Genomic DNA, 108577 nt, shown 5'->3' with positions numbered 1-108577 from the left:
GCTGGGAGGTGCAAGGGATTTGGAAAGCCCAAAAGTTCTGTCTTTATAAAGGGTTAGTCTCCCACAGGGAGCAAGGAGATACCCACAGCCCAGTGCTCCCCGGCCTCAGCAGCCTCGTGGTTTGTCCAACCCCCTTGCCAACTGAATCAAGGCCCCTAATTAGCTCTAACAAGAGGGATGTCTGTTCCTGAAAATGGCCCAGACCAATTTCTCCTAAATCCTCTTCCCTTGCATATCTATCAGGAGTAACACCCACTTATGGTGCTCCCTACCCCCAGGCTGAATTTGAACCACTGACCTCGAGGTGAAAGCACTGGAAAAGCTCCAGCCTCCTGCAGCCACAGCTCCTGGTGGATTTTGCAGCACTGATAGAGATGGTTTTAGGAACTGTCCATTGCAGCAGCCCCAGCCCAAGGCCTGAAGATGTGTTGGCCTTTCACATCAGAAACCTGCTTGCTCGGTGTCAGCAAGGCCCTCAGATCAGCTGCAGGACCACAGGGTCAGACCGTACTGACTGGCAGCATTCCAGCAGCTCCCAAGCAGGGCAGGTTGGAGTGATCTGCCTGGTGCTGCAGCCCCCCAAGTGCACTGGGGTCAGACCAGTGCCTGCCACGCAGCACCAGCTCTGTTATTCCCAGAGAGGGGATCTGAGCTCTGGATCTGCCCCAGGGCAGCACCAGGAACATTGAGTGCCCAGTCTGGCAGGGGACAGGGCTGAGACCCCCCCCTGCAAGAGCCTGAGCCAGCAGCTGGAGTTCAGTGACCACCTCCAGAGCTGTGCTCCTTCACAGACCCCTGTCCCTTGCAAGCCTGTGCTGGGCACCCTGCCTCAGCCATCCCTGGCTTGGATTAGGCTGATCAGGCATCACAGCCAGATAACAGCCACATTGTGAAGCCCTAGTGCTGCCCACAGGCTCTGTAACCCATCAGCCCCTCTATACCTCAGCCAGGTGCACAAAGACCCCACAGCTTCCTTCCCAAGAGAAGGAAATTTTCCCACTCCAGCTGGCCTGAGAGATACCAAGGGGAAGAGGTTATCAGGGTGGAACAGGCTCTGGAGCCAGAGGACAGCTCTAATTATCAAGAGCCAATTCCATGACAGCAATCTCAGCCCCAAGGCACTGCAGGGCAGATTTTCCAGAGGGGCCAAGTGCCACAGAAGCAGTTTATCCTCTGTGCCCACAGGAAAAATGAATTATGCACACACAGAGCAGAGTTGTGGCAGCCTACAGGGACCATCACATGTGTTACCAAACCATGCTGCTCCTGCTCCAAGTACAGAGCTGTTAGACTTTCAGGGAGTTTTGCCCTGGACTTCCCTGCTTTTCTTCCGGAGAGCCCCCAGTCCCTTTCACCAACCCCTGCTTTCACCCTGCACTCCAGTTTGTTCTGGCTTTCCCTGAGCATCCTCCTTGCCCTGGCTCCAGCAGACTCCAGCTATGGCACAACTCCACAGGGCGGGATGCAGGCTACAAAGACGGTCCCATTCCACCAGCCCCTTACAAGACAAGAGTGGGAAAGAAGCCAGAGCTAGGGGTTAACCCTGCTCCTCCTGGCTGACAGAGAAACCTCCAGAGATGGAGAGCAGTGCATCCAACAAGCAAGGCAGGGAATAGTCTGGGATATGCTACCATCTGGAGGGGGGGGGGCTGCTCCTCCCAGACACCTCCCACAACACACATGGAAACCAAAGCAGAGTCCAAGGTGAACCAGCAAAACTAACTGTTCTCCCCAACTGATTTCCCTATCTGGAGGAACAGGAGAAGGAAGGAAATAAAGTCCTACCAAAGGCAGCAAGAAAGTGGCAGCAAGTCACAGTTTTAACCAACCTTCTTATTTCTTTATTTGAAAGGCACAGCTTGTACGTCCTTGATACAGCATTTTCAGTTCCTCTTATTATAGGTCAAGTGATTAAACACAAAAAGCAAAACAAGATCTTTCTAAAGGACTATATACAAACACCAGATTATTTTTTTTCCATTTTTGTTTTTTAAGAAGACACGCTAGCGCACGGATAAGAACAGAGAAAGCTGCTGTATCCTCTACACAGGGCAGGGGCACAGGGAGGGGGAGGCCAGGGAAGGCTCTCGGTCTGCCTGCCCCTCTGCCCAGCTGCCTGGGCTCCAAAGCTGAGTGCTGTGCTGAGGGGGAGCAGGTGGCACAGGCTCCCCCTCCAGCCCAGGCCCAAACCCTGGCAGCCAGAGATGGTTAAGAACAGGTACATGCAGAACAGCAAGGCGCCAGCCTGGTATTAGTGCAGGAGGGGTGTGGGGGAGACAGGGCCAGGGCGATGCGACGAGACCAAGAGCGCCTGGGGAGGGAGGAGATTGTTCTGGGCCAGGGATCCCAGCAGGGAGTTGTGCAGAACTTTTAGGATCAAGGGGCAATCTTTAAATACCGAGGGGGGAGCAGCGGGCAGAGGGGAGCCACATGGCACCGAGGAGCTGGGACAGCCAGGGGGGCAAGTGGCGCCAGAGTAGCCCAAGCCAGGCTCTGGTTTGGCTCTATGACTGGGTGGGAGGAGGGACAGGGAAGCCAGGCTGGGCACAGGGAGAGCATGATCAGCCACATGGTTACTGCTATGGCGCTTGCATTGCTGTGCAGCAGCCTGCCCGTGGGGATGGCGGTGGAGGCATCACCCAGGCCCTGCTGCCCATGGGAACAGGCCTGGCAAGCTGCCACCAAACACAAGTCTCCGCAATTCTGCTGCACAGCAACTAGAGAGAGATACTGCATCTTGCATTAACCCACCCCCTCTCCCCAGACGGCCCCCTCCCCCCAGCCCCTCTAATCCGATTTCTCCCCATCGTCATCTTGGTGGGCATCCCCGTCATGGCCATTCTTGTCCTCCTTGGAGAGGTGAGCCTGAGAGCCCAGGGCCGAGAGTGAGAGGAGCCCAGTGCCGGCACTGACAGCAGGGAGGGATGGGGGCTGGAGGCCCACGGGGAGTGGAGTCAGAGGCAGAGCGAGGGCTTGGAGCTGCGACAGCTGGTGAGCTTGAAGCTGCTGCTGTAGAGAATGATGGACAGACAGAAAGACAGAACAGGGATATTGTCATTTTGAGTGCACTTGGACCCCAACCTAAGGTCCTGGAATGCCCAAACACACTGTGCCAGAAATCAAGCTTAAACCAGAGACCTCAGGGTCCTGGAGAGCATCGCAGCCTCAGGGTAGGTGGGAAAAGAGATTCTAGAGTCCTGGGGCTGTGACACCCTCAAGAGAAGACTCAACAGTGTGTCCCCAGCACAACACACAGCCCCTGCGCCACAGGACATCTGGCATCAGACTCTAGCTTGTTCCAAGGATGCGGTTAAAGCCCTCACAACCTTGACCAAGAGCAGATGGTGTTTTCATGCCAAGGAGCTGCTTCGGTTCCTGCTCAAAACCAAAGCTCCTCTCCTTGCACCCTGCTGAGACAGAGGAGGGATCCCTGCTCCCCTGCAAACCCATGGCCTCGGTCACAGCAAGCCTGGATGGAACCAGCCCTGTTCCAGCACAGCCAGCCCAGCACCTGCAGCCTTGTCCTGCTGCAGCTGCAGCACTGTGCACAGCACAGCCTGCTCCCAGTAGGCCAGATACATCCCCAGGTCACCACTCCATGGCCCAGCTCTGTCTCAAAGGTCAAAGATACCAACTCCCATCCCTCTGAACCCAAACTAAACATGCATCACGTACACGGATGATGGAGTTCAGTTCTGGTGCCGTAACCTGCTTAGCTCGTTCAATGGCTCCCAGGACTTGCTGCTGATGCTGGTGTGGAGAAAACAGAGGAATTCAGGGTCATTTCCAGTGCCACTGGAAAGCAGAACAGGGGTCTCACACACACGTACGTGCTGCTCTCACGGAGGTGTCACGTCAGAGACAGGCTGGTTACCCCCACAGCTGGAGACACCTGCACACACTTCACCCATAACAAGGGCCTCACACTGATGCCCATGGCAGCACAGAGCAGGGAAAGAAGCACATTTGTCTCATCCATTTCCTCACCACAGGGTTAAGCAGGTCCCCTTCTACTCCCACCCTCGTCCTGCTCTGCAGAGGCCCAGCAATCCTTGGCCAGAAGGGCTCCAAGGTGGGCAACATCTCTCATCCTGCCGCCCTTCACCTACGCAGACCCTCTAACAAACAAAACGAGTCATAAAAGCAGAAGTGCTTGGGAAGCTGCCTAGTCCTTGGGACACATCCCATATCCAAACTGCAGCAGCTGGGTGCTCCAAACACAGGCAGGAAAAATGGTTGTTTCATGTACTTAAAAAATATAAAGGACAACTGTACTTTCTCATTGGAGAGCACAAGGTCTCAGCATCAGGCCTGTCCACTGCACTCTAGCAAGGGGATTTTTCTTTCCATTTTGGCAGCAGGACAGGGTAGGGATTGCATTAAGATGCAAAAGGTTTAGTTGTGGCTTAGTTATTAGGCAGCTCTGATCTGATCAGCAAGCCACTTTGTCCTTCCCAAGAACAAGTGGGTGGGAAAAACAGAGCCTGTGCTCCAAGTCCATCACTGACCCCAAGCAAGAAGCCTCCATCCCCAACTAGTCCCGACCAAACTGCCAGGAGAACTGCCCAGAGCTCAGCCTCCATGGGGAGATGGAAAGATACAGCACTAGAGGTCTTTCATCTTCCCCTCGCCTCGGGCAACAACTCCCAACGTGCCCCTCCATTAATTTCTAAGGGGAGTGGGAGGAGCTCATCAGCAGCATTAATTAACGAGGCAGAGAAATCAGATCTCAAGGAGCCACATGGAGGTATTTTTTAAGTGTCGTACCCCAGTTAGCATCCAAAGCTCCCACTGCCCATGCAGAAGTGGCTGATGGCTCAGGAACCACAGGTAGGAGAGACCAGAGCCCATCTTTGTCCACAGCCACCACAAAAGGGACAGATAGGCACATTACCCACCACACAGTGCTCGAGGAGCCAAAACTGCCTTGAAGGGCTGGTCCCTGTGCAGGGACAGAGAGCAAGCAATGAGGTTTCCTAGACCAGGGGTGGGGAGCTGCCTGTGCCAGAGGGCTGTGACACCTCATTGGCTCAGCAGAACAGGGGCCTCTACTCCCCTCTGCCAACACACCTCCAAGCTGGGGAACTCACCTCTTGTGAAAGGTAGGGTAGAACCTGTGCACAAATCCCATTTAGCCTCTTGACGATTTCAGCCTAAAAGGTGGGAAGAACGGAGAGGAAAGGTCAGGCAGCTCGGGACTGAGCACCCACAGCACCAGCTGCCCCACCTTCCTCCTCCCCAGCCCAGCCTTGAGTCACCAAATGGCCCTAAGAAAACATCCTCTCCTCAGAAAGATGCTGGCAGCATTCTGGTGCCATGGGGGTCACCTCACCCCTGAGGCACCTCCCTGTACAGTTAAATGAATTGAAGTTGCTGTCTGCAAAGAGTAAATATTCAATATTCTCTTTCTTCTCCAGGTCTCTGACTTTCATTTAACATATTGGGGGCAACTAGATAGGAAACTTACTATAGACCCAGGTGGGGATGTGTTGAATTACATTTGCCATGTAGATACAGACAGACACATGTGCTGCCTCCATCAAAATCCCTCCTCAGACTCCCCCTCCCTGCAGCCGAGCTGCTGGACTGGGGCTACTCAGGGAGACCAGAGGGGCTGGGCAGCTTCCTCACTACCCTCACACAAGCAATGGCAAGTTCTGGGGTATTAAATGCTTTCCTCCTGGCAAATAGTGAAGCTACCAGTCCTTTGCAAATCACTTTCCAGTGGCATCAAAAGAAATACAGAGCCAAAGAGTTTAGGCATGTACCAAAAACAGCAGAGGGGACCCCACCAGCACCACAGGGAAGCAGACTAGGCTGGGAGACATTCACGGGACAGCAGTGAGGATTTGTGGCTCCGATTCTTCAACAAGATGCAGGTTTTCCCAGGAAAGCCAGTCTCCTGGGCTTAGCAACAAGGGCAATGAGATCAGAAGCACCAAGTGCCTTTGTGGGGAGCAGAACTGTGCTAAGAGGCTTATAACTGAGTCATGACAAGCAGCCAACTTTGTGACTGGAGCTGGAGCCAGAGAGAGACAGGCTCAGAGGAGGCTCATGTTGTTAATACCACAGGTAATTACTCACTGGGGGTAATTAACAACTTAACCATCGGTGAGGGTAATGAGCAAACTTATCCAAGCTGCCGCACAGTCTCCAAGCCACAGCTCCAGATCCTGCCTGCACTGCCCTGTCTGATGCTTAAATACCTGTTCAGGCCCTGAGCAGAACCACAGGGCGCCCAGAGCCCAGGGTGGGAGCTCTTAGTCCAGCACTGTGATCCTGAGAGGTGGGGGGGCCCTGCATTTCAAAGGCAGCTCTGACATTTTACAGGCTCATGGCATTTCTAGTTCCTGAAATACCACTGAAGTGACAGGGAGCAACACGCAGCAGACAACCACCTTCCCCAGGAATTAGAGCACTTGGAAATGCTTTTTGCCCTACCTGTTTGTGCATTTCAATATTCAGCCCATAGGACATCTCATAGTACTGTAGAACAGGAGAGAAGAGAACAAAACAAATTGTAAGTCAAGTCTCCACCAGGTAAAATGGCTCCATACAGCAGTGCTGGGAGCTACCACTGCATTTCTGGCAGGGTCTTCTACAAAAGCTGGGCATGGATGGAAGGAGAGCAGAGGCCAGCCCTGGGAAACAAAGACAGCAGGAGGCACGCATAGAGACCCCCTCCAGCTCTAAAGCAGAGCTCTGAGCCCAGGTGGTCCCTGCCCACCCTGCTCCAGCCTCATGCTGCTGTAGACAGAGACCTGGAGACTTGCCAGCTGGGCCCCTCACAGACAACTTCCCACAGTCTGCATCAAGGTGAGAGCGCGCAATGCTACATCAAATCCGGAAAAAGGCTTGTGGCTCCACAGACTTCTATATCCACAGCCAAAAGAGAGGGGGGCTGACTCTGCAAGCTTTGCCTGGCCAGTACCCTAAAGCCCGCATGGCTGCTTCAGCAGCAAACAGAAGAGATCACAACTGGACTTCATCTAGCAAGTAACACATCCAGCTACGCACAGCTTCAGCTGTTTGGGAAGAAGTTATGTGGAAACCTCCCCTCCATACAAAAACAATTCACCCAGAAAACCCCTGCATAGCAGCAACAGGCAGCTACAATCTGTTGGCAGGAGAAGCTAATTCCTGACCCCTGGAAGAAGTGGTTATAAGGCTGATGTTCGAGAGTTTAGAAACCTCCTCCTGCAGCTTGCAGACTGTAATCTTGACTTTTCCAAATGGGAAGAAAAATCCCCATCTGTGCTCATTTAATTCAAGGGGATCACTGGCATTCTGGTACCGACGCCACAAGTCTGAGAAGTGCCCAGCTTGGTATCGGCATGATCTCAGCCTGCTCTAATGCTGCTGTAGGCTCTCAAGGCTTCTTTGCATTCTGAAAACTAAGCAGGAAGGAGAAGCTCGACCCCCAAGCTGCCAATTGTGACTTATTCAAAAAATCAGAGCAGCTGTAGCAGCTTTGCACATTCACAGAAACCCTCCTCTTTGCTTCCTGTGACTTGCTGTGGTGGGGAGTGGCAGCAGCTCAGCCACGCAGATGAGGCAGGAGCTCCTGTGCCTGCAAAGCCTTGAGCACTGCACCATGAGTAACAGCCCTTCCCCTCTGCTGCTGACAGGAACCTGAATCAATTCTGGTGACTGTTAGTATTAAGGGGACAAAATATATCTCAGCCATATCTGGAGATGAGGGTCTCCATGCAGAGACTGCAAGGCCCCAGAAGCAATTGTTTATCTGTGAGAATGGGGCAGACTGTCCCATTTAATATGCAAGGAAAGCTGTGACCTCTTCTCCTTGTCCCCAGCCCCAAGCACACCTTGCTCCCCACAGCCTCAGAGTCTGGGCACACAGGCTGTACAGGAGGACAGAGGGGCCAGCTCCCTTATTTCTGGTTTTAAAGTCCTAACTCCACTCTGAGGAGCTGCTATATTAGTTTCTACATCTTATCTCTTCCTTCCAGGGCAGGTGCAGCAACTGGCAAGCAGGCACCAGTTCATCTTCATGGACAATATCACAGCCTCCTGCTAACTCTATGATAGGAAAGGAAGAGAGCACAGTCCTGCCTGGCATCCCTCCTTTCTGCTACAAGGGCCGTTCCAGAAGTATTACCTGGCAGGCAAACCATCACCCTGCCTACCAGAACACAGCTGTTTCCTAGCAGATTTCTCTTTGGAAAGCCACAGCTAAGCCTGCTGCCCGCACGTGGCACCATGTCTCGTGCCTTTACCAGGCACTGCCCCAGGATTTGCACATCCTGTGCTGGGACACGCGTGCTGGAGAGACACACCAGCACTCAGCACCATGGCTCTGCAAGGCTGTGGGGTCACCAGAAGGTGCACAGGGTTTCGCTCTTGCACAGAAGCTGGTTTCTGCTTCCAACATCTCACCAGGATTGTGGGGTTTCCCAGCTTTTTTGGAGCACTGCTTTGTCTCTCATTGGCTGTCACCCTCCCAGAGTACCCCGATGCCTGCACACCAGCACCTTGCAACCCATTCTCAGGTCTGTAAGAGCTGTCACTTCCCCTGGGCACAGGGAGCAAGGCCAAGGACCCATCAAGCAGTCAGCCACTGGGCTCAGTTTTCTACATCAAAATATTTTCTGCTACTTCCCCACATTTTGACAACCCACTGCATGCAGCCACCACAAAATAAAGAACAGCCCCATTTTCAGAAAAGCCAATGCCAGCCCTGCTGAGAGCCCCGGGACTCTGCGGGGCACAGGCTCCCTGCCAGGCAGAGCCCAGGCACTGGCACCTGCTCGCGCTGGAGTCGCCACCCACACGCTCTTGGCATCCAGGGCTGGTCCTTACCATGACGTAGTGACGCTGCATCTCCGATTTCTCACTGGCTAGTTTGTCACATTCCAACTTCAAGCTGAAAAGCCAGAACACAGTAAGAAAACCACAAACAGGAGGTGAGAGAGTTGATTGCTACAGAGCAGCTGCTTCCTGCACGGCCTCATCCTGGCCAGGCTGGCTCCTTGGACATCACTATCTGGACTTCAAACGGCGGCCAGAGCTGGGCCACGCTGTGCACAGCAGTGACTGCACAGAGCCTGCTCCCACCTTCCCAGCTGGAGTCCCACCAACACACACTCAGGAGAAGGACACGGGGCTATCCGCCAGCTGAACACTGACTGCCCTCAGGCAAATTTGTTCCACAGGAAGGAGAGTGCTGGGCAGAAGCAGAGCTGGCTGCCCAGGGAGGTATTTGCCATTCCTCAGGGGATCACTGGCAGGTGGGGATGGCTTCTGGCACAGGCCTGTCTGCAGCACTCAAGGGATGCTCCAATATAACATCAAAACCAAAGCCAGCCCCACTTCTGGATGGTGTGGGGGAGGCCGAAGTGCAGCACATCCCTCCAGAAGGAAGGATTTTTCCTCTTCCCCTAAATTCTTCAGAGAATGTGCCGCTGCTCCCAGTGTTTTATGAGATTCCAACTCACCCACAGAGCAACTGCAGCCGGCATGTGCTGTGGTTTTATGTTTCAAACAAGAAACAGCTTCACCTACACAAGACCTGCTCCTTCTCAAGCAGATTAAGTCCAAGGGGGAAGAGTGGGGTAAGGGGAAACCTTGTCTTTCAGCAGGCACGTTCCTTGGGCTGCCCTACTCCCTCGATGGCACTGCCAAGACACAGGGACACCAGGAAATGGCCACTTCCCAGCAGTTTTTCTGCCTGCTCCTGCCAGAATGACACCACCACAAACTTGTTAACTTGGCTGCAGGCAGAGCCTGGGCTGGAGGACATTGCAACCACATGGCAGCAACGCACACACGGGGCCGTGGCAGAGGGCATCACCCGGTCACTCTAACACAAGAGCATCACGTTTATTTCAGACACACACACGTAAAGTAACAGATCATTTCAAGCCCAGCTTTTGGGTCAGAAGAAATATTTACACACACACACACACACACACACACACACACACACACACAGAGAAAAGCATAAGCTTTTGGATTTAAGTGCAGCATTTGCAGTCCCAGAATGGCAGCCAGCAATAAGAACTGAGGAAAACTCCCAGCAAGAGGCGGGAGGCCTGGCAACCATCCCTGCAGTCCTGGCTGAGCAGCGCTCGGAGGAAAGACCTTGGCCGGAGAGGGGAATGTGCGTTCTCGTCGCTGGGCTCCCATGCGGACATGACTAACCCCCTGCCCGAGGTCCTCCTCCAGCCAAAGGTGTCCCAAGCTATGCGACCGGGTCCCCTCCCCCGTGTTCTCATTCGGTCCACGCAGTGAAGCAACGAGCAGAAGAATCGCAGCGATTCCTGCGCGTCGCCGGCCAGCCCAGCAGAGCTGCGGGACAGCCCCGGGCCCGCTGGGAGCACGTACCTGTGGTACTGGGCCTGCAGCAGCTGGAACTCGTCTTTGATGCGGTCACAGGAGTCGGAGGTCGTGAACTTCAGCTGCTGCGGCAGGTGAGAGGAGCCCTTGAACAACAGGAGACAGCGCTAGGGCTGGGGCCGGCGGCCGCCCGGCCCCCCCGCCCCGAGTCCGCCCCGCTCCCGCCGCCCCGGGGGCCGAGCCCCCGGCGGGGCCCAGCGCTCGGGCCGTGGACGCGCCCAAGGTCACCCGTGGGGCCCGCTCTCCGGGTGCTGCCTCCGGCTCCGCCGCCCCTCGGTACCGGCCCCGGCTGCCGGCGGCGGGAGGCGCTCGATCACCTCGACCCCGCCGGGGCCGCCAAGAGAGGCCGGGCGGCCCCCGCGCCGTCCCGCGGCCCCGCCGGTGCCCGGCCCCGCCCCGCGGCCGCTCCGGCCCCGGCCGTGTCGTACCGAGTGCCGGCTTTGTGGAAACATCATGTCAGGCTGCGGCTCGGTCCCCGCACGAAGCGGCCCGGTGATGGTGCCGCCGCCCGCTTCTGCTCCCGCCCCGGCTCCCCGCGCCGCCGCCTTTGTCCGCGCCGGGTCCGGCCACCCCGGCCCCGCGGCCGCCCCGCCCCGGCCGCGCCGCTCGCCCCGCGCCGCTCCCGCCGCCGGCGCCTATTGTCTAATGGCGGCTGCGGCTCCGGCTCCGTCCTGCGGCTGCTCAGCACCACCTGCCACCGCCGCCACCGCCTCCCCGGGCCGGGCGGGCCCACGGCCGCCTCCGCCCCCGCCGGTCCCCGCCCCCGCCGCGCGGCGTCGGCGGGCACCGGCCTGGGGCCGGTCCGTGCCCTGCCCGCTGCGGTCGGGACGGGCTTCTCCCTGCCGGCGTCTCCTCCCCGCGCCCCGGCCGGGACTGCCCAGCCCACCGCCCCCTCCCGGTGCCTCGGCCCGTTCCCCGGGCCGCTCCTCGCCGCCGCGGCCGAGGCAGGACCCGAGCCCAGCCCGGCGGAGGCCGCGGCGTTGGCCCGGGCCAGGTCGCGGAGCTCGCGGGGCAAGCCCGGGGCCCGGCAGCAGGTCGAGGACTCTAGACGGGCCCTTGCCGGGCAGTGAAGCTCCTCGCCCTTCGCAGCTCATTTGCTGTCCTTCCCCGAGCAGAACAGGCGGGGTATTTTTTACTCAGGGGTTCGTTTTGCTTTATTTTAGCGCGAAATGCCTTTGCTGAGCATGAAGGAAGGCAAAGGAAAGGTAATTCACCTGCAACGGAGTATTCTGCTCTGGAGGCAAAGTTTGGTCCTAAATCTGCTGCCTGAGGAGTGGACCCTGCAGTTTGTGTCCTGGGGGATCAACTGTCTCCCCACAGAGAGCAGTGAGGTGGGGAATTCAGCCACAACCTTTATTTCTGGAAGGACTTGGTTGCCATGGGGCCACTTGAAAAGCCACACACACAAATGTGCCTGTGCTGAGGCGGGATCAGGTCCTTGGAAACCATCCGGAGAATAACAGGCAGGAACACAGCTGGTGTGTGAGAGTGCACAGGGAACTTTCATCACTTTCAGATGCTGCTCTGTGTCTATCTTTAAAAATCAGTAAATTTTCTGATTAAAAATAAAACCCTACACGTCATGACTCCAGCAATGTGGGCTGGCCTGTTGTGGTATTTATTTTTAAAGAGAACAATATAGCAGCTGAGTTATTGTGACACCTCCTGCATGTTGTGCAGTAGCTTTTTCACTTCAGCATCTCCATATTAGTGGAAACTGTGACAGCTTCATGCCAAGGATTATTAATAGTGCAGGCAGGCTTTGTGTCCCGACAGAATAAAGGTTGGAAAACAGGGCAGACAGTCTTCCCCCAGCGGGCTGGCCTGCTGGTCCCCCATTTTGCATGTAGAGAAACTGAGCCACCCCAGCTCAGGCTCTGTTCAATGGCAGAGAGATGCAGTTTGTAGTCAGTGTGTGCAGGAGACCAGACCAGGTCATTGTTGTCCTCTTCCCCCATCCTGGAGCAGGCATGGGTGCCCTGCTCACACTGCCCTGCACTGCCATCCCTCCCCTTGCAGCAGCTTGCAGTTGCTCCATTCCAAGCGGGAAATGAAATGCTCCTTTATTGGCTTTTCTGTTGGCTACAAAATGTTCCATTTTATCTTTTTTTTTTTCCCCTCCTTACATTCTTCCAGGAAACACTCTGATTTATGGTATAATCTTGGCAAATCCCAATCCAGGGGAACACAAACTCGCTTGTGCCTGGTAAATGACTTTTTAATGGGCCTATTTCCAGCCAGGAATGCATCTGCATCTGAAGAAGGGGGAATTCTAGCCTTGCCCAGGCAGTAGCCTATGTGTGTCAGTGGGGGTCAATACAGTCTGGCTGGAAAGCTGGAGCAACTTCCTGCTTGGAGCTGGTGCAGGACCAGACCTCTCCTGTGCCTCCATACTGGTCTCCTGTCCACAGAGGGAAGATCTTGCCATTGCTCCCACTTCCTGTGAGATGGCAGGTTTAGGGACATCCTTACTCATCTGGCCACTGGACCGGAGCCTGGTTACCCAAGGGCCAGGAGTTTATATTTTGCATTGCTAATGGAGCAATAAGCTGTCCCAGCCCCTGGTCCCAGATGGAAGGATTTGTACAGGGATGTCCTAATGGAACCAGAGAAACTTCCTATTAGTTCCTAAAAGGAGCAGTCTAACAAAGCTGCCAAAAATAAATCTGTATAATGAAGAGCCTTTGTAAATTATTCAGATATTATATTCCACTCCAGATCTGATTCAAGGAGAGAGGTTGTACAGACATTTTCTTCTCCGAAGCTCTGGACACAAGGTGAAATCCATGCTGCCATTACAATGAAAATGTAGGCTCTGAGGTCCTGCTTTTTGCCTGAGAATACTGTCTCTTTTACCTGGAATTAAAGAGGAAGAAATTAAAACGTCATAGCAGCAATTCAGGCCCTGAGACAAGGAAGGTTTTTTCCTTTCTCCACAGCCTCAGGACCTTGCTTGAGTCCCATCACCTAAAGCTGACCACATACACAGGTGCTTTGCATGATCAAGTCTGAGGAGCTTAGGCTTTCTGAGGCACTGCATACCTCAGGGTGGCACAGACAGGACCCCACTGGAGGTGGGGTGGTTCCTCCTTTGCTTCTCAGTTGTGGTTTGAATGCTGTGGACTCTTTCCAGTAGAAACAGGGCTGAGACTCACCAAACTCATTATACTTCAGCTGCCATCAATACCACATTTGTTAGCCACCTGCTTACAAATCCCAGTCCCTCCCCAGGATGCAAAGCCTGGGTTTGCAGCTTGTCACCCCCCACTGCCACCCCATATTCAGACATCTGAGGTATTTTATAAGGCACAGTGGTTGGCAGCTTGTGGGCTATTAGCCACAGCTGGCCCCATGCCACGCTACTGGGGCTCACAGACTTCTCCCTTCCTCCCTCCCTGCTTCCCCAGCCCCTCTTTGCCAGCAGTGGGGCTGGCTTCTGCTTTGCCCAGCCCTGCAGTTTGGCTCTGGCCTGCAGTTCCTGCCCACCGGCAACCCTGCCAGGTCCATGCTGCCCAGCTGGGCTGGGGAGGCCAGGGCTGGTGGGGGTGGGGAGGAAGGCCCCCTACCACATCCAGGTCAGCGCTGGTGGGATCTGAGGCCACACTGTTCCTTATCACCCCTCTTATCATGGGGATTATTGGCTTTTTATATTAAACTTTCTCCAGAGAGCATAATACAATCAGCCAGACATGAGGCAAGGGCTGGGCAGGTCTGGGAGTGATTTACAAGCGATCTGCCTCTGCAGCATTTTTCACATAAGGGGCTGTTTCCTCCTCTCCCTCACCACCTCCCAACTCTCCTGCTGCCATTATGAGCCACATGGGTCTCCCCGCAGCAGCAAAGAGCTGCGATGAGCACTGGGGCTGCACGGGCACCACAGGCTCGCAGGGAGGTGGGGAGGACCTATGGCAGCCAGCACTGCCCCCCCCCCCCGAACGTGGCACTGGCAGTGCACAGATGCCATTCAACAGAGCTGCCCCTCGTCCCCCATCACTGCCCAGCACTGGCCCAAATTCCCCACCCACACCAAGAAGAAAAATGGGAAACGGCCCCTGGATGTGCACAGCCAGGAATCGCTCGTAGGCAGAAAGGGCCTTTCTCCAAGAAAAGCCTTGGTCTGGGCAGGCTTTTTACAGCTGGTAAAACGTTTCTACCTTTTGTGATCCCACTTTATCAGTGACTTGAAATAATTGGGTTCCATTTCTCATGGTGGCTGACCCCCACCCCTCCCTTCTGCTGTGGCCTATGTTTTTGCTGCAGACTGATTAGGGGTAATTATCCTTTTTACCAGCCAAAGTGCAAGGAACAGTTCACACTCCTTGCAGGAAGTAGAAAAGGGATTTTGCAGCTGAGCTGTGATTAGGAAGCACATAGCAAGGATGCCTGAATCTGCATGCTCCCTGGACAGGGCTGGGTCAGTATCAAGCTCCAGAGAAGGACTTAGCTCTGGGTGGTGTCCCTGAGGCATTTGGTGGGAGATAAGCAGGAAATTTGGAGCTATAACATGGTCGGGAGGTCCAGGAGAATCCACTGGCCCTTTGGCCGTGAGGAGGTTCCTTGGACAAGTATTTTCCAGAAGCACCATGTGAATCCCTCTGCATATGAGGTCCAGACTGAGTCTGATGGTGGGAGTGATCCACAGGGGCTGGAATGGGCAAAGGAGTGGCTTCTTGACCAGGTCCACTTGTGCTGTGGGCATGGCAAGGATTCTCACCTCTCTCATCTCGTTCCCTTGATGGACAAAGGGAGGAGATAGCAATTTTAAGGTCAAAGGGATCATCCAGGCTTTCCTCCTGCCTTGTGTGAGGCAGGTAATCTCTCCTGGCCACCCTGCACCACATTCCTCCTGCTCCTGTACAGGATCAGTGTCCATCTACTGCATGGGAGCTTCATCAAATGAATATTTGCAACAATTTCTGAGACTTGCACAGGGAAGACAGATTACTACACCCCTGAGAGTCTTTCTGTACTTGGCTAGTTCAGCAGCGCTCCTCCAGGTAGGGAGAACATTTCTTCCTGACCTCAATTTATGACAAACACTGAAGCATGAGGCTGGATTGATTGCAGAAGGAGATTGTGTCTTAGTAACTCATGTGAATGCTGCAGCAGCTATGCTAATTCATCATTTCTTTATTTATGAAATCTGTGTGCAGGTTGAGTGCAATTAAATGATGTGCTTTGGGATCCTAGGGGATGAAAGGATCATGGAAAATGTAGGTTTGTTTTCCTAGTTTACTGCACACTGAGCCCACCTACAACAGCATGACAAACCAGATGTGAAACACAAGGTTTAAAAAAACTAATCCAGCAATTGCTGTCACAGGCTGTATTTGTCAGCATGTTTGATCTCAGTGCCTTTCCCCTACTTCTCAGAGAACTCAGATCTTTTTGTGGCATCTTCCTGTGACAGACAATTGAAGAGCTTGTAAAACTTATTTTGGGGGAGGCTGAAACATTTGACACCTGCTCTGCAGCTCGGTCCCCGGTCCCCATCAGCAACCAGAGAGCAGTGGGTGATGCCTGACCCCGCGCGCAGAGGATCCAGCGCCCGCCCCTCTGCGCTGCCGCTGCTCTGCCGAGCGCGGCCCCGGGCCCGGCCGCGCCCCCGCCCCGCACCTCGGCTGGGAGCAGGAGCGGCCCCACGGGGCCCTAAGGGCTGTTCGGGGTGCCCGGGTTCGCCGCGGGTCTGACCCCACACGGTTCAGCCGCGAGGCTGGAATGTCCGCTGGGCAAAGGCTTGGTGGCAGCAGCACCCGCGCTGCCTGTGCTCTCTCGTTCTCATCGCTGGCAGAGCACTCCTCTGCTTCCTCCTCCTCCCCTCCGCTCCCTGGTGATGCTCCCCGCTTTGTTTTGACGTTGCTGTGTGATCTGAACCTCGGTCTTTCCTCCAGACTCCTGAGGGTGAGCTACCAGAGCCTGTGTGTGATCCCCCAACTCCCATCCCGCTCCTTGGGATGGGGCAGCTGCCACACCCTGCACACAGAATCACAGAACAGACCAGGTTGGAAGGGACTGGTGGAGCTCATCTGGTTCAACCTCCCTGCTCAGGCAGGGTGCCCTGAGCATGTTACTCAGGATTGTGTCCAGACACATTCCTCCTTTGAATATCTCCAGAGAAGGAGACTCTGTAACCCATTCCAGTGCTTGGTCACCCACACAGTAAAAAAGTTCTTCCTCGTGTTCAGGTGGAACTTCCTGTGCATCAGTTTCTGCCCATTGTCCTATTGCTCAGTACCACTGAGCAGAGCCTGGTCCACCCTCTTGACACTCTCCCTTCAGATACTTATGGACTTTGATATGATCCCCTCTTGGTGTTCTCCAGGCTGAACAGGCCCGGCTCCCTCAGCCTGTCCTTATAACAGAGATGCTCCACTCCCCTCACCATCTTTGTAGCTTCTGCTGGACCTACTCCAGGAGCTCTGTGTCTGTTTTGTCCTGAGGAGCCCAAAACTGGACCCAGCGCTGCAGGTGATGCCTCACCAAGGCTGAGGAGTGGAGCAGAATCACCTCCCTGACCTGCTGGCAATGCCTGCTCCCTTCTGCAACCAAAACAATAGCTTCTAGCATATAGCACCTTGTGGTTCAAAGCAGCCCAGCAATCCCAACTAGATAACTCTTCAGCACACCCCAGACACACTATGTTGTACTCACAGCCTGAGAACACGCAAAGAGGTCCAAGTGACTTGCCTGTCAGAGCAGTGTTGCAGGGGTTATAGAGATCAGTGATGAGAGAGTAACAGTCCTCTCGGCTGTGGGGCACCTGGAAGAGAAAGTAAGAGAACGTAAGAATAGGAGGTATTGATTCTGTGAAAGGCCAAACTATGGACAAACCACTTATAAAAAAAAGGTTAGAATCTCCTGTTAATTGAGGCAAAGAGCTCATGAGAATAGTATAGACATAAGACGAGCAGGTGGAATTTAAGTGGAAAACAGAACCTGTTGTTTGTGCATATCTCGTGTTTCTGTCTCACAAGGTAGGGACTGGCAAACCACAGAATAAGCCAGGCAGGTAACAATGAAGACGGGTACATAACAGCTCTATCATGCTCTTTTGGACCTTCAAAAAGACTGGTTAGATACAGACCCATAGGCAGAGTAGATGTGGGAAGGTGAGTGAGCCCAGCCCAGGAGGTGTGGGAACATGAATACAGACAGAATGAGTGGTGTTGGGTGTCTGTAAGAACTCCAAAATACCAGCAGAAGCACCTGCAAAGAGAAGACAAAGAGACTTGGAAAACTGAGTGGTTCAGTTAGTTTAAAGTCAGACAAAGAAACAACACCAGATGGAGTAAGAGAAAGCATGACAAGCAGGGGGAGAGAAAGGTGGGAAGAGACTTCTCCTTTGGAAAGTTAAGGGTGTATCTGTTTATCTTGCCGCATGGAATATGCAGAGGTCTTGCTTTGCCTACTCCCCTCCTTGTGGGAGGAAAGATGTGAAACAAAAGGCATGTACTACAGCACTTACAGATCCATTGGACTGGGATGGAGGAGACCCTGCTGCATCAGGGTATCCAGCCATCCCGGTACAGTTTGCAACAGCTGGAGCCCTGGCATCTGTCTGAAAGGAAGACGGGAGCTGCAGCATGTAGATTTTGGCAGCATCTGCTGCTGCATGATTTGGCCACGGTAAAAAGAATCTTCTGATTTTCAAGTGTTCTTTCTTTCTGTATGGAGGGTTATGTGGAGAGCACATGGCTGGCTGGGGCACACTGGCACCAGGTTTAAATGGAGCCAGGGGGACCTGGGCAGCCATGCAAGGAGGGCAATGGGTGTGCAGCCACAGGTGCTTGCAAGAGGGGTGTGTGTATGGGGAATCCAGATGGCAGGTATTCTGCTGGAGGCAGGTTCCCAGAGAGTTGCTCTGACAGATAAAGCTGCACTGGCAGCAGAAGGATGAACGTAAGGATGTGGCATGGAGGGGATGTATCAAGCTGCCAGCTGGAGCACCTGGTACAGGTCAACAGGGATCTACTGGGAAGTAATGAGGAAACCTGGGTTAAAGCCAGCACTGAGACCCCCTGTGTGGAGAGACACAGAGTGAGGAAGGCCTCTGAGGTGGCACCCACAGAGCTCACCCTGACAGGCTCTGTCCTCGTCAGGCTCTAGTGGTTCGTGGTCAGGGGACAGCAGCAGCCACAGCTTGGGAGCGCTGGGCTGGCACTGCAGGGCCTTGGCGTTCTCCTCCTTTGCACCGAGGGCTGCCGCAGCTGTAGGCGGCCAGGCTGGCCAGATCCGCGGGCCTATGGCTGAGACGGGTCCTTCCCACTCAGGGTCGGGCCTGCCTGGCCTCGGGCACCCACGGGTGCCCCGCGCGGTGCGGGAGAAGCCGCATCGTCCGGGGCCCGGGCCCGCCCTACGCCGTCGCATCACCGGCCGCCAAGGCCCTACAGGCCCAGTGGGGTCCGGCCATGGGCCTGTGGAGGGCGGGGGGGGTGGCAGCGGCTCTGCGGTCACGGAAGCTGCCCGGCCCTGCTCGCCCCACCATAAAGCCCCCGGTCCGCCACCTTCCCACAATGCCCAGCGGCCCCGCCCCGCTCTGGGAACTCTCGTCTAAGCGCCCTCCCCTCCCCGCGCTTGGCCAACCAAACCTGCGCTCCCATTGGCCGCGGCGCCACGTCCCGCTGGCCGGGGCCCGCCCCGCCGCGCGCCGCGCTCGCCCATTGGCGCCGACCGCTGTCAGTCAGCGCTTGTTTTCAGCGGCAGCGGGTTGGGTTGCGCCGGCTCGGCGGTGTCTCGGCGGGGCCGTGCGGAGGGAGCGGCGGCGCAGCCGGGCGGGAGCGGCGCGGGCGCGGGGGCGGCGGAGGTGCCGGCGGCGGCGGCAGCGGCGCTGGGCCCGGCCGCAGCACTCGGGGCCGGGACGAGCCCGGGCCGGGCCGGCGCCGCGCAGGGAGGGAGGGTGGGGAGGGAAGGGGGCGCGGGGCCGGGCCGGGCCGGGCCGGGCTCCCGGCCGTGCGGAGGACGGTGGTCGGTGCCGGGGGGGTGGGGGGTGGGCGGGGGCGTCCCGGCCGCGGCGCGACCATGACTCTGGAGTCCATGATGGCCTGTTGCCTGAGCGACGAGGTGAAGGAGTCGAAGCGCATCAACGCCGAGATCGAGAAGCAGCTGCGGAGGGACAAGCGCGACGCCCGCCGCGAGCTGAAGCTGCTGCTGCTGGGTGAGGAGCGCGGGGCCGCCTCAGGGCCCGGCCCGGGACTCGGCAGGTCCGGGTGGCCGGGCCAGGCGGGGAGCGGGTGTGGCGGGTAAGCGGCGGGAGCCATCACCGCCTCAGCCCGGCGCTCGGGGCCGCTCCCGAGCCGTGCGGGGCGGCCGCCTCATTGGCTGCCCTTTGTTTGATTTTGTGATGCGTTCGCTGTCAAAATGGATTTTGACATAAGCAGGAACTAAGTAGCTGAAATTCCTGGTTCCGAAGGCAGGCACGCACACACGCGCGTGAAATTTGTCTCGAGGAAACGGTTCTCGGGGCGTGCTGGCCTTCCTTAGCATGTGAAAATTTGCTGATGGAGTTGATGGTTTCCAGTATTGTCGGTGAACTCCTGGGCCTTGAGTGAAAAATTGGCCTCCGGCCCCTAAGCCACAGAGTTCCACTTGTACAGCCCTGGGAGAGCCGGCAGGGCTGGCAGCGTGGTGTAGTGGTTCTGAAGTGGAAGGAGACAGTAAGAATGCAGGAGTTGTGTATTCGATGAGGAAATGTCTGTAGCGTTTAGCATTGCCCTCAGAGGAGGAGATCAGCTGTGCAGCCATAAGAATCTAGGTCTTCATATGGAAACATAGTAGTGTTCTCTGTGCAGATGGAAAACTGCTGTGTTTAGGTGAGTGTATAGGGATGGGTAATCAGTTGCCAGAGCAGCCAGCGAAGATTGCAGGCATGTACATCTTCCTCAGCAGTGAGTTTGATGTTCATGTCTAGGTAGCCCCCAGATTTAAACTTAAGTTACACTTTTCATGGGTACTGTGACTTATCATTGCTTGTGTGTTAAATATATTCTGCTTTGTGGCTTAAATACTGTGTCATCTTAAGCTGAAATCTGAAGCAGATCTGATAGATTGAGTTTATTCACTTGGGGTCTGTTGACAAACCATTAAGGTACAAATGAAGCTGACCCTTGTGAAAACAAACGTAGCACTTTGCAGAAGTGGGGGGGGCTGTGTATGCCCAGCCCTTTGAAGGGCTCCAGTGGTGCCTGGTGATAACTGTTCAGTGAAGGCCACGGTTGTCCTTCTCACTGCAAATCTGTCATAATTGATGTGTTCCTGTTCTTCAGGTGAAAAGTAAAATCGAGGGCTTGACGTTTCTGCTCTTCAGAGATGCTGTGGCAGTTTCTGTAAGGCTTGTAGATGAGGGAGGGGGTGTCTCTCGTGCTTCCCTAAAACAGTTCCACAGAAGCAGCTGCTTCAAAATAGGCTGGCACTATAGAATAGATCTGGGTTAAGAAGATCCCACTGGATCTAAAGATTTCACTTTAGAAATAATTCAGATTGCTTGAGAATCCTTTCTGCTTTTCTAAAAGATACAGCTAAGTGAGATTCAGCATCAAATAAGAAAATAAATTACATGAGGTGGTTATTATTGGATAAGCAACATTCCAATGTTTACTGGATGCTTTTCACTGCATACAGCACATTGCCCACTTTCAGCTGAGGCAGGTAACGTGTTCTCTCTCCTTGGTATAACTGCTGTTATATTTCTGTGTTGCTCCTGTCATGTGGAGTTCTAAGATTCACAAGTATTAATGATTGAATTAGTAAGAGGGCTTTCCCAAATCTCCAAACTTTTGAGAGTATGGAAGGAGTATTCACCTTGTTGTAAGAAACCATGTTAAATTTTTCTTTTCACTTCATCTAATGATAGTTACTTTGCTAAAGCCTAAAACAGAAAATTGACGTGGATAACAGTGCTAACCAGTGATGAACCTGGTAATAAGAAATTCAAGGTGTTGGACATTGCCCTCTGGTATAAGGTAGTCATTTGTGATTTTACTGGGTGAGGAGAATATTTTGTACAAAAATTGCTTGTGATTAAACGTGGGATACTGTTGACTCAGTAATGTATTTACAAGTGCCTGTGAGGTACTTGGGGGTCATTAGTGAGTTATTGTAAACTCTGCTGCTTTCACGTGTTGATAGAAGAAACAGTGAATTCAGATTATCTCCTTTCCCAACATTGTCATATTAAAAGGGGGTTTGTGCCCTTACAGCTGTAGATCTTGCCCACTCGAGCTTGTAACCTGCTGGTGTAGTGCTGTGCTGCATTGTCAGTGGCCTTGGGGAAAGCAAGAGGCACCTTTTTAAAAAAATCAAAACAAACAATAACAACCAACCCGCCTCCCCCCCCAACAAAAACAACCCCCGAACCAAAAAAGGGAGGATGATGGAGTGACAGGAAGAATCTGTGTTTGAACTCTCTAAGTTCTGAAGCAAGCAAAGGTCTGGTGCTGAGGTTTCTCTTATGGTTTCATTGTTGAAATGCTTCGAAGCACCACCATTTTGTTTTGGTTTTTTTTTTTTCCCTTTCAGTTTTGGTCACTGTGGTAAAAGACAAGGAAGTATTTCTCACCACAGTGAGAGAAACCAGAAAAGATTTCAGTTTCCAAACTTTCCCCCACTTAGGGTATACCTTTCTGTTTGAGATGGAGATAGTTTGCTGCATATTAATAGTATTTCCAATGTTAATTTCTGGCTATGCTGGCATAATTTCTGACTATGCTGACATGATTTCTGTCAGTTCTTGCTGTTTATTTCAAACATTCTGCTTCTAGTTAGGTGCTTGCTGCTTTTATCTGAGCATATTTATTTGTTTGTTTGCCTTTTAGCCCACCAGGATAAACATGTAACTGAGAATCTACATGAGAGTAGTAGCTGTGTACAGGGATGAATGACATCCAGTCTGAATCCATCTCTCCCCTGGTGTGAGAAGTACCTGGTGGTGCCTGTGGTGAGAACCAGGGCTCTGCAAGCATCCTTGTTTTTAACTGCAGATCAAAAGGATTTGTCACTGATGGGATACAGTTGAGTTTTTGGTCTCAGTAGCCAAGTGAGCCGGGCTACTGTGTTAGAGCGCTGTTTTTTCTATGTATCCTGCATATCAATAGCAACTTTTAGAAGGCTGAACAAAAGCATTCAACAGAAATGTCAGTGGTATCCCCTTAGGCTGTTGCTCATGGGGTGAAGTGTGGAGGTAAGGGCGTCCTTGGCCCATGTGTCCCCTCCACAAAGGACTGTGTGTGCAAGGAGCGGATGTTGCAGGGAACTTCCCACAATACCAGTTGAATTGTGAATGTAACAGGGCTGTGTGACTGTGTGGGTACTGTCTGATGGTGTACTTACTGTGCTAGAAAAGTTCCCACTGTCCTTTTATATCACCTGTTGGACTTCACATGTTAAATGACACTTTTCCGGGGCCATAAATGTAGGAGTGGAAGGACCTGCCCAAGTGACAGTGCAGGAAGCCAGCATTGGAAGGGCTAGACTATGTAATGCACATGCTGTGTCCTGCCCTCCCATCTGCTCCGAGGCCCGACAGTGAGCCTGTGTCAGGAGGAAGCAGTGGCCTTGCCGAGCAGGCTGCAGCCGAGGGGATCCCTGGGGACCCCGGCACAGCACCGGCAGCTCTGAGCAGTGGCCTACTCTGCTCTCCTGTCAGCCACCATCTTTAACTCTCTCGTCCTCAAAGGCTGTGAGCTGGATCAGATGCATTGGGTCACAGTCGGGGTTGTTGTTTCTGTCCTTGAGAACAAACCCTACGTTTGCACAGTAGTTTGGGATACGAGGCAGACGCACTGATTAAGTTGTTTGTGTCAGATGGATAAGCAGGTAGTTTCTTGAGCTTCATTCTCCTTTAGAGTTGGGGTTTTTTCTGTTGTGTTCAATTCTTTCCTATGCAAAGACGTGTAGTCTATCAGGTAAAGAGCATTCTGTGCCAAGTTACAGCGAAAGGAAGTTCACTCTTTTGCTGTGCAAGTGGGCTTCCCTTGGCACTCACTGTCATCTCGGTCTGTAGTGCTTTAATAGCTGAAGAGCATGCCCAGGCTCTTCCTGCCTGGTGCCGTGGTTGTAGCATCTTGCTGGAGTATCTGGGAATAGGTCAGGTGTGACGGACAAGGGCCTCTTGACGCAGAACGTGTGGGAGTGGCTGTAACTTGAGATTTGGAATAAGTACCAGGGCTGCTTTTGAGGGCTTCTGTAAAGGACAAGCTTCCATGCTGTCAGGTTTGTAGTGGGGATGAGCAGGCCTACCCAGGCTGTCTTTTTACCGTTCTGGAAAGCAACTAAAAAAAGTGGCTGGGAGTAGTGTGTGCTTGGTTATAGTAATAGGAACTTTGGGATATGAAGTGCCTGCGTTATTCTGTTGGGATCCTTGCTTGTGATGGCTCCTAATGCACTCTCTTGCATTCTGCAGGCACTGGGGAGAGTGGGAAAAGCACATTCATTAAGCAAATGCGTATAATTCATGGCTCAGGCTACTCTGAAGAGGACAAAAAAGGCTTCACCAAGCTGGTGTACCAAAACATCTTCACTGCCATGCAGTCTATGATAAGAGCCATGGAAACCCTGAAGATTCTGTACAAATATGAACAGAACAAGGTAAGTGTCTCACAGTTTTTGCACGTCTTTAGGCAGTGAGGATTCTAGGGTTTGACTTTAAGTTCCTGTTTGTTTGTGTCCTTCTGCATTGCATCCTCAATCTCCCTGACCTCTTTTCCATAAACATTTTGTGACATTTTCTTGATACCTGACTCCATTTACTTGGTTGTGTTAAGGGATAGAGCAGCTTTGGGTGGTTGGTGCACTAGTCTGTGTAGTGAGTGGTGGGAGCAAAGGATTGGCATATGATGTAGGGTATAAGAGGGGTGGTATTTTTACTCATTTCCAGGATTCAGTGTTGTTAAACGTGTCTGGCATTTTCTTTGTGTGAGTTACTTTACTTACTGGAAATCGAAGCTGGCAAAATACGTGCTGGACCCAAAAGACACCTGTGCTGATAGTTATCCCTGTTCCTGCAATCCATCCTTTTTTCTGATAGCTGCTGACCAAGGGTACAAAACTTTCTTGAAGGATTTTGGTCTCAACCACAGAAACATTATCCAAGCTAAAGTCTGGCTTACTCATTTTGGGACCAGGAATTAATTTTTCAGCCAGATCTGGTCTAAATTATTTTAGCTTTTTGAGGGGGAGGACAATGAGAGTGAGGGTATGCCAGGAAAATAGGGGGGTTTTAGCATAGTTTGCTTCTTTTAATGCATAGTATCCTTAATATTTTGAAGTGAAATTGTATTTTATCTCTTCTATCACACAGTATCTTGGAGCTGATTTTGACTAACTGTTTAGAGGGACTGGATGGTGCACCTTTTATGTCTGTGATGAGAATGGGCAGGGTGTGAAGAAGCTTGCCTTGCCTGTGCTTTACGTGGGGCATGGTGGTGCCAGCTTTCACTTATGATAACTTGTGCAGTTACCATAAGATAAAGATAAAGCCAGATAACTTGGCTTTGGATTTTATTTTTCCTGGGGTTGGCGGTATTGGCAAAAGCCCCTTTCAGAAAGCAGCTGGATGTGGACAGTCACTCAAGGATGCCACAGGCTGTGGTAATGACTGTAGCCCTTCCTTTGTTTAGCAGTTGTAGGGTGGGAATTTTTGTTTCCTGCCGTGACCAGTGCCCCCTCCTTCTGACACAGATCCCACACCCCCCAGGTTCGTGGTGGTTTTTTAGTTGTTTTTTTTGTTTGTTTGTTTGCTTTGATGTTGTTGTTGGTTTTTTTGATTTTTTTTTTTTTTTTTTACTTTTGGTTTTTTTACTTTTTCTTTTTTTTCTTTCTTTTTTCAATCTCCAGGCCAATGCAGTGCTGATCCGAGAAGTGGATGTAGAAAAGGTCATGACATTTGAGCAGCCATATGTAAGTGCAATTAAAACATTGTGGAATGACCCTGGAATACAAGAGTGTTATGACAGGAGAAGAGAATATCAGCTTTCTGACTCAGCTAAATAGTAAGTATATAATCATGAGCATGCACTGGTAGGTGGGAGTGATGGTCTAACAAATTATACCTGTCCAATTTTTTTTATTGAAGCCTAGAGTTTGTTTCCTTACCATTTGCTGCTTTTCATGAGGCTGTGAGGTGTTCTGATGGGTGTTAAAGGCAGTTGTTCACACATCTGCTTCTGGATATACCTGAGGCCAGAATCTCTACCTTCTGCCATCTATGTTGGTCCTGGCTCTTAGGCAGCAGGAGTGTTGCTCTTTCTCCTCAGGTTTGTCCTTTGGCCTACAGGTGTACGTGGATGTGTAACTTAGACTTTATTAATAAAAAATCCATTAAGTTTGGCAACATAGAGAAGATGTTTTATAAGTAAATAAGTATATGTTTCTACGCTACAGATGAGACTTGATTCTGAAATATGAAGCATCCACTGTACTTAAACGTTCTCTGTGTAAAGATTGTCTTCCACACTGCTATACAGAGTTGATAAAGTTGTCCTTAGTATATCTGTTTATCCTCCAAGGGGGCTGGCTGGTGAATTACTGTTCCCCAAAGATGTATTCTGTTACTTTTCCACATCATATTTTAAATGATTCAGGTGACTTCTAACTTTCTTGTTACACTAGGGAATGACTAAATGCAGCAGTTTTTACATCTGTATGTTTATGTGCTGCAACCTAAGGTATTTTTTTTTTCCACTGTCCTCCTTGTAGCTATCTCAGTGACGTGGATCGTATTGCTACCCCAGGATATCTACCAACTCAGCAAGATGTGCTACGGGTTAGAGTTCCTACAACTGGTATCATAGAGTACCCCTTTGACCTAGAGAATATTATCTTCAGGTACTGAAGGTGTATTCATGTTACAGCTGAACTGAGAGAGCGGTGATATGGTTTCAGAAGGGATAAGTTATGGATTGCTTTAGAGTGTCCAGGTGCTTGATTGAGAGGCTCTGAGTGGATGTGTGTGTTGTGGAATTATCTGCTGATAGGTATTCTTCTAATGGAGATAGTCCAACGTTTTGATTGCCAGAAAACAGAACCTGCTTTTGAATCGGTGGCGCTTAAAACCCAGTGAACCATCTTGCAGGAATTGGTGCCTTCCCTGGGAAGGACTGCATTGCTGGCATCTGAGGCTGAAGTTGTGGCTTGTGAGGGAGTTGAGTGAAGTGTTGGTAGCTGAAGCCACCCACCAGTATTTCTTCCACTAGGAAGAAATACTCTCTTGTATGTCACACCTAGCATCTGCCTTGGGAGATGGTTTTCTGTGCCTACCTTGTGCTCTCAGGATGACACCAAAACTTGCTGTCTCTGCTGGTGCAGCAACAGATGGCCTTGAGAGGCTTAAGCCAGCAATCAAGCCTGGTGTGAAGAGCACAACACTGAGAAGCTTTGAGGCAAGGAGGTTTTTTAGTAAAAAATAAAAGTAGTTTGCTCATTTGACAGAGGACAGTTTTGAAGGACTCATCTTTTTCAGACTCAGGACTGATGGTTAGCAAACCAGAGCAGAATGCAACAAAAATGGTAATGCTGGTATCAGGAGGTTGAATTTGGTATCACTCGCCATTCTTTCAGTTTGATGTATTTCTGGAACAGGATATTTTGTAAACTTGCCGGTTTTGTTAGCAGGCAGATACTGTCGCATCCCTGTGACATGTTAACAGTGGTAAAGAACTGCATTCGTTCTCATCATTTGCTGGTCCTTTGCATTCAGACAGAGAACTGCAGTACCTCTGTGATACTGTATGTACTTCTCTTCCTTAGAATGGTGGATGTTGGAGGTCAAAGATCAGAACGAAGGAAGTGGATCCATTGCTTTGAAAATGTGACTTCCATCATGTTTTTAGTAGCACTTAGTGAATATGACCAAGTTCTGGTGGAATCGGATAACGAGGTAAGTCAAAGAATGGGGACTCTGCAGGAGGGTAGAAGGAAAGCCGGAATGTCTTCCTAGCTCCTTGGAGCTTGGTACCCAAGTGCTTGGTGCCAAGTTGGATTAGCAAGTATTGTTGGTTTTGGCCTTCAGTTCTTCTTGTTGCAAAGGGAACATTAGCCTCAACGGGACATGATGTCCCTGAGAATGGAAAATGCAGAGGGCACTCGCATCATCTCCACTTCCCCAGTAAAACCAAAATACTCTGAAGTGACGGAGCCCTGTGTGCTGTGGAAGGCACTGTGGGGGGAGGCATGTTCTCAGATCATGTCCCTCTTACCACACTGGGGTACTTTGGGTTGTGACTGCTGTCTTGTTAGGTAGCAACTGGGCTCTTTGAAGGTGCAAATCTGAATTTTGGCACTTGCTAATAAATAAAAAAAATGCTACTAGATAACAGCAATTACCCCTTTTCTACTAAACAAACCATGTTCTAAAAGTATCGTTGGCCAGTCCTCACATATGACTGTCAAAGCATGAAATGGCTTTTAAGTGTTGTGATATGAATGGCTTGGCAATTAAACGAAGCTGGAGTCCCTCAGATTTTGCATTTCCTTTCCATTTATTGATGCAGTTTGAGCCAGAACCTACCTAGGGCCAAAGTATTCTGTATATAGTGTTTGAAATACTGAATCACTATGGATCTGAGTACGTGTGCAGGCAGCAGAAAGGCATCTTAGTGCTCATTTGTGAAAATAAGGCTTTCTTTTTCTTATTTCAGAACCGAATGGAAGAGAGTAAAGCTCTCTTTCGAACCATTATAACTTATCCATGGTTCCAAAACTCTTCTGTTATCCTCTTTCTCAACAAGAAAGATTTGTTGGAAGACAAGATCCTGTATTCCCACCTCGTTGACTATTTCCCGGAGTTTGATGGTGAGTGATTTTTAAGGAGGTACATTATATATATCTAGAATAAGATGTGGAGGTGGTTTGGTTAGAACTTTCTTGTTTTCCAAAGAAAATTAGGATCTAGAAACGGAAAAAACATCTTAATTTGAGGAAGAATGCCTACAGCAATAAAAAAATCATAAAAATATCTTAATCGTATGTAGACAACTGGAATCTGATTGAATGATCAAATAATGAACCTCTCCTAGATGAAGAATTACCCCCTCCAGTATGCACTGCAGAGTACCATAGTATTATATAAAGCAACTTTCTCCCCTGTGTGCTTGTGCATATAACTAGTTTCATAAACATGGCAATTTACTGGTATTCTGAACCTTCTAACCTCTAGTCAAGAGATGACTTGAGTCTTTGTTCTGAGAAACTGACTGATCAAATACCCAAGTTGTTCAAATGATGGTGCTGAAAAATCTCAGGCAGCGTGAAATTCTTATTAACATGCCGTCTGCTGTTGTGGGAAAGTAAGATTATGTGAAACAGAGAAATTCCCATCTGAAACAATGTTCTGTAGCCAAAATAGTATCTCAGGCTTTTCACTTGAGTGCATTTAAAGCTGGCTGGTAACATCTGTACAGGGCTGAAAATAAAGGTAGTGGAGAAGGAGATCAAGCAACACACTTCTTGCCACGCTCTCATGTATTAATTCTGTCATTATATGCTTTAAAAGTATGAGGTAAAGGAAGAATTGCCATTTTACTAACAGCTTTCATCCTTTAAAAGACTAATGGAATTGCTCCTTGTTAGTTGTCTTCCTACATCTGGAGTTCTGTGCCCCCAGCATGGGCACTGGTGGGAACACCGTGTTTTTACAGCAGGCTGGGAATGGCTGAAGAGCTGCCACCCAGACAGTGCCTACTTCTAATGGAGCTTAACAACTGGAGACAGATCTCAACGTCAGGGAGTGTCGTGTACTTTTGTTTTTTCCTGTAAGTGTTCACTGTAGTTCCTTCAGGGGTGCTGCATGGCCTGTGAGTTGGAGGTTGCCCATCAGACATCCCCTCAAGAGGTGATATTTGCCATGCAGAATGTGACAACAGCAGTTCTGTGAAAGAAATAGCAGTAGGTGACTATTTTCTTGGGAGTTGTCAGCAATATGAATTAAAAGCTGGCAAAAATTCCAGTTTTTAGCTTCTGTGAGTTGACCAACCAGTTAGGACAGGCTGCACTTTTGGCTGAGGATAACCCTTGTTTCCAAAACATACGCTTGTGTCCTTCAGCCTATAAGATCCACCTGTATATTAGGAAGAAGTATTCATTCCATCTCCAGGAGAGAGCATTGTCCCTCCCACCCAGGGTTTTACCAAGGTCTGGATTCCAAAGCACACCCCTTGGTGTCTGCAAAGCGCCCAGCTTTGGGTTTTGGTTAGATAACTGAAAAGCCTGAGACACTCCAGCTCCTCAGACCTTTATATCATAAATGATCTTAATTTCTTCTTTATAGCTCTGTAACCCATAAGAAAAAGCAGGCTGGCAGTTATTCTGATGGATCAGCCTGGGGAATGCACTGGAATGAATCCATTGACTGGTGTCTCTGTTTGCTGCAGGCCCACAGAGGGATGCACAGGCAGCCCGCGAGTTCATCCTCAAGATGTTTGTGGATTTAAATCCTGACAGTGATAAAATCATCTATTCCCATTTCACATGTGCTACAGACACAGAAAACATCCGTTTCGTCTTTGCAGCTGTCAAGGACACCATCCTACAGCTCAACCTGAAGGAGTACAACCTGGTTTGACCTGCTCTGCTCTTGCCCCTTGAGAGGCTTCTTTGTGAAGAAAGACAAAAAAAGAAATTTTAAATATGACAGGAAAAAAAGTTTTAATTTTTGATGATGTAATGAGTGCAAATTGTCTGATCTGTGGAGTGGCAAGTGCTCAGTGTTATCCTGGAGTCTCATGTCTCTGTCCACAGAGTAGTTGATTTCATATTTTTAACAAATTGCTTTTATTTCACAGTTAACGGGGATATGCCTCATTTCTTCAGCACCTTGCTTACGTCTTAATTTTTGCCAAGCAGCTAAGGCAGTCTCATCTTGGTCTTTCCTTTGTTGCTTAGCCACCGGGTTTTTTTCCCCCCTTTCATTTCCATGGTATATATAGAAAAAACACTTTCCAGCTGAGATTATGAATTCACTGGACAGTGGGAGTGCAGAATGCTACTGGTCCCTTTGCCTTGTGCTATAGGGTGCCTCTGGTGTAATTTGCTAAATCTGCTTGCTTCCCCCCTCCTTTCCCTTCCCTTCCCCAGGACACTCTCCATGGTTCACTGTGATGAAATGTTGGGGAGGAGCAATTGCTCTCCAACTGTTGTGCAAAAAAAATGGCAAAACAAAAAAAAAAAAGCCATCACTTTTCCATTCTTTATATGTTCTGAGTTATTTTTTTCTTATCAATTATAAAAGATATGGAGACTGTGATTTTTTTTTTTTTTTAAATTATTGATGTTCTATACATAGTTTGCTACATGTTGCTGTATTTTGTTCATGGACTACAAATGATGGAAGCTCTTGGAGCAATAGCTGCTGAGCCTGGGGAAGTGCCTGACTGTAATTGTTCTGTTGTTTTATTTTATTTAGTTCTTGTTTCTTTTTCACACACATCCCCCTCCACACCACAAATGTGTGGCTGTGTGCTCACAAGGCTCAGTTTGCTGAGAGAAAATAGGTTTTGTTGAGTAGAGTATATGACATCAATGAACAACTTCTCTATGCAGCAGTTTCCGAAAGCACACTGAGTAATTGTGGCATTTGAACATCAGACTTTGGCTGGATTGAAAATCTTAGTCCTGTGCCATCCTCTAGGTCTTTTCTTGCTGCCAGTAGCAAACAGGCCTTGTTTATTGTATTTTGTGCCAATGTGTGAATGACTTAGTAAGAATTCCTCACTCCTGTCCAGCTTGCAGAGTTTTAGAAAGGACCAGAGTTGGTGGGTGACAGACTTCGGGACACTGGTAGGATTCTTACTTGAGAAGAGTGAGAGTAGCTCTTGGAGGGAGCGGCAGTTCTCTCTCCCCTCTTTATGCATTCCCCTGTGGCACATGCTGCTGTGTTCCTCTTTGGAAGACTTGCACACACACTTGCTCCTGGGTGGGTGTGATAACCGAGTTACAGTGGTCGTGGCTGGAGCACAGCTGCTGTGGAACCCGGAGAGCACTGCTGTGGGTGCACTTGGCTCAGCAGGAGAGGAGGGGAGAGGCAGCAGCACTTGCTGGTGCAGGTGGAAGGCAGAGTGGAAATAGTTCTGAATTCTAGATGCCACCTGAATCTCCACTAAGTGGAAAGATGTGAAGCCTTTGCACATTAGAAAGCTTTTTCAAGGAGCTGAGGCAAGTCAACAGATGTGCTGAGGAGCTGTTGCTGGCCGAGAAGTGCAGTGGCAAGACAAGAAGTGAGTGTGAAGCAGGGAGATCTGACCCGCATCTGGACATGTGTCATTTGGCCATCGCTAATGCTTCTGTTTCAATTCCAACAAATAGCACTGGGTCCAAAATCTCTGGATCAGCCAGACTGCCCCATTGAAGGCTAGCAGGCTGCCAGCAGAAAAAGACTAAATGAGCTGCACTGTTGAAAGGGGCTGTTGATATTTTGTCTGTTTTGTAGACAGTGCACTACATCGGTGTTTTGCACAACATGTAAATCTAACTGTCTGAGATGCTTAAGATGCTTTGATTTAGAACACTAAAATATGGAGGGACATAACTTTGAATAATTTTATTTATAGATCCCTCTGGATTTCCAGAATAGCCAAGTGAAGCCTCTGTGTTCCTCAGGGCACTACAGAAGATGGCAAGCACTGCTACAAGTGATTAGAGAGCTTAAGTTGGAACAGTAGCCATGGGACAAACAGTTAAAAAGCCAGTCTAGCCAAGTGGTGATGCTGAGGAAAACATAGCATCTCATAGCCATGCTCTGGACTGCATTTAACCCTTGGGAGGAATGAGAGGGATTCCCATGTGTCAGACAGCTTTGCATCAGTTTTACTGCTTTTTTTTTTCATCTTTATGTCAAAATGATCCATTTTGTAGAAACTGTCCTATAAGGAGGAATTTATAATCATCTTCATGTATTCTAAGTGCTGTCCCTCTGAAGCAGACGGCAGCACCAGCCTCTTAACGCTTCTGTGATCCTTTTGTAAATGGTTCACACTACAGCTGTTGCCAGCAATGAACCTGGCACTGAGATACACAGGTTCTTGGAAATAACTTCCCAGAAGTTTTTTTTTTTTCCGAGGTGAATGATGGTGGTACTTCCACTTGAATCAGAAACTTTTTGTCTTTGTTTCCTACCTTCCCCTTCTTTAAGAGCTGCTGCCCTGGCACTGGAGGAGGGATCTTGGCATCTGTCTCTTGCAGAGTGACTCTGCATCATCATGGGCAACTGTGGGAGACTATGGGCACAAAGATTTAGGGATGTGCTGTACCTTATGGAGCACCTGCTTGGTGTAGCTGTTGGCCTGATCACTGGCTCGATGTGCTGAGCATTGTGGAGGGGAGGGCAGAGCGTTGCACAGTGACTCTCCCAAGTTCCTGAAACCTCATTCTGAATTGGGGTAGGAATGGGTCAGACTTGTGCACATCATCTGGAGTTGTCTATGACTGTATCATATGTGAGAAGATACCAGTGTTAGCACATGCTTTTCTTAGTAAATAGTAGCTTGTGTGCCTCCAGCTTGGCCAGCAAAGCATTCCTGCAGAACTGGCTCCAGTCTCTGTTGGCTGGCAAATGCTTGCCCTAGCAAAAGTGCCAAACCTTAGACCAAATTTGCCTATATCATCTTTTCTGGAAGTGAGGCCTGTCGGAATTTTCTGCAGGTTGAGACAACAGATTGACTTTCAGAAAAGAGGTAAAACTGCGTTCTTGTAGGGAACCTAGAGTCTGAGGAAGTGGTCTCCTGGCTAACTTCTGCTCCTTGTGCACTTTTAATCTTTGTTCTGCTGAAGAAACCAACATACTTTGAACGAGTTTGAAACTTGAAGTCAGTGAGCAGAGGACCATCCCGTTTCCTTGCACCATTCCATGTGGATTGGCTATCTGGTGAGCAAAAGCCCCTTCCTGCTGCGTGTCAGATAGCTCCTTCCCTTCCTGCCTTTCCCTTTCTCCTCAAGTTGGATTCTTTGGTCTCTTGTTGTTGCTTCCTAGCAATGTTGGCCTTGTGTTCAACTATGGTTTTTCTTCATGTGTTTTATTGGTTAAAAAAAAAAAAAAACCCACAAAAAAACCAAAAAACCACCAAAAAACAACAAAAACCACAACAACAAAAAAAAACACAAAACAAAAAAAAACAAAAACAAACAAACAAAAAAACCCAAAACAAAACAAAAAAAAAACCTTCCAGAGTGTGCTGACCATTGTATTGTCCTGTACAGAGCCCAGGTCATTAGAGTCCAGCAGAGATAAAGTGTGTTATGCAGCACCCAGTTTTTTAAGAGTATGGTTTGTGCCAATGCCCCTTCTTTAGTAGTGCCAGAGACTCTTTACAAGTGCCAATGTGGTGGAAATTATTTGGTTATACTTGTATATTATAGGATCCTGATTTAAGACAATGTAAACATTATCCTATTTAAAAAGATACTATATAAAATGCTGTTTTTAAACCTTGTAATTTGCAATGCATGTATTGTTGTGCGTGTTGGGGGGTGGGGAGGGAAGAGGGTAGGGTAAAGGAGTTTCTGAATAAGATGCCCAGTGTCAGGATCTATTCAGACTCCAAACTGTCTCATTCCAGTCCAGGAGTGTGATTGTTTCTTGGAAAGATCCCACTCTGACTGCTGGGCAACACCCTTATTACAGAAATATCTGATGGAAATTGATTTTCATATCTTTCTCCTGAAATAAACTCTCTGTTTGAAATTGGAATAAATTTTGTTCCTAAAAGTCGTGGTGTTTGAGCGTGTGTTTCTTCACTCTCGTTCCCCCTCTCCTCCTCCCTGGTTGGCTTAGCAAGTTCTGTAGCTGATGGAAGCAGGATCTGCCTCCTGCTGAGAAAATCAGGACCCTGAGGCATGGAAACAAAGCGTGTTTTGATATGCAGTAACTATGTATAATGCACTGTACCAGTAATCCTGAAGTGTGAACACTGACTGGGGTGCAGGTATGCAATGGTGGCATCTTGATTTAAAGTTTTCTGGGATTTTGGAGTAGAATCGCATAATGAAGTTGTTGGTATTTGCTGCTACCCCTTGCTGTAGCATCAGCCCATTGCAGGCACAATTCCAACAGATATCTGTTGCCAATAGCAGGAATGTTGGTGGGACTAAAACTGCTTCTAGTCTTGTCTATTAGAAGCATGGACTGAAATAGGAAACGTGGCTTAAAATTATCTCTTAGTCCAGGGATGGATGATTGTGAAAGCTTTGGCAAAGCGATTTCCTAGTATGAAGTTTGTTAAGTTTAATTCTTTTTCTCTGGGATCATTCTCCAGGAATTTCAGGTTAAATCAGCTGGGAGGGGGCAGAGATGGCTAAATTCCTGCATGTGAGGTTGCCTGTGTTTTCGGAACCTGCAACTGAGGATGTTCTACTCCCTTCAGTGTCACTTAACACAGGTGAAGCTGCAGGTACTGGACAGCCTGAGATGTTGTGTTGACTTGCACCAGGAGGGTAACTCTGGTCTGTTGGCCACAGCACTGGCCAACCCATGTCGCTGTTTTCTAGTTACAGGTAAGTGTACATTGCTTTTCTTGGTGGCTCTGTCTCCTCACCAGCCAGGGAGTGTGTCACAGTGGCTTAAAGCAGTATGTTTGGTTTGTTGTTCATGTCCTCAGCTCTGTGTGGGTCACATGTTGTGCTGGTCTTCGCAAAGAGCATAGTATGCTCTTTTAAATCACATCAACAGGTTGAGACTTCAGGGAAGAAGTCTTAAAACTAATGCCCAGTATTCCCAGCTGAGTGTGAGAGCCTCATGTTTGGGCCTTTTGCAGCCCCCAGCTGCCACATGTGCAGGTTGCCCACTGCCAGCCACAGGTGTATGTGCAGGGGGCTGTTGCCAAAGTGTGGCAGTGGATATGCAGGAGGAGGGATCCCTGCCAGTCTTGGAGTGACCTAGGGGAGAAGGCAGCTGAGGGAACAGCCCATGCAGCAGGCTTAAGAAGAGTAAAATGTCATAGGAAATTTATAAAGCAGGAATATAATGCTTCCCTCCTCTCACTTCAGCTCTCTCTCCTGTGTTAGCCTGACCCCACCCTGCCATACTCAGGGTTCTGTGGTTGGTGCCATGTGCCTCAGAAGTGTGGGACCAGCTTGGCCTGTGGAAGGGCAGCTGCTGGTGGTGCAACATTGCTGTCAAAAGCAGTGACTTCTTGAGCCCCTGGGCTAAGCGAGGGTTTGTTCTAAACCAAACTCTTTTTTGTGTGCTCTCCTCAGGCATACCAGTTCAGTAGAGTTGTCTTTGAGTTACTTTATTTTCTGTGATGCAGTCTGATCAGGAATTTAAGCCTCTACAAGCAAATTTTGTAACATCTGTACCACCATGAGTTGAGAACTTGTGGCTTTTGAAGAGTTTTTGTGGCTCCCATACTGGAGTGTATGACAAGCCCTCACATTTGGTCTGTACGAAGCTCCTGGATAATGCAACTGCCGAACTGAATGAGGATGTGGCTTGGCAGGGACCGCAGCTGCTGCCCAGGGCTGTTCTGCATCCCCAGCTGGGTGCCGTTACTTGTTGTCCCTGGCCACTTCTATGCACTGCTCCCAGAACTGCTCCTCCCTTCATCTCAGGTGAGTATCTGTAGCTCCTGGCCGTGGAAATACATGGTGTTTTCACAAAGCACCCAAAAGGCAGGTCTCTCCTGCTGTACTGGTTTGTATCCTTCCTCCCAGTGTCTCAGGCCTTCAATCTGCAATTCTTCAAAAGCTGACAGGCTCTTTGCACAGTCAAGGTGATGCAGGATGAGAGCACCCTTGGAATTCTTCTGGAAAGGATTTGGCAGCTTGATTGGAAAAGAGTTTTCTGCTTTGCAACCCTTGATTCAGAGCAGATTAAATGATATTCCCTAGGGGAATTGCCTTCCTCGGCTTAGCCATGAATGTACTTCCAAACTGCAAGAGGTAAATTTTTTGGATCAGTTCAGAAGTTGTTTAGAGACAGAACCTTGAAGAACACGCACTGTTGCCAGCCCAAAGAGGGCACTCTGTGCATAGAAAACTCAGCAGAAACATGCTAAAGGTGCTCTCCTTGTGCAACATCATCCACAGCAAAACCCATTGATAACTATGCTCAGTTGCAGCTTTTCTTAGGTGAGTGACCTGGGGAATTTTAGGCATTTAAAATGACAAGGTTTGGAAAGTATTTGGAGTCTTCAAATCTTTGGTCTAGTGTTTTGTATACAGTGCTGCTGCAGATACTGTAATGGCCTCTGACAAGTCCCCTTTAGGCAGAGGTGAACATAAGGAAAGGCAAACACTCCCCAGAAGTGGGTTTTTGGAGTCCTTCAATGAAATCCTAAGCATTTGATGGAAATGTTTGCTCTCCTCTTGCTAGGTCTCTTCTTGCCAAATCTCCAAGTTAATTTCCTTTGATTGTAATATTTTTTTAATTCTATTATAGTAGAGGTGGGGATTTATTTTTTTGTCTTAAACCACAAAATGTAGAAAGAAAGTATTTGCTGAATATCAGGCCATGGTAGGTCTGTGTGGTTCTTCTTTTTGGTACCAACTTCACTAAAAGGACCTGAATGACTCAGTGTGCCCTGATGAACACCTGTGTGTGACAGAGAGTTGGTCAGGATGTCCCTCCCTCAGAGCACCTGCCTGAGTCCAGCTGCAGTGGGGTGCCGAGAGCTGGAGAGGGCAGTGGGGAGGGATGGAGTCAGAGTCTCCCCAAAACTGTGTTGTGCTCTGGAGAGCTGAGCTGCTGCAGCACCTTCTGCTCAAATCACTCCAGCCTCCATGGCTCAGTGCTGCTGCTGCTCTCTTTGCCCGTGTTTCTTGTTAGAAGAGGTTAAAGTCATCATTCTTATCAACAGCAAAATCAACACAACACTGAGGGAGAAGGGATGAGTCTGGCAGGACCTGCAATTGCTGCTTCTTGATGAGTTGCACTGAGGAGAAGATGCTGGTTTTCTGTTGAATGGCAACCAGGCAGAGATGGGATGGAGTAGAATCAAAAGGGGCCCATGGGGGAGCCAATGTGATAGAGGGAGGAAGTCCCCCAGAGTACCAGCTTAGAGGTACCTGGAGGGAGTGTTTGTGCCCAACTGCATGTGAGGAGAGCCCCTGCCCTGAAATCCAGGCTTGACACCTATTCTGAGGGTTTAGGTGAGACAGAAAACTGAGGCCATTTTTTGGGATAGAAGCTTCCAGCTTGAGATTCAGCTGTCTGAGCAGTGACTTTCTTCTGAGCTGTTCAGGACTGAAGCCAGTGGCCAGGAGAAATCCAAATCACATCAGGAAAAAGGCTTTCAAATACAGATGCAATTTATTGTTTTTATGTATTCTTACAACACTGGAGGTACAGAAGAAGGGAGAAAGGAGGCAGCAGGTTTCAGAGGTAGGGGACAGCAGCAGCAGTAGTGAAGCAGGAACTGAAAGTGTCTTCCTTGGAGCTTGGGCAACCTTAAAACCTCAGGGCTTGGGCAAAGGACACCCAAATATCTGCTGTCACAAATGCAAAGGTCAGGGAGGATGCTGTTCTTTGGATCCGTCTGATCTAGTTATACAGCCTTCCCTAAAGGATAACAGACATCCCAGCAGCTACTGGCACCTCTCTTGGGGCTGCCCTGCTGCTTCCCCTCTAGAGCTGTAACCACAGCCAGCTTGAAAAAGGGGTAAATAAGGGCAGCAGTGTGGAAGCACACACTGTGTGACCTGGCACTCCCCAGTTTGCACAGGGAATAAACACAGTCGAGCCCAGATCTCTGTGCTGAGCCCCCCACTGGCATAGCTCGGCTTTGCCACAGAGAAGTCCTTGTCACATCCATGAGGATCAGTGTAGGATGTTTCCCAGTGAGAAAGGAAAAGAAAGCTGGTGAGGATGAGGCTCTGGAGTGTGAGTTCTCCAGGGCAGCAGCTGCAGGGAGAACAGGGTCATGCTGACTTCATGACACTGTTGACCCAGGAAAGGTAATGAGCAATGTGTGTGTAGAAACCAGGCCAGTTGTTATGCCTGTAGGAGAAGATGCCATAGGCTTTTTTATTGCAGACCAGTGGATCCCCAGCATCACCCTGTGAAATGGAGGAGGAGAGAGATCAGTGCTGATTTATGTAGGGTCCCCAGGGAAAGGGTGCCTTTGCAAAGATCAGGGAGGCTGCATATGTCAGGACAGAGCTTCTCCAGAAGAAGCCTGGACTCGCAGTGGATGGGGATAGCTCTGGGTCCAAAAGGGACTGCTGGCAGCTTTGCTTGGGACCCAGCACAGCTACAGCTGGACCAACACTGAAGCTTCATTTCTGCCCTTCTGCTGGCTGGAGATCCAAAACACACTCTGACCAGCTACGAGACTTAGAGGGAACCCCTCTGACCGAGCTGTTATCCCACAATGCTGCTGCAGACTCCAAGGTCCTCTGCCATGGGAAGACAAGGATCTTCTTGTCCCTTCTGCTTCACCCAGGGCTAAAACTGTCCCTATAGTTTCCTCCTACCTAAGTCAGAGACTGACCTTTTCAGGTACCTCAGATGTGCTGCTGCCACAAATCAAGTTTTCAGCAAGCCCAGGGTTGCGGTTGAGGCACTCCCTTTGTTTGATGATGGTGACAGTGGCTTCACGTAATGTGCCAGTGGATGTCTTGTAGCCGACTACGCTGCACACAGTCCCACCACGAACTTTGGATTTTTCAAAGGAAATGGTCCTAACGAAGCTGTTGCTGGTGGCATTGCCGTTCAGCTGGGCAAGGGGACAGAAAATAGAGAAATAAGTGCTTGGCCTGTACATTTGCTGTGATGAAGGCTGTTCCCTTCTGCTCCAGGCAGGTAGTTACCTTCAGCAAGAGGATGTCATTTCCCTCCCTAGGACTGGTAAAGTATGGGTGGCAGTGATATTCTTCAACTTCGAACTTTTGCCAGCTTTCCTCTTTCATTTGGACTGTGTGGGCTCCGAGGATGACAGTCAGAGGTTTGTGGCTGATAAAAATCAAGCATAGTGTGTGTTGTTAGCTTTTTCCTGTCTTGCCTAGTAACACTGAGGTTAAGGGTATGGCCCAAGGGTATGGCCAGGAGAGACCAGCCATGTGTACATATATTACATACATTGTGTATAGAGTGTGTGTGTGTGTATATATATATGTATGTCTATGAGTATGCTCTCTCATATATATACTAATGTATATGTACTATTAGCATAGATACACTGTATGCTATATATACAATAGTACACGTATGTAGTGTGTATAGTATATACTTTCTATATACAGACTGTGTTATATATGCATGTTTTAAGAAGAACGGTGGGATCAAGGAGCTCTGCCAGTGAATCTGCCCAGACAAGAGGCAGAGCAAGTTCCTGTCTTACAGGCAGAGTCTGCAAGGGTTCTTTTACCTCTAGATCTCAAACTGGGCAGATTTGATCCAGTGCTGCTGCTGTGTACTAAGATATGTGGACTGTTGGTCTGGGCTTCACAGGCCCGTGGAAGTCAAGGGATTTTTGAATCAGGAGCCTTCTATGTCCCTTTACTTGCCTTTACATCACCTGCAGAAGGGGCTGCCTTGGGAAAACTGGGAGGACCTTGAGTACATGTGTCTCCCAGGTGAGATGTGGACATCCAGGCTCCTGGGTTCCGCTGGTCCTCCCTTTTGTTGCTCGGGTGTGGGGACTGGCCCTGAACCTGGGTCACTGGCACCAGGGCAGATCTGTCAGCCCTGAGGTGAGTGGTAGCTACACCCAGAGTCATGCACATATAGAAAAGCCCTCCTGCCTGTCTATGCCCTAGGCTGTCCAGCTGGAGGGATGGAAAAGGGCTGGGCAAGCAGCTTGCTCATAGTAGGTAATTCTGCTAACAGTCTCGAACTGTCTCTTGGTGGCAGAAAGGACAAAGCCTGACAACAACCATCTCTGCCATACCAGCAGGTCAGTGCCAGCAAGGGAAGAAGCCACTTTGACCTCTGGGTGGCATCTAGGAAGAATAAAATCAGTCACGGAGAGGGAATAAAAAAAGAAAGGTAAGTATATGAGGGCGGGCTGGGGACACAAACAGGGAAGGCTGCAGGGAGAGCTGTTGTAGTGCTGTCCCCCCAGCTGTGCCCTGCTCCACAGCACAGCCTATGCTCCCTGCTGGGAAAAGAGTCTGCCCATGGCCATGTGGGAAGCGACTCCAACTCTTAGACCTCTGTGTAGGAGATGGTACCTGGGTCAGGGTGGTGCGATCGCCTCACTGCACCAGGTGCTGTATGAACACAGCAAAAACTTACACAAGGCACTGAGCTGCTGTCATCACCCAATTCGGGGCCACAAGGAACCCTCCGCAGGAATGGTTGTTCTTTCCTTGCAGATAGGCCATGTAGGGTGTGGAGGGTGTCCTGGCTTCACCTCCTCCCTCCCTCCGATTCCAGGAATAATCTGCAATGGATAGGACTGAGGACAAGGGGATTGGAGGGCACAGGACATGCTGTCTGGGACTCATCCTTCCCCAACCCTCTCCTTGCCTCCAGCCCATTCTACTTACTGGTGTTGACTGGGGGCCACATCACCATCAGGAGAGGGATCAGGAGTGTCTGCAGGTGCTCCATCATGGCGTTCTGGGCTTCAGTGGATCCCTTAGAGGTGGGGTGCAGCCAGGGTCTCTTCCTGCTCCCAGCAAGGTTTTATAGCCTGAGACCAGACTCCAGGAAACCGCAGAAGTCAGACTCATCTGACAAATCTCTCCGCGAGTTGCATACCTCAGCAATCTGAGAGGGGAATTCAGACAATCTTAGCCTTGGGCACCAACCCACCTTCATCTTGGGCCTGATCTGGGGTATCTGACGTCCTTCTGAACCCAAAGCCAATTTTAGGTCATTGCCTTTGTGCTGGAAGCTGTGGGGAACATGCTCACCCTTATCTCTTTGACTTCCAGTGGGCTCTTCCCTTGCAGCTTCTATTTATTGTTGAACACTTGCAAACTCTCTTAATTTTCATCAGCAGCCCTACAAGATCAAGATTTCTTTCACCCGATGCACCAGTTCCAAAGACCATGAAGTGGTAGTTGAGGGCTTTCCTGCTCTCTCTCAGTAGGTGTAGTCTTGTCTAATGGAGCAAAATTGCTGCGAATGTGTTTATAACACTGCACAGATATTAGGAAGAAATTCTTGGCTGTGAGGGTGGTGAGGCCCTGGCCCAGGTTGCTCAGAGAAGCTGTGGCTGCCCCATTGCTGGAAGTGTTCCAGACCAGGTTGGATGGGGCTTGGAGCAACCTAGTCTAGTGGAAGATGTCCTTGCCCATGGCAGGGGGCATGGAATGAGATGACCCCTAAGGGCCCTTCCAACTCAAACCATTCCGGGATTCTATGATAAGAGCAAAGTTTGAACATTCACAGTTCAGCTGTGACGAAGTGGGGCTGACACTTCCTTGCTGCCCTCGCTAACTGATGGTAAATTTGCTTTCCTCTCTGCCTTCAGTGCCACTGGGTAAACCCCAAATTTAAGCCTAAAGGTTCCTATTCTCGTGCAAAGACTGCAAGGGCTGGAGCTTCGAGGAAAACCCTGACGTGACAAAGATTCACACTGCACAGATAAGCAGCTGTAGCCTGTTCGCTTGCAGATTTCTTAACTGATAGCAGCTGTGAGCAAAAGCCCAAACATGGAACCTTCTCAGTTTCCCTGGGGCAGCCTGAGTGGTGAAGGTAAAGCTGACATAGTTTCCCTTCATCCCAGGCAGGAACATGGAGGACATATGAGCAGACATCAGGGCAGACTGTAGGTCATCTCCTCCCTCTGATGGAAGCGACTAGTGGGAGACTTTGAAAGACCATGAGAGCAGGGTAAGCACTCCCTTCCCTTGGACTGCACACACTTTCTATATGTTTAAAATTCCCCACTGGTTTTCCCCACCACAAACCAGCTTAATCTCCTCTTGAGTTTGCACAGACATCTGTCATTCTGCGCCAGAATGCTCAGCAGCTCAGTTATTTACCAATGCATTGTCTCTGTCCCTCATCATCTCCTCCAGGAAGCTCTAGCTCTCTCTGTATATAAGAGATGCTACCAGAAACTAACTAGAACAAAGGAGACGAGGGCTCAGAGGGCAGGTTGTTTTTCTTCTGGTGCAGACCATGGAAGGCAGTTCAGACTCCAGTGCAGGAGTTGTCTGAAAACAGTGCTCAAGCATCCTTTGTGGGGGAAGCTTGTCTCTCAGCACCATCTGGCTGAGAGGAGAGCTGTAAGCCTTTTGGATTTGGACCACCACTGGAACAGACTCTGCCAAGAGGAACAGAAACATGCCAACCAGCTTCACAGCAGACAGCCCCCAGATAGAACTCGCCCTTGCCTCCTCTCTGGGATCCTAAAGCTCTGTCCCTGACATCTCAACAGCCACCTTCTCCATGCCAAGGCTACTGTCCACAAAAAGTCCAGTGAAGCCTCCTACAGCTGGTTTACCCTGTCATCCAGCCTGCTGTGTTGGCTGTACTCTGTCCTAGGGTCCAACATCTCCCAACCATAAGGTCCCTGCAGAGGGGATAGCCTCTACTCTGTAGAGAATGGCAGCTTTTGAGTCCTGGTACCTGCTGATGCACCATGTCCTGTCAACTGTCAGCTGCTTCCAGGAAGGTGATAATGATGCTGAAGTGGGTAAATCGAATGTGTGCCCGTCACTTTTCCCATCCCATTTCTAACTGGGCTTTTCTTCTCCTTGCAAAACTCTCATCATCCCCATGACCCCAGGAAGGGCAACCATAGCTCTTGTTTCCGAGCTTGCCAGCGATTCAGGATGCAGAGCCGTGACTGCTGCTGTCCCAACAGTCTGGCCTTTCACTTGCAGCAGCCAGACCCTCCCTCCTTCTCTCTGTGGCAAGACCACAAGAAAGACAACACACACTGGGAAATGCAGCTTTGAGTTTACTGTGGATGTTTTAAGTGCAGCAAGGTTCAAGAGGGGACAGTGTTATCTCTGAAGGAAATGGGGTCTGTTGTGGCACAGCCTCTTTCTGTGCCATCAGGGACTATTCTTGCCTCTGTCAGGGTGTTTAATATGGCTCTGAAGTGGCTGCCTGAGATGGGCAGGGAATGGGACAGCCAGCAGCCTCAGAATAGAATGAAGAGGACCCTCGTGCACCAAGTCACTTGGGTTCCCAAGGAGAGAGGAGGGAGTTGAGCCTTCAGCAGGGACAGGAAGGAAGCCATTGCAGTCTCCAGGGCCACATCTGAGCTGGAGCAAGTGCCGTGGCTGCTGCTACTTCTTCATGACTTTTTTGATCCAGGGCAGGTAGTTGGAGATGCGGGTGTAGACCCCAGGTGGGGCGTTATACCCAAAGGAAACAATGCCTTGTGCCACTTTATTGCATACCAAGGGCCCACCAGAATCTCCCTAGGGACAGATGAGACTGATTTTAGAGGCCTCTTCCCTGTGGGAACAGGTTTTCCCCTGGTCCCTCCCTGCCTAGGGGGTCTATGGCTCTGCTGCTGCCCACATGCCCACCTGGCTGGAGGAGCTGCCCCAAGCTGGTGAGTTGGGGCTCTACCTCTGCTACTGTGCAGGGACTGTGGTGCCAAGGTGTCCAGAGAGTTGGTCCATATGGGAGCTACAGATCAAATGCTTGTTGCCTGCCCTGGGAATCAGCTCCATCTGTGGCAGCAGCAGCATCTGCTCTCAGAGAGCCAAACCCCAGCCTGCTGACAGCCCTTACCTGGCTGGAATCCTTCAGCTCATGGAAGCTGCCAGCACAGACCATGCCAGTGTCAAGATGTGGATAGAAGAGGGTGCATTTCCTGTGGCTGTAGATGGAGACTTTGGTTTCAAAGAGCTTGTTGGTCACCTGGTCGTCATCAATCAGACCCCAGCCAGCGATGCTGCACTTAGTGCCTGTGGGGAGGTCACTGCTGGTCTTGGGCAGTGGAATGGTCTTGACATAGTCATTGAGAGTGGCCTTTGATGTCAGCTGGGAGAAAGCAGGATTTCGGAGAAGGTTATGAGTAGAAGAGCTGAAGGATGCTTTCTACGCAGAGGTAGGGGAGGTCTAGCAGGACATGTGGCACTGTAAGCTCTAGTGAGCTCCTGTGAACATGGCATATGGCTCCAAGCCCTGCCAGTGGTTCCCTCCCAGGTCCCTCCCAGTCTTGCCTGCCTCCAGCGGTTTGAGCAGAAGCAGCTTTGCAGAGGTGGACCCTGCCAGACCCACAGCCCCATCCCACCCACTGCCCCACTGCCCACTGCAGAACCACCTTGCCTTGAGCAACATGATGTCATTAAACATGGTGTCAGGGTCGTATTCAGGGTGCTCGTGGTATCTGAGAACTCCTCGGACCTGCTGGGATTTTTCTGGTTTGTGGATGTCGTGAGCCCCCAGGATGACTGTGATATTCCTGGCCACAACATAGAGCGTAGAGGGGGGAATAAGGTTGGGTGTCACCCAGCTCCCTCCCTTTTGGCAGGCAGGTGGAGAGAGCTGCACAGAACAGGAGGAAGAGGAACCTACTCCAAAAATGCTCCAGTGAAGGACATCACAGGTTAGGTGAGAAACAAGGGGATAAAGCTCCCATATGAAGTACTCACCCCATGCAGTGTGCGGCTGTCATCACCCACTCAGGGGCCACCAGGAAGCCCCCACAGGCAGACATCCCTATCTTCAGGTATGCCATGTAAGGGTGGGAGTGGGGCTGCGCCTCATGGCCCCCCACAATCTGACCCTGTAGAGCACCTGAAAGACACCCCACTGCAGAATGAGCCAATGGCTCCTGAGGTGAGAGCCCAGACGAGCAGCCTCACTTGTAACAGCTTGCAGAACCCCAGCTTACTGGCACTGGCCCATGGGCAGGAGAGCAGGAGCAGCAGGGCCAGCAGTGGCTGAGGCTGGCACATCTCTCCCACAGCTGGACACTCCTTCCAAGATGTGTGGAAGTCTGAGTTTCCTTATGCTCAGAGGCTGGTTTTATACCCTGGAACCAGCTGTACCCAGCAGCCAGGAAACCATGTGCAATGGGCTGATTGTGCTAATCAGAACAGGGCAGCACCCCTGCAGGTCTGTGGGCATCACTGCTGCCCTGGTCTGCTCAGTGCCCATGTGGCCTGTGGCTGTGATTGATGAGCGATAGCACAAGACAGAAAGGTCAGGGCAGAGAGAGCCTGGTACACCATAGTCCCAAAGCCTCAGGGATGCTGACCAGGAGAGGTGTTCTAGGGTGTTTTTTAGGTGTGATTTAACATTTCTCCCACAGTTTCTGTTTAATGTTCTTGGCTTGAGGAAATGCAAGGTTTTAAAGAAAAACCACTTAAAAAACAAATGATCAACAAAACTTTGCCATTTAAGGTCATTAATGTGGTCTAGAGGAGATGATTCTGAAACTTTTTCTTTCAATATTCTTGTTTACCTTCAAATCAAAAGATGCACTTCAGAGACTCTTTTCCTACAGAGACCCACCATCACCAACACCCACTTTCAATGAACTGACAGCCAGACACAACAACTGTCCTTGGGACATTTCTTTGAGCACTGTGAAGGGCCAGGTCTCCAGGGTTTGGTGTCAGCCCATGTCAGAGGGGCCTTGCTGACTCTTCTTGACTCCTCTGGCTTCAGAAGCATCCTGCCAGGTTGGGGACTACATTGTGCCTCTATAAAGAGGACTGTCTGCTGCTACACAGCAGAAGAGACCAAAGTGAGGAAATGCAACCACCCAACTGCCAGGAGTGATCAGTCATTTTTAAACCAGCACAACTCCACCCTTCCTGGAGCAGAAAAACACCTGCGGGCAAGTGGATGCCTTGGCTGATGTTGGGCTGTGCTAGGGCCATGCAGCGGGGACAGGATGGGTGGGTGGGGAGGTGGAGATGTGGGACATAGATGAGGATGCCAGCTGTTCATGAGCCAGCCTGGGGGCTGCCTGACAGGGCCCACTCTGTAGAGTTTTGCCCACTTTTTTTTTAATCATATTATCAGAAAATACAAGTTTTAATCAGAACTGTGCAGCACCACAGCAGGAAAACCTCAACAGAAATCATCGATGTTTTATCTTGTACTTGTAACTTGCTGTCTTTCCCTTGCAGCTGCTTGTGGCCCCCTACAATCTGGGACCGGATGCCCTCCTGAGAGCAGCAGCCCCAGGGAAGGAGGGACTGGGCAGGCCACTGGCCACGGACCCAGGGAGCTGGGCTTCAGGCTGCTACTGTCCTGTTCTCTCTGGCATCCCTGACTGCAGACAAATTCCTCCCTCTGGGCCCTAGGTGCTTTTGCCTTCCTGTTGACCTCTGGAGAGTTCCAGGGCTTCTGCTGCTAACGTGACTCATGTGAGCATCCCTCAATACCTGCTCTAGCCATGGATTTTGTAGGGGGTCCACAGTGCTGCAGCTGCCACCCATGCCCCCCCAGTCCTTCCAAACCCAGGACTCGGCAGCTATCAGGCAGTTGCAAGTAGACTGTAGCTTTTATCTGGAGGAAAGAGATGAGAAACATCGCAGGATGGGGTGTCCCGACCCTGCCTCACTTCATTGCGAAGAAAGAACATCTGAAATGAAATGGCAGCAAAGGAGAAGTACCAAGATAAAGCTCAGCCTGTGTCTGTGCAGATAGCAGCAGGAACATGCTGTACAACAGGCTGGGCACCCAGACGAGGGAACTCTCCTTCCCCCCAGCCATGGAGCTGGGGACTCCACACCTCAGGTCTGGTGGCAGCAGCTTTGAGGAGGACATGGGGCTGGATTTGTGCCAGCCAGCTGTGCTCTGCTGAGCAAATTGCATGGAGGGCAGGGGACCCAAGAACCCATCTCCAGGCTCCTCTGGGGATGGGACCCTACCCTGACTTGCTGTGAGGCAGGAGCAGTGTCTGAGGTGTGTGGTGACTTGCAGTGGGGGGGGGGGGGGGGGGGGGGGCTGGAAGGGCTGAGACACAGCTGGGACACAGTTCAGGCAGCTTCCCAGAGCTAGTCCCTCTCTCTGCATGCAACATGCCTCACAGGTACCCAGCTCATTCTGCCATGGAATGACCAAACAAACTAGATTCTGGGACAAGCAAGGAACAAGGTTTTGCCTCACTGGAGCAGCTCTTGGCAAAATAATTAGCACTGTCTTTTAGGCAATACCTGATGTGCTTATGTAGGGGGCATTAGGAAGAGCTTCCAATATTTTGCTGGTCCAGAGGACCTGGCACCCCATGGGTGAGTGTGTCAACCTGTCCCAGCTGCTCATCTGCCTTGAGCCCTCCTGTCATTAAAAATGTTTGCCTCCCACCAATCCCATGCTCTCCACAGATCTCCCCTGCAAAGAGCTCATTCCTGTCAGGAATCTCTGTTCTGAGACTCCTCACATGCTGCCAGCTCTTTGAGAAGCTACTTAGGGCCCTTGAAAAGGCAAATGTCTCCTCCATTCTCTGATCTTTCAGGAACACTCCACCAGTTCTGTCCTGAGCAGACAAGTTAGCTGGAGGCTCATCCTAAAGCAAGAGCAAAGTGAGGGTTATGTGTAAGGGTCACAATGACCCTTTGGATTCCAGTTCTTCACAGGGAGCATCAGCCCAGACCATTTGGGAGTGTGCTCTTTGTGCTGAATGTGCAAACCTGCACTCCTCTAAACTGAGCTGCACTCCTGGCCCAGCCTTCCTACTGATTTCCGCTCCTTCAATCTTGGGTCATCTGCTGACTTTATCAGCATGAGTTTCTTTCCACACTGCTGATAAAAGGCCAAAACAACGGCTGAAAGGGTGAAGGTGGAGGATGGAGCCCTCAGCTTTTGATGAGAACCACTCTTGCTTGCACATGACTTCCTGCAGCAGGAGCCCCCTATGCATTTTCCACTTGTCTATGCTGCCATCCAGGCTAGAATCTCTCCACTCATCCAGCAGTGGATAGACTCCCTGGACAACTCCCTGTTTGCCATGCTGATGGAAGAAGTCACCGCTCTTTGCTCTCAGCCTGGGAACCTCTTCATGAATTTGTGCCAGTCTGGAGTGAGAACGCAGGTGAAAGTAGGACACCTGCTGTGATCCTGAGTTAAAAGGTCCTCTGTCTTTCTTTTATCTATGCCTTTTTGCAGATGACTTGGGTGGGGTCCATCCTCCACACAGAATGTGGTTGATGTTGTAACTTCCCTTTTTCAACTTTGATAGGTAGAAGTCTCACTTATTTTGCACAAGGAGCTCTCCCCTCTACCTGCTCTGTCCTGGGCCTTGGACAAGCATCTGGAGAGCACCGCCAACTGCGGAACCTCCCTCCGGCAGCAAGAGCCTCATACCAGCCATGACAGGTGAGTCATAAGACAAATTCCCAGCCACAATTGGGAACATTGCATTGCAAGACTCTCTCCAGTTGAGTTTTGCAGATGTAGGGAATAGGTCAATGATAGACATTAATATTACAGTCACATTTGGATTCCTTGGTTCCAATCTCAGTGCAGCACTTTGTGCCTTCTGCAATGACAAGAGGCAGCACCTTTTTGCCTCCTTCCTTGCCCATGACCCAGACAATGGGAAGATTCTGGTCCATCTCTAGAACGTGCTTGAAGGTGGGGGGGTGCAGTGTCAGGGCACATGCTTAGCTTTGACCAGCTGGTTCCCTTTAAACTGGATGGAGCTAAGCCCCAGCTTCAGTCACATGGGTGCCTGGAGTTGCTGCACAGACTGCAGGACGTGGATGGACCTGTTCTGAGAGAGTTGCAGGAGCTGGGCCCACAGAGAAGCCCAGAGGGGTGACAGCATGGAGCTTACTCCTGAAGAAGGATGTATCTGAGCATGGGTGGTGCACGGGGCAGTTGATGAAGAGGCAGTTGCTCTCTGGCAGGTTCAGGGATGAATTTAGTACCACAACAGGCAAAGCACTTAGTATCTCAACTGTCTACTTTAATAGCTCTTACTAGCACTTGGTTCAGTTCAGCCCCACGGGCCTTACCCATCAAGGTGGGAGGTGTTGCTTCATTTGACCCAGACTGCTCTGACCCAAAGAGGGGCCTGACATATTATTTAATTCATGTCCCACCATCACAACCACAGCAAAACTGACAATAGCCAAACCCTTACCAAGAAATGGTGATAGCTGTTAGAAACAGTATACTCTCACTCACAACAGGAAACTTTATTAAACAACAGGAAGCCTATGTTCACGGTGGACTTACAAAACACCTCACTCTCCTCTCCCCTTGCTCTTTCAGTGCTGCAGGGCTGACAGACAGGACTCTAACTCTCCTCTCCACACTAAGCAGGGCTGTTGGGTTTAGAGCCAGTCCTGTGTGGCAGAGTCTCATGGCTACTTTAGCCCTTAAATAGAGGATCTGCTCTGCCCCAAACCCTACCTGATCCCTTCCTCCATCGTGTATCCCTTGGCTGCTGACCCAGCCTCAGAAGATGGATGGTCCAGTGCTAAGCTGGCTGTTGAATCACTCCCTTCTCCTTCCACTGGAGTCTGCTCAATATCCTGAGCTCAGACTTGACCTGCTCGACAGGAAAGGCTCCTGCCTGCAGCTGGCTGCCATGAGGAATGCGAACATCATCCTGCAGCACTACAACTTCACAGGCAAGTTAACCAACCGGCAGTCTGAGGACGAGGGCATGGGTCTCATCCGCACAATCTTTGTCATCATCAGCTGCATCATCATCCTGGAGAACCTGCTCGTGCTGCTGGCCATCCTGCGGTGTCTGAGAGCCCGCCGCTGGGTCTACTCCTGCATTGCCAGCATCACTGTGAGTGACCTGCTTGCAGGAATTGCCTACCTCTCTAATCTCTGCCTCTCAGGCAAGAAGACCTTCCAGCTTTCACCTCAGCTCTGGTTCCTGCGGGAAGGTATCCTGTTCATTGCACTGGCTGCCTCCACCTTCAGCCTGCTCGTGACAGCCATCGAGCGTTATAGTGCCATGGTGAGGCCGATTGCTGAGAATGAAGCCAGCAAGACCCTGCGCTTACGCAGCCTCATCATTTCCTGCTGGCTGCTGGCCTTCGTCATAGGACTGCTCCCACTGCTGGGCTGGAACTGCCTGTGTGACTTCAGTGCCTGCTCTGTGCTCCTGCCTCTATACTCCAAGAACTACATCCTTTTCTCTGTAGTCATGTTCAGCATCATCCTCCTGGGGATTATTGGCCTCTACATCTCCATTTTCCAACTGGTCCAGGCCAGTTCTAAGCAAACCAGTTCTCGGCACAGCCGCAAGCGTTCCCTGCGCTTGCTTAAGACTGTGCTGATGATCCTGGGTGCCTTCATCATCTGCTGGAGTCCCCTCTTTGTTCTGTTGCTGTTTGATGTCTTCTGTGAGACCCAGACCTGCACACACCTCCACAGCCTGGACTGGACCTTGGCTCTGGCCTTGCTTAACTCAGGCATCAACCCCATCATCTATTCCCTGAGGAGTGTGGAGGTGCGCCGTGCTGTGGGAAGCCTGCTGTGCTGCTGCTGTGTCAGGGCTGGGCTTTGCAAGCCTGGGAACTGCATGGTCATCACAGATATCAACTCTGGCTCATCCACGGAGAGCTCACTGCGCTACCGGGAGAGTTTCCGCAGCTCTGTGGCACTGAATGCTAGGCCCAGAGCACCTCTCTCCAGCAACTCCAGCATGATGAGCAATCTCCCCAGCCTCTGAGAGGGCATGGGAAGAGCAAGAGGTGCCAGGCAGCTCCCAGGACCTCATTCTGCTGGTCCTGGCCTGGCAGAACTGTAGCCTACGTGCAACTCAGGCTGACCAGGGGCAGCCCCACCCCAGTTGTTAACTGGGCTTTCCAGTCCCATCAGACTGGGATTTTGTTTCAGCGTGGGTGCAGCACAGGGATAGGCATTGCTCCCAGGCTGGGAGAGAAAGATATGGGTACATTTTAGGATTGATGCTCTGCTGAGAAACTGCAGTGCCTAGGTTATAAGTGTGTGTGCTCTGTGTGTGCAGACTGACACTGTACCTGCCCAAATGAGGGTATTTTGCCCCAGGGCACAGTGACAAGTAGGCTGGGCATCCCCAACCAGATGGTCCCCCTTACCCCTTGAGGTCGGGCTGGGTTGGCAGTGCTGCCGCTTCACATCATGTAGGGCTGGAGGCGATACTTTGAGTCTTCTCCTGAAGTTTACAGCCTTCTGGAACTGCTGTGACGGGCACAGCTGCTGGGAAAGAATGCAGGCTTGACGTCAAGAACAACTGGATTTGCAAGTGCAACTGTGTGCTGTTGTGGGGCAGTTCCAAGTCCCCTGGCCGGGAATCAAGTGCCCACCTGCAGTGCAGCACAAACCAGCCAGAGGACAGCAGAGGGCTGCAGCAACAGCCTAGGCCCTCCCTGGAGTGCTGAGGTTGGGCACTATGCCCGAGCAATTGCTGTGACAGTGTTTACAGTCTGGCATCAAGAAGTGAGAGCCCTGCCGTGCCTCTGGGCATGGGGCTGCACCTGCAGTGACAACCCGGGCACTACCACAGTGACTGGGGAGCCTGGGGCCACCCTAGGTCTGACAGAGACACACTAGGGCCTGAAGACACTGCCAGCTTGCGCCTCAGATCCCTGCTCCTCTATTCCCTAATGCAGGGAATAATCAGAGCAGCACTCAAACACATCCTCTCACCCTGCAAAAAGGACAAATCCACGGAAACACTGTGGGCTCACACAAAACCTGCTGGCCCAGCCCCTCCACGGGAACTGTTATCAACCCATTTGTTTTGCATTAAATCGAGGCGACCAGAAAGTCTTGGGTTAATTTTGCTGTAAATTTTCTACTTCCTGAAGGTCAGGTACTCGGTCTCCGCCGCGTAATCCAGAAGCCGGGCAGCACCCGGCAGACGTTCCCTGTAGGCCCGGGACAGCCGGAGCCCGCCCTCCCGTTCCCAGGACAGGGGGATCACCCCGCTCACGGTGACAGCGGGAATCCCCCGTCCCGCCCAGTCCCGTTCCCTTCCGTCCCACCCCGTCCTGTCCCGTCCCACCCCGTCCCGTCCCGCGCTCGGGGCCGCTCTGGGCCGGGCCGTGGCGCCCCCTGCAGGCCCGGCAGGGCTGGCCGCGACTACATCTCCCAGCAGCCTTTGCTACGGGACGCGAACTACAGGTCCCGGCAGGCCGCGGGGGCGGGCTGTGCGTACCGCGCGTGCCGAGCAGGCCGCGGTGCCGGGACCGCGGCGATGCTGGAGGAGGCGGGCGAGGTGCTGGAGTCGGTGCTCAAGGCCTCGTGCCTCCCGCTCAGCGTCCTGCTCTTCGTGCCCGCCGTGCTCCTGCTTCTGGGCCCGCCGCCCGCCGCCGAGGCCGCGCACGAGTTTACGGTCTACCGCATGCAGCAGTACGAGCTGGGCGGGCAGCCCTACGGTGAGAGAACCGCGCGGCCCGGTCGGGCTCGGCTCTTCCGGGAGGTCGGACCCCGGGCAGCGGCCTCTTCAGGGGTGGTGGGCCCTGGGAGGAACCTCGACCCCCCGGGGAGGAACCTCGGGTAGGCCGCGGAGCCGCGGGCGGCCCGTGGAGGGCAGCCCGGCCCAGAAGAGGCCGCAGGAGGGCTCGCGGGGGCTCTGGGAGACGGTCAGCCGGGCCCGGGGCCAGGCCCAGGAGCGGGGGAGGGCGCAGGAGCCCAGGCTCAGCACTGCCAGGACGGTGCTGAGAGCTCCACCGTGGTGACCTAGAGGTAGCCAAGGACCCCACGGGCTTGTCTATGGCTGAGCTCTCTGTGTGTCGAGGAGTCCAGCTGCATCCCTCCTGCATTCTGGGACACTTGGTCGTGAGCTCAGTTTTGTTCTCTTGCCTTTGACTCCTCTCTTGACAGGTTGATTCCCATCTCTTCTTCATTCTCAGCAGTATCTGTTGCTCCAGTGGCTTCATTTCAGGGCCTATCCTGTTACAATTCTTCTGTTGGGTTACAGTTGACTTCCTCTGTTCTGTTACTTCCAGGCTGCTGATTGTGCAACACCTTTCCAAGCCAGAAACACACCCTGTTGTGTGAATCCTTGAAGTGCTGTAACCCTCAGCCTCCACCCCTGTGCACTCACGGACCCAGAATCAAGGGTTGTTTCTGAGTCTTCTGTAGATATTTTATTCCAGGCCAGGACATGTGCTCTGTTCATGAGTGACTCTTCCGAAGTTTCAGACTTATGTTAACAATCTGGCATTACAGCCTCAGGTTTCCTCTGCCACTTGGATGGATTGTGTGTTTCCTTTGCTCCTTCGTACCCCCTTTGGGTAGCTGATGGTCCTGTACCTTGTGTGTTCTGAGATGTCCTTCAGGATAAAAGCTACTTGTTGTTCCAGCCAAAAAGAACAAATGCACGTTGCTGCTCAGTCTCTTCTTGCAGGGGGAAGAGTTTTTTTGTCAGCATCAGTCATAGAGCAACTTAAGAACAAACTTGGACTTCCTCTAATGCTGATAGAGTTCTTTAGTTTGTAAATGAATTATTATTAACCATCTCTCTATAGAGAAACTACAGAAAATCAACCCGTCTTGCTGTGCTGTCAGAAAATACTGTTGTGTCTGCTCTGTTTAGGTGTCAGAGGAGCAGAATTTTGGGTCCACATATTGTTATGTTTACACATCATTCTTTGGGAAACTGAGGAGGGATTATCCTCCTTTTGAATCATTTTTTTTCTGATTGGAGCAGGGGTGTTCTTAATACTTGTTTGTTATACAGTGTCAGGGTTCTGTGAGGAGAATTTACATCATGCCTCGACTCTGTTTACGGGTGTATGGCGATTCTATGACCTTTGATGAGACCAAACTAAAGTTAAGCTAAGTCAGGTTTAAATCTAACACTTAGCAGCACTCCTCTTTGAACAGAGGCTCAGATGCCTTCTGGAGCACCTTGTTCCATCCCTGACTCTGGGGGGGTGTAGAGGGATGAGGTCCTCTGTAGGTGCCAGAGTTATAGAAGAAGAAACTGAATTTGGAGCATTATAAATTGTAAGGTGGATTTGAACCTCTCTGTACAAGATGTCCTTTTGGTCCTCCCTTGGAGAATGCAGGAGCTGCTGGCAAGCCTGCAGACTGCTGTTCTCCCAAAGAATTGCATTTCCATGTAGGGGATTTGATATGCTGAAGCTGAGAGTAGGAGAGAGCGAGCAGCTAGGAGCAGCCTGCTCATCTGTTACTTCCCCAGCTACAGACCTGTCCTTGTGGGTGGGCAAGAGCAGCCTTTTGGGTGACACAGGGTAGCCTGGTGTCTCTGCACAGCCTCCATCCTCTGCATGCAGGGGTGATCCTACAGCTGGGGGATGCAGAAGGCTCTAGAGAGACCAGGCTCTCTCCAGAGGTGTTGCTGCCAGCAGGCGTCAGGTGCAGGTGAGCAAACAGCCTGTGTGGTTGTGTTGAGCAGGTAGACTGGAAGGTGGGCAAGGCTGTATAATGCTGGAATAAGGGGAGTCTGGCAGGACATGGCCGCAGAGGTTTTGCTCTGATGGATGCAAGAAAAACCACAGATCTCTGCTCCTTCTTGGATGAGGAGGAAGAGGCGGACTTAGCTTTCTGCAGGTCCTGGCTGCTCTGAAGTTCATCAAACTGTCACAAAGACTGTTCTGAGAAGGAGCTAGGCTCGAGCAAAGGGGATATGTTGAAAGCATAAGTTGAAGCAACTGACAAGGCCTGTTGCTGTTCTCTGCTGCCAGGCACCAGGAGCGCAGTGCTCAACACAGAAGCACGCACAGTAGAGGCGGATGTCCTGAGCCGCCGCTGCGTCATGATGCGGCTGGTGGATTTCTCCTACGAGCAGTACCAGAAGGCTCTCCGCCAGTCAGCTGGGGCTGTGGTCATCATCTTGCCACGATCTATCTCTTCTGTTCCGCAGGATGTTGTAAGGGTAAAAAAAAATAAAGTTTTCTTTCTCTTCCGATGGGAGATTTATTTGAGAGAAGCTTGGGTTGCTGCAGGACTGGAAGCTCCTGTTGTAATGCACAACAAGTCATATTCTAATATTAAAACTTACCTCTCTGCTTTGGTTGTTAATATTTTCCTGCCCTCTTTCATGTTTAGCAGATGCTAAGTTTGTGTCTCACTTAAATCCTCAGCAATTCATGGAGATAGAGCCAGAAATGCTTGCTATGGAAACCATTGTGCCAGTCTACTTTGCAGTGGAAGATGAAGAGCTGCTGTCTATCTATGAACAAACACGGGCTGCTTCTGCATCACAGGGTTCTGCCTCAGCTGCAGAAGGTGAGTTCTAACAAGTGGGGGAAAGGTTTGAGGAAGACAGGCCTGGGAGCAGTCTGCTGTGTCCTATACACCATGAACCACTGTTCTGTCACATTCATGTTTATTCTGACTTTGTCAAAGTGTTTTGAGAGTCAGTGGAAGAAAAACTCAGTATGAGAGAGTATTACTTGACTGTATTTGGAAATACAGTTGCATGAAGTTCTCAGCTTCACACTGTTGCAAATAAGATATAAATCAAAACTAGGTTAAAACCAACATTGAAGATGTTAAGTGACGGTGGTGTGTTGGTAGAAGCTGAAGCTTTTTGTCTGACCGCAACTCCGTTTGGTGCTTCCATGTATCTCCTTGTAAATAACTTGACTGTCTTATTGACCTGCTGTTTATGATTAACTTTAGAAGTGCTGGAGAAAAGTTTTTGTTTTAGGACAGAATGAAGATGTATGGTCACCAAGAAACTGTGTCATTGCATAAACACAAGTGACAAGTGAGAGGGCTTAAATGGTTTAAAGCTGGCCTTTTCAAAGTGCAGTTAGCAAGGAAAATAAAGGGATGAAACTTCCCCGGGTGTACATTGTGGTTTTGGGGTTTTTTTGTTCTAGTTCTGCTGCACACGGCAACTGCCAATGGCTTCCAGATGGTGACCAGTGGGGCCCAAAGCAAAGCTATCAATGACTGGCTTATACCCAGTGTGGAGGTGAGTAGTTATATGGATTCAAACTGGCAATGTTGATGGAATGAATTATTTTATTGGGACTTCATCAGACATTTGGACGGTTAGGGCAAGTCAAGGGAGTCTCAGCCATGTAAGTATCTGGAGTCCTCAAAACTAAGGCCAGGGCAGACTCAGCAGGCATGTAGAAATAAAGCTGTCTTTGTACAGGTACACAAGAGGTGACGTGGAGTGACACTGCTCTCTTTCCTCTGCAGGGAAGGCTAACAGGGCTGGGTGGCGAAGACCTGCCCACAGTTGTGATAGTTGCCCACTATGATTCTTTTGGAGTGGCTCCAGTGAGTATTCTTTTTTCCTGCAGCTCTCTGTTCCTGTCTTTTTTCCCCCATATGGCCTTTGCCCATGTGTCTTTTCTTGGCCTTAAGGATGTGGGGCAGTTACAAGTGAAGCGTGGTGGTGTGCTATCTTGAAGTTTTTCTGGTATGTGAGAATCAGTGTAGGTTTGTCACCTTGTCTTTGTCCCGCTTCATCCTGCAGTGGCTGTCACACGGTGCTGACTCCAATGGCAGTGGTACCTCAGTGCTTCTGGAACTGGCCAGGCTGTTTTCCCGGCTCTACACCTACAGACGTACCCATGCTGGGTAAGAAACTGCCCTGTTTATACTTAAATGTGTGTAACTGAGGACAGATAAGATGGGCTTTTGCTCCAGACCTGCAGGGCGTTACAAACAGTCCTTCAGTTTGCTCTGTTTTGTTTCCATCTGAGTACAGCTGCTGTTAATGGCCAAGCTCCTTCCTCTGTTCTCTTTGCTGTTGCTCCGCTCAAGCTTAGGGACAAGTAGAGGGAATGATATGGGAAGTAGATTCCAACCTCAAGCAACGGGAACTCCCCCTTTTAATCTGTCTTGCCATTACCTGAGTATGTGGCATGTAGGAAGTGTTTGTTAATGGACAGTTTGCCTTGGATGTCAGGTGCTAGTAGTTGTGGTTTTACCACACCTCGAAGACTGAGTAAAGGAGTTCTTGGGAGTGCAGCATGCTAACGCTTTTCTGGCCTCTTTGATGGGCAGGTATAACTTGCTGTTCTTTGCATCTGGAGGTGGCAAGTTTAATTATCAAGGAACTAAGAGGTGGCTGGAAGACAATTTGGACCACACTGGTGAGTAAGGGGCTGAGATTCCAGCATGTTCTGTGGCAAAGTCTGTGTCAATAGAGTTGTGTTAAATGTCTGTTATTAATTGTCAGTCCTCCTGTGAGAATCTCCTTGTGTGAGCCTTGCTTTTTTGGGATGGAAGTCCCAGCACAAGACATAGCAATAAAAGTTCGTTTTTTTCTGTTTCAGATTCCAGCCTGCTGCAGGACAACGTAGCATTTGTTCTCTGCCTTGATACTCTGGGCAGAGGCAATAGCCTTCATCTCCATGTCTCAAAGCCTCCCAAGGAGGGGACCTTGCAGCATGCATTTCTGAGAGAACTGGAGATGGTAATGAAAAGCATTTTAGGTACATGGGAACTTGGGACTTAGTGTGGGGAGCTGCAGCTCTCCAAGAGAGGAAGGACGATGTAAAGAAATGGTGTGCCATTGCAATATTTCATGTATTATTTATGGTCACTTGATTTGGAGTGCAGACAAATTCTCATGCTGCAGTTCTAAATGAAGCAGAGTAGATCTGCTGCATTTTCCACTGCACTTCCTTATGGTTTCCTTATGTTAACCCTGTAGTGACATTAAAACAGCTCTTTTTGATATGAAACCAGCTTTATAATGGCAATAACTGCACCTTACAGGTGGAGGTGTGTTTACCTTCTGGAATGCAGAAAAAGTGGGTCTAGGCAGACAGGGCAGTGCATGATGGGATAATGCAGTGGGTAGCATGACAGCCGTGTATGGCTTGTCCTTTCCCTCAGGTTGTTGCCAGCCAGTTCCCAGAGGTGAAGTTTTCCATGGTGCACAAGAAGATTAACTTGGCTGAGGACATGCTGGCATGGGAGCACGAGCGGTTTGCGATCCGACGCTTGCCAGCATTCACCATCTCCCACCTGGAGAGCCACCGTGACAGCCTTCGCAACAGCATCATGGACAGGAGGTGAGAGGCCTTAGGGAAGGAAGGCTGCAGTTTAAATCCAGCCCATAGACCCAAATTGGTTTCACAGCTGCTTCTGTTGTTCTGATGGTCAGGAGACAGGTGACAAAAACACCACGAGTTGGGCTCTGGATTCAGGCTCGTGCATGATGCAGTGAAAAAGGGTTGTTTCTCGAGGAAGCTGATGCCATTGGCAAGTCCATAATCCCCTCTTTTTTCTTTAGGGCACGGATAGACACTAAAGCACTGATCAGGAATACTAGGATCATTGCTGAAGCTTTGACAAGGGTCATCTACAATTTAACAGACAAGGTAAGAGCTGCCCACTGTGCAGTGCTGACCAGACTTGTCCTGCCCAACCAAGCTTGCTCTCACCAATAGCCTGGATTGCTTGTTTGTTTCTTTTTTTTTTTTTGTTTCCATTGCAGGGAGCACCTGCAGATATGCAGATCTTCACAGATCAGATGGTGAGCATAGTGTGGTTTTGTAACCTGTGGGAAGAAAGAATCTAGAGTCTGGGAGAGCGGTCTGGTCTCAGCATGTGTGTAGTTGATGCCCTTTATTTGGTGGTATTTTTCTGTAGCAGATCCAGCAGGAGCAACTGGAGTCAGTGATGGACTGGCTGAGCAGTCAACCCAGGGCTGCCCAGCTGATTGATAAAGACAGCACCTTCCTCAACACCTTAGAATATTATATGGGACGCTACCTGAAGGATGTCAAGCAGCATCATGTAAAGGCAGACAAACGGTAAGAAAGGAGATGAAAGAACCAGCCAGGGCATGCAAACTGGCTTCCCCCTCTAAAGAACTGTCTCTGAGCTGCAGCTTTTCTGGTTTCTTGGCATGCAGCTGGAAGGGATTGCTCTTTTCTGCTCTTCTGACAGTTTTGGTTCATGCTCTCTGTTCTCCTAGAGAAAGCTGTTTACCATTCCTCACAGCACAGTAACAAGACCCAGCAGCTCCCTCTGTCTGAAGAGCTTGTTTTTTCACTGTTTTGGTTCCACCTTTCCCACTCTGAGTGCAGGAAAAGACTGAGGTCTCCTAGACAGCTTTCATTAATTGCAAAAGGGCAGCTTACATCCCATCTTACCTGCTTAGGCTGAAGCAGTTTAGTGAACACCGGGAGGAATCTTTCACATGGCTCTTTGGAGACAGCTGAATAGCATGTGTTCTGAATTGTGTCCTTAGGCTTCTGATTTGGGGAAAAGAAAGACCTGATGACTAAAATCAGCTCAAAATTAGTATGCGAGGTGGTCATGCTTCCCTGTCTCTGGTTGGGTGGACTCTTTGGGGACAGGTCTGGGCTGTCCTCACTGCAGTGTCAAGAAGTGTAATAGAATCTGAAAAATTTCTTCTTTGCACAGGGATCCTGAGTTTGTTTTCTATGACCAGCTGAAACAGGTGATGAATGCATACAGGTATGGAATTCCCTTGAGCACGTTGGGCTATTGTCTCACTCCGTGGCAGCAACTGCTGTAGCAATTTCATGTGTACTTCCTTTATGACAGGGTCAAGCCAGCGATCTTTGACCTGCTTCTAGCTGTCTGTATTGCAGCCTACTTGGGCGTTGCCTATGTTGCAGTGCAGGTAAGAGAAGAGAAGCAGGAAACAGATGTATTGTTTTCCTTATAAATCATGGTAGCACAGTAACTGGTGTTCACACAGTCCCAGCACTAAAGCTGGAACGATAATGCCATCCCACTCTAAAAGCAGTTATCCAGAACAGCTGGCTGTTTTGGTGTATGTCTTTGAGTATTTCAGTTGGCTGTGCTGAAGGCAGTCTCTTGCCATTCTAGTGCAAAACTGGTTTTTTAGAGCTGTTTCTTGTAGTCAAGGACATGCATAACTCACTTGCTAAGCTATTTTGCCTTCAAACTGAGACTACTCAAGGCAACTAAAATTTGCTGTAATGTTAAAAGTTTGTTGCTTGTAGTGAGGTAGTGTTAGGAAATATCTGAACTTGGGATGCAACTTAGAAATGCATCTTCAGAGTTTTGGTTTCTTTTTTCAATGAAACCATAAATACATCCTGTGCCAGTAATCCTGGAAATGTGATACTCCCTGCCTTGGCCAGTCTGTTTATATGTAATGTTTTTGTGTAAGTGTTAACCAAGCCACTGTGAACGAGGCTTCTGATCCTGCCTGGACTCATGAAGAACATGAATGAAAGGGAAGCATTTTAGGTCACTCTCAATTTTGATCTCTTTGTGTTGTGTTTGTTATTTGTTTGGGGAAACTGTGAGCATTTAAAAATACAATGTAACAACATAAAAAGAAAGGAAAACATATACTTTGTCAGCTATCTTCCTTACTTTTGTGTTTGAATTTGAAATTGTTTGAAGCCTAGATCTCGGTCAAATATTTGAAGTAGCTGTTATTGAATCAAAACACAAGTAACCAAAGCAAAATCAAAAGAGGAATTAAGTTAATTTCTAAGTCACTGGTGAAATGGTGCAGGAGAAGATCTGGTTAAAGGATTGTGAATTACTGGGAATCTCTGTGTTTGCCTGGTTTGTTTTTACGTTTGTGACACTGCTGGCAGCAGTGTTTCTACAGTGACCAGGATCCTGCAGGTGTTGGAATCTGAAGCTTTCTCCCCTTCAGAAGGAACAGAATTGCATCAAAAAAAATAAAATCTTTAACAAGTGGTTGCATCTTCACAAAGGGGTGATACACACCTACACAAACACTTTTGTAAGCCATCACTTTCTGTACAACTTGAAGTAACTGGCTTCATTGTCATAATTCCTCTTAATTCATCAAATCTCATTCAGGGTGAGAGTGCTAGTGGATGATTCAAACTAAACTAGGTACTGCATTTGCACGTTGGTATTGTTTTAAGCCTTCTACTAAGTTTTCTGTCTGTTTAGAACATTCACGGTTATTTCTTTTCGTTCTTTTTCCAGCACTTTGGTCTCCTTTACAAGATGATACAGAGATTATCCCTTAAAACCAAGCAGCAGTGAAGCAACAAGTCATCACCCACCCAGCAGCACTGAGCCATCGGTGAGCCCATCGGAAACCTTCTGCCTTCCATTGAACCCTGCTATTTCTCTTCCTCTTTGCTACTGTACAGAGGGGAGGAAGGCATAAAGAAAATGAAATTTTAACTCTTGTGCACCTTTTAAGTGCTTTTCTTCACCTTCTTCCCCTGACTTGCACCGTGTCTGTTTTCCTTTGCATTTTGGTGAGAGAGAGGCTCAGAGACTCCACCAATTCCTGCAGTCTTATTCTGGGCAGCTTCTATGAGTGTAAAACAAAGTCCAACACCTTCATGGACATGTGTCATACAGCCAACTTGGAAACTGAAACTACAGAGTGACGTGTTATCTCTGCCCACCAGACAAGGACTCGGAGCAGTTGTTTAAAATTAAAGTGAATGCAATTAGCATGTTTCCTTATGGTACCTCTTCCTTAAATTCACTGCCTGGCTTTAGTGAGGTGTGCTGAGCAAGCAAGCAAGCACCTTTTTGCATTTTGTTTAGACTGCAGTAACTCATGCCCTTTTAGGAGGTGCACTGTGAGTGATCCGGACTGTTATTGCCAGGACGAGCAAAGATTGCTGAGATGAGTTTCTGGTATTAGGGTTCTTGCCAGGACAGGTTCTCTCCTGTCCGTGTTGGAGGATGCATTTTGCTGTGCACTTGGTTACTCTGGAAGTTTATGGTCTTTGGACAGTTCACGGCTGCCACCACTCTGTGCTAAACTCTTGCTTGATCTTTGAGGGGTGTTCTGTTGTCCCAACTGCTGCAGGATTGTGTTCTGTGCTGTTCCATGTACTTAAACAAGCTGGTTGCATCAATAACAAGAGCAAGAGCAGCCCAGACCTGGAAAATATATCAAGATACTGACTACAAGTCCTAGACTAGTTGTAGTTCTAGAAGATAACCTGATGAAGTATTGTTCCTGCCACCCTGCAAGGTTTGAGTCCTTCCTCTGATCTGTCCTATGTACATGACATCTTTTCACAAGCCACAGTGGATACCTTTTTTTTTTTATTATTATTCTTTACACTACTACTTATAATTAAAATAGTGTATTTTACAGGGGCTGAAAAGCTATTGTGGGTTTGAATGAAGGTGTACCTCTTTTTTTTTTTGTATGCATGGAAAAGTCAAGCTGTGCATTCTTGTCTGCACACAGCTGCTGTGCACGTGCTTGTTAAAAAAGGGGTGGTTGTGACCAGTCACTGGCCTTGTCCTTTGGATGGGCACCAAAGCACTGATTTCCATGCATCTTTCTTTGTTTCACCGTAGTCTCCTTCTTGGAGTACCCTTACCCCATGATGTGCTTTCTGCTACTTTAAATGTGTAGCAATTTGTTTTTTAAAGGGTCTTGTCTTTTCCAGGATAGATGCTGGTGTCAGCAGCTCACCATCATATCACCAGGTGGCATGGTGCCAAGCACTCCTGAAATATCAGCCCTACAAGGGAAACCTGCCTTTTCCTGATCTTTGAGTGCTTATTTGAAATATGTCTCTCTGCATGCATGAAGTGTTCATGACACTCCTTTGCCAAATGAATTTATAATGACTTCAGAAATTGCTGAAGTGCCTGAAAGACAAGCCTTGATTGTTTTCCACTGGCTTTTGTGCTGTGCCCATAGACATTACAATATGTGCCATGGGAAGGTGCATTCTCTGTGCTGGGTAGGTTCAGAACATGCATGGTACAGTGGTTATCTGAAGAACTCTGTAGGCTCTGAATGTCTGGAAGTAGTTTCAAAGTCCTCCAGCTGCATCATACATTTCTAGTGTGTTAAACTTAGGGAGGTGGTGTTCCCTCCAATCCAGCAGATTACTTAACCAGTCCTAATTATTCAGTCTGTTACTTTGCTGAGAAAAATAGAAAAAATGATTAGCAATCCTGCTGCAGCTTGAGTTAATGATTATAAAATTTGCCAGCAGTGGGCAAGAGTGAACAGAACAGGCCTGGAACATTATTCAGTGCAGCCCTCAGTCTTCCAGATGAGAAACTCAAAGTTCAGAGTCAAAAACTTCCACCAAGGCAACCCAAGTGTAGTTGCAGTTGTGTCCCCGTCAATGCTGTAGCACTAAAGAAAACACTTTAGCTGCATGTGGTCTCAACAATGAACTGTTAACACTCCTGATGCAGTGCCAACAACTTAAAAGAAAGATGGATAAGATTTATGAGTTGATAAACCTGAAGGGCAGTTGGGACAGTATATCACTCTCTCCCACACAAGGTTAATTTGTCCCATAATTCTTTTGGATGCATTTTGTGTTTCTCTAGCTGGCTGCCTTAGCAAGTAGTTTTTACTACAGATGAGAGTTTTTGATCAAAGAGCATGTGTGCTGAAACATATATGCTCAAATCTGAGATAAACAGATTCGAACTTTCTCATGGCTGGAACACCGTGCCCATCCTGGGATTGAATTTAGTTCCCACATTGCTATTTCCACATTGTTGTTTTCTTTGGTAAGTTAACAGAGAAGCTTGCAAATAGACTCTGGTGCTGAGCCACACTGCAGCATATCTGATCAATTCTGACACCAACACAGCACACAAAGGCAGAAATTCAACAGGTGTCATGATAAAATAAAAGTTCTCCACAACACTGCAGAAGAGCTCTGTGTAGCTGATTCTTGTTGCCCTTATTTTTACCTGTCCTTCTCTTGTGAGGAGTTTGCCTGGCCTATAGGTAAGAACATGGAAAGCATATGTGCACATATACACAAGTGGCTAGCAGCTGATGCCAGAAACCCATTTTCTTTGCTATTTGTCTGACTTTACCTTTTCCAGCAGGGTTTAACTGAAGTTGTTAATGCCTTCTGTCTACTCCCACCTCCATGAGCACTAGTGGGGATTTTATGCAAGTAGTTTGGACTATTGTAGTTTATCTCCCACATAAGAGAGGTTCGTTTATTGTTAGGAGATAACTAACGCTGTGCAATATGAACTCCATTCTTGTACTCAGTGCAGAGAAGATCCTGAAGCCAAAATGGAATTAGGTATCTCGCTATCTGCAGCTGAAAGAGTTACCACAGTCTGTTCAGATGTTCAAAACCACGGCTACCCAAAATTGTTGTGGGGCTTGGTTTTGAGAGTTTTTGTTTGTTTTAAATCTTGCACTCTCATATTGTTCATAGCACAAGCTCAAATCCCAAGCTTCTCCTGCTCCCTGTGGCCAAGCTGGGTTTTACATTTCAGAGCCATTCAGTCTTGACTCACTGATCTGAAATGATGGGGCTGCTACTATATGTCTCAGTAAATTAGGCCTCTGGGTGCTTGAGTGTGGGCTCCTGCTTGCTCACTTTGATCTGTTTAGTTTCCATTTGTAGTTATTGCATAGCAACTTCAAGGTTATAATCTGGAATATTTGCAGCTCAGGAAAAAGACTTGATTTATCTAGCAATGTTAACTCAATTATTTATCTCTTGTGTGCCCTAAAGAACAAATGTATATTGAGGTGAATATTTAAAAGCTAATAGAAAATTCACTGCAGTTGATTTACATATTTTTTGGACCATAAATGTAATAATATTTAAGTATTTTAACTTTTTTTCATTTTCTTATTTGTTTGTCTCTTTTTCCCTTGGAAAAATAAAGTGAGTGAGTAGGTTTGATGGACAGATTTGTCAGAGAACTATTTGCTGATGGAAGCTCAAAAAAATGGAGTCTCCTTGCATTATTTGGAGGAATAGATCCCTCTACAAAAAGGAAGAAAATCCATGTGTTTAAAGGCTTCCTCCCTTCTATATAGTCAAAAGTAAAATAGTATGACACAAAACATTTACAAATTCCAGACACGACTCCACCACCTTGAGGTGAGTGAATTCCTGTAAAGTTTCTATGCAAAACAGCTTTGATACTGTGAGAAACTGGTTACCTTAGAAGCCAACACTGCGCTCAAAGAGATTGTTGTGCCTCTGTCATTACCAAATGACCATTTGAACACTAAACTATTTATTCAAGTTATTCAACTATTCAACTATTATCTCATTGCAAGAGATCTGTTCCCTGAGCATGAGTTTGTCCAAGTCTTACATGGACAGTGGTCATAGTTGTGGAGTGAGAAAGTGACCTAAACACTACAGAAAGGGAGAGTCAAACGTTGTACGTTGTATGTTCATTCTGCCTCCTCTAGTGGCCCCTCTAAAGGGGTTCTCCGTGTTAAGACCCTTCTTTCAAGAAGAAATGCTTTGGCATTTTGATAGTGACTTGCCATCTTGCCTGCAAGTTCACAGGCCCTGGACTCTTTTCACCTGCCCTGTGTATTGTGCCCAGCATAAATTCAGTTAATGTGGGATTTCTTGAGGAATCCTTTGATCCTTGCTATAGATTTTTGTGTGAGGGTAGATTAATTTGTTTCAGCTTGGTTTGCTTCATGGAATTAATTAGGTTGGAAAAGACCTCTGAGATCATTGAGCATAACCTATAATATTGGACGACTAAGCATGGTTTTCCTTTCAGATTAATTTCTTTCAGAGAAGTTGCAAGTACAAATTACTCTCTTGGAGGGAGCTGTGTACCCTGTAATGAAAATGGGAAGCAAAGCCCTCAAGCTTTTCTGTGCCATTGGGAGCAGAGAGGGAAAGGAGCATTGTGAACTCCTTCCAGGAGGGAAAAAGCATGCCCACAATGTAAGACAGAAGATCTGTCAGTTAAAGCAGAGATCATGAAGAAATGTTTTTTTCATTTAAATACCACATCTACTGTTTTTCTGAAGAGTTCTTGACCCCTGATCTTTGTCTAGATAATTTAATAAAGCATGGGCCTCAGTTCTTTAATGTAATTCTTAACAAACCCAAAAGGAACTAGCTGACAATATCTGACTGGAAACCCATGCAGCAATTTCACTATAGTGTCTGTTTTGTAAGAGAAAGGGAGAGGATATAAAGACCTTACCTCTGCTGAATCTAAAAAGAAACCAGTTCTTTTTATTGTTTAAGCCACACTAGTGATTCCTTGTTATCAGCAGTTTTTTTTAAACAGAGCTAGAGTTGGCATTATTTCCTTTGGGCCATTCAAAGGATGGTGTCTTAACTGCTGTGTGGAGTAAGGTTCTCCTAGAATTTCTTCCCGGCTCATATGAGTGGGAATTTGTACTAGAGAATAGCCCATAAGAAACTGTGGGACTCAGGAAAGGCAATTTGAGCTTGTATTCTCAGATGGTGCTTCTGTGATAGCATCAGGTACTTCTTGCTAAGGATGCTGCAGTGCTGCTACAACTGCCATGCTTAGAAGATTGCTTCTGTTTCTGGACTGTGCCTCTGTCTCAGATTCCAGCTTTCCCATCTGCAGCTAGTCTGAAGAAGCCAGTCAGGTGTGCTACTTGATGCTTACCCCTCTGAAACCTCTCCTGCTCCTGTTTCTAGGGATTGCACTGTCCACAGAACAGTGGAAGGAGCTGGAGATCATTCCCGAGATTGATGCTGCTGTCAAGAAATTATAAGATGAAGAATCTTGGACACCTTCAATCTATTTACTTTTCCTTAGGTGCACTGGCATATAAAGACAAGGATTCTCATCTGGGGCCTCTTTCTCATGTTGATGGGGCTTCCTCACTGAGGTGGTGGTCATGCTGAGAAGACTAGAGACTTCTCTTTTCAAGAAGTAGCTTGTAATAAGCAACTGAAACTAGAGCCAGTGCTGTGAAGTGAGACTTCAGCACCTCTGGTCTCATGCAGACTTGAGGTCTGTGCTGGTGAGGGACATGACCACAACCTGGCTTTCCAGGGGTAGATGGCTTCTGTCTCTTGTGGAGTACTTTAGCTCATCTACATCTGTTACTGACTTACATTTTGTTGACTATTGAGTAAGATGGTTTGTATACCTCATGTTGGCATCCTTTGTGTTTCCTCTATGTGCTATACTGGTTTTTTGAGTGAAGGCATTCTACTTCAGCAACTGGTTTGTCTGTAGAGGTTGAATATGCACAACAGGGTGTTTGCATTATAAAGAGAAGAATCATAGTGTTTCACAGGCTGCCACCTCAACTCTTTGTTTCAGGCACCCTTCTCTGTAGGTTGCTTTGGATTTCCCTTTTAGGAGAGTGCTCTGTAGTGTTTTTTCTCATGATATGTTCCCAAATACCCCTGCTATATAGAAGCAGTCAGGCAGCGGGCTGGTCCAGGTCACGGGAAGGGCACACTACAATGTGAATCATTCAAAGGAAGTGGTAATTAGGAGGCCTGTTAAATAGAGGGGAAGTTAAAGAATATCCACAGAGAAAAATGACAAACCATGAAGAGAGTGGAGAGAGGATATTTTATGCTTGAACTCTAAATGGATCCCACTCTGTGATCAGCTGCAGCAAGCACAGCCTTCCTCAGCAAGACTTTTCCAGACTTTACAACAGCTTGCGTCTTCCATCTATTTTTGGGGTTTCTCTTGTCCTGGTTTCCATAGTATCTGAATGCTTCATGCTCTTAAATATATCTGACACTTACAGCACCTTGGTGAAGCAGAAGATACAAAGGCCCTTGCTCTTTAGAGCTGCCGGAGCTGTAACAGCTCAGGGATATGTGGAAGATGTGGGGTGGAGTACTGAACTGAAAATGCTCTTTTCTAGAGGCTGAATTTGTCACTGCTGGATTAGCCTTTCACTAGGGATAGCAGGAGAAAAAAAATCTTTCTTCATAAAACTTCTCAAAAATATTTTGAAGGGCTCAGTGCTGTAGCTGCTTGCAGCAGGGGTGGAGATGAATTGACTTGATGATTGAGGCATTCTCCTCTAATCTGGTGTTCAGCTGTTCTCTATTCTGCTGTCACTTTTCTTTCTTTCACGTGCTTTGCTTTTAAGCATTGGAAGAAACAGTTTGCAAACAACCCAAACTTTTCGTGTAATGGGCAACAAGGGGTTTTTTGTTGCCTTTTTTTTTTCTTTTAATCAATCCTTAAAGAACAGCTGCTCTTGATAAGAAAGATATCTGGTATCTTTGATATTCACTTCCAGTTTACCACTTTTATAGACAACGGTCGTAAAATCCACAAACCTTAAAACTTAGTTAATTTTTGGTTTCTTGCAAAGTTAAAATGGTAAATGAATCCACAGTGCCTCCTTCCTGAGGGCCAGCACGTGCCTCTCATTCTGCAGGAGTCGCTGTCATTCTTGCCATGACTTTAGCCTGGGAGCCAGGTGGGTGCTCATACATGACTGGTATTCTCAGTTCTTCCCTCAGCTCTGCAGGATTGGGACCCCTCTTGTTCCCCTGATAACACCTCCCCTTTTTCCTAACCTTTCCTGCACAGCTCTCAGTATTGAAACCTACTGCACGTATCTCCTGTCACAGGGGCCTGGAGTCGGCCTTCTGCCTTCCTGGGTAAAACCATGCCTAACAGATCTGGGTAGGGTTTGAGGCAGTGCTCTGGGAGGTGAGCTGGCGTGTAGGGCACTGCGAGGAGAGAGTAGGAGGAAGGATGGGACTTTGGGAGCAGGGAAGAACCTTCTGAATTGGGCTGCTACGTGAGCTGTTGTTGCCCTGGCTCTGTGTGTTGGATAGTAGGGTCACCTCTACACTCCACTGCTGCCTTCACTCTGCAGGATCCAGGGCAATAGTGAGGGATGACAGAAATCTCTTACTAGAGAGACTAAGCAAGGGGAAGGGAGGCCAGGCTGTGCCTGCACCACAGTTCTTTTTAAAGCCTCAGGCCTGGCATGCTCAGTGGAGCTGAGCACTGGGCTCTGCCACAGCTCTCTCTGCAAACAATCCAGCAAGCACCCCCTTCCTACTCCTGTGCCCTTCCTACGAGGGCACAGAAGCGTTTTCATCTTCAGGGATACCAGGGCAGGATGACAGGCTAAAATGTATGTTGTGACGACAAAAGCTGTGCATGCTGCAGAGGAAACGCTCTGGGGAAGATGCAGGCAGTGTGTGGCTGTGGGTGGCAGAGCAGTGTTTGGCTGCATCCCTGCAGCACAGCTGCTCCCGAAGGAGCACACGCCTCGGATGTGCTATGCCTCAGCATCACCCTGGCATGACAGCAGGTGAGACAGCCTGGGCCACCTGGGCTATGCCGCTTGGAGCACTGACTCCCTCCCCTGCAGCCTCACCGCGGCTGGAGAAGCCAGTGGGAGAGCAGCAATCCACATCCTCACATGGGGATGAGATCTGATCCTGGCAGCAATAAGGGCTGCTTCAACATGGATATGCAACCAGCTTCTGACCATCTGGTACGATCTGACATAGGAAGTAGCTGGGAATGCCCCCACCAAACCTGAGTGAGGAGGGAGCTGAGCTGCTCGGAAGAAAGGGGACTTTGCCTAGAAGGGCAGGGGCAGAGAGAGACCTGCCTGGGGTTGTAGACCTGGGGCCATGTATTTCTTCCCATTCCAGCTAAGCCCCCTCCAGCACTGGTGCTTGTGTCTGTGCTTACCACCGGGTGACAGCTGTGTTAGAAAGTTTTGTGCTTTAAATAACCTCTTTGCCTCCAGACCCTCCTACTGAGACACTGAGAAAATGGAGGCAAACGCTAATTTCTGACACGGATGCAGAGGGGCTCTGCCTTCGTGGGTGCTCAGAGCTCTCCCCTGCTCCCAGGGCCTCCGCATTCCTAGAATTTGGGCCCTAAAATACAGCTGGGGATGGGCGTCGTGTCTCCCCGCTCGGCCCTCACGTGGCGGCCACAGCTGCTTTGCCTCCTCGCCCGTGGCTGCCAGCACCTTCACGGCTCTCCTGGCCAACCCTCTCCTGAGGGACCTCCCGCCCCTTTCTCGGGGGTCTCCCGGTGCCTCTCAAGGCGCCCCCCCCACGCCTGGGGTGCCCCGGGCCTCGCCCGGGCTCCGCGCGGCCGGCAGGGGGCGCTGCGCGCGGCTCTTTGTGGCGCCGCGGCGGCGGCGGCGCGGGCGGCGGGGCCGTTCCCGTTCCCGTTCCTGTTCCCGCTCCCGCTCCTGCCGCGCTGCCTCCCCCGCCCGCAGCCGCGCCGGGCGCGGGGCATGGCCAGACTCACCGAGGGCGAGGCGAGGAGACAGCCGCCGCCGCTCCCGCCAGCGCCGCAGCCGCCGCGCCGAGCCTCCCCCATGAACAGCAGCGGCGGCGCGGAGCCCCCCGCGCAGCCCGACAGCATGAAAGACCTGGATGCCATCAAGCTCTTCGTGGGGCAGATCCCGCGCAACCTGGAGGAGAAGGACCTCAAGCCGCTCTTCGAGCAGTTCGGCAAGATCTACGAGCTCACCGTGCTCAAGGACCGCTACACCGGCATGCACAAGGGTGAGCCCGGCGCGGCGCGCTGAAAGGGCGGCGGGCCCGGGGCCGGTCCACGCTTGACCCCCTGTGATGTGATTTTTCTCTCCCCCCACCCTCTCTCACATCCGTCGCGGCCCCCTATTCCCTGCCCGGGAGCGGGTCCACATCCTCGGCGCCCACGGGCGGGGCTCGGCAGAGCCCCGTGGAGTCCCCCGGCCTCGGCCGCCCCCTGGGGCCTGGCGCCGGGTTGTGAGGGGCTCAACAAAGGCCGCGATGTGCAGCGTGGGGCGGACCGAAGCTGCCGCGGGTCGCCCGGGACCCTCGGTGGGTTGCCGGGCACACCTCCCCCCCTTCCCCGGGGCTCGGGCCGCCCCCGGCAGGAGTACGGCACTGGGAGTTGAAAATCCACACAACAAAGGATATTGGCCACGGATCTGCTGCTGTCAGTGCCGTTTAGGATAGATAGTGCCTGGTTGGTGGCAGGCTGGGGGGGGATAAAGGGTTTTTCCTTTGCTGAAGGACCTTTAGTGGATGCTGAAAAGTTTGAGCAGGCTCCTTTAGCCGTGCTTATTGTGTTTGAAAGCTGTATTTTGAAGAGCTGTCGCGTTCAGGGTGTCCGCTCCCTTCAGTGGAGCAGTTCTGCGCTGATCTTGTGACCAGCACCACTCCAGCCAGGAATGGAAACTCACAGAGTTGTTTGCTGTAAGATCCGAGGGGGTGATGGCAGCCCCACTCCCTGGCACAAGTAGAGCAACCTGCAGGGAACTTACGGTAAGTACCCTGAAAGCTGTCGGTGTTCAGCCTGGGCTGCTGTGCCCTAAAATGATCCGTGATGGGGCCGTGTGTTGGTGCATGCTGGAGGATGTGTGTCGTGTTCAGTCCTGATGCCTCAGGTTTAGGAGGATGGGTAAGGAAAACTGAGTGCCTTGGCAACTCGAACCGTTCTAGACTGAAGAGAGAGGAAAGAGGACAAGAGAAAAACAAGCTTATTTTCAAACAAAAGGCCAAATCTAACTCCAGCACAAAAGGAAAACACTTCATTGAAGCCTGTGGGGGCTGGAGTGACTTGAATTTAGATGAAGAAGTGTATCTGGTTGTGACTTGAGCACAAGAATGGCATGTGTCTCTGTATGCAAGGAACTGCATCCAAACCTGCTGCCAGTGAGTTGCAAGGTTTCAAACCCATTAAAGAGGAGAATGGGCCCAAGGCAAAAGGCAGTTGTGCATTTCATTTCAGGTGATATCTTAAATATAGACTGCGTGGTCTGAGATCAACTTCCAGGCAGGAGACAAATTCTAGGGATCTGCTTAGGTATGGAAATTAGAGGGGACATCAATGGTATTAGTCAGATGTGTGTGACACTAACTTGCTGTTAAATGCAAGATTTCTGCAGCAAAATAAATACATCCTTTTGGTTTTGACTTTTTTTTTTTTTTTTGCGTGGATGCTGTGGTGTTGCTCATGGGTTGTTCTGTCCAGAACAGGTGCTCTGTGCTGCCCAGAAAAGGCTATTGAGCTGTGTAGGTTCTCTGGTGGCCATTGTATGGTAGTTTCTACACCTCCTCGTGCTGTTTTGTACGAAGTGAGAGGTTGGGATTCCTTCCCTGGTGGCATGAGTTTGCATGTAGATCCTTGGCCTGTTTTGGGAATAGGCAATATACCTCTCCAAAGAAGTAATTTCTTCACAAGGATGCGGAACAGGAGGGGTTAGCTTGTGGTGAGGGAATTAAACCCACAGTCCAGCCCACCCTGACCCCTACCTTCCAATCCCATCTTACCAGGTTTGACTGCACTGGCTTGGGCTCTGTGCAAGAAGGCCGTCCTGGTGAGGAGCTGCTGGCATCAGCAGTCCTGGAGGGTGCCAAGCCTGACCCAGGAGCTGCAGTGGCCTGGAGCACCATCACAGTCCCTGATCAGGGGATGCTGTGGCAAATCCGGACAGTGGCATGTTCATTCCTGCACTGTACAGAAACCATAACCTTTCTGGGGCAGCTGTAACAGCAGACTCAATTTTCTCTCCCCGTGTTCCCTGATCTGCAATGAGATCCAGTTGACAGCTCACATGCAGCATCCATCTGCTTTTTCCCTTTCTCTCCCCAAATGGGAGAAAGCAGTTGTGTGAGAAGCCAGCAATGCTGGTAAAGCCCAGCAGGTCCTTTTGTATTCCCTTACAGCTTGACGTGGAGCTAAGCAGCCACCTCTGCTCCCAGGAAGGAAGAAAAGGTGGAAAAGGCCTACCGGGGCAGGAAGATGTGAGTTGGGCTGCAGAGTCCAAGAGCTGGCTAGGACAATCCTGTATGGATGCTGAGAATGGATGAATTTGGTGGAGACAGAGGAGGATCTTACAGATCTAGAAATATGAGCTCCACTATGAAATGGTTTTGTTAGTACCTGACTAGTCATGTGTCAGCAGCCTGTCCACTGGTAGTTGATAGTGTTCCAGCCTACTACTATTATTCATGAGGCAGTTTTTCTATATATGTTAATCACAAATACATTTGCATGTTAATAGCAATGTTTGTCTCAAAGCTAATATTTTCATGGGAAGAGCAGGGAGGTCTTTGAACAGGCTTTTGGAATGGGTCAAAGGAGACTGAGTAGGGAGAATCAAGTGGAAGGTTTTTTTGCCTTGTGTTCCAGGATTAGGCAGAAGGCAGTTCTTTTACAAGTGTCAACTTGATGGGTTTCCTAGGAGTGCTCACAGTAAGGAAAGTGGAGATTTCAGGAGTGTGAGATACTAAACTGAACTGCAGGGAAATATTTGGCAGAGGCAGGAGCAGCCCTCCCGCAGGTGTGCGGGTGAATGGATGGTGTGTGGACAGATGGGTGGCTTTTCCAGAGGGCAAGGACACAACAGCACCCTCAGCCTTAACTTGCCTTGCTGGCAGCCGAGTTTTGACTCAGCTTCTGCAGGCTTGTAGATTAGCTCCCTGCTGACTCCATGCTTCCCCTGCTGAAGTATTTGATGTGATTTCTGATGCTGAGCAGAATCTAGAGATCCCTCTCTTCTACAAACTGGCAGCCTTTTCTTGCTCAAGGCTTTAGATTGCTTATTTGTGGAGTAATGTTTAGAATCTGAAGGGACTGTAAATTCCAGAGTCAATGTGTGATTTGTAGGGAGGATCAGGCACAGAATATATTTTTTTTCTGCAGTCTCGTGCAAGTGGAACTAGGCTGGGTTGTGCTTTTAGGGAGCTGGAGGCCCTCCTGGAGCCCGTGAAAGTAGGGTGGTATCGCTGATGGGGCGCAGAGGTTCTTTTAGGGATCTTTGGCAGAATGGTGATGGCAATAAGTCATAGTCAAAAGCTTAGAGCTTAAACTTAAAATTTTTGACTTAAGGCTTCATTTTCTTAACAGAATTTTCTGATCACTATAGCACAGAATTTATTATTAGAATAGCATAAGGTTTCTACAAACAGAATCACTATACTGCAGTCTATAAGTAGTGTAATACAGAATTTATAATACAACTTAATTTATGATTTCTAATCACCTTGCCCTCTTGCAAATCAGCTTTACAGACAGCGCCCCGGGTGCTGTTCTGTGTCCCTGTGCTGACGTGGGTCGCTGGCACTGCCCAGGGCCTTCCAGGCTGACGTTTCTTAACACCCTGAGCACTTTTTAACACCATGTCCCGTGTCTCAGCAGGCATAACTGACTTGGTGTTAGAAGTGCCCAAAGGGTCATAAGCCTGTCGATCTGAGCTTGCTGTTAACTAAAGCGGGAGATGTGGAAGTGAGAAAACCTAGTGAGAGTGACAGGCTCCTCTGCACCTCTGCGAACATCTCTTCACTGTTGAGCAGATACTTGGGTGACTGTTAAGCTCAAAGTTTTAGGAGTCCAAAGAGCCCATGAAAGACACGGTAAGCAGAATCCTGTCACAGCATCCTAGGGGGTAGTTGAAGAACTAGTGTGCAAGAGATAATGTCTCTTCAGGAAGGAAGTTTCATTTCCCCAAATAATTGTTTACACAATGCGGCTTAGAGTGTAGTGATTCTGCCAAACCCTTTCCTGTATTTGTGACCAGGGCTTTGCAAAGAAAATGGAATTGATTCCTGCCTCCTACCTCCAAAACACCCGACTCTAGAGGACAGTAATCATGTTTCCCAAAAGATGTAGCTGACATTTTTAGCTCCTTCCTTTCCACAGCCAGTACAGCCTCCCAGATTCTTGCCATTGGGGAAGTAAGAATGAGGTTGAAATGAATTAGTTGAATGTCCTCATAGCTGAGACATGAAAAGCTCAGGGATGGAGGAGTGGACCAGGCTGTCCTGTGCCTATAGGCTTCCTTGCCCCAGTCCAGCCAAGACAAGCCTGTTGTTAGAGGCTGCCTGAGTGCTGTTTCATGCATGAGTGAAGGGAAGGAGTACAAGCTGGATGCTGTTGAGTAAATATCCATATCCTTGTAAAGCAGAGCAGCAGCGAGGATTACCCTTGGATTGAAGTTTGAGTGAGGCATCTTCAAGCTCCACAGTGACAGGATGTTTCTGTCTCCAGAAGCTGCTGCCCCTTGGTATGGATACCTAGGCACCTAAAAGATGAACAGTGTTATGGGCTGCTTTTACTGTAGGGAAGAGAAAGACCAGAGGACTCTGGGGAGGGGATTCATGGCACTTTTTCAGATTGGTGCTGGTGGTTGCCGGACTTTGTAAATCCCTGATCTGGCATGATGACAGTACCTTACAAAATAACTCTATCCCTGTGTGAGGAGTGTATCCCCTTTATCCCCACTCAATGGTGTGCCTTTGTCCAATCCTCATTTTTCCCTTGTCCTCCCGTGGACTGAGGCTTTTGAGCCTGACAGTGCATATTACCTCAGTTTTGACATTCTTGAGCACTGGAATTTGGGACTCAAGGATAGGGTTTGCATGCTTAACTCAACAGATAGCTTCAGGTAGACTTAACTCCTCTCCCATCCTTAGTTTTCTTAGGTTTGATGGTTAATGCTCCTGGGGCAAGGATGGTGTCTTCCTTGCACATGGACATAGTACCAATGCGTTGAAGCTCTTAGTGGAATAAGTTGCTTATTTCCAGCTCCTGACTTCAGCATTTTGTCTGCTAAACCTGACCCCGATTAGTGACTTGCAAAGTAGCAGACTGGAGCAGCAGGTGGTCTTAGGCAAGCATGTGTGTTTGAGACTTTGGTTACCAGGCCTTCAAGTCTGTTAGAAGTCTGCTCTCTGGTTACGGAGGTGCTTTTGAGGCTTGATATCAGAGCAGTCTATGTGGGGAGAGTGAAAGCAGAGGGGTACTACCCCCACACAACAGAACTGGCTACCTTTGCCATGAGAAGTGGAGTTTACCTTCATGCTTCCTGGCCTCACTGCATTTGTTAAATTATCTGTTGATCCCACGCTTCACTTTGGTGCAGGATTCTTGGTTAAAAACCTGGGCAGTGAGGAGCTTTAATTATCTCTTCGAGATTTCTAGTGCTTGTGTGCTGTTTATCGAGGTGTTTTTTTTTCCCTAGCAAGAGATGTGAGGACAAATGTGATTTGCTTAGCTACAGCAGCTTACTGGAGTTGGGATGGAAGAACAGGATAATTGTGTTGCCATGGGTTGGGATTGTCCTGAGCAGCTGGCTTCTGCCAGAGTGTTGTGTGCGATGGAGTCCCACCGGGGTGAAGGGGAGAGGTCCAGACAGTCCCTGTCTCACATCCACCCTTGGATCCATGGAAAACTGAAGCAGCTTTAGAGTACCCCAAGCCAGGCATAAGAATGTGGAGGCAGAAAAACAGGCCTCTGTGGGCCATAACAATGCATCTGCAGCCCCAGCACAACAGTGTAGACATACACGTTTAGCAACAGCCGAAGGGACGTGTCCTGCCTTTGCTTAGGATGTGAAATGCCACTGCCAATAGGAGGGGGGTTGAATGAGGGGGTCAGACGCATTCTAGCGTTTGAACCTGTTCTCCAGTGCTTTGCCTATCCTCATCTGAAACAACTCAAGTGATGGAGCTTCAGGCACTTCCCTGGGGAGATCATTCCACAGTCTAATAAATCTCTTTCTGCTAGGAAATGTTTCTTGATAACCAGCCAGATTTTTCCTGTGCTTAGTTTCATTTGATTAAGCATCAGAGCACCCAAAGATGATCCCTCTTCTTCCTGGAGGGGCTATAGTTCTTCCCCTTCTCCCTTGGCTCCAGTATTCAGCTAAGATGTTGAGTCATATCTTGACTAAGAATGTCAGGATCTGGCCTTTTCCCTGTGCTTTTCATCTTGCTTTCTAAGTTGGCCCTTGAAGAATGCATTATGCTTTGCTGGTCTCTGGATTTCCTTTGTCATGCATATGTATGTTGATATGTGTTTGTGCACATCTTATCGCACACGAGGCCCTTCTGTAGCTTTCCATGATTCATGAATCTGGATCATGAAGTTTTTGTGTGAGGCTAAAATCCCAGACACTTTTCCTCTTTTCTTGCTTTTTTCTTTTTTTTTTTTTTAAGTCAATAATCATACTGGTCCTTGCCTCTCCTCTGATCCCTGTGTTTTGGACTGTTTCTACCGCAGACCAAATTAGCTTTCCTTTTGCATTCCCATTGTGTCTCATTGTTCAATGCCTGTGTCAAACCTAGTTGATTCACTGGGACCCTTTTCCAGGACTTAACAGAAGGGGGGATGGATGGGGCCTGCAAGTCCTTTTACACTGTTTCTTTGTCTCTTTCCCTAGAGTCTTAGACACAACCAAATTATCTAACATCTGTGTTGATGTGCATCCGCAATTGCCTGTCTAACTTGACACTTGCTGTATCCACTGCAGGTTGTGCATTCCTCACGTACTGTGCCAGAGACTCTGCCATCAAAGCCCAGACAGCACTGCATGAACAGAAGACTTTGCCAGGGGTAAGTCCCAGTGAATTGTGTCTGGATGCCATGGGCAGGCAAATGAGGGATTATCAGGGGAGGGAGCAAGGATGAGAAGTGGCTTAGATTAATTTTCCTACTTGTGAAAGAGAAGTGTATTTCAGGGGTTAGAACAGGGATATGGGAGTGGAAGCACAGTGCTGCTCTTCACAGAGCTGCTGCTTTTTTCCTCTGCCTGGCCAAGGCTGCCACATGTAGCTCTGGCCAGGCCTGTTTCTGTGCTGTTCTTTGCTCTCTGTGGTGTGACATGTCGCCTTCACCTATCTGTCCCTATCACTAGGGAGCTGTGGGCTTTGGAGTGAAGAGCGTGGTCACAGCCTGCACAGTGGGCATGCTGGAATGCTCACACGAGACAAGACAAGATACCAGACCCTTTTTCCAGGCGTGCAGCACCTCCTGGTGCATCTGCTTCTACTCTGCCATTGCCCTGCAGGGAGCCTGGACAGACTTCTAGTGCTGTGTCGGAGTTGGATCAGATGAAAAAAATACACTTGCCACATCCCACTGTTTGGAAGAAAAATGGGTTATATAGGTGAGACCAGGACTACTGAAGTGGCTGTGGTCTGTTCATGGGTCCTGCTCCCTCCACAGCTGGTCTTGGGAGCAAAGTGCAGTAGGGATCGATCCCAGGAGTCCAGGCACTGTGCAACAGGTCCCTACTTGCAGGGTAGTCCTCTGCCTCCCTGGGACCTGCTGGTAAGCTGAAAGGAATTCTGAATTGTTGCTGTTCCCATTTTGGTATGATTTAAGAGCTTCGACTGGGCAGTTCCCTTGCTGTGCTGAGGGGGTTGATCACACGCATTAAAGGATTCATTTGGAGGTGAGTAGGAGGGGGAGTTGGGTACTTTTAGATAGAAGCTCACACAGGCTCTGAGTGCTCAAGGCAACAAAATAATTAATGTAAACCAGGGGTCTCTGGAGAGGGGTTGGGAATTCTTAGCCATAACATTTTCTCTTTAACCCATACAGGTCCAAAGAGCTTCCCTCGTTTCTCCCAGCTGCCCTCAAGACCTCCCCACGCACATGTCATTTTCTGTATTTGTTTACCTCTGCTCCCTTTTTGCATGGGCCTGTGCTGGCATTTGAGCACTGGAAAATGCATGTAACTTAATTCCCACTTAACAGGATCTTTATCTCGGGACGACCAGGAGAAAGAGTGAAAATAACCAGGTGCTCAAATCTCCTTGAGTTATTTTTGTGTGACAGGAAATGGTCAGCTTTTTGGACTCAAGCAATGTAACCTTGTGTGTGTGTTGGTCCAGGGCAGAATTGACAGAGTCTGTGAGAACAAGTTAAAGGATGGAGGAACACTCATGAGGAATCATGGTGCAATGCTGTTAATGCAGTGGGGAAGTCAGACACATCTCTACCTAGTACCTGCAGAGGGTCTCTGAGAGGTTATTCATGTGAGGCTTGGTGGATTCAAGGCAATCTCAGTTTTGCTACAGTTCTACATTGGGAATTTGTTGCATGTTTCTCTACTGTCTGTGCTCTCAGTTATATTGTGCTGCATGGAGCAGTATTTGAAGCAGCACTGTATCTGTGATGTGGTGATCTAAAGGCTTTTTATGTTAAGGGAGGTGTAAGAAGCTGCCTGGGAACAGTACGAAGTCTGCTCAGAGAGTACTTTTGAACATATTTGTCTGGAGACAGTTAATGAGCAATGTGGTGTAATTATGTTTCAGGATTAGGATGAAGATGAGCTGTGCGGCATTTGGAGCTGTTTATTTTCAGGCTGTCAATACACCACTTCATCACATTTAGTTTCTCTTAAGTCCCTCAATGACCAAGAAGGCATGATTCCCTCTCTCTCTGATCATTTTAGTGGTCATTTAGTGATGGTAACTACCAGAATGAAACAGACCTCCATCCGGATCCACATAGAGTTGGTCTTGGCATGGACATGGTCTGGGTGACCTGAGGAAGCTTTCAGGTTTGCTCGTGTCTGTATAGCATTACCCATCCCTCTGATCCAGCTGATCACAGAGAATACTCCTGAAATGAATCATAGATGGGAGTGCTGGGTATTTGCTTCCCTGTTTTGGGAACAAGGCCGTAAAATTTCATCTCTGTACATTTGCATCTAAATCATCTTCTGTTAAACTCTGTGGCAAAGCCTATCACCAGAAATACAGCAAGGGTCCGAGCATAGGGCAGAGAACAGAATGTACTGGGCTGTGGTCCGGTAAACAAGTGATTTCTTCTTTATTTTACCCCTACGCTATCTCTTTGTTGCACAGAGCAATAGCAGGAAGAAAGTTGAAGGGTATATGACATCAGTGTAGGGTGACACAAGCTGTACCTGAACACGTGACCAAGCATCAGCACATTTAGAGACAACGAGGGATCAGACTGGCATAGGAAGGATCTTCTGTTGATCCTACACTTACTGTTGTACTACCAAGCAAGCATAGGTGCCACAAGTGGCCAAGTACCTTGCTTTGTTGGTCTCAATGCAGAGAGCAGTGGTTGATCTCAACAGTTCATGAACCTGAATAGAGACAAATGACTTTCTAGGTCTAGACTGAGGATTTGGTAAGGTCAGATTTATGGAAATGCTTTGATATGGTTTCTGAGAGATCCTTAGGCTGCGATCAGGTAGCTGGAGCAGGACTTCTGGGTTCTCTTCCAAGTCTGTCGTGTAGGTCTGGGCCCACAGAGGTATTGCTTAGGCCCTCCAGGTCTGATGCCAGTGATGTCAGCCCATCTAAGAATGTGGACACATTGTTCCTGCAGGGCCATGAGTGCAGTGTAGCTTTCCTGAGGTTTTATATTTATAGTTATATTTGTATTTATAGTTATATTTTGTATTTATAGTTATATAATCAATAGGAATCACCATGATCTCTATTTGCTCCTGTGGCATTTCTGGCAAGTTCTCCTTCTGTGACATCAGAATTCTTTTTTGTTTTTAAATTAAGGGCTGTTGGATGTATGGTAACTAAATGGAATTTAAACTCTAAAAAACTGACTTTTTGACAATAAGGCTTAGCTTCTTTTTACGAAATAGACAGAATTTTGGCTTTTACTCCCTTTTGTATGGGCTAGTGTGCTCAGGGTGTAAAGCAGCAATCATAGAATCACTTAGGTTGGAAAAGACCTCTGAGATTGTCGAATCCAACCATTAACTGCCAAGTCCACTAAACCATGTCCCTAAAGTGCCACATCTGCACATCTTTTAAATCGCTCCAGGGATAGTAACTCAACCAATCTCACCTGTACAGTCAGCTGCATATTGTATTATCTAAAACACCTGTCCTGCCCTCACAGCTGCTGAATTGTTGTCAGTGCAGTCTGGAAATGACAAATGTGTGAATATTCCTTTGGGGAAGGAAGGATGGAGCTTCCTAGAACAGCAAGGTAAAGCACATCCTTGGTGAATTAGCGGAAATGTCTTATCACCCAAGCTCGCTAAGGAGCTTAAAAGGATGCCAAGTATCTGTGTCAGCTGGGGTGGGCAAGAGGAGTACCCAGGCAGGGAACCTGCCTGTGATGTGGACTGTGACTTGTGAAGCTCAGCACAGCCAAAGCGAGTTTGCCCACTGCCCCAGTCCGGTACGAGTGACAGACGGGGAGGACATGGCACCTTGCTCACAGGGACTGTGCAGTTTCTAGACAGCACCAGCACCGTGGCCAGTTCTCTGCCCAGCACTACCTCCCAGCCAGACACACTCCTCCTCCCTGCCCTCCACAATGTTCTCTGCTGTGTGCAAACATCCCATTTCACGTTCCCCAGTTTTGCTCCCTGAGGACAGGCTGGAGAACTGCACAACTAAGTCTGACTCAGTCCCAGTAAAGCAGTTTGTTAAGTCTTTTGAGCCCGTTAGAGGTGGAGATGGATATGCCTGAGGAACAAAATAGAAAGCAGCTCCCTCTGTGGCCTCAGTACGCAGGGCTTGGGGAAAGACACACAACCCATATAGGCTGAACAGAGGCAAAAATCGTCTAATCTGAAAAGAAGAGAGGAAATCAGGCCCTTAACACTTCTTCCTAAATCTAGTGTCCTCTTCAGCTGCCAGCCAGCAGTGTGGTGTTTCACCTTCTCCCCACTCACTGGCACACCCCTCCTTAGCTTGATGAAATGATATTATAACTCCATAACCCATGCCTTTGATTTGTGATTGTGCCTTCACTTTACTGAGTTCTGAAAGGAATTGGAGAGGTTATTAATGACATACAGTGATCACACAGCAAGTTAAAGCCTCTTGCTAAGTGAAACTTGTGGGAAAAGCATCCAGCTTTTCAGTATTTCGCAGAAACACTTTATGTCTCTTTTCATTTGCAGCCAGACAGTTGCAAATTACATAAAATTGCTCCTGAAGAAGAGGAAGAAGAATAAAAGGAGGAAGTGGAGGGGGGAGGTTTAGAAAAGTAATTCTTCTGGCAAGGTACAGTTACAGTTTTATTTCTATGCAGAACAAAGAAGGGCTTGCTGAAAGGTAGGCAAGTAAGAGGCAGAAATTGGTATTAGTCCAAACTAGGAATACGGGCAGTTCAAAAGCAGTGATGGGAGTACTGAAATGTGGCTGCATCATAGGGAGAACTCATGGGTGCAGAGACGCAGAAATGGAAAATTACAGAGAGCAGCAGCATGAGAGCAGAGAGAGACTATGGGAATGCACCAGGGGTTGACATGCTGCAGCACTAACTCAGATGGCTGGGCACAAGGATTAGTGCAGAGACCCAGCAGAGCTTGAGCAGAGGGCATCCCTGTGGGTAGGCTGTCTCCTGTGCTGCCAGGAGCAAGGGCTCACTTGAGCCATCTGTCAGGATCCAGAGCCCGTGATGATATAAAGGAGCACAGGTGACTGGAGGGGCTTTGGTAGAGAGGTCATAGCATCTCATTCTTCCCTTCCCTCTCGCTTGTACAATTGCTGATGTGAAGGCAGCCTGGACGAATATTTCTGAAAGTTTCTTCATGTGAACACTATGGGATATTGTGGCTGGCAAAGCTGGGGAATGTGCTGAGGAGTGGAGTAGGTGGCCTGAATGTTTGGCTGGGGGCTGAAGCTGGGCCCCAGTTGTTAATCTTTGCAGCTTGAACCTTTGGGCAGGGTAGGGTGGAGAAGTTTTTCCCATGTCCATCCTGCAGGTTTGATAGACAATACTGGCAAATTCCCGAGAGCTGTGCAATGTTATCAGTAGAAGGTAATGATACAGAGAGCATGCTAAGGCTATCTCACTGAAGTGGCAGCACCAGAACATGAAGGTACTGAGCTAAAGCAGTCCCTGGACAAGAAGCAGCAGATGTGCCTGTTCACTGCAGGGAGGATTGCAAACGCTTGTGCTGTTGAGGGTTTGGCTTAAGGGGCTGAGAATATTGTACGGCAAGGCAGCTGTCCAGTGAAGTGCCAACACCAAAGAGGCTGGGGAAGAGCAAGCTTCCAAAACAGATTTGGGCTCCTGTTGCCTATGGAATTGGAAGAATAATGAAATTAAAGATCAGCACCTGTTCCTGCATCTTGACCAAGTGCACACATGCAGGCTCCGTCCTGTGCACAAGGGGCCTTCCTTTCTCTCGAGAAATGACTGCCCTTTGCAGAACCAGGCCCTTGCATCTCCCTGCAGCACAGAGCTTGGACTTTTGTCTCCCAGAGCGGATGTGTTCCCTGGTAAGCACGCTTACCTGTGCTTGTGAACACACATGCACCTATGCACCAACCCCCACAGACCTTTCATCTTTGTAAAGGCACCCACCCTTCTGAGCAAGGCTTCACATTCCCATCTTCTTGGTTGGGGTCATTTGATGTGTGTGCCTGCACCTGAGTGTTTTTGAATATGGATATAAATAGGATCAAAGAGTAATTTATGGTGGAAGAGACCTCTGGGATCTCTGGTCAGACCCCACTCAAAGAAGGGCTAACTACGTTAGATCACTGAGGGCCTTCTCTAAATGAGTTTTGACTATCTTCAAGGGGATCCTGCAGGCCTGGGGCCTCTCTTCTGGTCTGTCAGCACCCCTAAAAAGAAACAGCTTATCTAGTATCAGCCGTAATTTCTGCTGTTCAGCCCAGAAATAGCTCAGGAGATTCATTCAGTGGCACTGGGGCTTGGGCCCATTTACTGTGGATTTTCACATGGCAGGTCTTTATTTCTGGAGATTTTGCACTGCTCAGACTGTTAATGTTAACGGTTGCCAAGGGAACTGGTGCAGCTGCTGTGTGCAGGCAGAGGGTCCTTCTGCTTGGCCACCTCTGCATCGCCATGGTACGTTAACAGAGATGCCTTTCCTGGCCACTGCCATTACCCTTCCATAGGGGAGAAGAAGTTGGGGCACAGCTGCACTGAGGAGCTGCTGATGCCCCCAGATGACAGGTCCAGAGCAACGGCAGCCTGTTAACCTGCCAGCACACCTGTAAGAGGCCTTTGCAGCCTCTGCAGACCCACTGTGTCACTAGCTCGGACACTCGCTGCCCTTGCTCTGCCCTTCCCCAGTTTGCTGGGGTCCATGGGGCTCCAGCTTGTGGATGGAGAAGCACCTGAGCGTGCTTGCTGGACCAATGAGCACAGGGAAAGGTGAGTGTTGGGCGTCTTCTCCAACCAGCCTAGCAAAATGATCGAAGCCAGCTGAGGGTGGCAGTGCTCCCAGCTTTTCCCTCTGCAACTTTCTTGCACTTGCTCATAGTAACTTGGTGACCCATCTCACCTACATCTTATCCCTGCTTTTTGTAGGCCTGCTAAGCGCTTTCCACCTTGCTGGAAGTGACTCTTGTCACAGGGGCCTCCTTGGGCAAGTATCTGTCTCTGCTGAAGTAAAATTCTGCAGCTGATGCAGGACTGTGGGCTTGACCACCCAGCCATGCCTGGATCCTCAGGCCCATGGCTTTTCGGAGCCCAGAGTGATCTCTTGTGGTCTTGATGAACTTGCTGGAGCAGTTTTTTTGGGTTTTCAGTTCTGTCAGCCCTTTCTTGCAGGAGTGGGGAGGAGCAGGAGGAAGTTTGGAGCCAAATACTACTCTTCTCTGCCCTGCTATAAAGCCCTCTGGAAAACAGAAGAGTACTTGTCTGAATGTGGCCCAGGATTTTTCTTCCTCTTGCCTCTTGAGGAAACTTGCCTAGCACCTCTAGAAAAGGATTTGAGAAAGTTGGCACTTTCCTCTTCTCACCTAAAAAAGCTCTTTTGACTTTCAGTGACACTAATCACAAGAGAGAGATCAGGGCAACAGATCATGCAGTGATCCTTAATGCAGTGCCCTGCTGTGCACTGAAACATCAAGCAAGGAGCCCCATGAGGACAGACTGACTGATCGTGGAGTCATGAGGGACTGCACTCAAGTGTGTCTGCCACACAGTTACATATGTGATTTTAAAGATTTTTTCCCAGCCCAAGTGATTCTTTGGTTCTACAATAGGAGCTGGAATTGCCAAGTTGGGTGGACCCCCCTGCTGGTTGTCTGGTGTTCTTGCACGGCAATGGTGCTGTCACTTCCCTAGAGATACCAGGGTGATCCAAAGGCTTTCTGAGTCATGGTGTTAAGTTGCTTGTCTTCCTCCCAGAGCAGAACTGGCTACAGTGGGGACAGGGGTGTCTGACTGCATTACAGGAGAAGGAACATGGTGCAGCGGAGAATCCAAGAAGCAAAGCAGTAGTCCATGTGTGTTGTGGCCCTCGTGCTGCTCAGATACCTGCTTATTGATTCCCGAGTTCACTCAGCTTCAGTGGGGAATGGGGGATAACTTCCCTGCTCTGCCTGATTTGCCCACTGTGCTGGGGATAGGGAAAATGCCTCCCAAAGAAACTTATGAGAGGAGTTATGAGCTTATGAGTCCTCTTCTTGGTGGCGCAAAGCGGTTGGGTGAGGTCCTTCAGCAATCTTCCTTGCTTGTGCAAAAAGTCACAGCCCTAGCCATGCAGGCAGGAGCTGTGTGGTTTGTACTCTGGGCTTCACATCTTGCTTCTGACACAGACTTTCGGCACAATCTTCATCACTACATGCTTCGATTCCTCCACCTGGAACACAATACTCATAATTATCCTTGTTTCCTTCATAATGGGATTGAATGAGGTGAATTCATAAGCAGCCTTTAGAGCTGTGCCAGAACAGTGTTTGGTACTAATGTTGCCTGTGTTCCTGTGTGAGACAAGTCCTCTTTCTCAGAGAAAGATGGTTTTCCTGGATAGGACTAAGGTACACTGAGATGTCAGTGGAAAGATGCAAGTAGGATACTCAAGCATTGAGACTGGCACCAATGCATTCCTGCTTGCATTCCTGATCAGAAACAGAATCCAAATGAGCAAATTAGCATTTATATTTATGTGCTCTGCCCAGCTAGCTGTGGTTATGATCATTTAGGCAGGGCATTTTTAACTGGCCAGAAGAGGACCAGCCCACAATTTGCAAAGAGTAAGAGCCCAGGACCTAATTCTGCCAATGGCCTTGGATGCCTTTTGGTTCCTGACATCCCAGAGGAACCGGCCTGCATTGTGTGTTTCATGGTCTTTGCTTCTGACCCTCTTAACACTCTGCATTGCGCCTAAGGGGCTATTTTACATCACTTACTCATAATTAATAGAGAGGCTTGCCCTGCTGTCCCAGAGGGCTTTTTCCTTCTATCCAGCTTTTGCAGTTTGAAAGCTGAGGAAGTGATATCTGGGAGCCACTGTTCCTCCTTGAAGAACAGGGCTCCCAGATTGTTGAGATGACTGACAGCTCATGCTGGGCATTGATGTAAATGCAGGGAGCTAGTTCACCTCCGGAAGTCTTTTTTTGGGGTGTGGTGAGAGAAATCATTCGTTCTGACCTTGGTGAAACAAATAGCAAAGCTTCCTCTGACTTTAGAAGGGCCAGGAATTTTCCTTAGATCTTTGATCCCAAGAGTGCTACAAAGGTGGGGAGCATTTCCTCAAAAGCAGGGAGGAAGCCCAAACAGAGCATTGTTCCCCACTTCTCTATGCTGAGCAGATACTGGGAATGGGGTAGGAGGTAATTCAGACACTTCCCAGCAAGGCCTGTCATGTCACCCTTGCATCTTCCCTAGAAGTCTCTAGGCTCCTCTGGGCTGCAGTGGCTCCCTTACCATGGGTGTCTCTTCACTGCTCCCTGAGGGCTATGCAGGACATGGAGCTGCTGTGCTTTGTAGCACGTAAGGCTCCAGAGGTCAGGATGGCTTTGTGCCTCTATCCAGCTGGCCAGTTGCTTCCCACCAAGAAAGTAGCTCCCAAGAAAGCAAGCCAACAAAGTCTGGGGGCTTGCGAGAGGGAGAGCAATGCAGGCAGAGAATCGTTGTCTCGGAGAGCTGTGAGCTGTGCAGAGTGAAGGACAGCTGTGTTCAGAAAAGGAAGGTGTGTATCCAGCCAGAAGGGCAAATGTGAGGGAGAATCTGGAGAGGGACAATGGGAGCTTTGCCCCCTCCCATGTGCTGCCCATCTGGTGTCCACTGCTGCATGTGGCTCCAGAAGATTTCTTGAGTCCAGTGGGTCGTGGAGCAGACAGTTCTTAGACTGTCGCTAGCAGCAGGTAAGGAGGAGCCTGAAGTGTGAGTGTGAAGGGCTTGGGGTGGGGGACATTTGGCCTGTGGTGTCCTGACAGCATGTGCTAAATATTAATGTGATATTCTTAGGAAATGAAGACTAATAATGCTCAGCTGCATGATTTAACAAGTAAAATAAAGCTCAGGTAGCAAGGCAGGTGCAGGCTCATAAATCATTTGCTCAAGTTCTCTATGCCACATGTGTGCTTGCTTATGTTTGTGTTCTTGTGTGGTAAAGGCATGTGTGTCAGTGCATGTCCATCTGCTCTGCACTTGGAATTATGGCAGGCACATTGTGACTGCTGGATTCTGGCTCCAGTTGGGCGTGTACAAATATGGATTTCTTACTCAGATGTGTTCTCTGATTACTGTGCAGCCTCAAGTGATAACTGGAGGCCAGAAGAATTTGTATTTCCAGAGTTTGCTGTGTAAGCCCAGAACCCCCTTGCTATCCTGTTACTCTCTTTTTCCCTCAAATGGAAGAGGTAAAGTTTGCATCCTTTCTGTGCATTCCTCTAGGGGACAGAACTCTTTGTCTGAGACCTGTATACAAAGTTTAGGACCCCACAGGGATGCTTCTCAAGGTCTTCAGACCTGTGTGGTTGAGTTTAAGCAGCTGTGGGCTCCCTCTGCTTGAGATACCTTTGATATTTTGTTCATCTTTGATGGCAACAGGGGACTTAGAAGGATTAAAGTGGTGGTGTCCTGTTTGTGGAAGTGTCTGGGTGTCCACTTCTCTACAAGGAGGACCGTGCTGCCTCTGTCTCACTTGGGAGACCTGCTGTTTCTGGAAGAAGCAGGCAGAGAATCCTGCTGCTCTTCTCCAAGCCTCAGCATCTGGAAAATTTCTTGTATCTTGTTTTATTCTCTTTACCCATATCTTCCAGAACAGATGAAGATCAGCCCCAAGACCCGACTCATGTTGGTGGGGGTCCCTCAAAGTCCTTGGAGCTGGCAAGGCCTCTGGAAATGGGCAGCCCTTGACTGAGAGCTTGGTTTGACGTGGGCAGAGGGAGAGTCTTCCTGTGCCTGCCTAAGATGCTGTGTCAGGTAGGCAAGAGAGGAGCTGTGGCTGCAGATGTGGGGTGCAGGGCAGCACACATGCTTGATCTTGCCCTGGGCAGCCCTTCTTCCTCTTGTGCCAAATTCTGCTTCCAGACTTGCACCAGTACTGACCTACATCACTGTGCTGACTCTGGCATTGGCACCTCTGCTGCCACTGCACGGTGTTTTGGCCCTGCCGTGAGTGTGTCACTCCACTGCGGGTCTGTGGCCCTGTGGGGTGCACTCACAGGGTCAGTGGGGCCAGCCGGGGCTCACCACCCTGGGGGTTGGCCCTGGGGTGAAGTCCCTGAGATGGGGGGAAGGATAGGGATGGACAGATGGGTTGAGGGGGCCCCCTCCCCAGAGATCATATCAAAATGTCTCTGTTGTGCAAAGCAGAGGGAATGCCCTCAAGAGCTGATTTCCATGGCAACCGCAAATGTCAGGTTCCATGTGGTGAAAAACCGTTTCCATGACAACACCTCCTTTATCCTAGGTGCTGGGAGCTGGAGTGACAGCCCTGTTGGGGGAGGGGACAGGGAGATGGCCTCAGGTGCTTAACCTCCCCCTCACCTCCCCCCATCCTTCTCGACTCCTTGCCCTCAGCCCCAGCATCCCTGGGTGGGTGGTGCTGGAGGGGGGTGATGTGTGTGCCCAATAGCTCTTGGCTGCTACAGCAACCCTTCTGCCCCTCCTACCCCCAAATGGCTTTGCTCCTTGTAGAAGCTGAGATCTGAGTCTGTCCCTCTGTCTCCCTCTCCATCAGTTTAGTTTAGTTCTGGGTTTGCATCCTGGGTAGAAACAAAACTATTTCTCAGTGCTGTGGGAGCAGTAGGGAGTGACATGGCCAGCTGCCCCTCTTGGCTATGCACCGAGCACACATCTGGGCTGCCTGCCCTCTCCCACTCAACCTGCTCCCAGAGCACTGCCAGCCTCAGTTCACACAGGCATATTGCCAGGGACCCTGAGCAGTGATAGGAGCCTCTGCCTCAAAGCAAGGAAATTGGGGGCTTTGTGGAACAATCTCTGACTGCATACTTCTGAATCCCTGTCCCACATCCCACTCAGCTCATGAAAGAGATGCCAGGTCCTTGGCAGCTCTTGGGGGGAGCAGCAGCCTGGAGGCTGGTGAGTGCCAGTGCTGCAAGTGCTGGGGCCACATGGCAGTGCAGCAGGGTATTTGGAGCTCTGCAAATCCTTGTAGCTGATGAAGAATGGGAAAAGGACCTGCAGCCTCTCCCTCTTCCCTAAATGATGCAGCACCTCCTGGGAGATGAAGTTGGCACTGCTGCCTATCAAGGTGTAGCATGGCAGCAGCTTGGCCCCTCTGTTCTGTGAACTGCAAACTTATTTCAGTCATTTCCTCCAACTGTTGTAAATGTGGGTTCTACCTCCGTTTTCTGGCCAGTCTGGCTCAACCACTGCTTGGTGACGAACAGCCTTCCACATGTTGCATACTGGTTTCAGAACACATTTCAGGTGGTGACTTTTATGGCTTGATTTCATTTTATGTTGTTGCTGTTTTTTCTGGGGGTGTTTCCTAAGAGAGGGGACAGACTATGCCTGGACCTGCAGCTTTTGTGCAGGCCTCACCTACAATATTCTGATTGGTTTTTATTATGAATGTCACTGATTCTGGTCACTGTCAGCCTGTCTGAATGATGCTGAGAGACATGGAGTGAGATGTGCTGTGAACGTGGAAATTTGCCCTGTGCACCATTCTTCGGAGGAGATTCTGGTGCAGTTGGATCTTGCTAGCTGGAGAGGAGGCTACAGCTTGTCAGTCGCCTCTCTGGGCAGCGCAGGGCATGCAGACCTGCCAGCAGATGAGAGTTTTGCCCTACTTTGCAAATCAGACAGTTGAAGCTATTGGTTCCTTAATGCAGCTACTTCTGTCTTACCTGGAGAGTCCTCATATCACATGAGCGAAGCTACCCTTCAGGCTTGTTGTTTGTAGTTGGATTATTGTTGATGACACTAATGGCTGCAAGAGAGGTAAAAAGCTCTTCTCCACACCCAAGTGTGAGGAGTTTTACCACTTTTAACCTGAGCATTGTCCCTGAGGGCCAGAGATGTTGCTTGAGAGCATCACTACCCTTCTCAACAGCCATTCTGGTGCACACAGCTCTGTCTGCATGAGGGCTGGGGAAGGGGAAACATGACATGCCTGCTTGCTGTACTGCTTCTAGCCAAGGTCAGAGGCAGTCTTTCTTCTTTTCTGCTAGGAGAGTAAGTGGCTCAATTAGGTGAGCTGGCCATGCCTGCACTGAGTCAGGGCAGACATAGGAAGAGCTTCCAGGCATAGTCGCACCTTAGGCCTTTCTTTGCCACTTGCTGCATCTTAGGAAGCAGAGGTTTATGAATGGTGAGCATTTCTAGGAGAGCTGTTGTCTCAGGCGAGCAGCTGAGCAGGGAAAAGTGCCACGTTTCTTTTTGAAAAGTAGTCCTTTCTCCAAGAGGATGTACTGATTGCCATCACAATGTCTTGGTTCCCTTCTGTCACGCTCCTACTCTGCACAGCAGGCAGAAAGGGGCACCCTGTTACCACTGCCATCAGCACCGTGTGCTGGGCAGATGGGCCAAGCTCTAACCCTTTGCATTTCTCTTTCATTGCAGATGGCACGCCCAATTCAAGTGAAACCCGCAGACAGCGAGAGCCGTGGAGGTAGTTGTCATCTCTCCTTGTTTCTCCTTTGGTGGCTTTGTGCTTGTGAGAGGGACCAGGAAAAGAGAGAGAGAGTCCTGACCCTGCCTTCCTCTACCTGCATTCTGTACGAGGAGATGTTTGTATGTGGCAGAGATCTGGGGGGAAGGGGGGGGGCAGGAGGAGAGCCTAGGGATAGGCTTCAACTTGACACAGCACGCAGCTGACAGCACCCCAAATCCTAAGGGTGATAATGTGGCTGCCTACTCCACTCTCTTTCCCAGCTCTTTGAGGGTACTATTAGCCTGACAGTGCCTGTCCCAGGAGGTTACTGAAGCAGACCTGCACTTCGGTATATGGCACGGAGGCTCCTGGAGGGTGTAAGCTGTTGGGAAGAGGTTTCTTCATTTGTACACCTGATCAACCCAATAAAAGCCAGATCCTTGCAGCAGCACTGGCTTTTCAACATGGTCAGCTCACTGCTCCACAGCTGATTCTCCTGTCTGCAGCTCTCTCCTCTGCCTCCCCCGTTGCTGTCTCAGCCTCCCACTCTCGGTCCTGCAGCAGCCCCCATCACATTGTCAAGGCTGCAGTGCCATTGCAGAAAAGATCACATGATGGAGAAATAATTCTGAAGGGAAAGGATCCTGAAATGGAGGTGCTGTCAGCCTGCAGGGGACCAGCTTGGTCAGAGCAGCATACAGTGAGTTCAAAGCTGGAAGACTGGGAAAGAGAATCTGTTAATTTAATGGGAAGCTCTCAGCAGCTCAAATGCCTTCTCCAGGTGGAGAGGGTTCACAACTCCAGCCCTTTCCTAATCCATTAATTCATTTCTCTGCTCTTCCTTGTCTTACTGATATATTTCTTTTCCTTTTCTCTCCATTTCTACGTCTGCCTCTCCATGCCTTGTGCTGTTGGTGCTGCCCCTGAAAGCAGTTTAGTAGAGGCAAGGGGAGGATTTGTGTGGTGCTTTTTGTGCTGTGGGGCAGCATGTCCTGCATGCGGTATTTAGATTTGGAAGGCTTTTGTTTTAAATTTTAAGAGGCCATTTCCAAACAGTTTATAGTGATTTTCAATTATTGCACTGTCAGGAACATGAGATATATTTTATAATATTTTGTATGAATGTGTATATTTACGGTTGTGTGATCCTCCTTTTAAAAAAATTGTTTAGGTCAGATAGATCATTTTTCCAAATAGGATATGTAACTTTTGGTTATTTACTCGAGAGATAACTTTTACTGAAGTCTGGGCAAATTTATTCTCTTGGCCTATACTGACAATCCCAGGAATGCTACATATAGTCATGCTCCTTTCGAAAAGGACTGTGACTTAAGCCTCCAAAGAAAATAGCTTTTCTAAACCACATAGGACTAGATTCATCTCACCTTATTTCAACCCCTGGTTCAGGGTTGAGTTTAAGGTCCTTATCGGTGCTATAGACAGTATAAAGAGACCATTCCTTCAGGGTGTTTCACTGTTGAAAATGATGTTAGGAGTGGATGAAGTATTCTTTAGAGATGCCTGCAGTGGGTGTAGAGGGGGCTGACTACTCACTGACACCTCACATTGCCTCTGGATTCAACTAATAGGTGGTCAGTCCATCCCTTATCACATTTATTTTAAAAATTTGCAACCCAGATTTCTAACTAATTCAGAAATTCTGTTGTTATATCTGAGGTTACTCCTAATGAGTCTTTAAAAAAAAAAAAAGCATAGGAGACTAGGAAAGCCTTTGCCAGTCATCCTGGTGCCAACATCTCCGAGCCAGTAGCAGTGTCAGACGTGGCCGCAGAGCAGCCCTCCCAGCCCAGAGAGACACATAGCAGGCCCTGTCTCCCAGCCCAGAGAGACAGACAGCAGGACCTGCTGCAGGGCCTCGTGTGCCCCCTTGACACACACCTTCCCAGGCAGATGCACACATTCACCTTTTCCACCCTGCATTATGTCCTGACACAACAGCAGTAAAACCAGACCAAACAGACAATCCATGCTGTGAAATGACCAACCGCTGCAGCTTTGTTTTCTTAGGTTTGTGTCTTTGCTGAGTGCAAGTCTGGCGTCTCTGGTGTCTACTGCTAGGCTGAGGTAATTTCTGCAGTGTGTCTTTTGCTGATGGGCTGCTACTGGCATCTCTTCTGTACACAGCCACCTAGTATTAAGTGTTGGGACATAACATCTCTGATGCCTCAGTTTCTCTGTCAAATAGAGCTGAAACAGGCCAACAGGTTAAAAAACAGGATGTTGATTTGGAAGCAAGCTTTTGGTCAAGGCACTGGACTCTGAAATCTCTAAGCTTATGGAAAGTGCCGCATTTTCTGATTGCAAATGTCAGAACATCAACTCTGCTTCTGGTGGACAAGGCCTTTGAGAGCAGCAGCCTTTGGAGTCTGAACTCCTGTCTCTCTGCAGCCTGGGTACCTCACTTATTCACTGCAGAGCATCTGAGGGGAACAGACTGGACCTTTTTCCTACGTGCAGTCTTCGGAATTGGGCTGTAAGAAACATGATTCACTGTGAAGAAATCTTTCTCTTATGTTGTCAGTGACTTCAGTCCCTTCTAATATTGCTGTTGTGGGCATTCAGAAAAGATTCTGAACCCATAGGTGTGTGTATTTAGATTTGCCTTTATAGTTTGAGTCCCTAAGGTATCACGGTTTTAAGCTGTTCTACATCACCAGGAAGGCTAGCATTTTTTTTCTTCCTAATTCAGAAAGGAAAGCTGAAATTCCCACATAAACACAGGACTTCTAAAAGGTTCTGTTAGTGAGCTGGGTCAAACAACAGAAAACCTGCAGTAAAACTGCAAGAATGGAGACTAGCGTTCACTGTTTCAATGGACTTTTCCCAAAGTGCAGGGTATAGAAAAAGGCTTTTGATTCAGAAGAAATGGTATGAGGAAGAAACCACAAGAATTATCCAGGAAATTTCAGGGCTCTCTGGAGGAGAAAATAATGAGTAACTTGTGATTTGATGTTGATTTGATTGCAAGTTGACAAGGTCCCTTTTTGTTCAGTACCTTCATTGCAAAGGTGTGGCCTTTTGCATCCATTAGACTGTTGTTTGGTGAAGACTTAAGCTTTGAGTGGCTACGGTGACCATCAGGTCTTTACACTGAACTAGTCTTCAGCCAAAACTGGAACCACTTACCCAGCTCTCCCCTGGCTACCCACAGTTCTTTCACAAGAATCTCACACAAAATCAGACCCAGAAGCAAAAGGCCAATGTTGCAAAAGTAGCATTATGTCCATGTAGCTGTGTGTTCCCCCCACCTAGAGTTTCCCCCTTGCCACTCTGACCAAGACAGCCAAACAATCTGAGGTCTCTGAAGGGAAAGGCAAGACCATCAAGTGCATTTCTGGCTATTAAATCTTAGCCCAGTTATTTGCTTGCAGGCTCAAAGAATAGAGTTATTTTACAGCACCTGAAGTCAGTACAAGTATTTCCTAGTGAATTTCTCCCCTTTGTTGATGTGTTTCTCTTAAGGAGCTTCCCTTGTGTTTGCAATCCAAAGGCAGCAGCATGGTGCACATATCTGAAATAAGGCCTAGCTGCAGCTGCCACATAGATTCAGGACAGAGGAAGGGGGAACACTACAGAGCTCCTGTGTCCTCTGCCATAGCCAAACTGGGTTCACATATGGCACCAGGTGATGTCAGTCAGAGCACAGAGCTACTGCTCCTTTAGTTTCCATGCTCTTCTTCACAGTAAATATGTTCCTCTCCAGTCCCTTTTTTTTTCACCCTCTGCTTCCAGTCAGATTTTTCGCCTCCTCTATGTGCTATTTTTTGGCTGGTTTAACCGTCCGCACTTCTGAGCTAGCACCCACTTTGTTACCTCCTGTGCCTTAGCTGGACATTATTGGGCGTTGCCAATTGGGATGGACCCAACCAGCTGAAATAATGTCTCCAAATGCAACCATTGCCATACAGGTGCAGGGAGAAATGTAGAAAGAATTGCAAGGAAAATGGAAGGGGATGAAATTCCCACAGGTTTTGTTACCCAGGGAATCATAAAAGTGAGAAAGCTGGGAAATTTGGCCTTTAGAAAATACACAAGGCCATATATTTCAACCACTTCTAGTTATATAAATCAGGAGTATCTGTTTGGGACTGGGTTAAGAGCCTTGAATACAGCACTTCTAACACTTCATCTCTGATGGACACAAGTGGCACCTGTGTTCACATGTCCACCTGGTGCTAGAGGAGAGCTGTGCCTGTGTGAGCCTGTGTTGGGGCTCTGTGGGGCGGTGCCACAGGATGAAGTGACTCCCTGTGGTGTCTGCATGGGGGATGAGTGTGTCTGTCTGCACATCCCTCTTGCTTACTGAGGAATTTTGTTTCAGAAGGCACCTGCTGGGGCTGGGTCTGTGTATAAGTGTGTTCCTGGGCATGCATAAGCCTCTGTGCTTGTCCATTAATGCTGCATGTGTGCATCTGCTTTTCTGCCAGGGACCAATGGCACATGTAGGTCCTGCCTGCGTGTGCTTCTCAGTGCATCTGTACTTAGCAGTTTGTTTACTTACCTGGGTAGGAACTGTCCTCTGACCAAAGGGGAGCAAGGAAGGGGCTAGGGCAAGCTTTGGTGGCAGCGTGAATGTGTAATGTGCCATCCATTCCTGCCGTACATACACACCACCACCCCTGTAGCCTGTTCTGCTGCTGTAGCTCCAAGACCTGTTGTTTTTCAGGTCACTGCACTCTCAAACAGATAGCAGCATCCTTGCTATTTCCCCTGATGTGCATCACATTGCATTGGTTTGTTTGCAGCCAGCCCCTCTGATCCTGTCGCTAACAATAAGGAATCCTCTCATACGGCTCCTCCGAAGCCGTATCCCAACACATTCGCTCCCATGGGTCATGTCTCCCGTGCATGTGGGGGAGAGTTAACTCAGTAGTTGACACAACTATTTTCTTGCAAAAATGGAGATTGGGCTGGTATTTAGGCTGTTATTTTAATGTTGTGCTATTTTGATAGCTGTTCACATCAAATCTGTGGAGGATGTTGCCCCATCCACTGCTGTGTTTGTGCTTGACTGGATGGCACCAGGCAGTGTGATGAGCCCCTGAGGGTACCGATGGGGGAACTCTGTATCTTTCTTGCCTCCACACTTATCCATCCCAAGAAAACCATAATCCTCTCTTCTCTCTTCTGAGGAGGAACCCAGAAGGACTCTGAGCTCAAAGTCATGGATGAGTTGGCCAGCCTTCCAGCTCCCTGCCAGTGTGACACGGGTACAAAATGCCATTGGAGAGGGGAGCAGGGACCATGGAGATGTTAGTTGGCCTTCACCAAACTGTCTGGCATTTGGGTGATCCTGCAGTGACACAGGTTGGGACCCAGGATGCCAGGGTTTATTCCAGGCCTTAGGAGACAGCTGGTTAGATTGGAGTGGGGAAGGACAAATGGAAACTAAGATGCTGGGTTACATGGCAGCTGAGGAAATGGTGATCCTGGAAAGAAGGAAAAGGAAACAGAAGTCAGAGGTCCTGGAATTTGTTCCTTGCCTGGGTTGGTCTGCTGTATTTTCAAAGGTATCTCTTGGATTTCACATGCTGGTCAGCAACAGTATAATTGCCCAGATAGTTTTTCTTATTAACGTTTGTGTTGGATTATTCAAAGGAAAAGGCTAATGAATAAAAGGAAATTATTAATCTTTTGTTTTCTGTTGGAGAAGGTAGGATAGGGGAAGCCACAGAAACCTTTGCAGGTGTGAGGAGCTTGGGTGGACCCTGCACACTCACCCCTGGAAGCATTTCAGCCAACAGCAAATCATTTCCATGCCAGGCATGTTTTTAACGCAAGGCTGTTTTGTGCTTAAGTGTCCCTGTCCTCCTGCTCTGGACTGACTGTAAGCCTCATAGAAGGTTGATGTTTCTGTGTTTGCCCCTAGGGGACAGGAAGCTCTTTGTGGGCATGTTAAATAAGCAGCAGTCTGAGGATGACGTGCTCCGGCTCTTTGAACCATTTGGGGTCATTGATGAATGTACGGTGCTCCGTGGACCTGATGGTAACAGCAAAGGTGTGAACCCCTCTGTGTGTCATGCCCTTTCTCCCTGCTCTGCAGGGAGCGCTCACCAGCCTCACTGCTTGTGCCTCCTTTCCACTGGGGTACTTATTCCTCCACTGTATCTTTATGGGAACGCATATCACAGCCCGGCATAGGGAGCAGGGCACGAAGAATCATCTGCTGCCAGGAAAGACTGGGGAAGGTGGGCAGAGACTGAGGGGAAAGGAGGGGAAGCAGAGCATGATGAATAGCTGAGTTACCAGGATCACTAGTGAGCCTTTCTGTCAGTCTGGGTCTGCAAGTTGAAATGTTTGTACCCACAATTAGGAGTCCACAGAGACTTTGGGGAAGAGGTAATCAGGGACAAGGGTGGAGATGGTGACATCATCTGTAGAGTATATCATTGAAGTAATAATTTGAGACCCTTCCTCTTTTTTCCAGGATAGAGGACTTGGGATGAGTCATCCTTTTTGTTCCCTGCTTCCTTGGGGTGGCTTTCCTTTGCCTTGCCTGAGATACAGACACTGTCTCTTGCGTGATGGCACTTTCACAGCAGTCCTGTCACTGCAATCTCCTGTGCTCTTTCTGTCCCTTTCCAGGCTGTGCTTTTGTAAAGTTCTCATCTCACACAGAGGCTCAGGCAGCAATCCACGCACTCCATGGCAGCCAGACAATGCCCGTGAGTATAAGGCCAGGGTACCTACCCTCTTCCTAATCCTCGTCCCATTACCCTGTTGCAAGGACCTCCCCACACTCTCCAAAACCATGACAGGTTCAACTGCAGTTTCCAGTTGGTGTGGTTGGGAGGTGTGTGTGGGGATGTGTGTGTGCACATCCGTGCTCTAGTCTTAGTAACCATCCTGTCTCCTGGTCTGATGTTTGTAGCTATGTTCATCCAGACTGGTAGTGACAGTGCTTACATCTATAAAGGCTAAATAAAAGAGAGCCAAAACAAGGCCATGAATTTGTCTTGGAAACAGCTCCCTGGAGTAGTTAAAAACTGAGCAGGGTGGAAGCTAACAATTCAGCCACATGGGTGGTCAGGACTTCAGTGTCTGAGCACACTCCTCGACTTCTCTTATCTAGGCAGTAGAGGAGGCCACTGGGGTGGGCTGGGTGCTGGTGGGAATGCTTTGTGTGTTATGTGGGATTGTGTAGCCATAGCTGTGCCTTCTTGTGCGAGTGGAGCTGCAGTTGTGATCTCATTTCAAGCAATCTCTAACCTGAACTGGGGCACCTCATGGGAAGGACAGTGCATTGCCTGCAGCAGGGGTATTTCCAGCTGCCAGGAACTGCTTTGCCTATCGAGCCAAGCTCATGATGGTGGAAAGATGGTGCTTGTGGCTGTCAATGACCTGAGTGTTCCTGGCCACACCATCACCTGGTGAATATAGCCAGGGATGTGTGCACCCACTTATGCGGCTGTGCAGGGCTCAGGGTGTGAGGGGAAGGGCATGAGAGGGAAGGGTTGGATGGACGGATGGATGGGGAAGGCACAGCCCAGGTTCCAGGCAGCTCCCGAGCACTTTCACGCCAATATTTGCTCTTCTGCTCCTCTTCCCACTCTGCTGCCTGTTCTGCCCCATCCTGCCTTGCCTGACTGCTGACTCTCTGGCTGTCCCACACCTCTTCTCTCCTGCCTCCTGTCTGTCTCCTCTCTCTGTGCCTAGGGTGCCTCCTCCAGTCTAGTGGTGAAGTTTGCTGACACAGATAAGGAAAGGACCCTCCGTCGTATGCAGCAAATGGTGGGGCAGCTGGGGATATTCACTCCATCTCTCACCTTGCCGTTCAGCCCATACAGCGCCTATGCGCAGGCTGTGAGTATCCTGCGTGTGTGTGTGGGGAAAGGCTGCCCTCCTGACTGTGGGGCAGCAATGTACCTGGGAGACCACAAACTGGTCTCTTAACAATTGCATGGAAGTTTCCCAGCACCTTGGTACTTGCTCCTGGCTTCAGTTTCTCCAGTTGGCAGCCTTGTCTTGCAGAGTCTTTGTGCGTTTCTCTCCTGGAATGGGGGGCAGGGGAGAGCTGGGACCTCCTCAAAATGAGCCTGAATTTCTCTGATGGTGGTGTAGGCTGGTGGAGGTGCATGGGAGTAAGTCAAGCATGACCCAGTATCTTTCTGTCTTGTTTTGAGGACAGATCAGAGACATGATTCCTGGGCAATGTCTGCCAGACATATACCAACTTGTGAACTCTTCCTCTGGGTCACTGGCACAAATGCATGTCTCTCTCTCGTTTTGGAGCACTACGAGAGCCCTGGGCCCAGCTTCACAAGTTTATTTCTCTGCTGAAATTCTTAAGAGGGCCCTAGTCCTCCCAATGCTGTCCTTGGCTCCCAGCGTTTTCTCACTTGGCTAGTGTGACTGTGGGGTTTGCAAGATGCTGGAGAGAGAGCAGTGGGTAGCAGAGGACCAGAGGTGTTTCAACAGTCTGGCTGTGCTTTGGATCTTAGTGAGAGAACCTCATTGCCTTGGAACCACCGTGGCAATTACCACTGATGTTTGTGGCAGGTCCCAAACTCAACAAGTCCCATATCAGCTGCGGTGGAGCATCATTTGAGTGTTCTTGGTGACTGTCATTTTCAGGTCTCTACTGCCCATGGAAGGAGGCTCAGAAATTGCTCAAGGCATGAGAGATTCTTGTGTTGATAAAGAACTCTGAAGTACATACTGAAAGTAATTTTGCAGCGGGGAGAGAGTGCAAATAAACCTGTTCTTCTCATATATGTGGACACCTCTTTCTCCTCTGGCTTCAGCAGCTACTTGATGTGCCTTCCTTTCATTTACATGACATAGAAGGAACTGTTTCTCAGTTGTTGGCCTTTTCCTTCCAAAGATTCCCCAGAAACTGCCAAATGCCTTCTAAGTGTGTGGCAAGACCATGGACAAAAGGCAATACATATGAGGCTCCATAATGTTGGGGAATTTTGGGAACCAAACGTAGAATTTATCCAACACAGATTATTTGATTTTTCTTGTGTAATGAAGCTGAGAACAGCTATACCATTCCAGGTCTTTCAGCAGAAGCATGATTTAGAGGGAAGAACCCCTTCTGACCAGGTACTTTTGCCAGGACCCATCTTTTCTGTCCAGCCCACAAGCCAGTTATACCTGAGGTCAAAGGTTGTAGCTTAGCTCAGCTGTGAGTCACCAGATAATCATTCTGGTGTATCTTCTGCTGTCATGGAGATAGCACTAACTTGGGCATGGTGCGGTGGTGAAGGAGGCAAGAATGGACCACATAGTGAGGTTATGATGGCAGAAAGTGTTTTATTAGCTTATGGTCCAGGATGTGTAAGGATGAAGAACAGTGAGACCTTCTAGACTCTTTTAAGTGCCCTCCAATCTTCAGGAACTCCTGCTGATGACAAGAAACCAGTCAGGTCTAAGCTGTGCTCCTTGCTTATCGTTACCTTCTTTCTCCTCAGTTGTGTCTGTTACTATGTTGGTCTGTCTGATTCTTCACTGGCCTTCCTACTCTCAGACTTTATTTTGGTTTCCCCTTGACTCAAGACTCAGCCTCCTGCTTCTTTGTGATTTTTTCCTCCTTTCCCTTTTCCTTTCCACTGGTTTTGGTTCTCTCTCCTTTTTCTTCCTGAGCCACTGACCTCACATCTGACTGTTTCTTCTCTTGTGTCAGTCCTGGTCTTTGGTCTCTCTTCTCCTGGAAGAGAGATCCTGGCCAGTTCTCATATGCATACAGTGTCCCCATCAGAGGGAGAGGATATCAGTCCTTTGAAATGCCATCTAACATCTCTCTGAAAGTGGGGACAGAAGAGAGGCATTTCCTTACTGAATCTCCTTGCAGTACATCGAAATATCCTGCTATGGGCAGCTTTGGGAGGTGGCCACTCTGGCAAGCCAGGGCTCAAGGGAACCCCAGCATACTTCATGCTTGCATGATTCTGGTCTTGGAGTAGTAGATGCTGCAGCAAAGGTTACCCACAGGGCCGGGAGATGCAACTAACCATTATGGATGTGGTTGAATCAGAGTGAGAGCTGCAAGGGTGCATCATAGGCATCATAGGTTCTTATATTCATAATTTAATAAGCCAGCAACTTTCTCTCTTTGTTCCCATGGGGTTTGCTGCATTGCCACACCAAAGCGGTCCTCAGGAGTCCCAGTTTAGGAAGAAGTTTGGAGCCTGGGTTGTTTTGGTTTTGGTTTCAGCTGGATGTTTTAAATTTACATTAATTTCCTTTTTTTTCTTAAACTATCTCAAATTAAACATGAAATAATCATACACTGTGTTAGGTCTAAAATTATTCAAATCTATTCATATATGCAAAATAAGATAGTTAAAACAGTCAAACAGTACATGGTAGCTGAAACAGTTTGTAAGAAGTCTCATCTGGGAAGTACAACTGGCTAAACATCTGGAAGAAATTTATTGCAATGCTTAAACCAGGTTTTGATCCCAGGTGCCTCTGCAAGTGAAAAGTTAGTATTTCCTTAATTTCATTTCATTCAACAAGTTAGTTCAGATGGTGTCAGGGAAATGTTGGAGAGCTGGAAAAAAAATAATAATTATCAATACAAAAGAGGCCTGAAGTTTTTAAAAAGCAGCCAGTGCAATTTACTAAGTGTTTATAATGCTTGAATATTTCTTGTATATTATAAGTCAGTTATGTTAGTTAGTTCCAAACACAAAATATAATTTGTTCACACCTCCACCCCTTTTCTTTCTGCTCTTACGGTTCATTATGGTAATTTTATGTAAGCAATGAGAACAATTTCAGAATGCCAGTTTGGTGCATATGCAGTTGGATACAAGTCTTGGTCCAGTCAGAGCCTGGCACAGAACAGGCATTAATGACGAAAAAGAAAATCAGTATTCACATAGTGAGTAAGGAACGTGTTGGTTTCTGCACCCTTGAATGGGCACAGTGTGAAGACAGGACTAGGAATATGTGCAGGCTGCTTGCACAGAGACACTTTCCTCAGCAGAGTCCTGTGCTCCCAGGAAGGCCACATTTTGCCCCAGTCCTGGCTTAGGGTGAGTGGCTCCCAGTAATGTGAGTCCAGCTTCAGGAGAGTTGTGCCAAAGATGATGTGGTGGCAAACAGACAGATGATAGCAGGGCACTTGCTTTCTGGAGTTGTGCAGCAGTGAACCCCTGTGCTGTCAGTCCATCTGCCCATGGAGACCCCATTTTGTGGTGTCCACTTCTTCCTAAAAAGGCCTCAACCCTGTCCCAGCAGTGCATTGCAGAGCAAGTTTCACCTCAGTGGCTTTGCTTATACCAGGTTACAGAAACAGCAATGCCATGAAATTCCTCTTTTTATGCAAGAATAATTATCAGTTTCCGTGTGAAGGAAATCAAGAGAAGGTTTAGCTAGCCATGAACTTTTCAGAGTTACCAGATTCTTCAGCTGAGACCTGGGCCAAACTGGCCCACCCATTTGTGGATGAGGTAGGTTATTGAAAGCTGTGTATGTTGCAAAGCAGACAGTGGGATGTGGCAATGTAAGGAAGATTTGTGTTGTTTTCTTGGGTTTTGCCTTGTGTCACCCCTCAGCACCTCCTGAGAAAACCACAGTTTCCAAAGAGCCATACCTGTGCCTCCTCTGCTGTTCTTCCTTGATGGGGAAGACAAGGCTTATAAAGGGGCTGGATAATTTTGCATCCAGAACTAAGTCTTTGTTGCCACTGCACCCACTGATGGTCAAATAGGACCAGAAGGATTTTTTTCTTCTTACTCCTAACCCTCCTCCCAACCTCGTGTCCCACCCCCACCCTTCCTTTTGTACGGTGCATCTCTGCCTGGGCAGGTGTGTTATGGTGGGACCATGAGGAGCTGACATCCTCTGATCCCAGGGTGCAGGCCACTGCCAGAGGAAAGGCTGAGCTCAGTGGATCATGGAGCAGACCTCTGCTGCAAAGCATGACATAAGAGCTGGGCCTGGACAGACACCCGGTTGCACAGCAGGGTGCCTGTGCCGGAGTGAGCTCTCCCAGCAGCACGATCTGCTTGTTGAGGTGGGGCAAAAGCAGAGGAATTTGGACCCTGTTCCTCAAGGCAAAGCTGTGTTATTTAATACCTGGCACTGTCCCAGGAGAAGTGATCAGAGAGAAGGGCCTGTGGGGAGACAGTATTGCTGGGTGCCAGGAGCACACCCCTTCCCTGCTCCCTTCCTCATTGCAGGAACTCTCTGAGCCAAAGGGGCCCATCCCAATGCCCCGGTGCACAGTTGAGTGAGCCAAAACCCCTCAAGCTGCTGGTATTTGGAGGGTGAGACATGGGAAGAGCTGCCCAGCCATGGCACTGGCTCTGTGGACTAGGATGCCCACTGAGCCGTGTCCCCTGGTTGAAGGATGGGAAGCTGTGCCTGGCTCTCGGGGGCTTTCACATGTGGCCGGGCCCAGGCCACTGTCCCGCCTCGATGGGCAGCCACTGCATGGGTACATGGCTGCCAGGATCTGTGGGCCCCTGGGCATAGGGACTGTCAGCCGGGCACAGCACAGGCCTTCAGAGGATGGTGCTGCTGCTGCCCACCCTGGCAGGCCTGGTCGTGTCGTGGGAAGCTCCAGGGCAGGTGGCAGGAGCCCGGTGACGCACAATGGCAGCTGGGGGTGGGGGAGGTGGCAAGGCTGCAGCTCCAGCTTGGCCCTGGTCCTGGCTGTGGAAGGCGAAGGCAGTGGCTGGGCTGGCCTGTGCAGCCTCCCCCAGCTCCGGCACGGCCACCATGGGCCCTGGCAACAGGAGGCCCTGGGCAGCATTGGGCCCTGACTGCACGGTCCTGCCTTGCAGCTGATGCAGCAGCAGACGACGGTTCTCTCCGCTTCCCATGGCAGCTACCTGAACCCAGGCGTCGCCTTCTCCCCCTGCCACATCCAGCAGATCGGTGCCGTCAGTCTCAACGGGCTGCCAGCTGCTCCCATTGCACCAGCATCAGGTGAGGGCCTGGACGCAGCAGGTCCTTCACTGCCAGTGAGCCTCCTGCCCCAGCACTTGGCACAGTGCCCACCCAGGTAAAACAGTTCCTACAGCAGCATGTGGATTAGTTTGCTCTTTTCTAACAATGGAGCCTCTGAGCACAGCAGTCTCTAGTCTGCATAAACTTTTGCAACCTCCCTGTCACCCTCACATGCTTAATATACATTCTCTTGCCCTGCTGTTCATTTTTGCTGCAGTTTTTCCCTTTGATATAGTTAAGAAGGACAGGGTTCCCAGGATTGCACTTGACTCTGAGGTCAGCAGTGCTATTATTCATTATCATCATCCCACAGTAATAATGCATATTTGGGTTTGAACGCCTGTCAAGAACAGGCATGCATCATGCTAGGTGCTGCACAAACCCAGATTAAAAATGTTCCATCCCAAAGCTCTGAGAGCAGTTAGGACTAGCAGTGCTGCACACTCTTCTCACTAGTGCTGCCTCTTAATTTTGTGAAGGCTCCAGCACTAGTCTGTCATCTCCACATGCCAACTAGAAGAGATAATAGCTTCATACACAGCAGCCTTGCCAGGCAGATGGAAGGTTGGAACATGGGCTTTGTGGGACCTTGACTTTCACGGGATACCCTCTCTTCTTGTTCTACAGGGCTACATTCACCACCTCTCCTGGGAACAGCAGCCATGCCGGGACTTGTAGCACCGATTTCTAATGGATTCACTGGAGTGGTACCATTCCCAAATGGGCATCCAGCCTTGGAAACAGTTTACACCAATGGCCTTGTGCCATATTCAGGTACTGAGAGCAGGAGAACTCCCCACCATCCAGAGACCTGAGGAACTGCAATTAATTCCTCTTTTCTGGATTTCCCACAGAGAATACTTGTCTAGCTCCTTGCCAGGCACTAACTTGGGGGCGGGGGGGGGAACCAACACTACACACACACACACACACACGAAATGCACGACTGATTCTGATTACGTTTTTCTCTGCAGCCCAGAGCCCTTCAGTAGCAGAGACTTTGCACCCAACCTTCACAGGAGTTCAGCAGTATGCAGGTACCAGCTTCCCTTGTCTCCCTCAGGCCCTTGGGTGGCTGACCAGATCCTCAGGTAAATGGTTTGTTCTATCTGTGGACTACAGCTGCGTATCCGACCACCACCATCACCCCCATTGCACAGAGCATCCCTCAGCAGCCTCCCATCCTGCAGCAGCAGCAACGAGAAGGTGAGGTTCAGAGTGGGACTATGTGTGTCCCAAGACATGGGTGGGATTTGTGTAGCTCATCTTCTGCACCACAGAACCAATGGAGAGGAGACAGCACTAATTTTGTCCGCTAATCTTTGATACTGGAACTGGGCTATGGAAACAACCACATCTCTGCTGTGAGTGGACTAGAAAAGTTCACAGGATGCTTGTTATGCATAATTCCTGAGCTTGTCCCTGGCCAGATGTTGCCAGGTACAAAGGGGACAGTAGGCACCAGAACACCAAGCTTTCACATCCAAGGGATAGAGTCAGCACCTTCCCTACACAGTCAGGGGAAAAGAGCACTCCCTCTCTATCTTTACTGATGCCAGAACCACAGTGGTACCAGTCAAACTAGCCTCTCCTAATGTACTTTCCTCTCTTTTCAGCCTTCATAGCCTTCCGAGTTTATTTTTCAACTTATTTCAAAATTGGCCTAAATAGAATTTGGAGGCAAAGGCATTCTCTCTCTGCTCCTGATCCTTACAGCAGGTGTCAGGGAGGGAGCAGCTTCTTGTGCTCATCAGGCTCACAAGGAGCAAGTGAAGGACTAGACAGGACCAGGTCAGCCCATAAATGGGATGTATGGCAGGCGAGGATTAAGGCTGCAGCTTATGGACTGAAGGCAACCAGTGCCTTAACTGTGGGCAGGGAATGCCAGAGGAGCAGCTTTCACGTAGCAGTGTCTGCTGCTCTCCTAGGACTGGGAGAGCTATGAACGAGGAACTCTTACCTCAGCTGAGTTCCTTCCATCAAAACAGCACCCAGACCATCATAGAGTTGTTGTGTCCAGCACCCTATCTGGGAACTAGATAAGCTTTGAAAGTGAAGCTGCTCTCCAGAAACTTCAGCTTTGTATATTACCTCCCAGTTGCTCTTAGACAGCCCTCAGAATCCTTTGGGGAGTGGAGGCAGTGCTAGGGTTCTCCTCCAGTGCTGTGCTATGAGTTGAGCCCATTTTTCTTCCCCTTCCCTTTGGGGTTTTCTGTTTTGTCCTTCCCCACTGGCCCCATGTCTGCAGGTCCTGAAGGCTGCAATCTCTTCATCTACCATCTCCCTCAGGAGTTTGGAGACAACGAGTTGATGCAGATGTTCCTGCCTTTTGGCAATATCATTTCCTCTAAGGTATTCATGGATCGTGCCACCAACCAGAGCAAGTGTTTTGGTAAGTGCTGACACCAACAGGCGAGGGAAGCATGATAGATACTGATGACAGTTATTATTGGGCATGGCACCAACAGTGCCGTTGTTATCCATGCCTGTGTCCTGTCCTTCAGGTTTTGTAAGCTTTGACAACCCATCCAGTGCACAGACTGCTATCCAGGCTATGAATGGCTTCCAGATTGGCATGAAACGCTTGAAGGTCCAGTTAAAACGGCCCAAGGATGCTAACCATCCCTACTGACAGCAGTAAACAAGCAGGAGTCACTTCTGCAGCACAAGGTAAAGCTGGCACCATCATAGCACAGTTCTCTACAGTGCTGGCCAGTGTCAGGACAGCAGGGTCTGGAAGTGGGGAGCCACGAGCTGAAGGCAGTAGTACAGCTAGTGGGGCAGTGGCCTCACCTGCCAGGGCCCAGTCCCAGCACCCGAGCAAGGCCCGGAGATGATGGCCAGGTTCAACAGTCTAGATCATCAGGCAAATTTGTGGCAATGAGGCAAGTCCAAAGGCAAGCCAGAGTGTCAATCTGCAGGTCAAGATCAGGATCACATATGGTGAAGGTAAATAGGGTCAAACATAGCGCAGTGATTGCCAGGCAGGTCTATAATGTCAATAGTAAACAGATCAAACATCAAGATGGGAAGACAATCCAAGGGTTGAAGGCCAGGTAATTAGATCCATGGACAGGACATGTCTGTGGACACGTGGAGACTGGAATTTCCACAGTGTAGATCAGACAAAGGCTGATGACACAGGCCTGAGCTATAATGAGACTTGGAGCTGTGGGCAGGGTGGACAGAAACTGCAGGTGAGGCTGGTCAAGTTCATTAAGGCCTTTTAGTGCACTCAGGGCCCTGACAGGCAGATGGGTTCTGTTTGTGGTCTAAGCAAGGTTTCAGTCTACTGTCCAGCTGCTCCCCCAAAGCTTTTGTCTGCCTAAAAAGGTTTTAAAAGCCAATTTTCAATTGTTACATGGGCCTGAAGTTAGTCTGCAGAGAATGCTTTCTGGGGTAAGAAGGGATAATCCCATGATTCACAGGGATCACAGATAAGCAGAGAAAAGGTGAGACCCTTAAGGACCACAGAAGAGCTGCCTGACACAACAGCTGCTGCCAAAGAGCTGGCTTCTGCCAGCCTACAGACAGGGAGCAAGGGACAGCTGATCTGATTTGGGTCATAGTCCTTCATGTTTAAGCAACAGCAACTCAAAGCCTGAGGCTTGCATAGATGTCCTCCTAATCTCCCAATTCCCTTCCTCCTCCCTTTCTGTTCAGGTGAAAGGAAAGTCCAGAGGAAGAATTTCTGCTTCAGGTTGATTTACAGAAAGGCCAGTAAATTTATCGACTCTTCTGACACCACTCCTTTCCTTCCTCTGCTTCCCACCTACCCACCCTATCTTCCTCTTCCCCTCCTCTCCAAGACACGCAATTAAAGAGAAGGCTCAATATCTGCCCAGGAGGAAGATTCTTGCCACGACCGACTCATATTTGCTGCTAATGTGGTGCATAGCAAAGGGACCAGCAAACCAGCAGCCCCTGGGGACATAAACCTCTTCCTCTTGGGGTATGGCTGGAGTACGTGGACCAAGAAAACCCACTGGTGTGTCTCTAGGTTAATGCAGTGATGTATGGAAGTTTAGTCCCATCCCTCCCTCCCTCTTGCTCCGTTTCTGGCCTTTTCATAGACAAATATACATATATATACAGTCTCTATTTTTTTTTTAAAGTGGCTCACAGGACCAAACTTTTCAGACTGACTGCTTGCAAGAGGTATTGGACGTTTGGGGTTTACCTTTGCAACAGTGTCTTCTCAGCACACACTGCAGATAGGCCTGAACATTTTGAGAGGATACTTGGGGAGAGAGAGGGGGAGGGTGGCAGAGGGTAGGGAGAAAGAGAGGATCATCTCTCTGCTCAACATTAGCAAGAAGGAGGAGAAATACATACCTCCAGGATTAGGGCACAGTCAGATGCTCAGCTCGAGTCACTCATCCACTGTAGCACCAGCCTGGTTAAGGATCTCAAGAGCTCTCAGTCTTACCTGTCCCAGGGCTTCTGCAGACAAAGCTCCTGGAATTTGGTGCCAGACCCCATCCTGACAACTCCCCGATTAGACTGAGAGCACAGGAAACCAGTCACTTTACCTACAGGAACTGTACTGCCTCCCCACACATGGCACAGATCTGTGTTTCATAGTTCTCCATGGTAACAGCATTTTCTTGATGAAGGCAAGAGAAGATAACAGTGTGAGCAGATGCAATCTTCTAAACAGTTACAGAATCCTCCTGGGGGCTACACACTGCCTCCCCGTGTCAGATAAGCTAATGCTTTCCATAAGCTGTAAAATGTGTTGAGGGGGTTGAACGACATAGCAGAGCTGCTTAGTGAGCAGTACTTATTCCCAGATGAAACAGGACGTTTTCTCCCTCTGAATTCAGCAAGAAGACACCTCACGCACCCGTTTGCAAAGCTTTCCCCAGCAGATGCAAGGATAATATGATGAAAGAGGGTTGTCATTCTGTTTTTTCATTTTTCCCAGCACTCCCTCCAAGAGACTGATAATACATTATGCAGCATATATATATATATATATATATATATATATATATATATATGGACAGCTATACACCCAATACTCTTATGCACAGAATGTAGTTCAGAACTTGATTTAGAAAATATCTCTGGGAGGGGGGTGGTGGTGTCACGCTGACAAGGCACATCCCTTTCACAGTTGGAAACAATCTCTTAAGTTTCTACAAAAATAAGGAAAGCAAGACAGAACAAACCAACCAACTCCACAGTGATTAGTGACTGGTTAATTTCAATATTCCAGAGTTTGATAAGGTACCACAAACATTTGGGTGGGTGGGTGTGGGGGTGTGCGTGCAGTGAAACATGAATAAAGGGTTGGTGGGGAAAGGTTGATGCAATTATTACTGAAGTGAGCTATGGGGATTTTAGAGAATTTTGGCCAACTCTCACTCTCCTCCAGTTTCCCTTTGTTCAGGTGTGTGTGGCACAGTTCTATAAGTACCTTC

The 108577-nt window shown here is 49.2% G+C and overlaps 8 protein-coding genes across 23 annotated transcripts; 4 read left to right on the top strand and 4 right to left on the bottom strand.

Annotated features, from left to right (window-relative positions):
• Positions 1-1812: 1812 nt before the first annotated feature.
• On the bottom strand, positions 1813-10930 carry TLE5 (TLE family member 5, transcriptional modulator). Of its 2 annotated transcripts, none has more exons than XM_032711759.1 (7): positions 10785-10930; positions 10345-10442; positions 8821-8884; positions 6442-6486; positions 5091-5153; positions 3676-3750; positions 1813-3009 (listed from the first exon to the last, which is right to left on the bottom strand). In XM_032711759.1, the coding sequence occupies exons 1-7, from the start codon at positions 10809-10811 to the stop codon at positions 2788-2790; spliced, it is 594 nt and encodes a 197-aa protein (XP_032567650.1). In that variant the 5' UTR covers positions 10812-10930; the 3' UTR covers positions 1813-2787. The 2 variants fall into 2 exon arrangements, with proteins under 2 accessions (XP_032567650.1, XP_032567651.1); XM_032711760.1 differs by having other exon boundaries at positions 1813-3006; positions 10785-10918.
• A 2113-nt stretch (positions 10931-13043) lies between these two features.
• Positions 13044-18748, bottom strand: LOC116799179. Of its 3 annotated transcripts, none has more exons than XM_032712098.1 (4): positions 18432-18748; positions 17441-17562; positions 17044-17116; positions 13044-13212 (listed from the first exon to the last, which is right to left on the bottom strand). In XM_032712098.1, the coding sequence occupies exons 1-4, from the start codon at positions 18721-18723 to the stop codon at positions 13082-13084; spliced, it is 618 nt and encodes a 205-aa protein (XP_032567989.1). In that variant the 5' UTR covers positions 18724-18748; the 3' UTR covers positions 13044-13081. The 3 variants fall into 3 exon arrangements, 2 of the variants coding, with proteins under 2 accessions (XP_032567989.1, XP_032567988.1); XM_032712097.1 differs by lacking the exon at positions 13044-13212 and adding an exon at positions 15429-16329; XR_004361006.1 differs by lacking the exon at positions 13044-13212 and having other exon boundaries at positions 17040-17116; positions 18329-18748.
• Positions 18749-19321: 573 nt separating this feature from the next.
• LOC116799130 (guanine nucleotide-binding protein subunit alpha-11) lies at positions 19322-34045 on the top strand. Of its 3 annotated transcripts, none has more exons than XM_032712005.1 (7): positions 19322-19510; positions 23753-23937; positions 25186-25340; positions 26047-26175; positions 27097-27226; positions 27987-28140; positions 29718-34045. In XM_032712005.1, the coding sequence occupies exons 1-7, from the start codon at positions 19375-19377 to the stop codon at positions 29906-29908; spliced, it is 1080 nt and encodes a 359-aa protein (XP_032567896.1). In that variant the 5' UTR covers positions 19322-19374; the 3' UTR covers positions 29909-34045. The 3 variants fall into 3 exon arrangements, with proteins under 3 accessions (XP_032567896.1, XP_032567897.1, XP_032567898.1); XM_032712006.1 differs by lacking the exon at positions 19322-19510 and adding an exon at positions 19694-20009; XM_032712007.1 differs by lacking the exon at positions 19322-19510 and adding an exon at positions 20038-20165.
• Positions 34046-38193: 4148 nt separating this feature from the next.
• Positions 38194-40950, bottom strand: LOC116799264 (granzyme G-like). Its single transcript, XM_032712245.1, is given in 6 exon segments — positions 38194-38331; positions 38766-38990; positions 39085-39226; positions 40511-40658; positions 40765-40875; positions 40878-40950. Coding segments are annotated over 6 exon segments (837 nt in total).
• A 2167-nt stretch (positions 40951-43117) lies between these two features.
• LOC116799019 (cathepsin G-like) lies at positions 43118-45143 on the bottom strand. 2 transcript variants are annotated; one of them, XM_032711782.1, is made up of 5 exons: positions 45030-45143; positions 44788-44932; positions 44462-44597; positions 43922-44173; positions 43118-43602 (listed from the first exon to the last, which is right to left on the bottom strand). In XM_032711782.1, exons 1-5 carry the CDS (start codon positions 45091-45093, stop codon positions 43468-43470), a joined length of 732 nt encoding a protein of 243 aa, XP_032567673.1. In that variant the 5' UTR covers positions 45094-45143; the 3' UTR covers positions 43118-43467. The 2 variants fall into 2 exon arrangements, with proteins under 2 accessions (XP_032567673.1, XP_032567672.1); XM_032711781.1 differs by having other exon boundaries at positions 44788-44947; positions 45030-45136.
• On the top strand, positions 44506-51824 carry S1PR4 (sphingosine-1-phosphate receptor 4). 3 transcript variants are annotated; one of them, XM_032711778.1, is made up of 3 exons: positions 44506-44746; positions 48330-48466; positions 49367-51824. In XM_032711778.1, exon 3 carries the CDS (start codon positions 49560-49562, stop codon positions 50784-50786), a length of 1227 nt encoding a protein of 408 aa, XP_032567669.1. In that variant the 5' UTR covers positions 44506-44746; positions 48330-48466; positions 49367-49559; the 3' UTR covers positions 50787-51824. The 3 variants fall into 3 exon arrangements, with proteins under 3 accessions (XP_032567669.1, XP_032567668.1, XP_032567667.1); XM_032711777.1 differs by lacking the exon at positions 44506-44746 and adding an exon at positions 46348-46515; XM_032711776.1 differs by lacking the exon at positions 44506-44746 and adding an exon at positions 47864-48220.
• Positions 51825-52212: 388 nt separating this feature from the next.
• NCLN (nicalin) lies at positions 52213-62093 on the top strand. Of its 3 annotated transcripts, none has more exons than XM_032711768.1 (15): positions 52213-52476; positions 54754-54944; positions 55153-55297; positions 55897-55991; positions 56225-56305; positions 56505-56608; positions 57038-57126; positions 57310-57449; positions 57875-58053; positions 58275-58362; positions 58479-58517; positions 58637-58797; positions 59414-59467; positions 59558-59636; positions 60956-62093. In XM_032711768.1, the coding sequence occupies exons 1-15, from the start codon at positions 52296-52298 to the stop codon at positions 61013-61015; spliced, it is 1686 nt and encodes a 561-aa protein (XP_032567659.1). In that variant the 5' UTR covers positions 52213-52295; the 3' UTR covers positions 61016-62093. The 3 variants fall into 3 exon arrangements, with proteins under 3 accessions (XP_032567659.1, XP_032567658.1, XP_032567660.1); XM_032711767.1 differs by having other exon boundaries at positions 52231-52476; positions 58634-58797; XM_032711769.1 differs by having other exon boundaries at positions 52256-52476; positions 54754-54938; positions 58634-58797; positions 60956-61445.
• On the top strand, positions 52595-108114 carry CELF5 (CUGBP Elav-like family member 5). Of its 6 annotated transcripts, XM_032711775.1 has the most exons (14): positions 52595-52623; positions 70076-70221; positions 76959-77041; positions 90194-90245; positions 96115-96243; positions 96831-96910; positions 97902-98048; positions 102986-103130; positions 103779-103925; positions 104126-104188; positions 104274-104357; positions 105400-105543; positions 105656-105821; positions 106815-108114. In XM_032711775.1, exons 2-13 carry the CDS (start codon positions 70077-70079, stop codon positions 105781-105783), a joined length of 1347 nt encoding a protein of 448 aa, XP_032567666.1. In that variant the 5' UTR covers positions 52595-52623; position 70076; the 3' UTR covers positions 105784-105821; positions 106815-108114. The 6 variants fall into 6 exon arrangements, 5 of the variants coding, with proteins under 5 accessions (XP_032567666.1, XP_032567664.1, XP_032567663.1 ...); XM_032711771.1 differs by lacking the exon at positions 52595-52623 and having other exon boundaries at positions 69906-70221; positions 90194-90242; XM_032711770.1 differs by lacking the exon at positions 52595-52623 and having other exon boundaries at positions 69906-70221.
• The last annotated feature ends 463 nt before the right edge of the window (positions 108115-108577 follow it).

The sequence above is a fragment of the Chiroxiphia lanceolata genome, chromosome 27 (assembly GCF_009829145.1).
Source record: "Chiroxiphia lanceolata isolate bChiLan1 chromosome 27, bChiLan1.pri, whole genome shotgun sequence".
Taxonomy (NCBI): Eukaryota; Metazoa; Chordata; class Aves; order Passeriformes; family Pipridae; genus Chiroxiphia; species Chiroxiphia lanceolata.
The sequence above is the reverse complement of the archived record's forward strand: the minus strand, read 5'-3'. Positions and strand labels throughout refer to the sequence as shown.

Coding starts and splice junctions, on each gene's coding strand:
- TLE5 (XM_032711759.1), bottom strand. CDS start 10,811: ATGATGTTTCCACAAAGCCGGCACTCG. Junction 10,443..10,784: donor TTCCACAAAGCCGGCACTCG/GTACGACACGGC, acceptor CTGTTGTTCAAG/GGCTCCTCTCACCTGCCGCA. Junction 3,010..3,675: donor AACTGAACTCCATCATCCGT/GTACGTGATGCA, acceptor CATTCTCTACAG/CAGCAGCTTCAAGCTCACCA.
- LOC116799179 (XM_032712097.1), bottom strand. CDS start 18,723: ATGCGACGGCGTAGGGCGGGCCCGGGCCCCGGACGATGCGGCTTCTCC. Junction 17,117..17,440: donor CACATCTACTCTGCCTATGG/GTCTGTATCTAA, acceptor TTTCTCTTCCAG/GTGCCCCACAGCCGAGAGGA. Junction 16,330..17,043: donor CTGCAACACTGCTCTGACAG/GCAAGTCACTTG, acceptor TTCTGTGTGCAG/GGTGTGGCAGCTGCCCCATC.
- LOC116799130 (XM_032712005.1), top strand. CDS start 19,375: ATGACTCTGGAGTCCATGATGGCCTGTTGCCTGAGCGACGAGGTGAAG. Junction 27,227..27,986: donor TGGTGGAATCGGATAACGAG/GTAAGTCAAAGA, acceptor TTCTTATTTCAG/AACCGAATGGAAGAGAGTAA. Junction 28,141..29,717: donor CTATTTCCCGGAGTTTGATG/GTGAGTGATTTT, acceptor TGTTTGCTGCAG/GCCCACAGAGGGATGCACAG.
- LOC116799019 (XM_032711781.1), bottom strand. CDS start 45,093: ATGTGCCAGCCTCAGCCACTGCTGGCCCTGCTGCTCCTGCTCTCCTGC. Junction 44,174..44,461: donor ATGACATCATGTTGCTCAAG/GCAAGGTGGTTC, acceptor GCTTTCTCCCAG/CTGACATCAAAGGCCACTCT. Junction 43,603..43,921: donor AGCTGAAGGATTCCAGCCAG/GTAAGGGCTGTC, acceptor ATCTGTCCCTAG/GGAGATTCTGGTGGGCCCTT.
- S1PR4 (XM_032711778.1), top strand. CDS start 49,560: ATGGATGGTCCAGTGCTAAGCTGGCTGTTGAATCACTCCCTTCTCCTT.
- NCLN (XM_032711767.1), top strand. CDS start 52,296: ATGCTGGAGGAGGCGGGCGAGGTGCTGGAGTCGGTGCTCAAGGCCTCG. Junction 58,798..59,413: donor CATGTAAAGGCAGACAAACG/GTAAGAAAGGAG, acceptor TTCTTTGCACAG/GGATCCTGAGTTTGTTTTCT. Junction 59,468..59,557: donor CAGGTGATGAATGCATACAG/GTATGGAATTCC, acceptor CCTTTATGACAG/GGTCAAGCCAGCGATCTTTG.
- CELF5 (XM_032711770.1), top strand. CDS start 69,948: ATGGCCAGACTCACCGAGGGCGAGGCGAGGAGACAGCCGCCGCCGCTC. Junction 103,926..104,125: donor TGGCCTTGTGCCATATTCAG/GTACTGAGAGCA, acceptor TTTTCTCTGCAG/CCCAGAGCCCTTCAGTAGCA. Junction 104,189..104,273: donor AGGAGTTCAGCAGTATGCAG/GTACCAGCTTCC, acceptor TGTGGACTACAG/CTGCGTATCCGACCACCACC.